Below are 113,620 nucleotides of genomic sequence, written 5' to 3' on the forward strand. Positions count from 1 at the left end.
ACTCTAGAACACCAGAAGGTGGTGTTTGATGTCGCGAGGGCAATGGATAAAGCCCAAGGGACTAAGTCCCTAGCGAATGATAGATAGAAGGTGCTATCCAAATGTCCAAGGTTGCGGAGACAGGAGAGGACTTTCTACCCGAGTTGGACAAAGCCAAAAATGGAATTTTGGCAAGGCTAGTGATGGGCATGTAAAGGCCCATAAGTAACAATGTAATCCCAGTGTGTTGGATTATAAGGTGAGCATACCCGGATTGAGGAACCACTCCCTAGGCTATTGGGTAGGTTCATCCCTAAGAATACTTGCTAAGGCATGATAGAAAGTGCAAAGCTATCCTCCTGGTCTGGAGGAGAATGACCAAAGGAAAGGTGTGAAGCCAAAAAGTAAGAAGTAAGGGGATAGAACCGAACCATAGGAATCAAAGGGCATAACCAAGGTTGGTTATGCCAGCTGGGAGTGGAGAATCAAGAGGGTACTCGAGGATGTTGTTGCTAGCAACCGTGATGCCATAGAGAGTCTAAAATATGGAATTGTCCATGTTAGACTATATGGCAACTATAAAGCTTGCGAAAGGGGAGGCCTTAGCAAGCTGAGGGACAGAGTTCCTTCAAGGTTCCCAAAGACGATTCTAGGTAGCATAGTACCTAGAAAGGCCAAGTGTAAATGGTTCATGGAACGCGCGAAATCAGAGTGGCGCAGCAGAAGCGTGGTCTTGAAGCTTGCCATGAGGCAAAGTTATCAAGGTTAGGGAAGTAGTTCCCGAGTGTTCAAAGAGAGGGCTTTGAACGAAAGTCGATGGTCAAGGACTTTCACGCTTATGCAGGAACCATGTTACAATGGTCGGAGAACTTGCCAAGTGAGATTGGCACGTCGGGGGAACAAAGACCCTAGTTGAAGGTGATAACTTCAAAAAAGGTGGGCCATGGGGCCGAGCATGGAGGAGTCCATGCATGATCACAGACATGTCAAGTGAGAGGACTTGGCAGTGTGGAGGAACTAGGTTCCTAAGCTGTGATCTGTAGCGCGCTTTAAAAATAAGTTGGTGCACCGGCATGGGGAGTCACGCCAAGCATCTTGTGTGATGCCGTCCGTAGATGCATATACGGAGGTTGGGTTCGAGTCCCGACCCTCTAGTGCTTGGGTTCGAGTCCCAAATCACTAGGGCGTGGTGATGGTTTGGAATATGAGGACACTCATATTTCGGTGGTCATGGACTCTCAGTGGGGAGACTGGTTTGGGCACACTGCCAAGCGAGGGATGCCTCGGAGTCGTGATGCACGGTTAGATTGCTTAGTGTGAAAGCTCAGCATATCTAACTTGAACACTTTGGTGCAAGTGGCACCAAGGTCGTGGTGAGTGAGATGGGGACACCTAATCTCAGTTGCTATGAACCCTTGGCCGTAAGGGCTAGCTTGGGTGCACCGCCAAGTGTGGGGGATGCCCCCGGGGTTATAGTCAACAACTTGGAGGTCTGGAAGACCAAGTACCTCTTAGCAACTCTGTTAAGGTGCCAAGGTGAGATCACTAGGTGATCTTATGGCCAGATAAGGACGAGGTCCTTGGTTGGCTAAGGAATGAAGTTCCTGGTTCAAAATGTTGAAATTGAACTGTTTAAGGTGGTGTGGCTTGGTCGTGATAACCAAGTGGGAAGAGCACCTAAGGGAAATAAACTATGTCCGTGCGATGGCATAGTGAGTCCGAGGAAAGTAGTCTCTATAAAAGACCCATGGGAGGGTCACGAAGTTGGGCCGTGGATAGAGCCCATAGCAGAAGATGCTAAAGAGACGTACTAGGGGTGAACGTCCTCCGGACTTGGCAAAGAAGAGTCTTTGCTATGGAACCGAAACAATACCTCAAGGAGGGAGGTAGAGATTCGATGTTGCTTGGTGCAACAATCAACGGATAGGAGCAAAAGATGAGTGGCCAAGATAGGGCCGTGGAATCCCTTGGAAGGAATCCAAGTGACAAAGTTAGGCGAGGAACACTAATGTGTTGGACGCTAACAAATTGCGGGAAAGGAAGTGTGTTTCCAAGGAGGGATTCCGAAATGCTCCGAGTTGGCGAAAGTGGAAGCTCCAAGGGAGGGAGCGGTAAGGTAGCCAAATGATAGGGCCATGAACAGCCCTAGCACAAAGCATGATAACTGGAACTTTGGCACGAAATAGAAGAGAGGATGATGGTGCCCTCGAGTAGAGAACTTCCTAGGATGGGAAGTGGAGTTGCACAAAAGGTGCAAGGCAAGGTGTCGGAGACACCTAGGAAATTGACTCCAAGAAGTCAAAAATTCAAAGTTCCAAAGTGCAAAGGTTATATCGATGGAAATTGAGACTACTCGAGAAGGAGTAGTGGGATTGACTTAGAGAAGGGTCTCTAAGAGGTTTAGCGAGAACTAAACCAATAAAAGGATGAACCATTACATGTGGTCCAATCAGTCTCTAAATTGGAGAAACTACGCTCCTTAAAGGATGGACAAGGCATGATGAGCCTTTGATGTCAAACCATAGACAAAGATTGGCTAGGTGCCAAAGATGGAAATGGTAACACATGTGGGTGTTACTTTATGAAAGGGTTTACCGTTCGATGAGGACATCGAACTTCGTCTATGGGTGGTGGAGTTGTGAGACACAAAATCCCTAGGCCCCAAAGTGGAGCCGGAAGGGCGCCACATGGTAGTGGCCGAAGCGAGAGCCAAACAAGCGTAACACGTTTGGACCAAAAGCTCCGACTTGAAAAGTCAAGAGCGAGAGTGGAACTCCCAACGAAGTGCTCGAGGAACGAGCACGAAGCGAGCAAAAGGCAAGGCTCCAAAAAGGGACCCAAAAGGACCAACACATGACACGTGGGAGTGTCCGAGATGGACTCGAGATGGAGTCCGAGATGGAGTCCGAGATGGACCCGAGATGGAGTCTGAGATGGAGTCCGAGATGGAGTCCGAGGTGGACCCGAGATGGACCCGAGTTGGAGTCCAAAGTGGAGTCCGAGATGGACCCGAGATGGAGTCCGAAATGGAGTCCGAGATGGAGTCCGAGGTGGACCCGAGATGGACCCGAAATGGAGTCCGAGATGGAGTCCGAGATGGACCCGAGATGGAGTCCGAGATGGAGTCCGAGATGGAGTCCGAGGTGGACCCGAGATGGACCCAAAATGGAGTCCGAGATGGAGTCCGAGATGGACCCGAGATGGAGTCCGAGATGGAGCCGAGATGGACCCGAGATGGAGTCCGAGATGGAGTCCGAGATGGAGTCCGAAGTCGAGACCGAGACCGGAACCGAGACCGGGACCGAGACCGAGACCGAGATCGGGACCGAGACCGAGACCGAGGCCGAGGCCAAGACCGAGCCCGAGCCCGAGTCCGAGTCCGAATCCGAGTCCGAGTCCGAGTCCGAGTCCGGAGCCTGAGAGGGTGAAAGCCCAAAGCGTTCGTCTCCCAGACCCTGGGGGGTTTGGTGAGCTCCAAAAGTATAGTAGGGGGAGGACTGCAGTGGAGCCAGTTTAGCCAGGAAAGGCCAATTTGGCCCAGGAAAGCTAGACCCAGTGTTGGGTGATGAACTGACCACTGGGAAGTCCAAGACTAGAGTGAATACGGACTGACAAGCGGGGTAGCTTGGTGAAGTGTTCAAGAGCCGGCTTTAGTTCCCCCGGGAGATCGACTGGCCGATGCTCCCAATCCAAGTGTGGGTGGCACTACCTACTTGGATACCAGGTGTGGCTCAACGGAACCTCGCTCTAAGCCCATGGCTAGAGCACCTAAAGGCAAAAGGCGGGGAGAGTACCTAGGTGGCTCGCGTAAGGCCACGGTGTTCCGAAATGTTGTCCCAAAGGCCTAAACTGTGGAAAGGAAGAGGAGCAGTCCTCTGGGGTAGTGACCAAGGACATAGTCGTGTGGTGAGGAAGTCCCAGAGGACCATGGGACTTAGTGGTCGGGCCTGTGGGCCTCGATCCAGTGGCAGTGTTGGCAAACACGGCCAGGGGCAGAAAGGGACTTGGTAGGAACTGACAAAGGGACTTTCGGAAAGGCGATTCCCCAGGTCTGTGGGCATCCTAAGGATGCTAAGGAGTGGATCCAAGATGACCACTCGTGGACAGATGGCCCAGTCTTGGAGAGACGGGATGGTGATGCAAGTGGTATTGGATCACTAGTGCAGCAAAGGTGAATGGGCATGGCCTTAGCGTAACGGGCCGAGATGTCAGTGGTACCTTTGGGTGTCGGTCTTGGGACCGGACACGTGGAGCACTTGGACCGGGTGCAAGTGTGGAGTGGCATGGATGCCATTCTTGGGGCTAGCAAGTCCCAAGTCCTAAATTGGACTTATGGAGGTTGTGAATGAGACTCCTCTAAGTGGTTAGAGGTGTGGTTAAGTGACTAGAGTAGAATGGAAAAATTAGTCGCTTACATCCTCCAAGTGGTCGGAGGTGTGGTTAAGTGACTAAAGTAGAATGGAAAAATTAGTCCCTTACATCGATCTCCCAGGGGATCTAAAGCCGGCTCTTGAACACTTCACCAAGCTACCCCGCTTGTCGGTCCATGTTCACTCTAGTCTTGGACTTCCCAGTGGGCAGCTCATCACCCAACACTGAGAACAACCTTCCTAGGCCAAACTGGCTCCACTGCAATCCTCCCCTTACTATACTTTTGGAGCTCACCAAACCCCCCAGGGTCTAGGAGGCGAACGCTTTGGGCTTTCACCCTCTCAGACTCGAACTCGGACTCAGAGTCAGACTCGGACTCAGACTCGGACTTGAGCTCGGGCTCGGGCTCAGTCTCAGCCTCGGTCTTGGTCTTGGTCCCGGTCTCGATCTCGGTCCCGGTCTCGGTCTCGGTCCCGGTCTCGGTCTCGGTCCCGGTCTCGGTCTCGGTCTCGGTCCCGGTCCTGGTCCCGGTCTCAATCTTGGTCTCGGTCGCAGCCCGGTTGGGGTCTCGGTCCCGATCTCGGTCTCGACCTCGGACTCCATCTCGGGTCCTTCTCGGACTCCATCTCGGACTCTGTCTTGGTCCATCTCGGACTCCATCTTGGGTCCATCTCGGACTCCGTCTCGGTCCATCTCGGGTTCATCTCAGACTCCATCTCGGTCCATCTCGGACTCCGTCTCGGTCCATCTCGGGTCCATCTCGGACTCCATCTCAGATTCCATCTTGGATTCCATCTTAGACTCCATCTCAGGCACTTCCACGTGTCATGTGTTCATCTTTTGGGTCCCTTTTTTAGAGCCTCGCTTATTGCTCACTTCGTGCTTATTCCTCGAGCACTTTGTTGGGGGTTCCACTTCTGCTCTCGACCTATCAAGTCGAAGCTTTTAGTCCAAACGTGTTACGCTCGTTTGGCTTTTGCTTTGGCCACTACCACGTGGTGCCCTTCCAGCTCCACTTTGGGGCCTAGGTATTTTATGTCTCACAGGTAGCTGTCAAATTGGTTTAAATCCAGACCACTTGCTCCTATATATAAATTAGGGTTTTTGAGCTAATTGATATGCATATTTTTTATATTCCCTTTCCATATTCCAAGCACTCACAAGAGGTATAAATTAATTTTTATCTTCCACAATGAAAAACAATTGTAATATTCACAAGAAGGAAAAGAAAGTTTGCCCTGCAAAATGCTAAACTTAATTGCCCTGCAAATTTGAAGCTTGTGGCAGTGGCAATAGTGTTCAGTAGCTTTGCATTCGTTACACCATGAGCCAGCACAAGGTTCTTAAGTATACAATAGAAACATCACTATGTGAGAAGAAATACTCCAGTTTTTTCTTTCCCAAGTAGGTGGCAAACTATAAGACCTGGTTGAAAGGGAGAGTTCTGCACAGTACACACTAGAAGATGGCCATGCTGCGTGTTTGAAGCCAACTTTTCTCTAGGCCTGGAAGAAGAAGCTTTAAGTTTATGGAATTTATAGAGCAAGAGTACGAGATACAACAGGTTTCTATATACTATTATTCCCTTCCACGGCTGTGCAATAGTTTGTTGTGCAACAGTAGAAAGGGCGCTACCGAGACGAAGAAAACAGTCTTGTGTGTGTCAGATCATTGTTGTCAAACAACATTGATCGATCTGGAATCACAGCACTAGTGCCAGATCGCTCCAGTTTCTCGTCTGACCGTTTGTCGTGTGAAAGTTTTATGAAGTTGCTCTCTCCACTCATCTTCACAGACAGCAGTAATTAGCTCCTTTCTTCGTCTTCTTCATTGATTCTTCTTCGCTTTCTTCTCTACTTTTTCTTTCTTCCCCCTGTGTAGTTCGTGCTGCTTCTGTGGAGAGCACCAGCCCAAGCTATACCACAAAGTCCATCCTACTGTAGCGATAGTCATCAACAGTATAGTGGTCATGTTCTTGAGAGATCCTACCGCGATTTAACGAGCAAGAAAGGGAGTGATGTTTGCATGGCGGGACAAGCATGGCACAGGTTTTGTAGATCCCTATACGAGTCTTTAGCTTCCTTTCGTTGAGGGGTCAAAAAATTCAAGCTTTGTTCTTTTCTCATGAATATTTTTTCTTGGTCCTGGTCCCTTGTGTGTCTGAAGCATCTATCTCATAGCTAGGAACATTTTCAAGAGACCAGCAGAGCGGAAAACATTGATTTAAAACAAACATCTCGTATATAACACCCAGCGTATTCTTCTCGTCCCAGTCGAACTTCATCCTGTGTTCTTCCCAAAGCTTCCACAGGCATTTTCTAGTTTCTGTTCTTCTTTTTTCTTGTTGATGGTGCCATGCAGATGGGTCGATCTCCTTGCTGCGAGAAAATCGGTCTCAACAGGGGTCCATGGACTCGTGAAGAAGACACGCTCCTCACGCAGTATGTCAACGAGCACGGCGAAGGGTCTTGGAGAACGCTTCCAAAGGCCGCAGGTTTGATCCGCCCAAATCTCATTCCACTCCTTGTCTCTAGCTTACTTGCTTATGCCAGCAACATGAGAAAGACATTCAAGCGGCTTTGAAGTCGTCAATACCACGGTCACCAGTCTTAGCTGGACCCACGCAAGAGCTGCCTCCTCAAATGCCCAGAACTCCTTGAACACTAAACATGGATTCGTGGAACAGCAGAAAGTTTCAAAGGGCACAGTCTGCCGGTGCCCCCAAGAGTACCGTTCACTTTGCGGACGAGGTAACCATTCAAGTTCCTTCTTCCGGCTCTGCTCTCGCTTCTCCACCTTCAAGCACTAGAACCCCCAATACCAGTGAGTTGTGGTCGGTTTTTTCTCCACATCCGGAAGTCGAGCAGCAGCCTTCCACTCCCAAGCCTTCAGCTCCAGTGAAATGGAGTTATTTAAGACGACGAGGGCAGCAGTCTTCCACTCCCGAGCCTTCAGCTAATTCCCAATCACCAGAGCAGCGTCTCAATCTGATAGCTTTCAGGCTCGCAGTTCTTGAAAAGTTCGCCACTGGCCTCGGGAAATTGGCCTTCGTCTGGGCAACTGTTGTTCTCCTCGGTGGATTCGTGAGCAACATTCCGGCCAAAGACTTTTGGACGATATCGGCCTTGCTGCTGACTGAAGGAACGCGGGTTTTCAGTCGAAGTAGCGAGTTGGAATGGCAGCAGGCAAATTACAGCTTGGGAACTCTCGGCTTCAGCTCGTTCGTGTTCGACAAGAGCGCCAGATTAAGGCAGACGTTCTCTGCAGCCTTCGACCATGACCACCCTGAACAGAACGTTAGCAGAGATCGACTTTCCAAAAATCCAGTAAAGAAAGATTTATACCAGGGATTCGGTGCCCGAAGAACTTGGTCCGTGGGAAGCGTCCCGTTCCTGCCGTATGTAAAGTCCCTCCCCACCAGGATCATCAGCCTTTTCATGTACTTCCTCCAGCTTGCTTCTGCAACAGTCACCGTATGTTTCTCAGTATATCGACTTGCCGAGCACGGCTTCAATGCCCAAGGAAAAAACACTGAGCAAGCACTTACGGTGTTTTACGCGATGATGCTGGCAGAAACGTCGCTATTCCTCCTGGAGAGAGCATATTGGGAATTCAAGCTTCATTACCAGAGGTTGCTGGAAGTAGCACTCTAACGTGTGAGCTTGATCAAGTCGACATTGAAACCATGAAGCAGTACTGGTACACATTGTACTCACGATCGCTGAACGGAAGCGTGTTTGATGGCCTGGGAATGGACCTTATCGATTTCACCGTCGAGAAGCTGCAGTCAAGCATAAGGGAAGAGCAGCTCGGTAGCGTCAACATACTGTCAGCTCTTGTCTCAAAAGGAGATTCAATAAAAGAAACGCGACGGAGGATGGAGTTGTGGAGAGACTCTTAGAGATGATCACCTGGAAGGATCGTAGTGAGGCCGAAATCAGGAAAGCTGCAACGATAGTAATCAGGCACCTGGTTCATCACCGCCGTAACTGCTTCAGGATTTCCGCTATCCCTGGATCCCTGGAGGCCCTCACTGCTCTTTTAGCCGCAAGAAAAGAAGAGGAAGTGCTAGAAGAAAAGAGCTACAGACTCACTATCCTCAACGGGCTAGCCGTGGACCACAGGATATCCGTGCGAATCGGTAACACCAGCGGACTTATCTCCATCCTGGTTGAATTTATCCAAGACGAACGAAGGAAAGAAGTATGCCGTCAATCACTCAAGCTTTTGAAGAAATTGGCTCGCGTGGGAGGAGATTCTGGACGGTCACTGCGAAAGAAGATGGTGTCGGTAGTGCCAGCAGTAAGAAGTCTTCAAAGGATGTGCAATCTCAAAGATTTGGAGCTACAAGGCCTGGCAGTCGACGTGATCAAGCTGCTAGCAACCGAGGACGAGCTTAGAGATTGCATTGGTGCGACTGGAGGAGTTATCCAAAGCTTGATGGCCATATTTACGAGAGAAACCGCACCGAAGAGCAAACAGTTGATCATCGCCATGAAAGCCGGGGAAGCCATAATTGTGCTCGTTTTCCAGTGTCCCAACAATTGCTCGAGGCTCCTCATGCACAAAAGCTACAGACAAGGTGGCGTTAGCAAGACCCTCAAGAGCTTGATCAACATGCTCACCAAGCCAGTTGGAGTCCATGCAGCCATAATTTTGCGAAGCTTGTGCGGTGACCTTAACGACGAAGAAAAGTTGGAGCTTGGAGCAGCCATATCTCCCATCATCCAGATGGTGCTGGAATCCACGGACATGGAACAGCTGGCAGCCATCGGTTTGGCAGCAGCCATAATCCCCTGGCTTAACTTTGAACAAGGCGTGCTATCGCAACAATCACGGCTTTGCGAAAAATTCAGAGAGCTTCTATCCCACACAGCACCTTCTAGGAGCTTGAATTGTATCCGGCGATATAGCGTAGAGCTTCTGAACAGCTTGATGGCAAAGGACGCCAGGTTCTTGCGACGTTTTAGAGAAGACGGTGAAATGGAGGCGTCCCTGGAAGCAATGTTAGCGACTGCCTCAGACGAAGAAAACTTCTTAACGTTTTCGGGTTTTGTGGGACTTATCAAGTATTCCAGCAGCATCGAGGAGCTCGTCAAGATCGCCCTATCGAACTTACACAGGCTGTAGCTTCACCTTTTCCAAAAAAAAAGAACCTCGAATGTGTCATGCTGTTAAGAATAAAATACAAATTCAGTTTCAGCAACTTGCTCACGTAAACTCTAAAAAAGAAAGAAAAAAATCAATCAACATCCAAAGAAGAAGAAGGTTACTTCATAGGAGATTTGAACTCGCAGCAACTTCGCTCACGCAATTGTAATTCACTAACAGAACTCTAAATAGGAAAGAAAACATTAATCAACATGAAAAATAAAGCTTCCTTTACTTCATAGAAGATCTCCTTTCTGAAATTGTGGTCACCACTCCACGCTGTTTTGAAACTTTCCAAGCATAGAGTTCGTACTTTTCCGCTGTCACGAAAGTTACATTATTAGAATCAGAACCACGAAGAGGTGAAATACAAGAAGTTTCATGAGCAGCAAAACCTTTCAAAGGATATCATCCACCGCTCGAATTTGTCACCGACATCAAGAAGAAAGACTTCTGGAACATTTCCATCTTGCTGTTGACTGAGGGAACCCGAGTTCTTGGCGGAATTAGCGAGCTGGACTGGCAGGAGGCAAATTACATGAATACTCTCAACATCCGCTCGCTCGTGTTCGACAGAAAGCAGGCTTTCGACCATAATCAGCACCCTGCACAGAATTCTAACAGTGTTACAGTTCAATTAAGAAAGATTTATACCAGGGAGTTGACGCCATGGTCTGTGGGAGTCATCTCGTTCGTAAATTTTCTTCCGACCAGGATCATCAGCCTCATTTTGTACATCCTTCAACTACTAGTCAGTGTCCCGAGGCACAAAAGGAGCTCCTCGACAACTTGATGGCAAGGGACATGAAATTCTTAGCTCGCAAGTTCTACAAGCTCGATCGAATGATCTTACGTTGGTGTCACTGAGCTCCAAGTTGTAGAAGACCATCGAATCTCGATCACCAAAGAGAGGACCAGCGTGCCAAGTTCCTTCGTTTAGCTTGATGAAGCGAGGACCATCTATCTTGAAAACCTGGACGCTTGCATGAGAGGGAGGTAAATAGTAGTGGCCACCAGCGTTGGATCGAACAGCGCCCTCGTGTTGCGATGAAGGATCCACAATGCTGGGAAGAGAGACCGCCATGTACCAAGGATGAGCTCCCACAGATCCCAGACACTGCGTCACCCTGGCGTGATGCGTTATCCTTCTGAATCGCAGCCCCGTTTTCTTGAGCTCCATGAGGTAGAATCTGCGCAAAGGAACCATCACTCACTCAATCACTACCGAGCCGCTGGAAATTTCGGCCACATTTTGCCTGCACTACCTGGGAATCCCATTCGCGAGATTGAGCTGCGCCTCTCCCGATCCATACTCGCATCCGTCGCCGATCTTTCCCAGGAGCTGGCCAAAAGGCCGGAAATTCTCCTCCGTGATCGGCACTGCTCGCAGCTTGAGCCCCATCGAAGAACCCTAGCCCTGGCAATATCGCCAGCGCAGGAATCGAACCCATTATAGTCAGCCAAGTCAACGGTCCATTGGTCAACGAAAGTCAATTCTGGTCAACAGTGTCCAAACGACATCTATCCGCTACGGGCACTGAAACTTAAAGCGTAGAAAGGATATAAGCCATTGTAGCAGCGAATTTATGGCCAGAGAAACTTAAGGGACAGCAACATTTTTAGAGTTTTCTCATTTTCTTCACTTTGTTCTTGGTTGTGGGCTATTTAATCTTTGAATTGGGAATACAGATGCCATGGTACAAGTTTAAGATGCCATCACAAGGCATTTACTATCACTGTGAAGTGCATGAAGGAACTTACAGCAATATCTCAACATCCTCATAAGCTCTCCTATAGCAATAGTCTCTTTAGAACTGTGGCACCCAAATCACATTTAGGGATGACAATGTAAGCCTCAAATTTGCACCCTGCAAAGCCTTGCAAAGGCATGTTTACCTTGCATTTGAAGACTGATTTTTAATTTGCCTTGCTATTTGAAAGAAATGTTCAATGTTCACTTTGCACTAATGAAGTATAGAAATATTTTAGTGTTGCCACTTGCAAGGCAAAGAAAATTTGTACTACAATGTAGCGATAGCAACAACAATAACATGGGATTAAAACATTCTTTGCTATTGCCTATGGGAGGGAGAAAAGAAATATAGATCAGCAAAATATTGCAAGGCAAAAGCTTCATGATTCCTTTTTTTGTGAAAGATTTAAAATCAGATAAGAAGATAAAAAATTTTCAATAACAGAAGAAGAAACTAATACTTCAACCAATAAAAAGAGGAAAAAAAATAGAGCATTCAGAACTGAATGGAAACTCAGTTTTCCTTGGATGTATTTTATGGTGGATGTTGAAGGCAATCAAAGGATAAAATGTACAATATATGTATATGCTAAAAAGGATAATCCTTTTGGTAAAGATCGTTCTTTGACTTTTCAAAAAACTAATTTTAAAAGAGCATAACAATTCTAAACAACATTAACTAACTATAGTTATTTGGGAAGCAAAGAAGAAGAAAGGGTTATCTATCCTTAAAAATTTACTGCTCAAGAAAATTAACACAAGAATAAATTGATTTTTTTAATGCAACACATGTACTTCATTGTGAAGAAGGGATTACCTTTAGAAAGCTATAAATTTTTGTGTGAATTCAATAGGTTTATAGGAATGTTGTATATGCCAATCACTGTACAGTATAAGACTTGTGTAAATACTATAAGTGGGAAAAAGTTTGTAAAATGCATAAAAGATATTTGATGGATAAATGTTTACCAAGATATTTAAATTAGTCCTTATTTTTCTATAATGGTGGATAACAATACTGATAGAAGTTTGGAAGCTCATCTTATCATATACATCTCTTTCCATATGCAAGAAAAAAAAACTCTGAATAAAACTTGTTTTTTGAAATTGATGGTAACTAAAGGCTGTAAGTAATTATGAGGCCATCAAAAAGGTTTTGGAAGAAATGAACCTTAAAAAGGGAAAATGTGTTGCTATTAGAATTAATAAAGCTTTTATTATGGTTGGAGAATAATTTGGTCTAATGACAAAATTGAAACATAATATTCCACACTTGCTTGGAATGTATTGCTTAGCACATAGATAAAGTTTAGTGACTATTGAAATTATGCATGCATTTCTTAAGCTTATGGTTGTTCAAAAGTTATGCAATCAAATTTATAAATGTTTGCATACTTCTAGAAAAAGAGTCATGGCTTTTAGGCCTCTAGAAGATGCTATGAATATACTTATATTAGGTATGCTTCAAATCCACAGTGTACGTTGGTTATCTCATAAAGAAGTCTTAAAGAGAATGATTATCTATTCATATGCTACTTAATATATTTCTAGAATTGAATAGTCTAAACAAAATCTTTCAAAGTTGAAACTGTGGATATTGTTAGCATTGCTAGGTATTTAGATAGTATTTTGAAAAGTATCAAAAGAAAATTTCTAAAAGAGACTCTTGGTGTGAAACACTTAGGTAATTTTGTAGAGGCCACTAAAGATGAATTTATCAAGTTTATAAATGCTGAAGGGGAATAACATAAGCATGCCTTAGATTATACTCCTATTCCAAAGAGCAAAAGAGATGGGAATGTGAGCTCTTGCTTAGATTTAAACAAAGAGTGTGTTCAGAAACTATACATTGATATGTTGGCCAGAATGGGAAAAGATATAGGCATGTTCAATGCTACAAAACTGTTCAACCCAAAGAATAAATCAAATGATAAGGAAAAATTGGATAACAACTCTTACAAATGGCTAAATATTTTATTGAACTAGATTGGTGCTCTTGTTGATGGGAAAAATGCAAAGGAGAACTCACAATTGTAATTATTATGCAAAATAATCTGTTAACAAAAAATGAGCTAGTGGTTTGGCAAATATACAAAGATGATATTTCCATGATAGATATATATTCTAATTTAATGGAACTATGGAAATTATCTCTTTGATACCCATGAGCACTATTTGTGCTGAATGTATATTTTCTTATCAAAATCAGTTGAAAACTACTTCAAGATGCTCTCTAAAGATTGAAACTTTAGATGATTTGATATTCATCTATTTAAATAGTGATAATGACTACAATAAGATCAATTAGGGGCATGTTTATGATGCATGGCATCAAAAAAAGGAAAAAAGGATTTTGTGTGATTGAATTATTTGTATTAAATTTTTATATATATATATATTTTATATATATATATATATATATATATATATATATATATATATATATATATTATGGGAGGTATACATTAATTTTTATCTTGCACAATGAAAGACAATTGTAATATTCACAAGAAGGAAAAGAAAGTTTGCCGTGCAAATTTGAGGCTTGTGGCAGTGGCAATAGTGTTCAATAGCAGTCTGCCCTGTCCAAGCTTTGCGTTCGTTACACCACTTCGTAGTACTACTCCTCAAGCCAGCAGAAGGTTCTTAAGTATAAGATATAAACATCACTATGTGAGAAGGAACACTCCAGTTTTTTCTTTCCCACCACCTAAGCCTAGTAAGTGGCAAACTATAAGACCTGGTTGAAAGGGAGAGTTCTGCACAGTACACACTAAAAGATGGCCATGCTGCGTGTTTGAAGCCGACTTTTCTCTAGGCCTGGAAGAAGAAGGTTTAAGTTTATGGAGAATTTATAGAGCAAGAGTACAAGATTATATACTATTATTCCCTTCCACGGCTGTGCGATAGTTTGTTGTGCAACAGTAGAAAGGGCACTACCGAGACGAAGAAAACGGTCTTGTGCGTGTCAGATCATTGTTGTCAAACAACATTGATCGATCTGGAATCGCAGCACTAGTGCTCCAGCGGAAAACATTGATTAGGTCAGCAGGCTTAGCTGGAACCACGCAAGAGCCGCCTCCTCAAATGCCCAGAACTCCTTGAACGCTAAACATGGATTCGAGGAACCGCAGAAAGTTTCAAAGGGCACAGTCTGAGAATGGAGGACGCCCTCAAGATCCAGCAGCAATTGCCGAGATGGAACGTTACGCGATCCTCTCCGGCTATGCGGGAGATATCCACTCTCGTGGGCATTGCGGCGAGCACAGCTCGAGCCTCGATCACGCGGCCATTGCGAGCGTAAGCGTGAATCAAACTCCTCCAGCAGCAATTCACGATCTCTTCCGGGATGCTGTCAAACGATCGCATCTTGCGGCCTGGAACTTGATGATGGAAGCATATGCCCAAACTGAGCAAGCCATCCAACTCTTCCACGAGGCCACGCCCGACGGTGGAGTGAGGATCGATCTTGTGTCGTTCATCACCATCCTCTCGGCTTGCAGCCATTTGGGGAAGATCCAAATCGCCCGCGATCAATGGTCGCCTATGATCGCGAGAACCAAAACTTTGGGTTTAGAGAGCAATGTCGGGGGCGAATGACTGCTGCGATCACAGGGCTAGAGGAGCGGCATTTCCTGGCCGTGGCAAGGGTATTTTCTTCGCCAATCTCCTCATCCAGTTGTATGGGCGCTGCGGCAGCGCTCTGGATGCGCGATCTCTCTTGATCGCCGAAATACTCCTGGGAACACCTTCAATGCCGCCGAGCTCTTCGATCGCATCCCGGCTCTTTGATCGAATGTGCCATCGCGCGAAGTGCCAGGGAGGGGAATATTGCGCGATCCAAGAGCCTCTTTGATCGATGCCCCACTGGAATCTCTTGTTCTGCAAAGTGGTCGTGAAGTCCTATATCCGGAGCTCCAATCTCGACCAGGAAAAGAATATCTTCGATTCCATGGCGGATCATGACGTGGCATCTTGGAACTTACACTGTATGCCCAGTTCGGACAAGTTGAGCTTGCCAAGACACTTTTGACGGGATGGAGTTTCGTGATCTTGTCTCGTGGAACCCGATGATCGCTGGATATGTGGCGGCATCCAGATCCGGGACTGTCCGGCGGTGATCGATCGTGTCCCAGAGCTCCAGGCCGTGATATGGAACTCAATGATCACAGCGCTCGCGCAGGGGCAAAATCGAGGCAGCAAAATCGAGTTTTGATAGAATGCCGGCCATGTCGTGGACGAATCTACTGCTGTGCTATCCGCAGAATGATTCCTGGAAGAATTGGACAGGGCGTTCCATCGGCTCCGGAAAACTACGAGAATGCCCAAAATAGGGATTTTTCCAACGCGAGAGAGATCTTTGATTCCATGCCGGATAAGGACGTGGTGGCGTGGATGGCGATTGTGAAAGCTTAGCTTACCAAGGCTTTGTCGCCCTCGCGAAGAAAATCTTCGTTCAAATCCCGGAAAAGAATCCAGTCTGGTGGAGCGTGATGCTCCTCGCGTATGCCGAGAGTGGGCACTTTGGCGGGGCCGTGAGGTTCTTCCACGAGATCCTGCGCAAGACCATCGTCTGCTGAACAGCTCTCCCGCAAGTTTTTGAGCGATCTCGGCGCCGCCAGGAGCATGAAGATGCGCAGCTTGGTTTCCTAGATGACCTTGGTGTGGGCTTATGCTCGAAACGGGGAAGTCTTCCATCTTATGAATCTCGAACGTTCCGGAACGTTCGGACTTCGTGCAGCCATGTCGGTCTCGTGGCCTAGGACCACTTCGTCTGCTTGGGGATGGTGCCCAGGAGAGAGCGCTATTGCTGCATGAAGAACTCTGAGCACCGTCGTCAACTCGATGCCATTCCTTCCAGACATCGTGATCTGGATGTCGCTGCTGGGAGCTTGTCGCCTGATCCACCGCGAAGCCGATTGAGCTGAGCGAGTCGCGGCGAAGATCTTCGAGGCTACACGACTGCATACGTGGTTCTCTGGAACATGTACTCGTCGATCTGGAGGAGGGACAAGGTGTCGATGATCCGGAACCTGATGAAGTCGAGGCGAGTGAGAAAAGTTCCGGGGATCAGCAACATCGAAGTTGGCAGCGAAGTTCACAGTTTCGTGGTGGGGGATCTTTCGCATCCTCACAGCGAAGATATCGTTGCGGATCTCCAGAGGCTGGCGAGAGAAATGCGGCATGCTGGCTACGTTCCCGACACGAAGGAGATCTTTCATGACGTTGGCGAGGAGCAAAAGGAGGAGCTGTTGCACTACCACGGCGAAAAGATGGCTGTGGCTTTTGGATTGATCTCGTCGCTGAGGAACTTGCGGGTGTGTGGGGATTGCCACTCGGCTATCAAGTCTGTATCCAAGATGGTGGTATCTATAACCGTGAGGGATGCTAACCGGTTCCATCACATGTAGAAACAACAAAAAGAATGATCAGAAAAAAGGAGAAGCGAAAGCCTCACCTTTAGAGCTTCAGCTCCCTTCCTTCTAGTATAACAAAACTCAAAGGAATGGAAGGAAAAATGGCAGGAACACTTCCTGTGCAGCTCAAGCTCTCGGCTCTTGAGCTGCTCCAAGACGTAGCTACTAGATCGAAAACGGCCAAGATCTCCACAAATAAAGCTAGATTGGAAAAAGGATATATACATCATTTGAGAGGCGATGTGTCCAGTCAGCTCAATCTGCGCGCGAGCTGCTTGTCGACCTGGTTTTATCTTTAAATATCACTAAAAGATTTGTGGTCGCTATTGCGTTTCTAGCTACATGGATTCGAGAACGAAAACAGCCTTCACTGTCTCCGAGATCTTTTCTGAAAAGCTATTCGTTCTAAGATGAAAGGGAAGGTGATATTTTCTAGCGGTCAATTTTCTACAAGGAGGAATATGCTGAAAACCAAACACTAGTGTATTTGAAGTTTGGGCTAAATTATTCTGCAATTTGAAATTGGCAACTTCCTTGCTTCACTCCATATCTATGTACTTTGCTATCACTGGGCTATGTGGCTGGAGGTAAGCTAGATTTATTTATGGATAATTGCTTAACAATTTGTTTCAGTTGTCTGATACTCACTTCAAATACAAGTTATCCATGCTAGTTAGCTTTGCTATTGGAGGAGCTCACATATGTTTTACATTCATTGCTTTACAAGTAGCACATGCTTATGCAGGGACATCATCAAATTATGAGATGGTGGATAGGGATACAGGAATGCACTGAGGACGAATCTACCATATGTTTCATATCAGGTATATTTACTTTTTACCCTTGATCCGGTATTTATCATAGGGTGTGGTGGGAATGGTTATAGTTAATAATGGAAGAGTATATAATTCCATATTGGATATATAAAAATGTTCTGATGCTAGTAATTTTGTAATTCAGCAGCTTTGGTTAAAAACCAAGTGTTAGTAACATATGTTGTATCCATAATCTCGCTCATTGATTCTATAGACATTGCACTGAGGATGAGTATTGGACCAGAGGATATGCCAAGCAGGGCATATGCTAAAAATCTGTCAAGCTCCTTGAGGAGTTTGGCATCCTCGTTGTATTCTTTTCATTGAAGCCTTTGTAAATTTCTATTCGATCAAATGCCTAGCTGTAATCCCAGCATTTGCCAAGATGAGGCAAATGGGTATAATTAAGGCTTTTTACGACACTGAGCCCGAGAAAGATCTCGTGCTGTCGGAGCTTTCGTGCAAATCGGGAATTTGGTGGAGGTTTGAGACGATGGCGACGAGGAACTTGGCTCTGCCTTGTAGAAGGGGTCAAGAGGATGTTTTTCCGGATGCCGGACTCTCGTGTCCTGGAATGGTGATCGAGGCTCGAGCTGTTCTTGCCGCAATGCGCACGAGAGATCTTGCGGCCTGGAACTTGATGATGGAAACATATGCTCAAAAAGGGCATTACAGGGAAGCCATCCACGACCACGCTCGATGGCGGAGTGACGATCGATCTCGTCTCGTTCATCACCGTCCTCTCGGCTTGCAAGATCCTAATCGCCCGCGATCAGTTCGTGTCTATGGTCGCCTATGATCGCTGACTATGGCATCGTTCCAATGGGATCACTACTCTCGCGAGATCGGAAGGCTTTGCGACGCCGAGAGTTTGCTCGAGACGATGTCTTCGTGCCTGCCTGCCCTCTCCCATCGGCGGATTGGTGGAATACAAGAGATGGATCGCCGAAATCCCTCCAATGCCGCCGAGGTCTTAGATCATCCCGGCTCTTCGATCGAATGCCCCATCGCGACGCTTTGCCAGGGAGCAATCCAAGAGCCTCCTACGCCACAGTGGAATCTCGTGTCGTGCAACGAGGCCGCCTACATCCGGAGCTCCAATCTAGGCCAAGCGAAGAAGATCTTCGTTTCCATGCCGGATCACCGTGGTCTCTTGGAACTCGCTCATTACACTGTATGCTCAGTCCGGGCATCTTGCGCTCGCCAAGAACACGTTTGATGGGATGGCGTTCCGCGATCTTGTCTCGTATATGTGGCAGCCTCCCGGATCCGCGACTGCCAGGCTATGTTCGATCGCGTCTCAGAGTGACAGTGAACTCGATGATCACGGAGCTCGCGCACCAGGGAGAATGCCGGCCAAGGATCTCGTGCCATGGACGAATCTACTGCTGTGCTACGCCCAGAATGGATTCCTGGAAGACTCAGACAGGGCTCGCCAACGCAGTGGGATTTGGCCAACTTATTTGTGTTTTAAACTACAATAATATCAGGCTCACTGGAAGAAGTGGCAAGGATTTTCCCCATGCCCCCCTCGCACTCTGACAGCACTGCAAATTCTTTACAAACTTTTGCATCAACCACATAATATTACACGAAAGAAGCCATATTTCTTTCTTAATCGGAAACATTTGCCACTCTTCCACTGTGTCTTTTTTTCATCAGAACCCGTGCAGCCATTTCCCCCATTAACACCACAACAACAATAGAGTTCATGACGCACACCATCCTGTTTCCCCACCTCCAGTCTGGATATAGACGTTTACAGACATAAATTATAGGTATGCAACATGGCTCACATAAAGAAAGTATAGGATATCCACCAATCACCTCATATATGTGGTAATGATCTTGCCCTTGGCGGTCACCAAATCCATGATTTGGAAAAAGCCATCTTTTCGAGCCAGGAAAACGGGGTGTTTCTATGAACCATCTCATTATGGCTGATGTTCCTACAAGAATGTGCTATTGCAGACAAAACTTGCCAAACGATAAACCAGGAGCGATTTAAGACATATGTGTTTGCTAATGCACTCGCTGCTCCAATAAAATTACTTACCAGCATACAGCACCTGGAGTGCAAGAGAGTAAGGATTCCAATAATAGCTGTAAAAACATCTTAGAAATAATATTTATGAGACTGTCTTACCTCCAATAATATAGCCCACTGATATATATGTGGTGAGTGAAGCAAACAAGCTGCCAATATCGAGGAATTTAAGCACAGGAATCCCTTTACCGGTAAACCATGCATTTGTCGATGGAACTTACTTCCACAACGATTGAAGCAAAATCGATGTCAAGAGAACGTGGAAACACTCACTGGACAGTGTCTTTCAGTTGCTGTCATTGAATAGATTCTTGTAGAAACAATGCTCCGGCTTGGAAGCAAGGAAAATCTTCTGAGTGAAAATCAAAGACGAGGATCCCGCACACCAAAACCTGGCGATATCGTGAGCAGCTGGCACGGCATCGTCGTCCCACACAGCTGAATTCGCCATCCAGAAATTCACAGCCTCTGTGAAGAAATATTGCTCAATCACAAGAATGCCAGCTCACCGAGAGTAGAGCGGGACGTGAGGATTTGCTGAATACCGTGAGATTCCCAGTCGCGATGCAAGCATCCATGGCGCTGGAGATTTAGAGTAGGGGAATATCCTAAGTAAACTGACGGAAAACTTGTAAGTGATCAACCTCATCACTTGCTTGCAATGTTGTATATGGCAAGGCTTTTTAGTAATGCCTTGGTGAAGATGATCTTGCGGAACTCGAGTAGAATCCTTCCTTTCTTCTAGAGCAAGCCGTCATGGAAGGAAATCTTCGCGTCGCTGAAGTTGTTCTCTCCTTCGAGTGCTCATCGTTGGATTAGCCCTCTATGATTTCTGGTGTGACAACTGACCGTATTCTTCTCGTCCCAGTCGAACTTCATCCTGTGTTCTTCCCAAAGCTTCCACAGGCATTTTCTAGTTTCTGTTCTTCATTTTCTTGTTGGTGGTGCGATGCAGATGGGTCGATCTCCTTGCTGCGAGAAAATCGGTCTCAACAGGGGTCCATGGACTCGTGAAGAAGACACGCTCCTCACGCAGTATGTCAACGAGCACGGCGAAGGGTCTTGGAGAACGCTTCCAATGGCCGCAGGTTTGATCCGCCCAAATCTCATTCCACTCCTTGTCTCTACATTCTCTGAGATTTTTTCTCGTGGTTGCTAGATTTCCTCTAGACAAGCCATGTTTGCGTCGTAGCTAGTTAGAACGTCCCTATTCTTTTATATACTCCGCTCAAGCTTGATGTTTGCAGTGTCTTTGTCGCAACTAGCAGCATTGTCAAACAAAGCACTCGTTTTTTATTGATTCGCTCGTGACCAGTCGCTTGAAGTGGTCAGAAGGCTCGTGCTATCATAGATTCGCTCGTGATGAGTAGCTTGAAGTGCTCGGAAGGCTCGTGCTATCATAGAACGAAAGTAGTAGCTTACTTGCTTATGCCAGCAACATGAGAAAGACATTCAAGCGGCTTTGAAGTCGTCAATACCACGGTCACCAGGCTTAGCTGGACCCATGCAAGAGCCGCCTCCTCAAATGCCCAGAACTCCTTGAACACTAAACATGGATTCGAGGAACAGCGGAAAGTTTCAAAGGGCACTGTCTGAACTTGGAGTCTCCATTCAAGTTCCTTCTTCCGGCTCTGCTCTCGCTTCTCCACCTTCAAGCACTAGAACCCCCAATACCAGTGAGTTGTGGTTGGTTTTTTCCCCACATCCGCCCAAGCCTTCAGCTCCAGAGCTGCAGCAGCTTTCCACTTTTTTAAAGTCTTCAGCTCCAGTGAAAAGGTATAATTCCCGATCACCAGAGCAGCTCAATCTGATAGCTTTCAGGCTCGCAGTTCTTGAAAAGTTCGCCACTGGCCTCGGGAAACTGGCCTTCGTCTGGGCAACTGTTGTTCTCCTCGGTGGATTCGTGACCAACATTCAGGCCAAAGACTTTTGGACGATCTCGGCCTTGCTGCTGACTGAAGGAACGCGGGTTTTCAGTCGAAGTAGCGAGTTGGAATGGCAGCAGGCAAATTACAGCTTGGGAATTCTCGGCTTCAGATCGTTCGTGTTCGACAAGAGCGCCAGATTATGGGAGAAGTTCTCTGGAGTCTTGGACCATGACCACTCTGAACAGAACGTTAGCAGAGATCGACTTTCCAAAACACCAGTAAAGAAAGATTTACACCAAGGATTCGCTGCCAGAAGAACTTCGTCCGCCACCAGGATCATTAGCCTTTTCATGTACTTCCTCCAGCTTGCTTCTGCAACAGTCACCATATGTTTCTCAGTATATCGACTTGCCGACAATGCCCAAGGAAACAACACTGAGCACGGCTTCAATGCCCAAGGAAACAACACTGAGCCCCAAGGAAATAACACTGAGCAAGCACTTACGGTGTTTTACGCGATGATGCTGGCAGAAACGTCGCTATTCCTCCTGGAGAGAGCATATTGGGAATTCAAGCTTCGTTACCAGAGGTTGCTGGAAGTAGTCATTCAAACAAGTGAGCCTGATCAAGTCGACATTGAAACCATGAAGCAGTACTGGTACACATTGTACTCACGATCGCTGAACGGAAGCGTGTTTGATGGCCTGGGAATGGACCTTATCGATTTCACCGTCGAGAAGCTGCAGTCAAGCATAAGGGAAGAGCAGCTCGGTAGCGTCAAAATACTGTCAGCTCTTGTCTCAAAAGGAGATTCAATGGAAGAAACGCAACGGAGGATTGGTACCACGCCCGGAGTTGTGGAGAGACTCTTAGAGATGATCACCTGGAAGGATCTTAGTGAGGCCGAAATCAGGAAAGCTGCAACCATAGTAATCAAGCACCTGGTTCGTCACAGCCATAACTGCTTCAGGATTTCCGCTATCCCTGGATCCCTGGAGGCCATCACTGCTCTTTTAGCCGCAACAGAGGAGGAAGTGCTAGAAGTCCTCAACAGGCTAGCCGTGGATTACAGGACATGCGTGCGAATCGGTCACACCAGCGGACTTATCTCCATCCTGGTTGAATTTATCCAAGACGAAGAAACATCGAAAGAAGTATTCCGTCAATCACTCGAGCTTTTGAAGACATTGGCTAACGTGCGAGGAGATTCTGGACGGTCACTGCGAAAGAAGATAGTGTCGGTAGTGCCAGCAGTAAGAAGTCTTCAAAGGATATGCAATCTCGAAGATTTGGAGCTACAAGACCTGGCAGTCGACGTGATCAAGCTGCTAGCAACCGAGGACGAGCTTAGAGATTGCATTGGTGCGACTGGAGGAGTTATCCAAAGCTTGATGGCCATATTTGCGAGAGAAACCGCACCGAACAGCGACCAGTTGAGCATCGCCATGAGAGCCGGGGAAGCCATAATTGTGCTCGTTTTCAAGTGTCCCAACAATTGCTCGAGGCTCCTCATGCACAAAAGCTGCAGACAAGGTGGCGTTAGCAAGACCCTCAAGAGCTTGATCAACATGCTCACCAAGCCAGTTGGAGTCCATGCAGCCACAATTTTGCGAAGCTTGTGCGGTGACCTTAACGACGAAGAAAAGTTGGAGCTTGGAGCAGCCATATCTCCCATCATCCAGATGGTGCTGGAATCCACGGACAAGGAACAGCAGGCAGCCATCGGTTTGGCAGCAGCCATAATCCCCTGGCTCGACACACGTAACTTTGAACAAGGCGTGCTATCGCAACAATCACGGCTTTGCGAAAAATTCACAGAGCTTCTATCCCACACAGCACCTTCTAGGAGCTTGAATTGTATCCGGCGATATACCGTAGAGCTTCTGAACAGCTTGATGGCAAAGGACGCCAGGTTCTTGCGACGTTTTAGAGAAGACGGTGAAATGGAGGCGTTCCTGGAAGCAATGTCAGCGACTGCCTCAGACGAAGAAAACTTCTTAACGTTTTCGGGTTTTGTGGGACTTACCAAGCATTCCAGCAGCCTCGAGGAGCTCGTCAACAGCGCCCTATTGAACTTACACAGGCTGTAGCTTCACCTTTTCCAAAAAAAAGAGCCTCGAATGTGTCATGCTATCAAGAATAAAATACACGTAAACTCTGAAAAAGAAAGAAAAAAATCAATCAACATTCAAAGAAGAAGAAGCTTACTTCATAGGAGATCCGAACTCGCAGCAACTTCGCTTACGCAATTGTAATTCACTAACAGAACTCTAAATAGGAAAGAAAACATTAATCAACACGAAAAATAAAGCTTCCTTTACTTCATAGAAGATCTCCTTTCTGAAATTGTGGTCACCACTCCACGCTGTTTTGAAACTTTCCAAGCATAGAGTTCGTACTTTTCCGCTGTCACGAAAGTTATATTATTAGAATCAGAACCACGAAGAGGTGAAATACAAGAAGTTTCAGGAGCAGCAAAACCTTTCAAAGGATATCATCCACCGCTCGAGTTTGTGACCGACATGAAGAAAGACTTCTGGAACATTTCCATCTTGCTGTTGACTGAGGGAACCCGACTTCTTGGCGGAAGTAGCGAGCTGGACTGGCAGGAGGCAAATTACATGAATACTCTCAACATCCGCTCGCTCGTGTTCGACAGAAAGCAGGCGGCTTTCGACCATAATCAGCACCCTGCACAGAATTCTAACAGTGTTACAGTTCAATTAAGCAGGATTTATACCAGGGAGTTGACGCCATGGTCTGTGGGAGTCAGGATCATCAGCCTCATTTTGTACATCCTTCAACTACTAGTCAGTGTCCCGAGGCACAAAAGGAGCTCCTCGACAACTTGATGGCAAGGGACATGAAATTCTTAGCTCGCAAAGAACTTGTTTCATTTCCACCATTTGCTTTTCTATACACGCAAAAAAGTGTTTAAGCTCGCCATCACCTAGCACAAAAATCACGCTCGAATATCACATGAAATGCCAAGGCTCTGTACCTCAATCTTCGATCAGTACGTCGTCCTGAAACACGTGGGTAGTGTGATCCACAACCTGCAACAAAAAAAAGGAGAAAACATAAGTCATGGTAACTACAAGCTCGATCGAATGATCTTACGTTGGTGTCACTGAGCTCCAAGTTGTAGAAGACCATCGAATCTCGATCACCAAAGAGAGGACCAGCGTGCCAAGTTCCTTCGTTTAGCTTGATGAAGCGAGGACCATCTATCTTGAAAACCTGGACGCTTGCATGAGAGGGAGGTAAATAGTAGTGGCCACCAGCGTTGGATCGAACAGCGCCCTCGTGTTGCGATGAAGGATCCACAATGCTGGGAGGAGAGACCGCCATGTACCAAGGATGAGCTCCCACTGATCCCAGACACTGCGTCACCCTGGCGTGATGCGTTATCCTTTTGAATCGCAGCCCCGTTTTCTTGAGCTCCATGAGGTAGAGTCTGCGCAAAGGAACCATCACTCACTCAATCACTACCGAGCCGCTGGAAATTTCGGCCACATTTTGCCTGCACTACCTGGGAATCCCATTCGCGAGATTGAGCTGCGCCTCTCCCGATCCATACTCGCATCCGTCGCCGATCTTTCCCAGGAGCTGGCCAAAAGGCCTGAAGTTCTCCTCCGTGACCGGCACTGCTCGCAGCTTGAGCCCCATCGAAGAACCCTAGCCCTGGCAATATCGCCCAGCGCAGGAATCGAACTCAGCATAGTCAACAAGGACAAACCATTCAACGGTCAATGGGTCAACGATGGTCAATTATGGTCAACAGTGTCCAAACGACATCTATCCGCTACGGGCACTGAAACTTAAAAGCGTAGAAAGGATATAAGCTATCGTAGCAGCGAATGATGGCCAGAGAAACTTAAGGGACAGCAACGTTCTTAGAGTTTTTCTCATTTTCTTCGCTTTGTTCTTGGTTGTGGGTTATTTAATCTTTGAACTGGCAATGCAGATGCCACGGTACGAGTTTAAGATGCCGTCACGAGGCATTTACTATCACTGTGAAGTACGTGAAGGAACTTACGGCAATATCTCAACATCCTCGTAAGCTCTGCTATAGCGACAGTCTCTTTAGAACTGTGGCACCCTCTTTCGCGAATCACATTTGGGGATGGCAGTGGCAGCAGTGTTCAGTGGCAGTCTGCCCTGTCCAAGCTTTGCTTTCGTTACGCCACTTCGTAGTACTACTCCTCGAGCCAGCGCAAGGTTCTTAAGTATAAGATAGATACATCACTACGTGAGAAGGAATACTCCAGTTTTTTCTTTTCCACCACCTAAACCTAGTAAGTGGCAAACTATAAGACCTGGTTGAAAGGGAGAGTTCTGCGCAGTACACACTAAAAGATGGCCATGCCGCGTGTTTGAAGCCGACTTTTCTCTAGGCCTGGAAGAAGAAGCTTTAAGTTTATGGAGAATTTATAGAGGGGGAGCAAGAGTACGAGATACAACAGGTTTCTATATACTATTATTCCCTTCCACGGCTGTGCGATAGTTTGTTGTGCAACAGCAGAAAGGGCTTTAACGAGACGAAGAAAACAGTCTTGTGTGTGTCAGATCATTGTTGTCAAACAACATTGATCGATCTGGAATCGCAGCACTAGTGCCAGATCGCTCCATTTTCTCGTCTGACCGTTTGTCGTGTGAAAGTTTTGGCTCTTTGAAGTTGCTCTCTCCACTCATCTTCACGGACAGCAGTGATTAGCTCCTTTCTTCGTCTTCTTCATTGATTCTTCTTCACTTTCTTCTCTACTTTTTCTTTCTTCCTCCTGTGTAGTTCGTGCTGCTTCTGTGGAGAGCACCAGCCCAAGCTATACCACAAAGTCCATCCTACTGTAGCGATAGTCATCAACAGTATAGTGGTTATGTTCTTGAGAGATCCTACCGCGATTTAACGAGCGAGAAAGGGAGTGATGTTTGCATGGCGGGACAAGCAGGGCACAGGTTTTTTAGATCTCTATACGAGTCTCTAGCTTCCTTTCGTTGAGGGGTCAAAAGATTCAAGCTTTGTTCTTTTCTCATGAATATTTTTTCTTGGTCCTGGTCCCTTGTGTGTCTGAAGCATCTATCTCATAGCTAGGAACATTTGCAAGAGACCAGCAGAGCGGAAAACATTGATTTAAAACAAACATCTCGTATATAACACCCAGCGTATTCTTCTCGTCCCAGTCGAACTTCATCCTGTGTTCTTCCCAAAGCTTCCACAGGCATTTTCTAGTTTCTGTTCTTCTTTTTCTTGTTGGTGGTGCCATGCAGATGGGTCGATCTCCTTGCTGCGAGAAAATCGGTCTCAACAGGGGTCCATGGACTCGTGAAGAAGACACGCTCCTCACGCAGTATGTCAACGAGCACGGCGAAGGGTCTTGGAGAACGCTTCCTAAGGCCGCAGGTTTGATCCGCCCAAATCTCATTCCACTCCTTGTCTCTACATTCTCTGAGATTTTTCCTCGTGGTTGCTAGATTCCCTCTAGACAAGCCATGTTTGCGTTGTAGCTAGTTAGAACGTCCCTATTCCCTTATATACTCCGTTCAAGCTTGATGTTTGCAGTATCTTTGTCGTAACTTGCAGCATTGTCAAACAAAGCACTCGTTTTTTGATTGATTCGTTCGTGAAGTCGCTTGAAGTGGTCAGAAGGCTCGTGCTATCATAGAAACTCCAAAACTTTGATTTTCAAGTTGCATCGTTTTAAACGATTAGTGTGATCCTTGCAGGACTCCGTCGTTGTGGGAAGAGCTGTAGGCTTCGCTGGATAAACTACCTGCGTCCCAATCTCAAGCACGGAAACATCACCGAAGAAGAAGACGAGCTTATCGTCAAACTCCATTCTTTACTGGGCAACAGGTATGGTAATATATCTCCCGTATCTTACATCTTTTCTTATATATTTTTCTCACATAAGTATGTTTATGGTCCCCGTGATCCCTCTCACTCATCTCTCACTCATAAATCATAGGTGGTCTAAAATAGCTGCTAGGCTCCCCGGACGAACAGACAACGAGATCAAAAACCACTGGAACACACATCTCAAGAAGAAGCTACAGGGCATGGGAATCGACCCAAACTCGCATCAGCCGTTGGATCAGCCCGGCGCGTCCGCCAACTTTCCACCCACGGAGAGTAATGAGTCGTCGTCGCCATGCAGCTGCCACCAGGACGAAAGGGTGGCGAAGCTGGCCATGGACGACGGCGACAAAGCTCAAGTTGTAACGCAAGAATGTTCGTCAACGCTGCAAGGTGGTGTCTTGCTTCAACCAGTCAGCACGCGAGTCAACCACTTGATCCAGTCCGAGCACAGCTACTCGGAGATATCCGATACCGCTGACAGCAGCATCGCCCTCAAGGATTATTTCTTTCCGCCCGCTTTCTACTGCGATGCCACGGGCGATTCGAGCTTCATCATGGACTCGTTCCACTCGGATATGTCGTGGGACGTGGAGATTGTGAGGCCCATCGACAGCAGCGGCGTGGAAGGATCCAGCATCGTCCCCGGCAACACCGATCACCTCTGGTTCTAAACGAGTTGAAATCCTGTTGACCTCATAAAAGTTTTAAGAGAAAGCACGCGTACTTAATGCCTTCTACCCGGCAACGTCAAGGTTGAAAGTATCAAAAACACGGTTTTGCTCCGAGTGGTCCGAGAGGAAGACAAACAGCCGTAAAGGTGGCTAGCCCCACACTGAGGGTCAGCTCAGAATTTTCATACCATATCGTTTTCGCCCAGTCTTACTGATCTTCTCTTTTCTGTGGACGTATTAAACTAACGTGGCGGATCGGTCGAAAAAGAGCTATTGTTGTGATTCATGAAAAGCTAGCGGAGAGAATCTAATGCGAATGCGAATGGATTCCCAGAGTGGATCGTCGATCAGGCATGACTCGACAAAGGAGGGAATCATCTTCTCAAAAAACTTTTTTCCAGCTTTTGGGCCTGCTTCTCTAGTGGTTGCAATGGGGGCGGCTTACGTGCCACACCGCCTTTGCGCACAAAAGGCTTTGCTAAGTGTCGGTGCGGAGGAATGAGAATTATAGCATTTTGGGTTATTAAAATATAGTGTGCGGCATGGGCTTGGCATTGTGGCTGCAATTTTAATCATCACAAAGTATTGATCACCAAAGCATGATGCATGCAAGGTAATCATGGACGAAACAGCCCTCGATCTCCTCTAAAGCCAGCAATGCGAACTTGCCAAGAAATTCAATGTTTATATGAAAACGCTGCAATACACATACGGAACGAAAGAATCAAACAGGTACAAGCATTTTCTTCAATTGATTTAGATTTCTAAGAATCATATACTTTGCAAACTGGCCCAAGCAACATGTATCGATGGCAACGACATATTATCCGTTTCGTTTAGCGTTGAGTAACCTGGGAATCTTGCCAAGGTACACACCGACAGTGTAAGCCTCCAGCCCAACACGATGTGTATGACGCCAACTTACGGGTATTTTGATAATAATTCTGGGGTTGACAACTACGAGGTGTCGGCCGAGTTGAATGACGTTGAGTTGCCTCCCACAAGACAGGAGAGCGAGATGGAGAACTTGTTTCTATTATAAAGCAATAACGTGATAACCAACGAAGCAAGCAACATACTGGGAATCTAGATCATATCAAATTCATATTGAAGGTTGTATTTGGCATTCTATCTACATTGTCACTACGCTACTTGACTTGTTAATCTGGCACACCCAAGGAATGTTTGCGGGACTGATTTCTTCATGCGAACCACTGCAGCTTTTTGCACAGGGGTCTGCATGTTCAACATAAGGCGCCTTGAAGAGAATGCATTGGAATGAGAGAATGAGTGTTGAACGTAAACTTGTCCCAGATGTGAACCGGGATGAGACAACGCGATAAAAGACATGCAAGAACATAAAATAAGGCCCCTTGGGGAAGGTAGTGGTGTAAGTTTCAAGGGTCCTTGTGGTGACTGCATAACATTCGTGGGCGGATAGTCCAATCTTTCTAAGTGCATGTTAACATCACCAATCGCCCGGTCACCGAGCTGGGCTGCAAAGAGAAAAGATCTTCTTGCTTATGTGAAATTTCTTGGAGCTATTTTGTCCACGGGTCCGTGTTAGATAGCATGTCTATTCACGTAGAGTAGGCGCTCAAGGGCCTATTGCCAGGACCTAGTCGCTCTAAAACCGGGAACTGGAGGCGAAGGAGGAGAAGTGGAATCTTTTGAAGGTTTGAAAAACACTAAAGTTTGGAATGGACAAGCTCACTAGCGAGCGGCTCGAGCAACAAGGGAAAACAACAAGCGAGCTAGCAAATTACTCGAGCCGCATGCTTCGATTACGTTCAGACAGGAACGCATGCCTCCCTGGATCATTGAATTATTCCAGTTCCCGGCCAGCGCAATGGGAGATCAAATTGTCGTACTCTCGAGCGATCTAGGAGAGAAACTTTCAAACTTTGGGGAAGAATGGAACTCCTCCAAGTACCGTACAAGAGAGCATCAAAAAGATCCAGCAATGCACGCAATGCCCCACAATGCTGTCGCAAGTTGAGTACTGTTTGTCAAATATGCCCAAACATGGCATTTTGCTGATCACAGCATGACCAAGCACATCGCAATCAATCACTCAGGTTGATCCAAGGGCCAGTAGCACAGTGACAACCCGGGGTCCCAATCTCGATCAAGCCCAATCTCGCGATTCACCGATGTGATCGAGAGGTTCACACACTTTCCCAGCAAAGCCAATCATGGAAACTATATTGCCACCACCTCCGTGGCGAAGTGTGCGTGAGCAAGAGTCCTCTTGCAATACATCCCGGGTGATGTAAACCGCATCATCACACAAGGAGCCAGCAAAGTTTTTATTCCACATCCATCAACAAACCCACTTCGATTTTAGTTTAGACAACTCAGAGCTTTTGTACAAGAAAACAGCACTAGAGCTTCCTCCTTGGAATGCCCAGCTAAAAGATCTTGAATGAAACATCATGTAATTGTCGCCGACGAAACAAGAAAACACAAGAAACGACCACTACCTTGAGAACTTGAGATCAAAGATCTTGCCAGAGCTCCCGACCCATCGAATCTGTGTCTCTCATTGAATTCTCTGCTTTTAAAGTGTTCCATCTATTGTGTGTAGCTTGCAACTTGCAAATGCACAAGAACATGACCAAAAGATCTTCAGTCTTGTTTTGTTACCTCCAGCCAACTTGTTGCTGTTGTTTTTGTGAAACGTTGCTTTGTTGCTTTGGGAGATTTTGGGTTTTCCCTCCTCCCTTTAGAGCTGTGTTGTATCTATCTACGTAGACGTATGTAATGACCCACAGGCAGAGACGAGCGTGAAATGAAAAACCGTTAGCAGCAGTATTGGTTGATCGCCCGGAGATTGATCCTCGGTGACTCCACAAAATCGTACAATGTACAGGGAGGAATTAAAGAGATCTTGGAGACGAAGAAGGAGAAGAAGATCAAGGACGAAAAGATAGAGGGAGATGGTTGCGTGAGCGAGCGAGAGGGGTATATATGTATATACACGACTAGCAAAAGAGGAGCTCGTCGTGGAGGAAGTTCACCTGAGTGGCAGCAAGCGAGGAGGACGAGGAAGAAGAATTAGAGGGGGATGTGGAGGCGATGATCATGGGGAGGATCCCATCCGCGACTGGAAGGGGAGAGGAGGAAGGTGGCACCACTTGCGTGGTGGAATTGGATGCGAATTCTGTGAGACCATCCCACAAATCGGATTGGCACACGGAAGAACAGTCGGGGAGCTCGATCTTTCCCAGCGAGTCCCAAAACTGATCACCGCTACAATCCTCCTTGAACAAATCCCCGCCGGCGACGATCACGTCATCCTTTCGCAGCAGGAAATCGTCGATGAACTCGAGCATCTGGACTTGACTGCGCAGCTGGAATTGCTGCTCGTGATCGTTCCAGTCCACCGTGTGTTGACTGGTGCTCACAAGCGGAGGAGCTTGGCCAAGATCCTGGGAGCTGCTGGCGGTGTTGGATTTGGAGATTGTTGTCGGCGAATCGCAGTTGGAGGCGGAGGCGGAGTGGGAATTGGAGGGCGAGGGCGACGGAGAATAAAGATTGAAGACCGAGGAAGGCGATGGGTAGTTAAACTTGGTGGTGTTTTGGAGATCTTGCTCTCGCTCTTCTTCCTGCCCCACTGATAGCGATGATGATTCTGTGGCTCCGTCACCAATTTTGCCTGCGCCCAAAACAGGGGAGGCACTCTTCTCCTTGGCAAGGTCCCCAAGAACAGGCATTTTGCGTTTCCTGTGTAATCGAGCACACACTTTGGGCGGTTGACACTCTGTGCGCCGGTCGCGATCGTCGCAGGACTCCTCGCATGAGCCAGTGCTGTAGGAGCTCGTGTCCAAATCCATGGTCGTCTCCCACGCCTCCTGCGGATCATCGCCCCTGCTATGGCACGAGGGGGAATTGGAGTTGCCATCCCCCTTCTTGGTCGGGGAATTGGGCGAGGATTTGGCGACGAGGGGCTTGTGGGTCTTTGGATCCAATCCCCGGCTGGCCAGCTTCTTGCTCAGGTGCGTGTTCCAGTAGTTTTTGATCTCGTTGTCTGTCCGCCCGGGCATCCGAGCTGCGATGAGCGACCACCTGCATTCATCAAAACCGGGGAATTGGGGATCAAAACACGATTTTGCAAAGAGCCCAGATGCGAGCGCGGCGCGATCACGGTGCCCAAGCGCACCGATTTCGCTGCCGCCACCGCATCGGATTGAATCGGGACAGAATTGGTGGGTGGTGTATCACCTGTTGCCCAGCAGAGCGTGTAACATTATGATGAGATCTTCTTCGTCCTCCGAAATGTTGCCCCTTTTCACGTTTGGTCGGAGGTAGTTCACCCATCGCAGCCGGCAGCTCTTTCCACAGCGCAGGAGTCCTGAAGAGAGGAAGATCGAAGATCAGAGATCACACTTTTTGGAACTTTGGAAGAATTCAAATCTCGACCGACCTGCGGCTTTTGGAAGTGCCCGCCAGTTGCCTTCGCCGTGCTGCTCAATGTGCTTGGTGAGTAGCATGTCTTCTTCCGGCGTCCAGGGACCTCGATTGAGTCCAACTTTGGAGCAGCAAGGAGCTCTCCCCATGACGACGATCGCTTGCAACTCCTCCAAATCCTCCTTGTGGTTTTTATATCTGGGGCGCCACGGGTCAAAAAGCAGCAGCTAAAAGCAAGTAGTCTCCTTTTATAAAACTCTGTTTGGATCTTCGCCCCCAAGCGCTACACAACCACTGCCCGATGATTGCCTCCGTCGCCTTGCTCCACAACAGATGCCCAGCTGCGGCATTTCCTTGATTCCTTGAAAAATGGAATGGAGCGCTCTCTTTTTTCTCTTCTCTTCTCTCTCTCTCTCTCTCTCCCTCTTTTCCACCTTTGAAGTCACAAACACTCGTGGGTCATTGAGTCACCTAACAAGGGAAGCAAAGACACGCTACGTTTCGATTGCTCTAAAACCTTACTCTGGTGTGCTTGTGTCATATATAAGTTTATATATTATATAGAGCACTTTGGCTTAACCAGAGAATTTGGATTGCGCTTCAAGACAAGTGTGAAGTGATTTCTGCCCAAAACAATCTTGAGCCCCAAACTGGATAGTGATGTATATATACACAAAAACTCGACCACAAGGAAAGGCAGGACTTGCAAAGAGAGAGAGAGCACACGAGAGGGCAAAGTGACAACGATGGATGGTAGGCCGTCAAGGCGACTACGACCCCAAAACAAGCAAGATGGGGACTCCATCCACCTCCGAGAAAAAGATGCCAGCGAGAGATTCCAAGTGATTCCCACTGCCCAATACGTGTTGAACTTCCCCTCTTTATCTCCCGCATATTCCCGGGGAATATGCATATTCCAGCCGTACTCCGTCACCCCGTATAATCCCAGTGCCAGAGAGATTGTGAAATGCCACGCTCTCCTACGTAGCGAGTCTTACTATCTCTCAGGTGTGGGCGATAAGATCTCCTCCTCGATTCGAGCAACATGCCACGACCTCCGCCCCTCAAGCTTTGCTTTCCGAAGGACAGGCCATCGATCCATTCGTGACCAACCAACCTGAGCTTCCTTTTTTTTTTTTTGCTTTGCCCTCTTTCCTTTGTTTCGCCAACTTTAATTTCTTTCGGGAGTGTCTCACGTCATGGGACCACTTTGGAGAGGTTGTGTGTGAGTGTGTATGTGTGTCCACTGTGACTCGTAACTCACAACATAGCTAAATCGTGGCATGACTGAGAGCCGGAGCCAACCGGAGATGGGCCTGGAGAGCATCAACAGCGTTTGGCAGCTGCAATTCAATTCGATCGACACAGGAAAAATTGGTTTCTAGCCCCGCATGTCGATGGGTCGTGTATAAGGGGCACACATGGCGTTCTTTTGAAGCACGGGTTCTTCGCGATATCAAAGTTGTGGGACACATTGGATATGTTGGTTGAGGAAAGAAATGAAAAGGTCACGCTTTTGATTATTCCTCCTAGGGTTCAGACTTCCAATGCGAACCAGGCCTTCGCGGAGCGTTCGCCTCGTTTTTAACTTGCGGTCAAACATTTTCTACTGCCAGTCAATTTGCTACGTCTCACGGGTTGACTTCTGCGTTTCCATCCACCATGGAAGACTGGCCTTGACGAATTATCCGAGTTGGTGGTTGATTCAATCCAGGAAATCGCTCAGACTATGGGGGCTATAGTGGTACGCCAAAATTTTCCAAAAGAGTTGCGGATGCAAGACGTGAAATTCCACTCAATTTCTCGCATCTTGATTACAGTGTTGACTAGAAAAATCATTGACATTTGGCATCCAGTAATGTGCTGACAGGCAGCTTGTCCGCGTACCAGTGAGCCACCAAGAAATCCACATCCCCCTCAAAAACAAACGTTGACGTGGCGCCATGCTGACGTGCGGCGCACCCGGGTCGTGCGGGCGCCGCCAGTGGGCTCCCCATTGACCAGCTCTCGGGGTCACGGTGGAAGGGCGCCCGCAATGCGATTTAGCACGAATATCTCGCGGAATCTCCCTCCAATCACGCATTCAATCCAGCTTGTCCCACTGGATCCGACCAGATTCGCGTGGAGCATGAGAGAGCGCGTACGGAGATCTGGAGCTCCAACACATATCTTGTATGGAATCTCTCCAATCGCTGGAGCGTTACTCTCTCCTCCGGGAGATGTGAAACGATGACCTAACCTGTTGGTCCTCGCGGCATTGCTTTGTCTTGGTCGTCATCACCTTTGCAAAAAAATGTGTTGCCGGACGAGAGCGGCGTTTTGACAAGTGCGTCAACTTCAGCCGGATTTCCCGGGAGGTTCTATATGTAATTTCTTCTTCTTGGCAAGATGGGAAGCCGCTATCCTCCATGTCCAACAAAAGTCTGCCCATTCTCTCGAGCTGGCTTGTTCATTCACACTTCTTCTTTGTCTGCAATGCCTATAGGCTATTTCACTTCCCTGTTGGGAGATCCTGAGGGCCGAAGCATAACCCAGATAAATCATAAACATTGCAAGTTGTGTTCAAAAACATTAATGCACTCGTGTTCATAACAAATTTGAGTCCATCCTCAGGAAACAATTTTGAACTAAGGAAGAGTTTGCAATGGAACAGATTTACATTGTCCTGACTCAATAAACTAATGCACCATCCTGGAGATCTCCGTACACCCAAATGGAATCAATCCCAGTGACCTCACTCCCGAGCTTTTATAATATTCTACATTGGTTGAGAGTGGATCCATGAAGCAAGTGATCTCCAAACATTCCCCTGTGCTGCGAACACGAGAAACAGACGTGAGGAGTCAACTTGAGGAGAGGAGGAACCAAAAAAAGAGAAAACCATTAAATAAAAGTTGGAAAATCAGGCCCAGTGGGATATCCATCTAACTTCTTACCCAAGTTCATACGTAATGCTAACGCCATGCTCATGTTTGCAAAGGCCCAGCCTTGAAGCATCATCAGCCGTTGGGATTGAGCAATCAGCTGTCACACAAAACACTAAAAAAAAATTTCAAGTCGAATCAATTTTATGGAGATCTAATAAATTTTATGGTCAGCCCTTTCTCTCTCTCTCTCTCTCGCTCTCTCTCTATCCGGACCCGTTTTCTTGTGAAAGCAAGGTTTGTTGGGTTTGGTGGTTACATCGCCAGTACTCGAGTCAATTCCCAAAATGTAGCTTAAACAATGCGTGCACAAGTTTGGAGCCCAATTTGATCTCTTTCAAAGGAGAGGCATTTGCGTGACAACCAAGTTACCCGTCCAAGTCGTGTCACTCCAAAACATGACCGATTCCTGACCACGGGGCCGTGACGCTGATGCGTGCCCGATCAAAGCGAAGCCGCAAGCTTTCCCCAACTTCCCTTGTTCTTTCGTTTTTTTTGTTTTCTTTTTTTAGAGTTTTGTTTGTTCGTGGGTGAAGTTGCAAAATCTGTGGCAACAGATTGAGCCCGACCCAAACGTTCGTGTGGAAAATCTCCCGCAACAAACGAAAGCAATTGAGAGAAACAGGAATATCATATATGTATATACACTGATACGATCCTTACACTCGCATCTAAAAACGTCGGTATACACGCAAGTCTTGTTTCATCTTGATCGGGTCCGGGGAGATTGCGGATTGGACAAAGCTGGCTGGCTGTGGTTACAAGAACACACCCGCCAACTTGTGTTTAACGCGGGGTGGCGGTGCTTGCTCCTTGGGGAAACTTTGCCTGGCCCATCTCCAAACACTATGGGACCGATCTGGGCAATTTTAATCCCTTGATCCAGCTGCAAGATGGGACCATATTGATATACTGCTTTGCCGGTGGTTACTTATATGGCGCTAAATCCCCGCATTAATCTGTGGAAACTATGTTTCTCCCTTAACAAACCTCATCACGAGTGCATGACCAGGTGATGGCATCGATTAAAGAACCATGCAAACGTTAAGGTCAGAGCCGTGAGGTATCTGATTGTCTATTCAGGCTTGCCTGCGGGTGGTAGTACCATACATGAGATTAGCATTTGATTCTCCATACGTGACACATCAAGCTCTGAGGAGCTGAATCGATCAGGAACGAGGCCACAGAAGCGTTTCCCAAATGCAACGTACCACACTTATAGACAGAGGTGTTGGTCTAAGTCTTTGTATTTTATCATGCTTCTCTCAATGAGATTCTCCTCTAGCTGTACCTTGGTTCGTCTGTATAACAGGAAAGAGGAATTCCTAAGCAGCTTTCTGGCCCAATGATTCCCTTGCAAGTGCGACGCCACATTTTCTATAAAAGGATGCTCGGGATAATACTTTTCGTATTATAATTGGGCTATGAGTTTGTGAGTGTTTGTGTGCTCTTTATTGTAGAGTCAAAAAAATAAAAAATAAAAACACTAGATGTTGGAGTTTTGGAGTTTGGGTATCTTGGAAAGTTTGTGCAAAAGAGATGAACAGAATTGGGAGTGCTTTTGCTTGATTGCCATAAAATCTAGACAATCTGGAAAAGAATGAAGACTCAAAGTTCACAAGGCAGAAAGATGAGTTAATTCTGAGTTACATGTCGCAAGTTGGCTATAGTCCAAGGCAAACCCAACGACGTATGCCCTGACGTAATGTACCATTTCTGCGTAAGCACGATTGACCACAAATCGAGATGGTGGTATTTTTTTATCTTGTTGCTATCAAAGAGATTCGAGGGTCACAGTTTTTACCAGTCGCAATACAAAGATATACTTTTCTTTATTGTGTTATGCGAAAATAGTTCTTTCCCTTTTGTCCAATTATTCCAAAGAACAAATCTCAACAAAGCTAGATTGTGCACAGCGATGAGCCAAGTCTACAAAGCAATAGACGAACAAAAGAGACTCGCAGCGAAGACCTTGAATCTAAAGTTTCGTCACTCATGCATTTATACAAGTCGAGTAATCGCAGTATATAAAAGAATGATAGCTTTTCTCACCTCTGGATGCTCTCTAAACACAATTTTCACGACCTTTTTCTGTACACGAGTTCATCCATTCAGACGCGGAAGTGTGATTGATCATAGCTTGCCTGGGAAAAAAAAGCTTGGATCTTGACCGAAATTCACGTCTCTTTGTCCGAGTCCGTCTTCCAGAGCGATGAAGCCAGTGTCGTGGCATCCTCGGCAATGTTTTGCCTCCCATTGTCAATAACAATTCGAGGCTCTTCCTTGTGCACCTACAAAATCATGTTATAAGTATTATAAGTTTCCGAGACAATGAATAACGCTGAAAAGTTCACCTGGGATTGCGAGGATGGAGGATTTGTCGTGGCCTTTTGAGTTTCCAGGATGGAACTCAGGGAGTAGAGACCCATTCCAATCACAGCTACCAAGATCCCGGAAATATTTCTCCAGCTGAACGGAGTCTTCAGGACGACGTAGCCAAAAGTCAATATGAGGCAGGTCTTGAGGTGCCCCAGCACCTGGTAGCTGACAGGAGAGGTTCTTCCGATCACCAAGAAGGTGCTAAAGTTGACGGACACAGCGATCAAGCAGGACAAAACTATAAACATCTACACACACCAGAAAAAACAAAAAAAAGAAAAAAGAGTGTGGTCAGAGCACTCCAAAGTGACAGGAAATCACGTTTGTTTTACCACGACTTTGGGGTTGTACTCGAAGGCAAAAACGTTTTGCTTGGTGAGCGCAAAGTCGAAGATCGGACCCATGAGAATTAATGTCGTGACTTGATAGGGGCAGGACTGGAAGAGAAGCTGGGTGGAAGAGACCTTGTACCCCTTCTGGATCGTGTTCGTCATCTGGTAGAACAAGGTTATATAGAAGTTCGGAAGAACTGAAACATGTACACAAGCTTACAATTTGAGCAATGCAGGTTGTCAAAATCGCAAACAGCGACAAAACTGTTCCTTGAAAGTTAAGTTGCAGATCCGTGACTGTAGCCACGGCAACTCCGCCCAGGAGAATAACTAGCGACAGCTGAATCCTGTGGCTGGAACACCACGAGGCATTGGATTTATACTAACTTAATAAGCACAAGAAGGTACCTGAAGTGTTTCCCTAGGAAGATTGTCTCCAGTATAACTGTGCATGGGATAATCGCGAGCTTTGTCATCTGGAAAAGAAGATTAGCTTGTATAGTATGAGAACTTCAGCTTACCTGGTAGAAACCAACTGAGTTGTAGCCCAGGCTGAGGTTGAGGAAGGCAATGGAAGATGCATTGAGTACACCGAAAGCCATGACGACGCGCATGTTAATGTGCTTTTGCTGGAAAAAGTTGAGCCAGTTTGCGATCTGGAGCGAGCAGTACGTGATCACGAGGTGCCAGCTCGAAAGAGTTGTGGCTGCCAAGATCAAACAATGAAAACTTTGAAACTTTGCACTTTGGCATCTCTAGAAGCTAAAAGCGTTGGATTTCTCAATCTAGGGGGAACGAAGGATAGAAGTTGCAAACTTACCGAAGTTGAAGCCCAGGTTTGATATGAGGGCCTTGTTGCAGATGACAATGGCCACCGCCGAGACGACGGACAAAGCCAAAGCTCCGGCCGTGCTCCAGCAAGCGCTCGATTCCGCGGTCATTGCTAGTCGCAAACTTCCCAAACTCTGGGAGCGACGAGGGAAAAGGAAAAAACACCACCACCAAAGAGCTCCACGTAGAGAGAGTGATGCGACCTAATCGATCACAATGTGTGTGGCTACTCCAATGTCCGAAACGAATAAAAGGGACAAGCTTTATTTACGAAGAAAGGAACTGGGAGATATGAGATGAGATTGAGATGAGATGCAAGAAAAAGGAATGCAAATTTAAACTGCTAGAAACTTACGTGAGATCTGGTATGAGTTGACTCGAATTGGGCGATGGAGAGGAGTTTCTTCCTCGCTGTGATCCCCGGAGAGATTGGAGAGAAGGCAAATTCTTTCTTCTCGCTCGCCCCAAGTGTGTGTTCTTGTGACAAAACCAACTGATGCTTGTTACACGGAGGTGGAGGACCACCAGCAAGTAAGCAACATGTCGCATTCGAGAAGTTGCTCCTCCCTATCAATCAAACACCCAAAACCAAAAAAATCTCGCAAAGGAACAAAAGAGAGGGAGAGGAAACACTAAGAAATGGATGAGAGAATGAGAGATTTGACAGCAAAGCAGTGCTCCAAACATGTCTTTCGGGCTGATGGCCAGTAGTTTTCTCTTCGTAGAGCTGAAAGCGTGCATTCTAGCTAAGATTTCTATCATAATTTAAAGGAAAGAAAGAAAGAGAGAAAGAGAGGATGGAAATTCTTGATGGGTTTTTTGGTATCTGGATTGATCTGGCAGTGAGCTGATGTTTTCGCTTCCGTTGTGGGTTGTGTGTGATAGAATGCAAAAGCACCAACCAACCATACCTACATTTCTTGATGATTTCTCAACTACACCCCCAAAAACAAGGGGAGGAATCGTGAAATCGTGCCCAAGGAATGCTGGATTGAAAGAATTCTCCATTGATTTTATAATGTTTGGTGCGCTCGAGACAAGACAACACCACCACCACGACCCTAACAGAGCACTCTGGTTTTAGGTTAAATTTATATACTCTGTTTTAGGGTTCCTCGCAAACAGAGCACATTTCTCTCACGACCAGTCTATGTCACCCACTTCATCGCCATAATCCTCGATTTCTTCCGTGGAATCGACACAGCTTCCCACTGAGGCCTGACCATCCACCGAAATCGGTCCCGTGACGTTGAAATCGACGAGATTCTTGTCGCTGGTCTGAATTCTCACTGCTCGCAGCAGCCAGTCTCCATCATCCGAGCTCGAGGAAGCCGAGCTTCCAAAGAAGCGTATCAATCGCATCTGGCAAATGCCCGCCAAGCATTTGCCGCCGCTCGCCAGCCGCAGCGTGGTCTCTCCGCACCGATCCTTTGTCTGCGGCAAATCGGACTGCCCCCACATCACGAATTCCTGCTCCTCGTTTCCCAGCTCCACCAGAACCGAGACTCGAGGGGAGCTGCTCCACCGATCCAAGCACTCGCTGCTCGGGAAGAATGTGAGATCGTAGCGACACTCCTGCAGCGAAAACCAAAGAACTTCGATCTCCCTGTGAATCGAAAGAAAAAAAGAAAAAAAAGCTTGCCGCTGTGGTGAGAGCGATCATCCTTGCGTCGAGAAGCATGACGAGGAGCAGCCACCACCACCACATCGTTACTTGACGAGCTTGCAAAGAAAACTTTCTTTCTCGTCGTGTAAGCAATGATCTTTCGCTCTCTCGAGCGCCTGGACGTTGGACGACGATGGATTCTCTTGAAAGCCACCTTAACCTTTGGCTTGATAATTCGACAAGCTCGGGAATGTGGGTGGCACGACTTGTGTGCCTGTGCTTGCTTCCGCTGGCCGGGTTTGGTTTGAATCGCATCGTTTCAAACATGCCTGGCAGCATGAATCGGTCCTGGCCAGGGAAGAAAAACTCTGGAAAAAGCACAGCATGTTGTAGACGTGCACCCATGATTTTAATGCCAAATTACCTGGAAAAGTCGAATTGAGCCCCACTGGATCGAGTGAGTATCTAGCGCAAAGTGAAAACTGTTAGAAAAATCAAAACTCCGACTTTGTTCCCTAAGTAGTTTGATAACGAGCTCGTTAAAAACGTTAAACGCTTACAGCCGATGGACTTTGTGCTACCATCGTCTTACCAACGATGTTAGAAGCTGAGGAGAAAGTGTTAAGGAGATTTGCACTAGAACTAGAATGGAAGTTACTTCACCTCGAAAAACTCCAGAATGCTTCCTTTCTTAACGCTGGTGTCCCTGCTCGTGTCCTCATTTGGGAAGAGAGCCGTGAAAAGCGTTCGCCAGGAAACCAGAAGAACGAAAGTGCTCCCCATACTGATCAAAATGAAAGTTTGCGGTGGAGTGTGACCCGTGATCAACGTTCGAATGACTAGGCCCAGCTGCTCACATACAACTATTAGCTACGTCTTTCGAGAGATCTTCGTACTTACGGGAATGCTTACGCCCCATGACTTGATTGCTGAAAAGGTAGCACCACGCAAGCCGTAGAGTCCTTGACCCTCCGGGCCAAAGCCACCGAGAAAATAAGCTCCCAGCAGCCACCCTGAACGGACAACTCGTCAGCGTAAAGCTCCAAAGTTTTATCACCTAGAAGAAAACGTTACCGGCAATGAAAGGATCAGCAGTCCTGAAAATGTCCCAGCTGAGCGGCGACGATCCATGGTTTGCTCGTCCAATCGACGCGAACGCGAGCAAAGCTAGCAAATCTCCTCCAGCTAGAACAAGTACTCTCCTGGAGAAAGAAAAAACCTTCAGTACACCACCGAAAGAGAGAGCTCATACATACCCCCACGATGGTCGAGCTGTTCTCTCCTTGTCCACCTTTATCACGCCTTCCACCTCCACACCTTCGTCCTCCACCGCCAAAGTCTTGAAGCTGGGCTCTTGCTGCGTGTCCTGAGCTCTTCGAAGAACTGGGCGACGGACGGATTGGACAAGCCTGGACCTGGAAAACGCACACTCGACCTCGGAGGTGGCTGCTCGGAGACCCAGATTGCGTCGCGACAGGGAGCTCAAAGAACACGACTGAAGTGGCAATGAAGAAGACGATGCCACTCCAGAGCTATCCACGGAAGAACAAAGCGTGGAGCTGCTGCTACTGCCGCTACGAACAGAAGCTGGCTGGATAACTCGAGCCGCCCCCATGGGAATTCAAAACGAGAAATAGAGAGAAGAGCTACAAACCCTGTCGGAGGATAGAATCGTTGAAAAAATCAATTTTCCGGACAAATTAGAACAAAAAAATACTATGCGAAAGACAAACCCGACTAGAAGATAGCCTTGGAACGCTTCTTGGCCTCACTGTAGAGGATCACTCCGAGAATGGTGATGGTGAATCCTGCCAGCCCGGTGAGCGTAACCGGGTTCCGGAAGATAAGAACCGAGATGACTGCAGCAACCGCGGCTTTGGCATTTCCCAGGACCTGGAGAGTGAGAGCGCTCGTGTGCTTGGTAACCAGGAAGTTGAAGAGGTTGACGGAGTAAGCGATCATCATGTTGGCGGCGAGAACCAGCAGAAACCACGGCTTCTTCTCGGCCTCGCTCGCTATAACGCCGAAAACGTTGCCTTCTATGAAGAGTGCCGCTGGAAGGAGGAGGCCGACCGCAATCGGAGCCATGTACATGAGGAGATTCATCGAGTGGAGCTTCTCCGCTTCTGAAGTGAGCAGCAGCCCCTGGACCACTGACTTGAGAGCTCTCGCTGCTGTGGACACAAGGCAAGCTACAAATCCCACGACGTTGAAGAGCGGCTCGCCGTTGCTGGCTAGAGCTATTCCCAGGACCACCGGGACCAGCGCCATGTAAACTGTCCCTGTTTCCTTCTTGCAGGTGATAAGGAAGGCGAAGATGGCAGTGAAGAACGGCGTCGTCGCACCTATAGCCTGGTTGAAAGAAACTGGAAGGTACCTCAGCGACATGTTTCCACTCACGACGGACAAGGAGAAGATGGAGCTGAGCGCCACGATCTTGAGAAGCTGGCTTCGGGATCCGATGTACTGGATGGGGACGATGTTAAGCCACCCAACAGCAATGAAGCTGCTGATAGAGCAAGAACACATGTGTAGCATCGTCAGGAAGACCGGGTACCTGAATCCAAAGTAGCTCAGCAGGTACTTGTTGAGCAGGAGAACTCCAATGTTGGATGCGTACCAAGACAAAATGATGAGACTTGTAGCGAAGCCTGCCGAGCTCTGGTGCTTGGATGCTGCAGAAGGCTGGACCGTCGAAGGAATGTCGAGCACGGAGATGGATTCTAGCTTCGGGTTGCTATTCCGACGGACCCATGTCGTCTGGTGATGAGAATCCATACTGCCTTCTCGCCTGAGATTGACAGATACCTATCTTCTCGTGCTATCTCGGTCCGGAAATTCCCCGAATATTCAAGCTGCAAGCCGGAGTTCATTAGCTTCGGCGTCAAGGAAACGAAGACAGGCTTACTTCCCGAGAAAAATTTAGAATCGCGAGACCAAAGCGCGGTTTTGCTTCTACTCTCCAGCTTTCCAGTTTGGTATGTCAGCTGTTGCCTGGTTGATCATCTTGACAAGCATAGCCTGTAAGTGACGCGACGCAGCACGAACAATAAGACAAGAAGTATAATATGAGAGAAAAAACGTACCACACTTCCTGGGACATTTGCAGGTGGCAGTGTTAAATTTCGCGGAGGAGCACCTGCTGTAAACGATCTCTTATCGAAACGCCATTCTCCAACTTTCCCGTACGTCAAAACACCCTGAGACGAGGAAGCTAACTTCATTTGGATGCGTAACAGTAAGTGTACTACCTCCAGAGTGTAATCGCAGCCGTATGTGTAATGGATGATATATTTGTCTCCCAGTGATGTATCCCAAGGAGGCTGCGAGAAACCATCAGCAAAATCAATCTCCACAGCAACTAGATTGAATCCAAACCTGAATCATAAAGTCCTTACGCAAAGTGTGCTTCACACCGTGAACAGCGGAAGCAATAGCATACGCGTACCTATGAACAACATGGTAGGATCAACAACACCATAGGAAAAAAGAGCTCTATACTTACATCTCCAAAACCCAGCCAAATGCTTTATCAGTCTCCTGGTCCTGCTTCATTTGAATCGAAAGATTGTGCCAAGTTGGAGCAATTCTTAGAAGCTGAGCCTGCAAAGTCCACCAAGCTGCGAGGAAGTCTTTCCCAAGCTCGAAAAACCTTGCGTACCTTGTGAATGATCGCAGGAGAATTTCCCACCGGATCGATAGCTTGCACAGGTCCTTTGAAAAACTTTCCAACCTCGCGCTTGTATTTCTCAGGAGTGATGTAAAAGAATGGAAACGCCGCGGGCCGCAGCCTGGAAGCCAGATTTGGAAGAGGCTTCGTGATGAGATGGTCGGGCTCGGCCATGAAGATATAGCTGCGAAAGAGGTAACCAAAGTTCTCGAGCAACACGAAGAAAAGTAGAACAACGTACTCTTCCTCAATGGTAGCATTGCGAAGCCACTGGACGAAAGCCCAAGGTCGATGGAGTACTATGTATCCCTGCGAAGCAAAGAAAGAAAGAAAAAAAAAATTCTGGGAGAAAGAAAGAAGCAAAGATCACGCTACCTTGTCCAAACCGGAGGGAAGAGGATCGGCAACGAAGGTCGGGATCTCATCCATGAGATCGTCCGGAGCTGCCGAGTGGAGAATTCTCGTGAATCCGCCCATCTCCGACCCTGGCTGGTCCTTGAACTTCTTAAACCAGTAGTACATGATCCGGCATTGCCAGCGCGCGTAGGATCCCGAGGAGGAGGTCACTACCGTGTGGAAGAGCTTCTTCTTGCCGCCGGGATTGAAATCGAACTCCTCCCCGCCGCCGAGAGTGCTGTCGTTTGCGGCGATGAATCTAGCGGTGTTGTAGATCGCTGCAGTGAATGCCACAAAGAGGAGTACCAGAAAGAAGAAGCTGATCCTTCCCATTCCCGTGCGGCGCCGGAGAATCCTTCCGCCCTGACGGTAGATCGAAGCGAAAAAACTTTTAGGGTTCTATAGTGGAGGGCTACTTTTTTACCCTTTCCAAGTAAAGCCCATACTGCGCCAACCGAGATAGAAGACGATACTCTTTATTACAAAGGATGAGAACTTGAGAAGCGAAACCAGCTAAAGAAAGCTCCACAAACGTCGTAGCAACTATAGATTAAATTCACGAAAGAGAAGACATGATTGATCTAAAAGGATCGCCGCGAGACGTAGGATTTGAAGACGTCGTTGAGCACAGTCTTTGAAACCAGCGACGCCTTGAGCAGAGACAAGGCCTGAAGTCAAAAGAAACATTGGAAGATCAGAGTGCGAGAGAGATCGGTTTAAACCTCGTGAGCGCCAACGCTGACCTCGATGCTCTCGAGATCGGCCATAGCTTTCACCTTGAGCTTGTTGAGCAGGACGATGCTCTTGATGGTCGAAGTCGGGTACACCTCGAGCTCGTCGGTGATCATGAAGATCACATTCTCCTTCACGTAGCCAGCAGTTTTGGTGGAGTTTTCTTCGTTGGGTAGCATCGTCAACTGTACAGGTTGATAGCTGTAGGGATGGCATGAAAAGGATGCACTGCCAGCCCTCGCATTGTAGCAGCTACTGCACCCACACTTATAGTACACCGGGGAAGTAGTCGACTGCGGGTTTTCGATGGCGAGCATCTTTCCTCCACGGAACGCGGAAGCATCCGGCGCTGGATTGGTGAGAACACTCTTACTGACTTCCATGCTCGACTGATCCATCTTCTCGATACTCTCAAACAGCCTCATGGCACCGGTCTCCATGCCGGAATCCACAGTTCGCAGGAGCTTGATCACAGACCCCACCGGAAGCACGAGAAAGCTCATGAGGAGATCGACGAAGTCCTTCTTTGCCTCGAGGAAAAGAACAGTGCCATCCGGCTTCTTGTAGAGGAGATTGACCTTCATCTCCACGGCAGAGCTAGCGCGCGGCATGACCGTTTTCGAAAAAAAACTGAGAGAGCTCGAAACTTTCTTGTTCCGGACAAGACACTCGCCATAAATACACGAATGCGAACCACTTTGGTTTGATTGAATATACAGTCTCGCTTATTCCAAGGCCTTGCTTATGGTCTCAATCATCACATAAGATCTCCAAAATCACTATATGCCTTCAAACTTTAAAGCCTTGGAGCTTTTGATCAATGCCTCTCATCTTGAAACTCGCGTAGGAAGTCCTCGTCTTTGAAAGGAAAGCTCCCGTACTCCTACAACTCCAACCCCTTCTCTCGTGAAACACCTCTGCCAGTCGAGTCCTGGCTGCTAGCGATTGACAAGCTCTCAACATTTCCATCGCGACCATAAGCCTCGAGCAGCAAAAGCCATGAGGGATGGTTCCAGGCTTGTGGAGAAGATTTTCAAGAAAATGCCAAGCAGGGCGGCGTTGTTATAATCATGTGATTAGTGTTAATCAATGTGGCTTAAAGTATGACTAAGTTAAATTTAGTCAGTTTATTTTACAGAGATTAATTCACGACTAATCAAGGTTTTTGGGGGACATGGTGGAAGTGGAGCATGCTCACAGCTGTAAGCAGTGGAGCAGAGGGCTTGGGGGTGGCTGGGTGGCAATCTGCTTTGCATCAGCGTGGTAACTTTTCATTAGGTTCTAACAGATGTTCCATGGAAAGCAAAAGAGCTCTAGGAAAACGATGATCTCTGAGTTGAAGATGTGCCAGGCCATTTCCAAATGCTAGGCAACCATGAGTACGAGCTAGAGTTTTAAACTCTTTTAACTTATTATTAAGGTTCCCTTTTAGGGTTCTAGCGAAAGCTTTTTAATCTAGCGAGCGACTATGGTGGGTTTCAGGGATCGCAAGAAGATGGAGCTGGAGGAGGCGCCGTCGGAGCTCGACGAGGACCGCAAGGAGATCAATCCTCACATTCCTCAATTCATGTCTGCCGCGCCGTGGCATGTCAATGAAGCCAAGGCGACGCTCAAGCACCAGCGCAACTGGAAATCCAAGCACAAATCCGGCTGCGCGGCCAAGCGGCACGATCGAGGACGCAAGACGCACCAGGCGACCAAGTACCGAAAGGGCGCCTGCCAGAACTGCGGTGCCATGACGCACGATGCAAAGGCGTGCCTGGAGCGGCCGAGGACTGTGGGCGCGAAGTGGACCAACAAGAGCATTGCGGCGGACGAGGAAGTCGAGAGCTTGGAGCTGGACTACGATGGCAAGAGGGACCGGTGGAATGGATATGATCCGGCCAGCTACTCGAGCGTGATCGAGCACTACGAGCGCCGGGGCAAGGCACGAAGCAAGTTTAGGAAGGTGGAGCAGCTCAAGAAGATGATGGAGCCTAGAGGTGGCGACGAGGAGGAATCCAAGACCAGTGACGAAGAGGATCACGATCACGACGAGGCCAAAGTTGACGAGAGCAAGCAGATGGATTTCGCGAGGGTGGAGAAGCGAGTGAAGACTGCCGGGGGTGGGAGCACTGGGACTGTGAGGAACTTGCGGATCCGAGAGGACCAGGCCAAGTACTTGAAGAACCTCGATCCAAACTCGGCACACTTCGATGCAAAGTCGCGATCGATGCGCGAGGACCCGCTGCCCGGCAGTGATCCTAGCGAGAAGTTCTACGCGGGAGACAACCAGGACAGGATGACCGGCGAGGCTCGCGACTTTCAGCTGCTAAACATCCACGCCATGGAAGCTTATGCGAAGGGAAAAGGCATCCATCCCCAGGCAGCGCCGTCGCAGGCCGAGCTTCACCACAGGGAGTTTAAGACGAAGAAGGAGAAGCTGAAGCAGGAAACTTCGGCCAGGATCAAGGACAAGTATGGGAACGCTGCTTGCGAGGAGAAGCTCCCCGTGGAGCTGCTTCTCGGCCAAACCGAGACGCAAGTCCAGTATGATAGAGCTGGAAGGGTGATCAAGGGAAGCGAGGGAGTGATCGTGGTCGCAGCTAGCAAGTATGAGGAGGACGTCTTCCTCGGCAACCATACCAGCGTGTGGGAATCGTTCTTTGCGAACGGGCAGTGGGGATTCAAGTGCTGCTGGCAATTTGTCAAGAACAGCTACTGCACTGGGGAGGCCGGGATCGCCGCTGCACAGGCCTCGGCTCAGAGTCTCTTGCGGGAGAATCGAAGAAGTCTTGAAGGTGGAGAAGAGATTATCGTCAAGCGGGTGTGTGATCTTGACGAGAAGAAACTCGAGCAGACTCTCGAGAGGATAGAGGAGGCCGAGAACGAAGAGAAGGACGAGAGGAAGAGGAAATACAATGCGGCGTCCTCGCACGACGTCTTCACTGCCGAAGATCTCGAAGCTTACAGGATCAAACGCGCCCATTCCGATGATCCAATGATAGATTTCTTGTAAACTTTGTATAGAAATGGATCGATCACTTGCTCCTTTGTGGACGATCCCAAGTGCGAGCGTTCTTGCAATAGTACGTAGAGCTCCTCTACACACAAAGTTGGCGAGCTTCCACTTCTAGTCGCGCTAAGATATGGAATATTCTAAAGATGCTTCGTTCCAGAGGGGCCTATGCCCATCTCTTGAAGACGGCGGGGCGCGACCTCGCCCTCGCGAGGACGATCGAGGAGTGGATAAAAAAGGATAGATTGGATGGCGATCTCTACATCGCCAATCTGCTGCTCCATTTCTACGGCCGGAGCGGCGGCGCCCACGACGCCCGGCGAGTCTTCCTCGAGATCCAGCGCCCCAATGTCTTCTCTTGGAACATCCTCTGCCAGGCGCTTGCCGAGAATGGGCATCAGTCTGACGCCACCGAGCTCTTCCACCAGATGCCGCGGCGCGATCCAGTGTCGTGGTCGTCAATCGTCGCCGCGCAAGTCGAGAGCAGCAATCTCGCGCTGGCCTTTGAGTTCTTCGCCAAGATCCCGCAGTGGAGCATCTACTGCGTCAACGAGATCGTTACAGCATTTGCCCGTGGGGGCTATCTGGAGCAAATGAAGGATCTGTTTGACAGGATGGTCGACCGCAGTGTGATCTCGTGGACGACAATTCTTACCGGCTATGGTGATCTCTGTTTGCTAGATCTTGCCGTGGAAGTGTTTGACAAGATCCCGCAGCGCAATATCGTTGCTTGGAACGCAATGCTTGCGGCATTTGCCTTAAATGGCCATTTGGAAAAGGCGAGGCGTTTGATGGATGAAATGCCCGAGGCGGATCTCATCTCTTGCGCGACAATGTTGGCGGCGCTGGGAGAGTTTGAGCAGCACGAAGAAGCGGAGTTTCTCTTTAGGAAGATGCCGGTGAGGAACTTGAGGATCTGGAACTCCATGGCAGCGGCGTATTCGCACAATGGTCTCGTCGATCAGGCCGAGATCTTCTTCGAGAGAATGCCACAGCATGATCTCGTCTCGTGGAATTTGATTCTCAAGGCCTACTCGAGGGTGGGATTCATGGCCGAGGCACAGGAGATCTTTGAAAAGCTCCCGAGAAGAGACTCCATCTCATGGAACACACTCATGGTTGCCTATGGAAGAGCAAAGCATTTGGAAATGGCCTGGCAGGTCTTCAAGCGTATGCCTCAGAGATCATCGGTGTCGTGGGCTGTGTTGCTGGAGCTCTTCGCTTTCCACGGAGCATCGTCTAGGCTTGTGGAGAAGATTTTCAAGAAAATGCCGAGCAGGGACCATCTTTCATGGCTGTTGCTGCTCGAGGCTTATGGTCGCGATGAAAAAGTTGGCGCGATGGAGAGTTTGTTTCAGGCGATGCCTCGGCAATCGCTAGCAGCCGGGACTCGTCTCGTAGAGGCGTTTCACGATAATGGTTTTGGAGAGAAGGGGTTGGAGTTGTACGAGAGCTTTTCTTTCAAAGATGAGGATTTCCTATGCGAGCTTCAAGATGAGAGGCATTGATCAAAAGCTTCAAGGAATCAAGCGGATAGCTCTCCTTTTTTCTTCCCATACGTTTTAGATCATGCCTTGGTAGTATGCAAGGCCTTGGATTAAGCGAACCTGTCATATATCTCGCAAACCAAGGAATTAGAACTGAATTTCTTCTCAGAAAGTTTCGAGGCATTCGTGTCAATATAAGTGAGTCTCTAGACGGAAAAGCTTGGAGCTCTCTCAGTTACTTGATCATGCCGCGTGCTAGCTCTTTACTCCCCTGACGTGGAGTAAATGTTCTCCAGCTCGTCATAGTTAAAGAATAAGGAAGCCATGAGGGTTTGAAGTCGCCATGGCAGCCAGCCTGAAGGTCGACCCTCGGAATCCAATACCATGTGATCATGTGAGAACGTCGACAACATGATCGAGACTGCCATTTCGATGATCCAACGAAAGAGTAGTGCTTATTATTTATTAATCCAATTGATCTTGTCAATTTTGTATAGAAATAGATCGATCACTTCGCGGTAGAGTGGCTTGTCTTCGTACAAACGCGCGCTTCCTTGTAGACGATCCCCGGCTTGCACAGATATCCTTCCTCCGGAGCGCAGTGGCGATCTTCGCTGCAAACACACAGCCCTCCGGGCGCGCAGCCATCGCTGGAGCTCACCACACTCCCTCGGATCCCAAGCACAGCATCCGACCACTCGCTGGAAAACCAGCCGTCGGGATCCATCTTTCGTCTCACCTCGAGAAACTTTGCGAGGTTCCTCGTCTTGGATCTGATGTTCTTAAAAGTGTGAGGCCGGTTCTTCCCGAGGTGAGGCATGCCATCGTACTTGAACAGGAGGATTTGCTCCAGTTCTTCCATGATCGCCTCGTACGCTTGTGGACGAGCAGAGTCCCTGTGATTGAACGCGAAGAACTCGACGTGCGTCACGTCCCTCTTCTCGCCGAGATAAGCTCTGGAAGCTCTCACGTTTCGCAGCCACAGCCCTCCATAGGTATCGATCGCGCACATCGCCGTGGGATCTCTCGCCAGGATGGCTTTCACGTCGCGGATGAAGCTGCTGACCTGTGACAAAGCTATGGAGATCGAGACGTCGAATCCGAAGAAGCCGTGAGCGTTGAAATCCCAAGCACAAACCAGCCTCTCGGCCTCCGGAAGCTCCAAGTTCGTGAGGTTCTCGTAAGTGTACTGACATCCTCCCGTTGTTTGGAGCTTGTGGTTGAATCCAACCACGGGGAAGCCTGTGAAGCTGCTACCATCGTTGAGATATCCACTGCCGGAGGACACCTTGCTCCTCATGGTAACGTGAGCGTTCTCACAATAGTACGTAGAGTTCACCGTAGCTTGAGCGCGCTCATCTACAAAGCACTCGTGAGTCACACAGAGTTGGCGAGTTCTCAGGAAGTTCCTCAGAAGTTCTCGGGAAGTTTTTCCTTACGTACCATCTAATCGCGCTCGCTTTGCTGCTGATGCCTTCACCGGCTTGAATCCCGCTAGCGTGAACACACCCTCGCCCGTACGAGTCACTGGAACTCGATCATCCCTCTTGAGCACAAACTTCTTCACGGATGGAAACCAGTACATGTCTCCAAACTCGTGCCTCCTCGCCAGATCCACATACTCCTCCTCGAGCGACGCATCGTCCATCGCCACCGGAGCCACGGACCTCTTAAACATTGGCTCTACGGCAAACGTGACCTGTGACACCGCTCCAAGAACTCCCAGAGAGATCCTCGCGGCATTGAAGCTCTCTGGCTCCCGATCAGTGAGAGTGACCACTTTCGCGAATCCCTCCTCCTGGGACGCTGGAACCACGATCCTCATCCCCACGAGATACTCGTGGGTGCCACCGCCAAGGCCCCACAGACTGCTACCATGGGCTCCAGTGCTCACCATCCCAGACACCGAAACTCCATCCCAGAATGTGGTCTGCACGAGCGCAAATCCCTTGCTCGCTGCCTGATCGATCAATTCTCTCAGACCAACTCCAGCATCCGCGATCACGGTCATGGATTTCTCGTCCACAACTACAGTGGAATTGTACTTACTGGTGGAGATCAGGACTCCCGGGTTGGATCCGTCGTTGGGACAGGCGATCTTGTTGTGAGAGTGGACGTTCTTGCTTACCACTTTCACCTTGTGCTTGTGACGAACAGCAAACGCCACGGCCGCGACGAGCTCGGGCTCGCTGGTGGGGAAGAAAACCCTGGCGACTCTGCAGGGCTTGCGATCCGGCCATGGCCCACGGAAGTAATTGTGGAGCTCGCAGCTGCCGCCACTGATGCTGCTTGCGCACTCGATCGTCGCCTCCGCGCTGGAAATCTCTCCGGAGAGCGTCGCGAGGAGGAGCAGCGAGAGAAACATTGCCAAACGAATAAGAAAAGTTATTACAAAAAACTGTTAGTAAAATATTCGAAAGATGCTTCGTATCTCCTCGCGAGAACGATCGAGGAATGGATCAAGATGGATTGGATTGGATACATCGCCAATCTGCTGCTCCATCTCCACGGCCGGAACGGCAGCGCCCACGCGAGTCTTCCAAACATCCTCTGCGCCGAAAATGGGTATCTCCGACGCCACCGAGCTCTTCCACCAGATGCCGCGGCGCGATCCAGTGTCGTGGTCGTCAATCTTCGCCGCGCATGTCGAGAGCAGAATCCTCGCCCTGGCGTTTGATTTCTTCGTCAAGATCCCGCAGTGGAGCATCTACTGCGTAAATGCGATTGTGACAGCATGCCTGTGGGGGGGTATACAGATCGAATGAAGGACCTCTTCGACAGTATGGTCGATCGTAGCGTTATTCCGTGGACGACGATTCTTACCGGATATGGAGATTTCTTCTTGCTAGAAATTGCCGTGGAAACGTTCAAAAAGATCCCGCAGCGCAATATTGTTGCTTGGAACGCAATGCTTGCGGCTATTGCCTTTCATGGGCATTTCGACAAGGCGAGGCATTTGATGGATGAGATGCCCGAGGAGGATCTCATCTCTTGCGCGACAATGCTGGCGACGCTGCGAGAGTTCGAAAAGCATGAAGAAGTAGAGTTTCTCGCTAGAAAGTTGCCGGTGAAGAACTTGAGATTCTGGAACTCCATGGCAGCGGCAATGGTCTCGTCGACCAGGCCGAGATCTTGTTCAAGAGAATGCCGCAGCATGATCTCGTCTCGTAGAATTTGATTCTCAAAGCCTACTCGATGGTGGGATTCATGGCCGAGGCACAGGAGATTTATGAAAAGCTCCCGGGAAGAGACACCATCTCGTAGAAGGTTGCCTATGGAAGAACAAAGCATTTGGAAATGGCTTGGCAGATCTTCAAACGTATGTCTCAGAGGTCATCGGTCTCGTGAGTTTTGCTCCTGGAGCTCTTCGCTTTCCATGGAGCATCGTCTAGGCTTTTGGAGAAAGATTTTCAAGAAAATGCCGAGCAGGGACCATCTTTCATGGCTTTTGCTGCTCGAGGCTTATGGCCTGGATGGAAAAGTTGACGCGGTGGAGAGCTTGTTCTGGGCAATGCCTCGTAGCAGCCTGGACTCGTCTCACAGAGGCGTTTCACGATAATGGTTTTGGAGAGAAGGGGTTGGAGTTGTACGAGAGCTTTTCTTTCAAAGACGAGGATTTCCTATGCGAGCTTCAAGATGAGAGGCATTAGTTTTCCATTACTCTCTCGGAGGAAGCGGAGATTCTGAGCTATAAAATCGGATAGTGATTCTGGAGATCTGATTCATGCGGTCCTGTGACATACGTTTACATCATGCCTTGGTATGAGCAAGGCCTTGGAAGAAGCGAGCCTGTCATATATCTCCAAGGAATTATAAGTGATTCTCTTCTAGAACGTCATTCGTATACACGTTTCGAGCTCTCTCAGTTTTTTTCTTGAAGAATCATGCGGCCCGCCAGCTCTTGCTCTCCTGCCGTGGGGATGAAGGTCAATCTCCTCTACAAGAAGCCGGATGGCACTGTTCTTTTCCTCGAGGCAAAGAAGGACTTCGTCGATCTCCTCATGAGCTTTCTCGTGCTTCCGGTGGGGTCTGTGATCAAGCTCCTGCGAACTGTTGATTCCGGCATGGAGACCGGTGCCACGAGGCTGTTTCAGAGCATCGAGAAGATGGATCAGTCGAGCATGGAGGTTAGCAAGAGTGTTCTCACCAATCCAGCGCCGGATGCTTCCGCGTTTCGGGGAGGAAAGATGCTCGCCATCGAAGGCTCGCAGTCGATTACTTCCCCGGTGTACTATAAGTGTGGGCATCCTAGCTGCTACAATGCGAGGGCTGGCAATGCATCCTTTTCATGCCATCACAGCAGATATGAATCTGTGGAGCTGACGATGCTACCCAACGAAGAAAACTCCACCAAAACTGCTGGCTACGTGAAGGAGAATGTGATCTTCATGATCACCGACGAGCTCGAGGTATACCCAACTTCGACCATCAAGAGCATCGTCCTGCTCAACAAGCTCAAGGTGAAAGCTATGGCCGATCTCGAGAGCATCGAGGTCAGCGTGGGCGCTCACGAGGTTTAAACCGATCTCTCTCGTACTCTGATCTTCCAATGTTTCTTTTGACTTCAGGCCTTGTCTCTGCTCAAGGCGTCGCTGGTTTCGAAGACTGTGCTCAACGACGTCTTCAAATCCTACGTCTCAAAGCGATCTTATTATCAGGCCTAGATCAATCACAAAAATCATGTCATGATGTTAGATTTCTCGTGTAGTTTGTGCTAGTTACGTAAACACTAGAAAGAATGATGACAAAGTTTGTGGAGTCGAGCTTTCTTAATAAGTTGGGCGTGTTTTTGCGGGGTTTTCTTCCTGCTCTCGATTTCTCATCCTTAGTGAAAAGTACCGGCTATGTCGCGTTCGACTCGAGCTGCTTTCCGCGGAGGTGATGCGAGTGAATCTCCTGTACAAGAAAGAGCAGTGGCAAGGTTCTTCCATCGGCGTTGGCGCCGCAAAGTTGTATGACAGCGTCGAGAAGATGGATGAGTCGAGCATGAATCCAGAGCCGGATTCTTCCGCGTTTCGTGAGGATCGAAGCGCCGGCTACTAAATGTGCTGATTATTTGGGTCTACGATATGATCAAGGCGAGGAAGCTGTCAAGCTCATGTCCTGTCATGGTTTCGGTGCCGGTGTTAGGAAGATGACCATTGTTTCTTCGGCCAAAGAAGAAGAAGAAGCCGCGATCGCGAAGGCAACCAAGTTCGGCTACGAGAATGTGATCTTCATGATCACGGACGAGCTCGACGACATCCACGATCAAAAGCATTGTTTTGCTCAACAAGCTTAAGGTGAAGAGCATGGATGATCTCGAAGCATTGATATGAAAGTGATCTTGGAAGTTTTTCTTTGACTTGATCCGATTTTATGAACAGGTTCTTCGCCTGCTCAAAGCGTCGCTGGTTTCCAACACTGTGCTCAATGACGTCCTCAAAACTTACGTCCCGTGATTAGCAAGTGTAATGTGATTGTATTCCAAGAATCTTTGCTACTAGAGATGGAAAGTTAGATCTCCAATCTGTAAAACTATGCTAAGCTACTTATCTTTCAGTGTGTTGTCTCGAACTGACGGCAATGGTGATCGCCTTTCTGACCTTGGGAGGCTCTTGAGAACATCTCGCAAGGCGTAGTAGTGGCTGTCACATTTGTGATCGGATAGCATCGAGCCAGTGAGCACAATCCTGCTAAATCTCGCATCGCGATTGACCAGCCAGAGCGAGCATCCTTGAGCAGCACTGTCACCCTGTTGATCTTTCGTCGAAGCTCGACCGCAAAGATGATAAAGAGTTCCTGGTGAGTATAGCTCCTCATGTTCCTTTACGGTCTTTGTCGCCTCACTCTTTGAAGATTCATCCTTCTCCATGATTTGGTTTTTTGGATTTTGTGGAGTAGCTTCTTTTTCTGTATAGGCTGCAGTCAGTGCAAACTCTTCTTTTTTCTAACCAGAATGATGGAAACTCACTTGGTTCATCTGAAAGACCACGAAGCTTTGCATATATGGCGTACCTACGCGCTGCTTCCTGCACAGAAGAGATCGCTTGAAGTGTGCTGGCCACCATGTCGAGAAGGCCTGTGCGATTCTCCTCCTCCTTGAAGGCATTCATCCTGATACAAGAAGAAAAATCGCTGTAAGCTAGGAATGTTCTAAGCATCACTTACCAATCGAGCAGAAGTATCTCGTCTCGCAGTCTTTCCAATGCAGCAGCACTCATTCGTGGTATTACGTCATACTGCTTGAAACTGTTCGAGATTATCTTTCCAGTTGACAAGCAAAGACAAAATACAAACCTGTAAAGCTAGCGTTGTCACGTAGCCTGCGCATTCTACAGCCAGACTTTTGGAGACACAGGGTGGTGTTGCAATACCAATGGCCGCAACTTGTTCCGGAGGAATACCAAGAAGTTCCACCGATCGTTTGTGTAGCATCATCGCAAGCAAAGATGCTGTGGCACCCCCCAAAGAGTGGCCAACAATACGAAGTCCATACCCCTTTAAAACCACGAAAGAAGTTACTTCACAAAAACATGAAAAGCACAAGAACAAAGATAGGCTCACCATGTTTTCTTGCAAACATTTCCTTAAAGTTTGCACCTCGTTGTGAAAAAACCACCTTGCAGCTTGTGCTGTCCCAAAATGAGCATTGCCCTCGTTGAAAATTTCTTCCTCGCCGTGTGATGCCAAGTCCGTGATGAGATCATGAATCGACTGAGTCCCGCGGATTCCCAGGATCACAGTTTGCGCCCTATGATCCAACCCGATGTAATACGCAGGTCGCATCACGCTGGCCTTATCCACAAACTTAACGACGTTGCTCTCCTTGAGCATGGAAATCCGTGCGAGCGCTGCCTCGTTTTTCAAGTAGGCTCCTTTGGCAAGCTCCACGTAGTAGATAAAATCTTCCACCTTGTGATCAATCAAGAAGGCTTGTTAAAACTTTTCTCCTCCAAGAAAGAAACGAAGAACTCACCAGGACATCGGATTTAACTTGGACTCCTTCGACCACGTCCACAGCGCCTTCGGCAGCATGGTGAAGAGAAAGGAGATACAAGCCGAGCGTTAAATCTCCTAGTCCCCACTGCTGCATGCCATAGTTACTTCTGTGAAGACAAGCAGCGATGTCTACGAGCGAGCGAGTGCTTGGAGGACCAGCGTTTCCTTCAGACTTTCCTTCACACATCCACGCAAACGAGAAAATAACTCAGCTCCATCTCTCTTTTGGTTCATTCAAGCAAAACTCTAGAAAGCAAAGAGAAGAAGATATCTCTCACCTGGTGGCAATGCCTTGTGATAGAGATTCAATGCCGGCTCGAGAATTCCACTAAGCCAAGCCAGCTGCTGCCCCCATCGCTTCTTTTCCCTCGCTGCATTGTTGCTGCCCTCCTCGGAGTCGCTCAGCTCTTCGGGGCGCCCTCGCATCGCCGGGTGCACGGCCGATTGCGAGGCATCGGGCTTGCTACTGTTGCTAGGGCCGCTACTGCTGTGTGGATCACCTGATGAGATAGATCGCCTCCTCCAGGCGTGGATCACGCCCCAGCTTCGCCGCGATGGCAGAGCCTTCATAATTTAGGGCTCTCGCGCTTTTTAGGGCAGAAGAAGCCAAGTCAGCTTTTAGGGCATTTTCGAGATATTTTATTCAGTCATCGTTGACTAGCGCAAGTCAACAATTACGCCTGCCACGTATCTGCCACGTCTGATTCCCACGTTTTTCTCTTGTGGTGATAATGGCGTTGCTCGTCGAGCGACCGAGCGCCTTCTGGATCGAGGTGCGCTCCCAGGCATGGATCGCGCTCCCCATGGTCGGCGTCACGCTCCTCCAATTCGCCGTCACGACCGTGGCGATCATGTTCGTGGGGCATCTCGGAGAGCTGGAGCTTGCGAGCGCCGCGATCGCTGGATCGCTGGCCAATGTCACGGGCTACAGCATCCTGGTGAGTGAAATCTTGCGAGAAAGATCGATTGGGGACTGATTCTTGGTGATATTTCGATCGATTTCTCTTCGGCAGCTGGGGCTGGGGAGCGCTCTCGAGACTCTTTGCGGCCAGGCCTATGGCGCCAAGCTCTACACGCGCCTTGGGGTCTACTTGCAAAGGGCCGTCTTCGTCGAGTTCCTTGCCGCCATTCCAATCGCGATTGTGTGGTTCTTCATGGAGCACGTCCTCTTGTTCTTTGGCCAAGACCCTGAGATCTCCAAAAACGCCGGGGTTTTCGCGAGATACTTGCTGCCGGAGCTCTTCGCGTTCGTGCTGCTCCAGCCGCTGGACAAGTTCCTCCAGTCGCAAAGCCAGGTCTACGTGATGCTCGGGGCCTCGTTCATGAATTTGCTGCTCAACGCTTTGTTCTGCTGGGTGTCGATCTACAAGCTGGGGATGGGAATCAAAGGGGCGGCATTGTCGGCGAGCCTGGCGAGCTGGATCAACGTATCAGTTCTTTCCACGGTGGTGGCGTGCACACCCGCTTGTAGGCGTTGCTGGGGTGGACTCTCGATGGAAATGTTTCGAGACCTCAAACAGTTCATGGCTCTCGCCATTCCTTCTTTGCTCATGCTCTGGTAAGTTTTTGCTTGGTTTATTTTCCAGCTTTGTCAATGCGTGCATCGTTTATTGGATTCTTCCTTGCAGTTTGGAATGGTGGTCACTTGAGGCTCTTGTTTTACTCTCAGGGCTGCTGCCAGATCCTCAGCTCGAGACCTCGACCTTCACAATTGTGTGAGTGGCTGCTCTTTTCACTTTTTCCTCAATGGATAAACTTTCGTTTTCTTATTTTCTACTCCAGATTGAACACGATCCAAATTTTCTTCATGATCGCTTATGGCTTGAGTACTGCTGCAAGGTAAGTCGCATCTTGATTTTGTTTCACAGTGGAGTCAAATTTCGATTTTTATTCTAGTGTCCGTATAAGCAATGCGCTAGGAGCTGGAGAGGCGAATGCAGCGAAGCTGGCATTCAAAACATCCATATTCTTTGCAGCCATTGACGCTGTAATCGTGAGTACTACTCTGTTCCTGGCCAGGCACAAGCTGGGGCACTTGTTCAGCAACGAAGCCGAGGTTGTGAGCTCCGTTTCTAAGCTGATGCCGTTCGTGGTTACAATCAGTATTGTGGATGCGTTCCAAGGGGTTGTCTCAGGTTTGAAAATGGAAATGGCATACGGTGACATGGTTTAAGATTTTTCTGTCTGCTGTGAACAGGTGTTGCTCGCGGATGTGGATGGCAAGCTTTTGCCGCGTTTGCCAACCTTGGCTCTTATTACGCTGTTGGATTGCCCGTGGCTTACGTGCTGGCCTTCGTTCTACACATGAACGGAAAGGTGGGCCGAAAAGACACTGAGTTTCCTTGTCTGACTCACGTGATTTTTTCACTTTCAGGGCCTGATCATTGGGATTTTGTGTGGCCTTTCGACGCAAGCGATCTCACTGCTCACTATTGCTGTAAGAACCAACTGGACCAAGCAGGTATGCCACCATTAGTTTTTAATCGCGGGTCATGTTTTTTATGTTTCGTATTTCTTTCATGCAGGCACAAAAGGCTTCGGAGCGAATGCAACTGATCACACCGTTACTGAGTTGATACTGCGTGCAACACTGTTACCTGCATTTTTACTCCCGCAGGGAAGAAAGAAATTCAATAGTTAGTTCTTCAAATATCTATCTGGATTGGTCTTTTATAGCTAACGTGCTTGTTTTGGTGATCTCACTATGTCTGCAAAGTCGAGATGAGGAGGAGAAAAATCATCACACCCAGGTAAATTTCCTTTATATGTAACTTATAATCTTTCAATCTTGACTTTGCAGTGCAGCTCAAGTAATTGAACACATCACCTTTAGCAGATGGAAGATTGCTGAGCACTTGCAATGGCCAGGAACCATCCTCGTTCTGCATCTTGAGGAGCAAGTCCACATCTATCGTGTTCCGGATTCCAAAACGCCTGCTGGATCAAAGTCGGGAATCTCCCTCTTCACTCCGAAAGTCGCGAGGACCCTACCATACGTGAACAAGAAGTCCTCCTGGCTGAGGTAATAGCGAGTCCCGTATACTTAACAGATATCCGCCGCTTGACAGATATCTCTAGATCGGCGGACAATTGGGTGATCTTCCATGGAGAGCGCATACGCGAAATAGACAACGTTGGCTATGACGACCGGATCCACGCGAGGCCGCTCCACGTCCAGGTACGTGAGAAGCTTGTTTTGATCGTTGACGTTCTCGAGACAAATCTCCAGGAAGTGCATGGCTTGACGTAGAGACACAAGTCGACATGGTGTCGATGTCCGGCGGATAGCGCGAGACGTCGGGATGGCCGCGCTCGATCAGTACCTGGAGAGATTTCATCCAGCCAAGAGGAATGATCTCCCGAAGGCAGAGAGAAGATCTCCGAGACGAGCTCCTGCCCGCCGTTGTCAAACAGGTAGAGTGATTTGAGCTGCTTGGATCTCACATCCTACTTGACTCGATCCATCCCCAGCTCCACAGCTCGAGGCAGCAGGAACCGACGCTTCAAGAAGTCCTGGCAAGCTTTCTTGTTGGGCGAGGCATACTGGAGAGCGAGCAAGCTCTCGAATGCGTGTAGCGCGACCATCTCCACGCTTTTGTCGACGATCACAGCATGGGACTTGATATCTCCAAGGAGGGAATCTAGATCGCGGGAGATTGTATCGAAGTTCTTCCAGGGAAACTTGCTCCCACTCTTGTCGAGGAATTTCAATCCATCCGAGGAGCTAGTGACAGTAGCTCCTCGCAGCGAAGCGGCCTCGAGCAGCTTGGAATCCGCGAGGGCTGGCTGCTTGAGCTTGAATTTGCCCGAGATTGCGGCAGCGCGATCGAGCTCCCCGCAAGCATAGGCGAGGAAGGAGTAGCCCTGCGGAGAAGATCTCGCCATCGTCTCCACATCCAAAGCAAGCAAATCATCTTCTGCTATGATCGAATCTAACCCACGCTTAAGGTGCTCTTGCCATTTGGCATTTCTAGGTCCATCTGAACGCCTAAAAGTGTCCGGCATCTCCCAGATCGTCAACACAGAGCCATGACCGAGACTGTCGAACAACCTCGGTGCAGCCGAGGCATAGAAGGCGACTCTGGGATCATTGCGTAATCAAAGTTTAAGACGCAAGCAGCAATTCATAAAGAATCATATAAAGAAATAGAAAAAAAAAAATCGCAAAGAATCTACTGGAACAGCAAATCCTGGCTGCTCACACCAGGATCTCCATGTCTTTGATCTTGACATGATAGCTTGTACTCTTGCCAGCTTTGCCAAGCCCTAATCAGAATGTTCCATTTGGACATGAAAGCTTGCGAGTTTCTTCAAAGCTCACGAAAGCCCGAGGCTTCGAAAAGGTGATGGCTCCGAATATTCAGTATCACAACTAATTTGAAAATAAACAAGCACGTTGTTAATAATCTCTAGTGTTTAAAAGGTAGATTACTGAGGTAAACTTTTCTCTAATTCAAGATTTTCTTTAATTCTTCTTTCAAAGTGGAATACAATATTTGTTGCTTTGAAAATTACAAGATATCCCCAAAAGTAATTACAATAATTTTTGTATAGAACAATGCTCTAAAAGAGTTGAATATTTAGGGCATAAGTGCAATTGTGCCATCTTTGCACTCCGAATTGGGAAACTAAGAGATATATATGCACTGAAAGATTTGTGCATTGTTGATATATTAAATACAATAATTATCAGGAGATAAACATGAAAAAAATAATAGAATTCAAGATATTTTCATTATTTAGTTTTTATCGTGAGGTAGGAGACAATGTGCTAACTGTTAAGGGTAATGTCCTTAGCAAAGATGGTGCCAACTGCACTTGCAACCTGTGGGAGACAATGTGCTAACTTATGAGGTGGATCTCCCCTTTTAAGAACAAGTGGAAGGAAAAGGAGGACTAGAACAAATGACATAAGAAGGTGTGACATTAGAATGAAGACAGATGATCAAGTTGAAGAAAATGGTAAAGATGAAGGATTGGGTTTATGAGGATAACAACCATGAAAAGATTCAACTTCATGAGAAAGTTCAATCTTTTCACTGTTCAAGAAATATATCATGTCGAGAGAAAGGAAAAATTTCTCGAGAAATGGATTTTTGAGAGAAAAAGAATGAAAAAGAGAAGCACTCAACTTTTCCCAATCCATAAGAAGTTCATGTAGCTGAAACCATGGTAATTCTAACACCACTAGAGAATGTATAGACTTGGTAATGTTGATAGAAACCTTAGTCAAGAAATTGCCACTAATGAAAACTTGAAGTGGTTGTGTTTCTTAAAGTCCTATAGAAGAAACAACATGCCCATTAATAGCTTCCTAACTTGAGAATGTACAAAAATTGTACGTCAAAAAGTCTTTTTGTCAATGAAACAAGAGGTAGCGCTATAGTCCAGAAGCACCTCTTGGTGAAGGAAAAGGGATCCTAGCCAGGGTAAAGTGCCTGGAATGTAGAAATTCCTGACATTATCTGTAGCCAAGATTTGATGAATAGAACCTTGAAAATAACAAGATTCTCTTTATTGCAATCAAACCATTGATTGGAGATCCCCGTTTAAAGACTCATAAATTAGTATGATCCTCTAAACTTGATGACTCAGGAATTGATATGGTCAAAACTCGAGTTGATGGCCAAAGCTCAAGTGCGAGCAAGAGGGGCATATCCTGCGGTACATAACCCTTTATCGAGATGACACTGACACTGTGCTAGAGAGGAGCTGGTACTAAGGCCAGAGTTGAAGAGGAAATATTCTTAGGAAAAGTACCAGAACAGCTAAATTCCTTATGACACGAAAAGACAATTGTCACAATAAACAACCTTAATAAGATCCATCGGATCTTTGGCCCATCATTCTAAATTGATTAATCATGTTGATGTTGAACATGAACCTTGAGACATGATTGCAGTGATGCAAGCTCGGTTTGTGTCCCCAAAACACACATTAAATAGCAGAAGGTCGTGAAGTTCATGAACAGGATGTTGAGGCAAATCACGCTTAAGCAAAGTGAAAGCCAAGAAAGCAAGAAGAGTTTCAATGTTCAAGTAATCTTCAAGTATTGTTGTGGCTGCATCTTGAAGATATTCAGAAAACCATGAAGCTCGTGCCAGTGCCCTCCAAACTTTGCAGAAAATTTGACTTTTGGGTTCTGTAGGGCGAGAAGCTTGATTACATGGTTGTTCGACCCTGCCATTTGATACTATAGTTGAAGGAACTTGCTGGTTCTCATTCTAGATTGGGGTCATCACGAGACAAAGGGAGAAAGAAAAAATTACAAAGGATAAAACCACAAGAAACAAAACGAGATGAGAGATAGATGTAAATCAAACTATCAGAACATCAAAGTAGACACCAAAGTAGACTACAAGATTTGAGATTGCTTACCAAGAATGGAACTCATGTCTAAAACTAATGTTGATTTGCATCTAAATTTTTACAATGTGTGTTTAGTTTTTATACTAAACTTAGGAGAGCTAATGGAAGAAGAGCAATGGCCGTTGCTGCGCCACTAGGTCATCACCATTCATTTCTTTGCACTCCACAGCTGCAGTGTCTCGCGCCATAATGTAGTGATAGTCGACTTCTTGGAGCTCCAGGTGATATTTCCTGCCTCGGATCAAATGAGTGATAGAATGAAGCTGTGGATTTGTTTGAGGAGCTCAAGGCGGGATTTAGAGCTCAAGCACTGGGAATTATTACTGTTTCAACACTGATATGTGAAGTAATCTGTTAAATCTTGTGCAGGGGTATCGAATAGTCTCTTCTTACTCAATGTTTTAGATTTTTCTGTAATTAATAGTTAACTAGTACTTTGCATACCCACAATTAACTAGTAGTTTGTATAGCCCACTTATATTTATATATCTTTACATATTCTTAATTTGATCCAAATGTGATCTCAAGTAATTTATGACAGTATTTGCTTATCATGGAAAGAGGAATAATCTTGGCCATCCTCTAGTGACCAGTAGAAGTTAGTGCCAAGATATAGACCACCAAGCAAGAGGCAAAAGACCTTATCACGAATCAAAAACTTCAAATTGTCTTACAAACTTAAACAACGTTTATACTATCAATAAAATAAATTTACCAATAAACCGTTCAGAGCCTTAAAAGAGAATATTCGTCTCTTGCGGCTTATAAGGAGAGCTATGTTCAGGTTAGCTCCACAGCCCCGAGAGTAGGGCTTTCTTCTACAGGGAGGGATTGAGGCAAGCGTCTTCGTCGCGGAAGAAGCAAGCGATTGCGCTGAGTGATAGCGCCGCCAAAAGCATACGGCATTTCCTAGACTTGTGGAACAAACATTACTTGCGCGTGGGATGCAATGGCTACTCCTACACCATGGACTACGCGGGCAAGCTAGGATACAATCAATCCTTTGCTTCTCTTCCTTTTCTTGCGAGATAGAAAAGACTTATGGCGAATGCTTCCTTCCTCTGGCAGATCAAGCGGAGCGCCACGACGAGCTCGTGGAGGACAACGGCGGTCGACCCGCGAGCGCTGATGAGAAAATCATCGGATTCATCGAAGATCGCATAATTGGGAGGATGGCACCGATCCATGGGAGGACGAGCTCTTCTACAACGAGCGGATCAATAATCTGTCCAAGAGAGTGACGAAAGAGCATATCGATGCGCTCAGGGCCAATGCCAACCCAGATCACATACGCATTCGTCAAGAGTGTTACATGAAGTTCTTCCTCCATTTCATTCTTCGAGAGAAAAGTTCCAGCTCCAATATAAGATCTCGAGAAGCTGATGCCGTTCGTTGTTGTGGATGCGTTCCTGGCAAGCTTTTGCCGCGTCTGCCAACCTTGGCTCTTATTACGCTGTTGGATTGGTCGTGGCTTACGTACTGGCCTTCGTTCACATGAACGGGAAAGGTGGGCCGAAAAGATACAGTGTTTCCTTGTCTGATTCACGTGATTTTTTCGTTTTCAGGGCCTGATCATTGGGATTCTGTGTGGCCTTTCGACGCAAGCGATCTCACTGCTCACTATTTCTGTAAGAACCAACTGGAACAAGCAGGCATACGGTGGTCATGAGTTTTTAGTCGGTGGTCATGGTTTTAATGTTTCCTATTTCTTTCACGCAGAGCGAATGCAACTGGTCACACCGTTACTGAGTTGATACCGAGTTAACATTCTGACCTGCATTTTTACTCGCTCACGGAAGTAGCAAATTCAAGAGAAGTCCTTTGAAAATCTATTATGATCTCACTATTGTCTGCAATGTCAAGATGAGGAGGAGAAAACTCATCGCATCCAGGTAGATTTTTTCTATATGCAACTTATAATCGACTCTTTCAATCTTGACTTTGCAGTGCTTTCACCGCAAAGCTCAAGTCCACCACCGAATTGAAGACACCACCTTTAGCAGATGGAAGATTGCTGAGCACTTGCAAAGGCCAGGAACCATCCTCGTTCTGCATCTTGAGCAGCAAGTCCACATCTATCGTGTTCCGGATTCCAAAACGCCTGCTGAGCAGAATCCTTTTGGCAACCTCGAGTGGCTTCGACTCGGTCTCGTTCCTGATCCGGTTGACGAGCACCGCCTCCATCGCTCGATAGACAAGATCAAAGTCGGGAATCTCCCTTCTCTCCAAACGTCGCGAGAACCCGGCCATACATGAACAAGAAGTCCTCCTGGCTGAGGTAATCGCGAGTCCCGATATCCGCCGCTTAACAGATATCTCTGGATCAGATTCTCGTTGTGGCGGACAACCGGGTGATCTTCCATGGAGAGCGCATAGGCGAGATAGACAGCGTTGGCTATGACGACCGGATCCACGCGAGGCCTCCACGTCCAGGTACGTGAGAAGCTGGTTTTGATCGTTGACGTTCTCGAGACAAATCTCCAGAAAGTGCATAGCTTGCGCGGAGGTGACGAGACTAAGATCAAAAAGTGTGGAGACACAAGTCGACATGGTGTCGATGTCCGGCGGATATCGCGAGACGTCGTCACCGGAAGGGATGGCCGCGCTCGATCAGTACCTGGAGAGATTTCATCCAGCCGAGAGGAATGATCTCTGGAAGGCACCAGGCCGCCACGCAGGGAAAGAAGATCTCGGAGACAAGCTCCTGCCGGCCGTTGTCAAGCAGGTAGAGTGATTTGAGCTGCTTGGATCTCACCTCCTCCTTGACTCGATCCATCCCCAGCTTCACAGCTCGAGGCAGCAGGAACCGACGCTTCAAGAAGTCCTGGCAAGCTTTCTTGTTGGGCGAGGCATACGGGAGAGCGAGCAAGCTCTCGAAGGCATGTAGCGCGGCCATCTCCACGCTTTTATCGACAATCACAGCATGGGACCTTATATCTCCAAGGAGGGAATCTAGATCGCGGGAGATTGTAGCGAAGTTCTTCCAGAGCGACACGGTCCCACTCTTGTGGACGAATATCTATCCATCCGAGGAGCTGCCGCCTCGTTGACTGGAGCAGTGACAGTAGCTCCTCGTCTACCTCGCAGCTGGAAGCGGCCTCGAGCAGCATGGATGGCTCCTTGAGCTTGAATTTGCGCAAGATTGTCGAGATTGCGGCAGTGCGATCGATCTCCCCGAAAGTATAGGCCAAGAAGGAGGAGTGCCTGCGGAGAAGATCTCCCTTGTCTCCACATCCAAGCAAGCAAAGCTAATAATCACCTTCTTAGCTGATCACCAATTTATAGTCTAAAGCGTTGTTAAGAAGAATTTTACTTCTTAATTTGTTTTAGTCAACACTACAGTGGTGGATGCTCGCTTTTAATATGGTTTCAAGCTATACATGGTTTGGACATTGAGAATAAGGGGTATTTGTTTCGCTGACAAAATTGTTTAACATTTCACCACTATCCATCCCATGACTTACACAGTTCAAGCTTGCTTCTGAATCATGAGCTTTTACCTAGAGAACAAGTTATCTACCACTGAACGAGGCACGCATTGGCAGCTGAAAGTATTCAGTACAATACCGAAGTCCATAGAGATGATCAATATTCTACAGACGTCAGCTAGAAAGTGTGTTTGCTAGGTAATGGTTGATGTGTTCATCCCACAAAAACAACTGTGAGAGATATTTGGCTCGAGAGAGATGCTGCAACTTCCCAGTTCCTCGCTCCGACTGAGTAGGTTAACATTTTGCCACATTTTGTTTTTTGGAAATGTTAGGATATTCAAGCATATCCACTGTCCTAAGCAAATGTTTAATATAATTTATAAACATTCTTTCCGGATTCTCATAGCTGCTTGGAGGCAACCACTGTCTTGGTCATGGCTTCGTGTTGACATCCGGCGAGAAAAGAATGTTTATAGATTAAGAATTAAAGACCATTTAAAGAACAGTCTTAAAGAATCATTCTCGCCGCACGAAGCCATGACCGAGACAGTGCTTGCTTCCAAGCAGGCGACTCTGCCAGCATCTTGTGGAACATAGACTTGGCATCCCAGGAGATCATTGCATAATCAAAGTTTATACCGACTCACAAGACCCAAGCAGCAGTTCACAAAGAACCACACGAAGAAATAGAAAAAGAAATCGCGCTGGAACAACAAATGCTGCTTCCTGGCTGCTTGCAGCAGCCAAAAGAATATTATTATTTAGATTTTGAATTGGTATAATATAATATTGTACCTGACATATTCGAAAACTTTTTCTATCTTTTCTAGAGGTAGCCCTAAAAAGGAATATTCGTCTGATGCGGAGGCTGAAGCGAGAGAGCCGACTCGCTGGGAAGACACCGCAGGTAATGACAGTGCATCCCGGAAGAAGCAAGCGATTGCGCTAAGAACTCCTACGTTATTGGCAAGCTAGGATACAACCAATCCTTTGCTTCTCTTCCTTTTCTTGCGAGATAGAGAAAGACTTATGGCAAATGCTTCCTTCCTCTGGCAGATCAAGCGGAGCGCCACGACGAGGTTTTATCGACCCGCGAGCGCTGATGACAATCATCGGCACAAAGATGGGTTTCATCTGAAGATCGTCTCAAGTAAGTTTAAAGTTCTTCCTGTCCAAAAAGACACTGTGTTTCCTTGTCTGACTCACGTGATATTTTCGCTTTCAGGGCCTGACCATTGGGGTGCTAACGTGCTTGTTTTCACTATTGTCATGTCAAGATGAGGAGGAGAAAACTTATCGCATCCAGGTAGATTTTTTCTATATGCAACTTATAATCGACTCTTTCAATCTTGACTTTGCAGTGCTCTCACCGCAAAGCTCAAGTCCACCACCGAATTGAAGACACCACCTTTAGCAGATGGAAGATTGCTGAGCACTTGCAAGGGCCAGGAACCATCCTCGTTCTGCATCTTGAGGAGCAAGTCCACATCTATCGTGTTCCGGATTCCAAAGTACCTGCTGAGCAGAATCCTTTTGGCAACGTCCAGTGGCTTCGACTCGGTCTCGTTCCCGATCCGGTTGACGAGAGCCGCCTCCATCGCTTGATACACGAGATCAAAGTTGGGAATCTCCCTCTTCTCTCCAAACGTCGCGAGGACCCGGCCATACATGAACAAGAAGTCCTCCTGGCTGAGGTAATAGCGAGTCCCGTATACGAATCCGCCGCTTAACAGATATCTCTGGATCAGATTCTCGTTGTGGCGGACAACCGGGTGATCTTCCATGGAGAGCGCATAGGCGAAATAGACAACGTTGGCTATGACGACCGGATCCACTCGAGGCCGCTCCAAGTCCAGGTACGTGAGAAGCTGGTTTTGATCGTTGACGTTCTCGAGACAAATCTCCAGAAAGTGCATAGCTTGCGCGGAGGTGACGAGGCTAAGATCAAAAAGTGTGGAGACACAAGTCGACATGGTGTCGATGTCCGGCGGATAGCGCGAGACGTCGGCACCGAAGTAACCGAAGGGATGGCCGCGCTCGATCAGTACCTGGAGAGATTCCATCCAGCCGAGAGGAATGATCTCAGGAAGGCACCAGGCCGCCACGCAGGGAAAGAAGATCTCGGAGACGAGCTCCTGCCGGCCGTTGTCAAGCAGGTAGAGTGATTTGAGCTGCTTGGATCTCACCTCCTCCTTGACTCGATCCATCCCCAGCTTCACAGCTCGAGGCAGCAGGAACCGACGCTTCAAGAAGTCCTGGCAAGCTTTCTTGTTGGGCGAGGCATACGGGAGAGCGAGCAAGCTCTCGAAGGCATGTAGCGCGGCCATCTCCACGCTTTTATCGACAATCACAGCATGGAACCTGATATCTCCAAGGAGGGAATCTAGATCGCGGGAGATTGTAGCGAAGTTCTTCCAGAGCGACCACGGGAAGAGGTTGTAAACTCGCTCCCACTCTTGTGGAGGAATATCAATCCATCCCAGGAGCTGCTGCCTCGTTGACTGGAGCAGTGACAGTAGCTCCTCGTCCACCTCGCAGCTGGAAGCGGCCTCGAGCAGCATGGAATCCAGGAGAGCTGGCTCCTTGAGCTTGAATTTGCGCGAGATTGTCGAGATTGCGGCAGCGCGATCGAGCTCCCCGCAAGAATAGGCCAAGAAGGAGGAGTGCTGGAGAGCCCTGCGGAGGAGATCTCCCCGGGGGCCACTGTCTCCACATCCGAACTTAAGCAAGCAAGCAAAACTAATGATTATCATCTTCTCAGCTGATCACTTCATGCTATGCAAATTTATAAAGTCTATGACTGAAATTAATTATTTAATCAAAGTCTCATGCACCGAAGGTGTAAAGGTAATTGCCTGTGTAAGTGGGAGGAGTTTGACAATGTTTTGGATTATAACATTGGAATTTTTCTCCGCTTCTTGCTTTTTAAACGGTTCATAATTTCTTGTCAACAAAAGGAGTCATTAAAAATAAAGTTTCTCCCTACAGTCACGGAACTCACTGCCACACATTGCGCTGTCGGTGGAAGGTCACTTTTGGAACGTTAGATCGGGGACCTCAGTTCATCTCTCATTTCTGGCAATAGTTTTTGCAGCTATTTGGAGTGAAGGCCAACCTCGCGCGTTTTGGTGCTGTGGAGCTGTTTAGACTTGCCATCTTGAAAACAAGTTGTCTGCCACAACGAGGCATGCATTGGCAGCTGCATACAGTAGCAAAAACCATAAAAATTAGAGAAGCAGGTAATGGTTGATCAGTGTGTTTCTGTGGCCCATCCAAAAACACGATGCTTTTGAGTGTGTTCCCTTTAAGAGTTTTTAGTGTTGTGGAATATCTTTATTTTAAATTTTATTTTTATAAATCTTAAAATAAAATTATAAAACTTAGTTTGTGAGTGCTTAGGATATGGAATGGATGGATTAGATTTAGTCCCAAATGAACGATTTATATGCTATAGTACTAATTACCAAGTATTACCTAGTTAGGTTTATATATATATATATATATTTTACACCATCCTCCTATTTGGAAGATGAAAAGGTGATAACAATAAATTAGATGGAACAAAGTTGTGCAATTGTAAATTACTATAAAATTTTGAAACTCCCACAAAACTGCTAACAAAGTTGCTAATAACCATGATTGAAATAAAACCCAAAACCATGGCGTAAACATCAATTGATTACAAAATCCCAATAAACCAATTATAACTTCATGTGCACTTGCCAAATGCTTAATCTAACCTCAAAGTTATAATTTTAAACCAAAGTAAAAAATTTTGAGAACCACTATAGTCTATGAAATGTTATTGCAACAAATAATATATCCCACATTTAAGTTTGCTAACCAATAATCCTTCGAGACCATTGTGAGTAAGACTTATGACCATAAGTAGAATTTGACTTTGCATCTTCCTTTCAATCAACATCCAAGGATTATATTAACTTAAACTTATGACCTTTATATTTGTTTAGCACTGCACATGGGAGGTTGTATTCACTCCATTTATCTTTGACATCCTCTTTATCCCTTTAAAGGAAAAAAATGTTTTGAAACACTAGCTCCATTTAGACTCACTACATTCATTCTCACCTTATTATTTATATTTGACTTCACTTCACTATTGATTTTGTTTAGTCTCATTATATCAAAGTTGAATATTCCATTCAAACTCACTATGTTTGTCCTCATTCCACAATCCATATTATTTGTCTTTGCTCAATTACTGTATTTGTTTGTCCTCACTCTATTGTTGAGGCCAAACTCCCATCCATCCCCTCTACCCCCTCCTTCGAAAAAAATAAAATTGGAAAAGGAATTTATAGCAGCTAGCAATGTAGAAGTAAGGAAATCAAAAGAAAGACATGTATTCAAAACTTAGAAAATAAAAACTTTTTATTATAAATTACTTTGGCAAGCATAATATAAGCAAAATATTCATATCGCTCAACCTCGTCAACACATAATTCAACACTTGAGATAGGAAAATTAATAATAATATACATAAACTCTTCAACAGTAACAATAAAACAAAGGCTCTCAATAGCACTAACAAGTAGGAACACAATTTAAAATTCTTGCTAAAGTGACTCAACTGTTGGAATATAAAAATATTTAACACTAGAATTGATCAAAGACTCTGCTAACAAAAGTACAACTTCATGTACATACTTAACATCCAAATTAGTATAAGGAAGACATAAAACACTCAATTCAATATTGGGTTGAGAATGAAAATCATGAAAGTCACAAATAATCACCATGCTATGAAAAGAAAACACTACAGAGGAGGAAGAAATACTAAGAATATAAAAAGTTGGCTCAAGCCGAGAAATAAAAAAAATGTTGAAAAAGAACTGAAAGTAAAGAGAAAAGATCAGATGACAAATTTAAGGATTGATACTACCTTCTGAAATCTCCACTATCAAAGCTATCTTTATAATAATCAAGCTTGTCAAAATGATCTAGAATCCATTTGAGTTACACGAGTAACTTTGGTAGAGAGTCATTCGGGACATCTACTAACCCTTTAAAGGAAGCTCAGAAGTAACTTTGTTAAGATTTTTATTGACATAGGTGTTTCAGATAATTTTGTGGTTATAAACATAGTCCGGCAAGCTAAACTAATAGTGCAGTAGTTGGGTGAACAAAGGATTATAGAGTTTGTTCAAGATATATATTATCTTCCCATAAACTTGATTTTTAAACATTCTCCAAGAATTGGGTTACATTATTTATAACTTGCCAATTGATATGACAATCATGCTTCATATCAATGAGAGATAGCAAAACACCAAGAACAGAATAAATCATATGATCACATCTTATGAAAGTTGGAGACATTAACACACTAAAGATGGTATAACACCAATATAATCACACCCTATAGTACCAAAAAATTTAATCTAACAAGCAGCATTAATAGCATCAAGTGATATATTCCTTGATCAATCATGGCGTGACATGGTAGAAAAAAAGAATGCAATGATGGTCAAAAGAAAGAGTAGATCTAAGTATAGTGATAACTAGAGTTCTAGATCTTGCAAAAGTTAATACAAATTTAGATATAAAAAAGAATGAAGAAATAAAAAAAAAAGTATAATCCCAAACACTAAAGCAAAATATTGCCAAAAAAATTTTACCCTTTAGAAATAAATTGCAATACCCCTCATCTTCACTAATGTGAATGCTCAAGATATGGGAATAAATATATTAATTAGTGCTTATATACAAGAATTGATGGATTAGATTCAGTCTTAAATGGACAGTCTATATACTATAGTACTATAATTAATGTATTACCTAGCTAGTGTAATACATATATATACATACATATATTTACAAACTTTACAAGTTTAATTTTTTTTATGTTCTTTCTTTACCATTGTTTGTAGCTTTCAACCAATTTCTAGAGCAATTATAAATCTTGGTGAGCTTAGTTGTTTGCTCTCAAGATTAAGCCCTTGCAGCAAGTAATGACAAAGTTCAAACACATTCATTATTTAGTTGTTGAAGTATAAATCCCTAATCTTCATTGATAAATGTGAAAAGACCTTTGAGCTGTCCTCTTGCCACTACACAAGAAGCCCCTGATTCACATTGATCCATTTTAAGGCAAAATGCCATAAAATATAAGCCCACTAAATGGTTATTAGATTAACCACCACAAAACCATGTGAGAGTTCATATTTGGGATTGAATTGTTTAGGGTTTAAGTTGAAAAAATGAAGATTAATTCATTATAGATAATATAGGTATATTCAATGCTATCCAATATATGACCCAAGCATATTCCTCAATTGTAATCCAGATTAAAACATGTAGTTAGCAATAAAAGGGAATATTCGTCTCCTAGGGTTAGTGCGATTTTAGGGCTTGTGGGCGCGAGGGCGAGGATGATGCGGAGGCTATGTTCAGGTTAGCTCCACAACTCCCTTGAAATCTTGTGACCGATTCGACGTAGGAGAAGCGAGAGAGCGGCGATCTCGCGCTTGTGACTCACTGGGAAGGGCTTTCTTCTACAGCGCAGGTCAGGAATGGCAGCAGCGTGCGCCGCCAGGGAGGGATTGAGGCAAGCCTCCTCGTCCCGGAAGAAGCAAGCGATTGCGCTGAGCGACAGCGCGGCCAAGAGGATCCGGCAATTGCTAGACTTGCGGAACAAAGATTACTTGCGCGTGGGTGTCAAGGTCCGGGGATGCAATGGCTACTCCTACACCATGAACTACGCAGGCAAGCCTCAGTCCTTTGCTTCTCTTCCTTTTCTTGCGAGAGAGAGAAAAGCTTATCTTCCTCTTGCAGATCAAGCCGAGCGCCACGATGAGCTCGTGGAGGACAAAGGCGTCAAGGTTTTGATCGACCCGCGAGCGCTGATGAAGATCATCGGCACCAAGATGGATTTCATCGAAGATCGTCTCAAGTAAGTTTGAAGTTCTTCCTGGACGAGAGAAAAGTTCCAAAGTTGTCAAGAAATCCCAGCTCCAATTCTGAGATCTCTCAATCCTCGCAGGTCGGAATTCGTGTTTCTAAATCCCAACGCTACCGGCACTTGCGGCTGCGGTGAATCCTTCACGGCAAAGGAGAAGTAAAAAAACGAGAAAAAAGACAATAACCGGACTGCGGCGCAGTTAAACTTTTTCTCTGTAAAGCAGGCTTAAAAATAGAGTAATCCGGATAAGAGCGGATAATAAATCTGGATAATGGCGCCGTACGTGCGCCGTACGAATTTGTGACCACCGGCTAAGTTTGGGACGACGGCCCAATGTTTAAGGCAGTCAAGTCCGGGGATTGAGGGGCGGGTTTCCATGAGGTGGAAGCTTCTCTCCTCTCATTCGTTTCTTCCTCTCTAGGTTTTTCTTCCTCCTCGCGCGCACGGCGCTGGCGTCATGCCGCGCGATCCCCACTCCTCGTCGTCACGCTAGATCGCATCGATTAGCCCTGACTTGACCGCCACCGCATCGATTCTTGCCTTGTTCTTGGCGCCGCCGCGTTTGATCGATCACGAGGTGAGCTGCGCGATGCTTTTCTTGCCCCGCAATGCCGAAATCTGTGGAAATCTGTGCCTGATTTTAGGTTTGTATGGTATTTCTTGCCGCCAGGGACTGGGGGGAGGAGCTCGTGACAGGGCGGGAGTGGAGGACGAGGAATATCGCCGGCCGGGATTGGAATTGTGGATAGATTGCGACGCTATCGATACCGGGGGATGGGAAAAGCTGCGGTGACGATCACAATTGCCTGCGCGGCTGCGACATGCGCGGCCGTGGCGGCGGCATTCTTCGTCAACAGGCGCTTGCGGCAGCGGACGAGCTGGAAGAGGGCGCAATGCATCGTCGACGAGTTCCGCGGCGGCTGCTCCACCCCGCTCTCGCGGCTGCGGCAGATTGTCGATAACATGGTCGTGGAGATGCATGCCGGGCTTGCGATCGATGGCGGCAGCAAGCTCAAAATGGTTCTAAGCTATGTGGACAATCTCCCGACTGGGTACGTAGTTCGTTTGTCCTTTGCTCGGGCCTAGATATCTCTCGTTTTGTTTTTTTTATCGATTTCGCTTTATGGCTTCCCCAGGAACGAGGAAGGCCTGTTCTACGCGCTCGACTTGGGAGGGACGAACTTCCGGGTGCTCAGAGTACAAATGGGTGGCAAGGAGAAGAGAATCATGAACCAGGAGTACAAGGAAGTGTCCATACCTCCCAAAGTTATGGTCGGCTCCAACGAGGTACTTCATGCGGTTTGCTTTGCTTGGGGGGTTTGGTGTAAAATTGCCATGCATGCATGGTGTTTCGCAGGATTTATTTGATTTTATTGCCACAGAGCTAGCAAGCTTCGTTGCCAGCGAAGGGGAGGGCTTCTTTCTGCTTCCAGGACAGCAGCGGGAGCTGGGATTTACGTTCTCGTTTCCCGTGAAGCAAACGTCAATCAACTCCGGGACGCTCATGAAGTGGACGAAAGGTTTCGCCATCGCAGAGACGGTTAGTGTCTTGTGAAAACGTTCCAAGTTTTAATGTCGGGATCGCGTAGGTTGGCAAAGACGTTGTCGAGGAATTGCAGGGGGCAATGCATCGTAGCAACGTAGACATGCGAGTTGCGGCTCTGGTAAGTCTCCTCGAGTACTCTTCCCTTACGAAAGCGTTTAATCTCTTGAAAATAGGTGAACGATACTGTGGGAACGTTGGCCGGGGGAAGATACGAGGACGATGACGTTATGGTAGCGGTAATACTGGGCACCGGAAGTAATGCCTGTTACGTGGAGCGAGCGGACGCGATACCAAAGTGGCGAGGCCCGTTACCAGCCTCTGGATCCATGGTAATCATTATTTACTCACTCTTGCAAACGTTCAAGACTCTTTAACAGGTCATCAATATGGAGTGGGGAAGTTTCACGTCGGCCCACCTTCCAAAGACTGAGGTTGATGACGCCTTGGATGCCGACAGCGTCAACCCATGCGATCAGGTAAGCTTGAAAATGACCACAAAAACAATTCCTACCCTACCCTACCTGTGTTGGACTGTAGATATTCGAGAAGATGATATCTGGAATGTACCTGGGTGACATTGTGAGGAGAGTGTTGTGGAAACTGGCTGCCGAAGCGGCATTCTTTGGAGGAAAGGTACCTTCAAGGCTCGAAGTCCCTTTTATTTTGAGGTAACCTCTTCTTTGCATGAAGTTTTGGCTGCTTACTAATCTATTGTTGCAGGACTCCGGATGTGTCTGCAATCCACGCCGATCAATCCCCGGACCTCAAGGAAGTAATCCGGGTTTTGAGAGTGGTTTTCGGGGTAAGTCCTGGTTTCTTTGTGCGGCTGCTGGATAGTAAAATCTCCCCAATCTTTGTTTCCTTTCCAGATCCAAAGCTCGACGTTGCAGATGCGGAAGGTGATCATGGATGTGTGTGACATCGTCGCAGAGCGTGGCGCCCGGCTGGCAGGCGCCGGGATTGTCGGTATCCTAAAGAAGATAGGGAGGGACGGTGGATCCTTGGCAAACAATGGCGGGTTGGAGAACCACTCGTACGCGGCGACGGAGGAAAGGAAGAAGACGGTGGTGGCGATGGATGGTGGTTTGTACGAGCACTATCCCAAGTTCCGGGAGTATCTCAAGCAGTCAGTGGTGGAGCTGATTGGCAAGGAGGCGGCAGAGCACATAGAGTTGAGGCTATCCAAGGATGGGTCTGGGATTGGAGCTACGTTGTTGGCTGCGTCCCATTCTTCGTTCGTCGCGGAACAGGAGTAGAATGAGGAGAGAATGAAATAAAAGGAGGGGGGAGTGCGCGGACGAAGAGAGGCAAGTTTGCCGCGATAATGCTGATAAATATACCCAGATTGTGGTGTATGCGTTAGCAAGGATCCTTCTCTGGTTTAACCGTAAATCTCCAGGTACAAGGTTATAATATAAAAGTTTTTGATATCTGTTAGTAAGTGCATTATGCAAAGATTACTTCAATCCAAAACTAGAAAGCATTGTCAATCAGAGAAACGACAAAGACCCAAAGATGGTTTCTGATTTGGAAACCCTTCACGTTCGCATTTTTCTTGTTCTTGTTCACAAATTTCCTGTATGTGGCTTATGATCTGTTCTGACAATGGAGCGTGATAAGCTTTGAAGTTGATGTTGAAGAATTGAAGAAATGTACACCGAAGGATGTCTGGGAGAAGGACTTAGACTAGTGCTCCTCAGTTACATCCACAGGCTCAAAAGAGATAGAGGAAGAAAAGGAAGACGAGCGCCAAAGAAGGTGCTGTTATATTCAAGCTCGCTGCTTCTGGCCGAAAGCCTGCTGCGAAGGCAAAAACTGCAGACAAGGACAATGCTGTGAAGCTTACCAAAAGTATCATCCTGCAGAAGCAACTGCCGCGACGAAAGTTTCGAATGCTTCCAGGAAGGCAGCTAAACCAGTGTTTTTGTTATTGGTAGGAACAGGATAGCAGGGCAGAATGCTTCAACACAAGCTTACAGGATCGCTTTGCTGCTTACGCGAAAGGAAAATGACCACTAACAGGTAATATGGCTTGTTTTCTCTTTCCCTGGGGTTAATAAGTCGCTAAGCCTGAAATAAGACTTATGGAGGTTGTAAATAAGACTCCTTTAAGTGTTTGGAGGTGGGCAATGCACTTAAACATTCTGTTCTCCAGAGGACAACTCCATGGAAGACGCTGTCAAGGAAGTGTTGCCGCCAACAAAGCCTAATGCTCCTAAAGCTGCTCAGGTCGCAAAGAATACCAAACCCTCCAAAGCATCAAAGCCACTGGAGATGTTGTGGCCCATGTCTCCCCGGTAAGGAAGGTGCGGGCTTCTCCAATTCAACAAGAAGAGTGGTTCCGTCATTCCAGCTCTCCATTGAGGCAGAGAGCCGAAGAGATGAGCGGCTCGCCCAGCTGTGGACTACATTGAGAGCAACACGGAGGAAGACAAGGCCAGACATCTCCCAAAGTGGTTTTCTTATTCTGTTCGTTGCTAACGAGTTGCTCTTAACTTTCTTTGTTAAGGTGGAAGAAAGGTTGTAATGAATTTATAGTATGTTTTGTATACGTATCTTTCTCTCAAGAAACATGAACCCTAAACTACAGAAATGTCTCACTTAGGGCTAGTTAACAATCAACGAGGGTTTTAGCTAATGGCTATGGGGACCGTCTTGGAGAGCTTCTACGGGGTTTTGGATTTCGCGCTGTGGAGGATGGACTATAGGATCAAACGCCTGCTCAGGTATGCCTGTAAGGAAGCACGTCTCAGGCCGATCAATGCCGTAACAGCACTGGCACCCAAGCCACTGGTGTTTTTCGAAGGCCAGATCGAGGAACTGAGTTACGAGGGCTATGCAGAGCCCAATCTCACCTACAACAATTTTCGCCACTGGACTTTAACGGGTGTCCCGGACCTGGACGCCATCCGCCAAGAGGTGAAGCAGCAGCGCCAATACTACCATTACTATCAGCGCTATCCTCCATGGCCCACGTTCGTCGAGCACGCAAAGAGTTTGATCTGCCATCCTTGGCCCTCCAACCCCATTCTTGGCCCGGGGGCTATAGAGCTTTGCGACCAGTTCGCGTCGTGGGCGGAAATGGATCTGTTCGGCAGAGTTGAGGATGAGGAGTTGCATGCGCGGCTGCTGCTGGACGCGCGGATGCTTGTGCACAAGTGGCCAGAGTTCGTCATGATACACTTGACGCCGTTTCATCTTCTCGTGGATCCAGACAAGCTTGAGGGGGAGGATGTTGCTGTGCCGTCGGAAAACTATTTCAGCGAAGACTGCGAGGACTATGTAAGGGCTCTGCGAGAGGCAAAACAAGTTGCGGCAAATGGCGGCTTTTTAGGGTCTGACTTCTACTGGCCGCCATCAGGTGCCTTGGATTTGTTCAACTTCGAGGTGGGGCATCTTGAAAGCTTAGTAGAGTCTTACCGATTAGGATTAAGGTATGTAATGTGTTTTTGATTTTCAGTTTCTTTTTTCCCACCTTTTTCCAATGTTTACAGGACCCAACAAAGCCAACGAATACAACCTCGCTAGAGAACTTGAGTTACTTTGGTTTTCGTTTCCAATCCTCTTTTTGAGAATTGAATGTGATAAATTAGTACATGAAAAACTACTTCCTATGCAAATAATAAGGATTTATAAAAACTTTTAGTAATTATTTTTATATCAATGACAGATTGTATCTTAAGTTTGTGGAGCTGCATTTCTAAATTCAGGCCTTTCAGCTTAAGAAAAAATTAGGCCATTCAGCTTAAGAAAAAATTTGATGTGTAGAGGAGCCTTTTACACAAGAAAAAGGTGAAAAACATTATATGATCAATGACATGAAACAATTGTCTGGAACAAAACAATGCAGATATTACACAATCCATACGAGTCACAGTACCATGACACGACCTTTCTTCTGGAGCCTCCACCTTAACATAGAAAGTTAAAGAGCAGTACAGCAAACTCGTTAGCACCAAACGAGCAGAATGAGAAAACCGGGGAGGGGGAACCAGACTTTACTCTGATCCTTCGTCCTCAAAGTCGGAGATGTCTTCGCTTGCGGCCTTGTCTTCCTCCGTGTCGCTCTCGATGTAGTGCACAGCCGGGCGAGCCGCTCGTCTCTTCGGCCTTGCTTGAGGAGCTGCTTCGACGTCGGAGTCGGCCTCTGCCTCGATGGACAGCTTTGCAAGCTGAGGAATGACGGAACCACTCTTCTTGTTGAATGGAGAAGCCCGCACCTTCCTTACTTTCGCATCAGGGGAGTCGTGGGCCGCAACATCTTCAGTGGCTTTTGATGCTTTGGAGGCTTTGGTATTCGCGCGCTTCTTTGCGACCGGAGCAGCTTTAGGAGCATTATGCTTTGTTGGCGGGGACACTTCCTTGACAGCGTCCTCCATGGAGTTGTCCTCTGGGGAACAGAATGTTTAAGTGCATTGCCAGGGAAAGAGAAAACAAAACATATTACCTGTTAGCGGTCCTTTTCCTTTCGCGTAAGCAGCAAGGCGATCCTGTAAGCTTGTGTTGAAGTATTCTTCCTCGCTGTCCAGTTCCTACCAATAACAAAAAACATTAAAGAAGGAAAAGAGCATTCTCGTGTCATACCACTGGTTTAGCTGCCTTCTTGGAAGCATTCGAAGCTTTCGTCGAGGCAGTCGCTTCTGCAGGATGATATTTTCAAGTTAGATTTCGCGCGTTCAATGACGGACTTACTTTTGGTAGGCTTCACGGCATTTTCCTTGTCTGCAGTTTTTGCCTTCGCAGCAGGCTTTCGGCCAGCAGCAGCGCGCTTGAATATAGCAGCACCTTCTTTGGCCATTTGCTTAAGTTCAAGCTCGTCTTCCTTTTCTTCCTCCATCTCTTGAGCCTGTGGATGCAACTGATGAGCGTTTGCAACGAGGTGATTATAGCGTCATACCGTCAGTTGTTCGAGGAAGTTATCTAAGTCCTTCTCCCAGAGATCCTTCGGTGTACATTTCTTCAATTCTTCAACATCACCTTCAAGCTTATCACGCTCGTTGCAGAGCTGCTGAACCTTCTCTAGAGTGAGCGTGCCAATTGGCATAGATAGAAGATACTCGTAATCACCAGCACGAACTCCTTTATTCAGCTTTTCTTCGTCATCCGCTTCCACGTCAGAACCATCACCACCGACAACAGGCAAGTCCGAAGCTTTTGCCTTCTTAGGGAACGGAGTAAAGCCTTTGGTCTTTAGCTCGACTAGTAACTCGGCTCGCTTCCTGTTGTTTACAACAATTTCGCCTTTGACAACACCGAGAATAAATCGGACTTTGTTGTCAAGCTTCAGTAGCTCGTATTGCAAATTCTCAACTTGCACTTCCTACAAAAGCTCGTCAATACACGATTACAAAGTTAAAAAATATAAAAACCTTTCTTTTGACGTACAACTCCAAACGAATATGGTAGAAGTCTTCAAGAACTGTATCTTATGTCAAGGAAAAAGCAAATGCTAGAAACCATGCATGCCAAAAGGATACTTTGTTCGGGCGTGTCATACTTTCGAATATGCCCGTCCTTATCAAAAAGATTCATGTTACTGGTGCTGATAGTGGTACTCAGCTTGAACTTTTTCGTGAGACCCTCTGCAAGAGCTTCAGCCATTTTTTCCTCGGATAAAGAAATTTCAAAGTGCACTCGCGTATCAGTGTTATGCTCCCTGTAGTCCTGAATGTTGAAAGCAAAACGTTAAAATACACTCGCGGGAGTTGAATGAGAGCATCACCTTAATAGAGGGTTCTTTGATTTTCTCTGTGCCACAAAGCAACGCTTCAAGAAACTCCTTATAGTCTTGAGTCCACTTTCTAATGGGAAGCTCTAGCACACGTATAGTAGTCTCGTTGACTTGCTCTACGATGCCAGTCACTGTATAGCTGACACCAGATTCTTTGCTTGCCGATTTCACTATCGTCCCCTGCACAAGAGGAAAAATGTAAGCACCACACGGTATTCTGCTGACGAAGACGACCTTAAACCCCTTGTACCACGGATCCATTGGCTCCAGCGGCTCATCGCGCAAAAGATGCTTAAGGTTGGTAACGATATCTCGAGGATTGTAATTTGGCACGAAAGTGCTCCACCCAGTGCCAATGCCTTCAGAGCCGTTGACAAGCACCATAGGAAGAATTGGTGCATACCTTTACAATTGATAGAAAATCTCAGCAAAATATTTCAAAAGTCTAAAGAACTACGTACCAGAAGGGCTCGATCGACTGTCCATCCTCTCTCAGAAAATTCAGTAAAATGTCATCTGGTTTAGGAAATATAGTACGTGTTAACGGAGTTAGAGACGTATAGATGTAACGCGCACTGGCATGGTCCTTTCCGCCCTGGATATGCATGCTTTCAATCAGTGCCAAACAAGAGAAAATAGGATTACCTGACTCCTTGTACCGAACTGTCCAATCGGAGCAAGGATATTGATGTTATTGCTACCGACGAAATTCTGAGCCATTCCTATGATAGTACTCGCGAGACTTTGTTCTCCATGGTGATAAGCAGAATGCTCGGAGACATATCCAGAAAATTGCGCTACCTGCAAATATAAGGCAAAAGAATGCATTACATCTTGAAACTAAATCATAACTTACCTTAGCTTGCGACGTAAAATTTCTTTTGAATGCAGCAAACAGAATCTTGCGCTGTCCGGGCTTCAATCCGTCCACCATAGACGGGACAGACCTTGCCAAATCAGCCAACGAGAACAGGATTAATTCCTTATTGATGAAATCGCTGTACGTGATGACCCGCTGAGTTTGATCCAGAAATGTCCCTGGCTGCATTCCCATGTCACAGAGTTAATAAATTATTCCTATATCATCAAGAATACGTACCTGGTACCCTCGCAGCCATATTTTTCTGGCTTCGGTTTTTTTCTTGCTAAATGCTAGCTCTATAGAGTCACCATCTTCATCATTGTCCCATGCGAAGTCCTTCTTGTGCTTGACCAGATCTCGAAAGTACTCCTTGCCTTCCTTTGCTGTACTCGTGCCCAGACCCTGTTGACAAGCCTTTAGTTTGTGCCTCGCTAATAGTACAGGGTGCAAACCTTGTAGTACTTGATACTCCAACCCTTGGTTTCTCCTCTCAGGGACTCTTTCCACGACTCGTATTCCGGCATAGTATAGAAGGATAGTACCTTTCCGTTCTTATGTGTTGCCTGCATGTGCAAGAAACATTCGATATAGTTTAGTCATCAAAAGACGAACCTTAACAATTGGCGTGATAAATTCCACCAAGAAACCGGGAACTTTCAAAAGTGATGGCCAAAACGTGTGAATGAAATTGATAATAAGACCTTTGATGTGTGACCCGTCGTGATCCTGGAGCAACAACTGCTAGGAACAAAGGAAACGATTCTAACAAAGCAATGTACCTGGTCGGTCATAATCATCAAATGACCGTAACGAAGAGACTTGGTATTTTCATAACCTTTTCCCTGCTGCAACCCCAGTATCTGCTTTATGCTGGTGATTTCAGCGTTATCCATTATTTGCTTGTGCGTTGCCTCTCGAACGTTTAAAAGCTTTCCCCTGAGAGGAAACACACCATAGTGGTTACGGCCAACCACACTGATGCCACTCATCTGAAGACAACAAAAAGTTAAGAAGGCTGAAAGAGCAAAGACTGAGCTTACAGCAAGAGCTTTAGCTGAATCTCCTTCAGTCAAGATCAAAGTGCATGCTTCGGAGTTCTTGCCGCCGGCATCATTTGCATCGTCCAGCTTGGCTATTCCAGTTAGGCGCTGCCTCTTGGCACCGTCGTTCTTCTTTAGCTCCTTACTCTGCTTAAAGTCCGCCCACGACAGAACATTGTCAACTACCCCGCATTTAGAAACTGTTTGGATATCCGTTAGTAAGGAAGTGCATTATGCGGAGACAAATATTACCTTTCTTCAGAAACTCTGGGGACAGCTCGCACTTCGATCCAAAACTAGTTTGACGAGTAGTCAATGTTTCCTTCGTCTGGGAATCGAAGGCAGGGTTGTCAATCAGAGAATTGACAAAGACCCAAAGATGGTTTCTGATTTGGAAACCCTTCACGTTCGCATTTTTGTTCTTCTTGTTCACAATTTCCTGTATGTGGCTTACGATCTGTTCCGAAACATGCTGGACGTGCGTGCCACCCCGGATTGTGGCGATGCTGTTCACAAAGCTAACCTGGGTGAACATCAACGTCAGCAAGCAGCAAACCAGAAAGAAGACAGTCTTACCTGTTGAAACTGTCCATCGCTTAAACTCACGCATACTTCCCACCGATCATTTGCACGCTCATATATCCTGCAATTCAAACTGAGTTTAGCAAGTGAGGACTCAAAGAAATATAAAGAACCTTGGAAGCGTCTCTTCTTTGCCTTTCTGAGCGGAGGCAAGGTAAAGCCCCACGTAATCCGAAAACGTTTTAACTGGGAGCTTTTGGCCGTTCAGCTCCACCTTAACAGTCCTGCCAAGACAGCCCGCAATATCCAAAACACGTTTGGACATCAGGGCAACAACATCCTCCTCCAGATACGTCATGTGGAACTTGGCGAGGTCGGGCTTGAAAGTCACCTTAGTCCAATTTTCATTGGACTTGCACGAGCTAATAGCTGGCTCAGACTTCGCACTCATGTTGTTAGAGAACACCTGATCAAATCGAAACGATAAGCAAGGTTATATAAAGCTCTGCTAAGAAGATGATGCCTACCTGCTTGTACTTTTTACCCCGCTTGCCATCCGCGGTTTCAATCACAAACTCGGTTGAGAAAATGTTCGCGAGCTTAGCACCGTATCCATTCCTCCCACCAGTCGTCTTCTTCTCATTGTCGTCGTAGTTGCTGCTTGTGAGGAGATGGCCAAAGATCATCTCCGGAACGTAGACGCCTTGCTCGTTGTGAACTTCCACAGGGACTCCGTCCCCGTTGTTGTAGACGGAGATGGTGTTTTGCTCCACGCTTATCGTGACTTTGACAGCGTCCATGATGGGATCCCGCTGCTTGTTGTCGGCAGCATTCACCAAGATCTCGTCGAAAATCTTGTACAGCCCAGGGACGTAGGTCACCGCACGATTCACCAGCTGACCGCCCTCATACACCCATAGCGTCTGCGTGTGCTTCTCAATGGAGCCAACGTACGTGTCCGGCCGCAGTAGAACGTGTTCCAGAGGGGTTTTCTTCTGGTAAATCTCCTCGATAGTCTTGCCGCCAGCAGCGGCAGCTCCCGGCCGCCCCATCGCCAAACCTGCCAGCCGCCAGAGATTTCAGCTCAGTCGAAGCTCGGAAACAAGCTCTAAAACCCTAGGCATACCTCGATCGAGCTCCTCACGCCGCGCGCCTTAGCCTCGCCTCTCCGCCCGCCAGCATTCGAAGCTCTGACTCAGATCTAAGAGAGAAAGCCCGCAGCGCTCGTCGTGCCCGGCGCGCTCTCCTCGTCCAAGATCAATCCCAACCTAGGAAATGGGAGGCAATTTGAATTTCCCCCCAAAAGTATCAAAAAAGAATGTGCGCACCAACGGCCATGATAGATTTTACTGTTATTTAATCAATGGCTCCGATTCTTCTATGGAGCCGAGTAGATATTTTGGGTGATCACACGGAGAAGAATATAAGATTGTTAGTACTAGTAGTCAATTGGTTCCAAGATGCTCGCCCTTGTCGTTGCTAACATGACAAGAACTTGCGTGATTCCAGGATCATGGTGGAGGAAAATGCTTGAATGGATTTTTTTTTTGCTAAAGTATTGTGTTGGGGCATCTTGATTTTGATCACAATCACAGTATTTATTTTAGAAACCACTTGAGAGAGACCACAATCTCAATGCTGACTGCTGTCTAGAAGGTACACCTGTCAAGCGAAAGTTGATTGTATGATTTATAACAACAGGAGTTTTTGGAGTTTATGCGAGATTATTCTCCGGGGAAAGATGCTTGAGCGAATATATTCGCGTTAAGAAAACAACACTAGACTCCAGGCTGGAATTTGATATATAGTGGACGAGCTTGGCCTCCATTTCTCCGCAAAGGGAAGCCGCATGGGTAGGAGTGCATCTTGGTTTTCTAAATTTCTTTAGTTTATCCTTGTAAATCCAGGCCGGATCATGGAGAGTCTTGTGGTATCGTCCCAAGCAACCGGAGTTCATAACGGATTGCTACTCCATAGCGAATCGAAGCTAAAGAAGAGTCATGCTGCTGGTTTTCCTCGATCGGGTCCCTTGTTGCATGGTCGAAGCTGGAATCAGTCGACAAGGATCAAATCGATCGAAGTCAGGTCCATTTTAACACGAGAACCTGCAAAACAAGCAGGAGAATCATGCCAGCACGAAGAACTCAAGCCTGCATGGCTCAACGATAAGTACGCGGGTCTGGCAACCTGGAACTCGATTCGAAGAGAATCATGGGAAGGAGAGCTGCCGGTTATCCAAGGCCAAATTCCTCTCTGGCTGGTAATATTTTCTTTCCTTATCATCGTTTAAGTTCCTCACATTCAAGGCTTGTCCTCTTGTCTCTTGGCTTTGAGCAGAAGGGAACATATTTGCGAAATGGACCTGGGAGATTTGAGATGGGAGAGCACCGATTTGGTCATCTCTTCGACGGGTATATCATTGAGATTAAGCTGACAGAATTTCTTGTCTGGTTTTGTTCTGTTTCGCTAATTCCGAGTTCTGTTTTTTACTTTTCTTTTGTTCTTTTCCTATCGAACAGATATTCTTGCTTGCTTCGGCTCTACTTCGAGAATGGAAAACTTCATGTCAAGCACGCACAGCTTCAATCTGACGCTTACAAGAGTGCGAGAAAGAACCAGCAAGCATGTTTCAGGGAGTTTTCAGTGGTACCAAAGCACGAAAACGTTTGGTCTTTGCTGGAAGACGTGGTTGGAATGGCGATGGGAACAACACTCACGGACAACGCCAATACGGGCGTCATATGGTAGCATCGCTCATAAGACTAGATGATATGATATGTTAAGAAGCTTCTCTTGAACTGACAGCTTGGGGGATGGGCGAGTGGTTTGCATCACCGAGACTGTGAAGTCGTCAACACAGATCGATCCATGGACTCTGGACACTATTGGAAGATTTACATACGACGACAATCACAAGGTACAAACATGATTTCTCGCTTCGATTCATGCGAATTGTCCAAACTTTTGGCAGGGTCTTCTCCACTCAGGTCATCCTTATGTTACAGACAAGGAATTCATCACCGCCCTTCCAGACTTGATCAAACCCGGATATGATATCGTGAGGATGGAACCAGGAACAAACACAAGAAAACATCTTGGCAGGGTTAGTAATTCCAAAGCTCTACATATTGTCACCTTACAAAAGCTTCGTAACGTCTTCAGGTGAATTGCAAAGGTCCGGCTCCCGGATGGATCCATTCCTTCGCTCTTACGGAGAATTACATTGTCATCCCAGAAATGGCGCTGAGATACTCGACCAAAAATCTCCTCAAGGCGGAGCCATGTCCGTACTACAAATTCGAGTATATGCCCGAGCACGGATCGTATTTGCATGTCATGGACAGGAAATCGGGAAAAGTGGTACGTGCTTTTGATATTAGAATCTTCTTACAAGCTTGGATTTTCTCAAGGTAAACGTTGTGGAGGTTCCAAACTTTCTCATGTTTCACTTCATCAATGCCTACGAGGAAACTGGCGAAGATGGGAAGCCAAGAATTGTGGCCGACTGCTGCGAACACTTGTCAAATCCTATCATTCTCCGGAGAATGGAGCTGGCAGAGCTTCGATCGAAGGGGAAAGAAATGCCATACGCAAGGTGTGTTGAAGTTTTTCCTTCCAGTTTCGCTCTAGCTAAGGAAGTTACAGGCTTGGGAGATTTAAGATACCAATCTCTGGAGGGGGCAAAGGAACTCTAGAGAATGCTGTGCCTCCGCAAGTTCATGGGCACGGACTAGACATGAACACCATGAATCCTCATTATTATTCTCGTGACTATCGCTACGTCTACGCAAATGGGGCTCATAGGCCTTGTCACTTTCCAAATTCTCTGGTCAAAGTAAGTAGTTTCCTCCAGGCCATACGAAACAACACCAATGAATTGCTCTTGTTTGCTAGATTGACATCAAGGGCCAGAGTGCTAAGGAGTGGTACGAGCACGGGAGCATTCCAACGGAGCCAATGTTTGTTCCACGACCCGGCGCCACTGAAGAAGACGATGGTAAAGTTTCAAGTTTCTTGTACATCATCGTGTAAACCTCTTACTGACTGTAGGTGTGGCGATATCTATTGTCAATGATGATAAAGGTGACGGATACGTGCTCCTCTTGGACGGGAAGAGCTTTGAAGAAGTTGCTCGAGCACCACTTCCCTATGGACTCCCATATGGGATCCATGGAGCGTGGTTGGACCAAAGGTGATACATGTCTATCGTATCTACTTTGTTATTGCATTGATATATATTTTTTCTGTATTGAGTTAATACTGATATTTAGTAGCACATCACATGCTGCATAAACCAATGCAAAACTTTGGTCAATTCTTGGTCAGACTTTGCAGGCTGCTTACATGGCCAACAAACACCTCCGTGATCCCGTCCTTCCTGCGATGCCCGAATGAATCGGCGCCGGGAACTCCTCCACCATCCTCCTCTTTGATCGTTGAGATCTCTGCCGCCGTTGCGCTTGTCTACTGCATCCAGGGAGCTCTCGTCGTGCTCTCTTCGTGGAGGCGACACTGACGTAGAATGATGATGATTATCTCCGCAGGGTGATCCTCGACTTCGTCATCGCCGGAAGGAACAGCATTTGGTTTATCCTTCGTCGTTTGTTGCCCGAGAGCTCGCGTCCTTCCTGAGGTGGTCCTTGCTGACTCGCCCCACGAACTCGAGGTAGATCGAGAACCGATATCAATCCCGCCTTGATCAGAGTCTGGAGCATTGGAGTAGAAGAGGACGATTGGCATATGGCCAATCTGACAAACATCTAGAGGAGTCAAGAGGACGCGTGCATGGAATATTGACTCTAGACTCTATTACCTCCATGGGGATTGACTCTATTACCTCCATGCCAACTATTTAAGTTATAAAGCCACAATTGTTCTTATTTGATTCTAATCATAGGGGTTACTAAATTCTAACAATGGAGCTATCAGGGCAGCTTCCTCATGCCTGCTGCTATAACACCATGTAAACGGTATATAAATGAGGATAGTCACAGCACTATGAGGCAAAACTTATGAATGAATGAGATTGATATACTGAATTTGTCTCTGGTTGCATTAAAAGCAAGAAAGCTGCGGCCAAATGAGAATGCTTTCTCCTGATGAAAACCGCCGAGTTTTTCCTTTCTTCTTCTACTTCGATTGGCTGGAGCGTCACACTGGCAGCATTTAACTGGGAAGAAAAACTGAACTTGCAAGCTTGAATGCTCGTACATGCTCTTGTAGAAATTTGGGGACGATGGAGCAAATGCTAAGAACAGTCAGATGAAACAATAATGGAAGCTCGCAGCAGCCGCGGCGGCAGTGGCAGCGTTCATCACAGTGCTGGAGCTGGCGGCCGCTGAGGAAGAAGAGCTCGAATGCTGCACCACAAGTTGCTGCTGCTGCCGGTCATCTAGAAGCTGCTGCTGGTGATGCCGGGCCCCGAGATGATCGTTGCTGTGACCACCATTTCCAAAATCCTCGCCGCCACTACCATCAACGTTGGTGCTGCTCATCAGGTTGATCAGGCCGTGATGATCGATCACTCCTGGAACCTCTTGCTGCTGCTGCTGCTGCTGGTGACGAAGATGGTGATTGTGGTTGTGTTGCTGTTGCTGTTCTTGGGCCTGGAAGAAGCGGAGCTGCTCTCTCACCACCGCTAACTCTCGCCGCAGCTTGTCCAGCTGCTGCTCCAGCATGCAGATGATCCCCATGCAGCCGTGGACGGGGTCCTGCTCGCGAACGTCCGCCTCGAACATGAGCGATTGCATAGTCTCGTCTCGATCCTTGACCAACACCTGGTTGAGCAGCCGGAGCATATTGCTCACCCCAAACAGCTTCTTGCAGTTCATGAAGCGCTGGTTCTCGCTCGCTGGGAAATACTTTGCCAGCGGGCACGCAGGGCTGCATCGCCGCCGCTGGAACCGGCAGGCCGCGCAAGCTTGGACCTCCATACTCACAAAAAGGCGGAGCTGATCACGATTTGACCGGGCGAAGAACTCCCAAAACTACACAAACACACTTAAAGACTTACAAGTGAGAAGGATTGATGTCTTTCTTTCCTCCGTGAGATCCGAGCGGCTACAAACAAGCCCAGGAGCTTCCCACCACCGAGTTTTCCTCAAAACCAAAACCACACCTTCTATCTTGGTACCCAACTTCCAGAAAAGAAACATGTATTACTTTCCATGTATGAACAAGCTTCCGAACTGGTGGTACAACGTATTTGAAGCGTCCATCTCTCCGTACGTACCAGGTGACGGCAACGCGGCCTGCATCTCAACGAGCAGCTTCTTTGCTTTCGAAGAATGCCCGGCTTTGGCATATGCCCAAACCATGGCAGTATAGGCTACTGGGTTCTTAACAGGGATCTTCTCAAACGTTTCTTTGGCCAGTTTCAGCTTGCCACCTTTACCGTAGGCTGTTACCATCGTGGTCAAGGTGAAAATGTCGTGGTGAAAAGGCATCGCGGCAAGTAGCCTTTCACATTCTCGAATATACCCGCATTGGGTATATGCAGCGAGCATGATATTCCACGAGACGGGATCTTTCTTTTTTTGTACGGAAAAGATCTTTGCGGCCTTCTCGAGCCTCCTGCTGTGACCGTACGCATGGAGCAATGCGTTCCAAGTCACTGCACAAGCCTTGTGCTCCTCTCTGAGCCCATCAAAGATAATCTGGGCTTCAACAATCTGCCCAGCTCGTCCGTACGCGGCGATCAATGTGGTTTTCGTGAATTCATCGTCTTTCGCTGGCATGATCTCGAAAAACTCCAGAGCTTCTCTCAAAGTTCTTTGGTTGGCATATCCCGAGAAGATTACATTCCACGAAACTGAATCCCTTGCAGGCATTCTCGAGAAAAGCTTCTCTGCCTCTTCAAGTTTTCCGCCTTCCACAAAAGCTTGGATCATACAGTTCCACGAAACCACATTACGATTCGGCATTCGATCAAACAGATCCTTTGCAGCAGAGAAATTCCCCGTCCGCGCATAAGCGGCAACTAAAATCGTCCATGACACCACGTCCCGGTGGATCATCCTCTCAAACAAATCCCTGGCTTCTTTGAGATACCCGTTCTGAGCATAAGCAGAAAGCATCAAGTTCCACGATCCAGCATCTCTAAACTCCATCCTATCAAACAGCTCTTTTGCTCGATCTACATCCCCTCTCTCGCCATAAGCTTGGATCATCACATTCCACGACACAGCATTACGGTCCGGCATCTTCTCAAACAGGCTCTTTGCTTCCTTCAAGTCTCCGGATTTCACATAAGCCGCGACCATTTGTGTCCACGACACCACATCTCGATCTGGCATAGCATCAAACAGCTTCCGAGATTCATCAAGATGCCCATTCTCGGCATACGCATGACACATAGCATTCCACGAAGAAGTGTTCTTCCGGGGAATCAGATCAAAAACTTTCTTTGCAAAACCAACCTTCCCATTACGAGAATACCCAACAAGCAATGCATTCCAGGTTACCACATTGCGTTGCGGCATTGTATCAAACACCGCTTTGGCCTCCTCCAAATGCCCTGTAATGGCATATGCTGTTAGCATCGTCGTCCACGCTATCACATCTTTGGTTGGCAGAGCATCAAACATGGACTTCACTTCATCAAGCTCGCCATAATCGACGTAAGCTTGCATCATTGTTGCAAAGGTGACGCTATCTTTGTCGGGAATCACAAGAAAAAGACTCCTCGCGTCTCGCAGATGCCCGTTACGGGCATATGCCTGAAGCATTATATTCCACGAGAAGACATTCGGGTGCGCGATCGAATCGAAGGTTGCCACCGCCTCCTTGATGGATCCACACTTTCCATACATCTCCACGATGAGATTCGCCAAGAATATGTTGTGCGAATGGCGGGAGGACGAGACAAGGGCGTGAATGCGTCTAGCCTGGGCCAAATCTCCCCTGGACGATCGCACCAAGGATGCAAGATGCTCGATTGAGACCTCGTCCCTGCAATTCCGGGAGGAGGAGGAGGAGGAGGATGATACCAAGTTCCACCAAACAACAAGAACAACCATAGTTCTTTCTACTCTTTGTTCTTGTCCTTGTTCTTCCAGATCACAGTCCCTGGCTCATCGTTCCGGAAAATCCTGCTCGACCCATCACTCCCGAGGATGAGCTGCGTCGGCCCAAGGCTCGAATTGCTCGTCCCGGACGCCCACTTCGCGCTGTGGCGCTCGTCGTAGATCACCAAGTTCATGTCCTCTTGGAGAACAAGGTAGCAGCCACTTTCAGCGAGGTAAGTGTCGCTCGCCCACAAAACCACGTTGGAATCGGTGTCGGTGAGCACGAGGTTGCAGTCGCTTTGCATCTGGAGGAGGAACTTGTGATTGGGCGATCGAAGCGAGCACTGCGAGTAGAGATGGTTCCACGGAGTGTGGCTCTGGAGGACGCTGCGGTAGCCAAAGCAGTAGTCGAGAGAATTGTTGTAGCTCATCGAGAGCTTGGTGCAATTGTCCGCTCCTCCCACGAGCCTGGAGCCTTGCATCGTGTAGCCGACCTGGAACTGGCCGAGGATCACCACTCCGGAGCCATAGCCGGAGCCTGCCGCGAGCTCGAGCACCTCTCTGGCGACCGGAGCGAACTTGTCGAGCAGGGAGCTTCCGGGAGCCGCGGGGACGGTGGCGACGAAGGAAGGATCGCACAGAGCCTCGTCGTAGAAGTGGAAGTTGACGAGGATGGCGTCATCGCTGCTCGAGTTCCTGGGGAGTACGGAGCCGTAGAAGGACTTACCTGCCTTGTAAGTCGAGTTGGGAAGAATTGTGGCCGAGATCTCCGAGAACTTGGCTCGCAGTGCGTCGCTGGAGGATCTGTCGAGACGGCCTGGCTCGGAGAAGATTACCATCTTCCCGACAGCCGAAGTTCGCAGTAGATTTAGCAGCAAGATCCATTTGAGGAGTGGAAGCTCCATGCTGCGCTAAGTGAGGTGAGTGCGTTGTGGAATAAAAAGTACCTCATATAGTGATGAAGAGATAAGACAAAGGAGCAGAAGGATGAGAGTGTCTTCAAGCTAAACGCTGAAAACAGCAGACGGTGGAAACAACAACATAACAACATGGAGAAAGCAAATGGAAATTTGCAACTTAGCTCTGCTTTGGATCTTAGATGTGGATCTTCGCACCGCTGTGAGCCTGATGCTCCGCAAGCTTGTTCTGGCTCTGGCATATCAGGAAGCCACAAAGGACGCTGCTTCGAAAGACTTGCTCCTGGATTTTTTTCAGCTTCTCGTCACCAATGAGAGTCCTCACCCGTTTCAGAAATTCCTCGCGGGAGATCTTAGCATTCTACAAGAGGATAAATTCACTTTAGACTTGGCCGACAAGAAAACAGCGAACTACCTTGAGCTCCAAGTAATCCTGGACTACTATATTCATCTCCGACGAGGAAAGCTCGGGCTTGAGCACCGAGAACAGCATGGGCACCGTCACACTTGACTGCTAAACAAAGAAAATTGGACTACGTTACTCCTAAAGCATTAAGGAAAAAGAAATGAAAAAGAAAAACACCTTCGGTGGGATTACTTTCTCCTTGATCTCGGAAGAGTTGCTGCACTTGGCTGATGCCTCCATAATACCTGCGAGGGAAAGAAAATACAAGAGCCAAGGTGTAAAAGATGAAAGTGGGAAAAAAAGAGCTTCTACTAACCGTGCCACTTGCGTGGAAACTTGAAGCTGGCAACGTAGAGCGGCAGAATATGCGTGTTCATGCGTGTGCTCCACACAATGAAGCGTTTCGGATTCGCCAGATCGTCAACACCGGTGTCAACCAAATCACTGGATGGATGGAACTGCTTGCTCCCTGCTCGCACAAGCTCAGCTTTGCCAAGAATCGCACGGCACAGCAAGACATGCTGCTCGCCATTTTCGTCAATATCCGCGCCTCTGCAACTGCACAAGAACGAAAGACAATCACGTCTCGCCGCGTCGCAAAACAAAGCATAAGCACTTACCTCAGGCGAGAGAGACTCTCTGGACTAAGATATATCCCCACACCGTAGGTGGAGTCCACCGACGGACGTCCAAAACCATGCTTGATGACACTCAGAAGCTCGTTTCGAGAACACCCGTACCAAGCCTGCTGCAAATTCGCATCCCCGCCTCGCACCTTGGCCGTGAGATCGCTGAGCGTCTCAAACGCTTCTCGGCGAGCCAGACCGCCAGGACAGTCGTAACGAACTTTGCACACCGAAGTAACATCGGCCACCGCCGAGAGTCGCCCGAGCCCCGCTAGAAACGCTGCTTTGACGTCGACGAGTTTTGGATCGCCAGCCTCGAGCTTCGCGAGCCTGCCACCGCTGGAAACCACGAGATTGGCGAGCTTGCTGCGGCTAGAAGTCACGTCTTCCACTTCGCCACCCTCGTCTTCCACGGTGGAACAAGCCCCGGCCGTGTCGGTGGTAGAGATCGAGCTTCCTTGCCGTGCACTCAAGGAAGCCTTTCCACCGCCAAGGAGCTTCTCCACATCGTCGAGCGATCCAGGGCCCTCGAATGGCTGGATCGGGCTGGAAAACTCTCCATCGCTGTCAAACCAACCGATCGAGTTCCTGTATCCAGTCCCGGTGTTTAGCTGGATCATATGCGCGAAGAACACCGCCAGATGACAGCTCGCAAAGAAAATCTCCGCGATTTCCCTGCCGCCGCGGTAGGCCTCGCACAGAGCAGCGCTAATTTCCACGGGGAAATCCTTCCAAATCCCTGCCGCGAAGAATACGAACCTGGAAGGCCTCCTTCCATCGATCAATCGCTGCCTCTTGCCCGCGGCTCCGCTACCTCCGCCATTGCCACTCCTTTTCTTGTCCATTGCTTGCTTCAAATCCACCGATGGAGAGCACCGCTACACCAACAGTGGATCCAAGTAGCGATACAGAGCGGGGACAGTGCAGCCGTAATCGATCGCAGCACTGGAGCGAGGATCCATACCTCTGATCGATCCGCGGGGAGGAAGTCAAAAACCACCTAGGGTTCCTTCTCCCTAAAACGAAAACGATTTAAACCCCGGAGTTACTTCAAATAAAAGAAAAGGTCCCCCTTTTTTTCCATTCTTTCTTTCCCAAAAAACACAATGGCGGCGGCAAACGTTATAGACTATTTCCTCTTTTTTTTTAGTGGCTCTTGACATACTCTTGGATCACATTTAGCCCTTCAGTCTCCTCGCCATAGTCCTGGAGAACCAAAACTTTCGTAAGCAAAACCCCGGAGAATCCAAGACTCTAGTTCTTCGGAGCAATCCTAGTTCTTCGATGAAAGAAGAGAGCAATCCAAGTGACACGAGACATACCCGGATCACCACGCAGGAGCAGCCGACGACCTTTCGAGCCTTGCCTTCGGAGTCGATCTTGCAAAGCTGCAAGATCAAAGCGAAAAGTTTGAGAGAACTTGGAGAAGGAAAAGGGAAGCTTACCCCGGCCCATTCACCCAGCTTCTTGGCGCTGGGAACGGAGATCAAGTTGACGTCGTGCTCGGCGCACAAGGCCTGGACGAGCTTCGTGTAGTCGGCCTGGTTGCAGTCCTCGGCAAGGACGCAGAGCTGCGCAGCGTGCTTCTCGATCGACTTGGCGGCCTCGTGGAGACCCCGGGCGAGACCGTCGTGAGCGAGAGATTTCTTGAGCACCAGTTGGAGTGCCGTCAAGATATCCATGGGCTCTCCAAGCACGGGAGTCGTCTTCTCGGCGGCAGCCTCACCTATGGGTTCGTCGCTACAGCATCACCAAAGAAAGAAAGATCAGACTCCCTTTGAATAGATCCACGAAGAAACACAAGAACTATGCAAAGTTTCGTCGTTGAGAAGCAGGAAGATCCACAAGATCAACACAAGAACTATGCGAAGTTTCGAAGTTGAGATATCCACAATATCAATCAAAGAAACACAAAAACTATGCAAAAATACTTACGCGTCCGACATCGTTGCTTTCGATCGATTACTTCCCCGCACGAATCACTGCGAGAACGAGAAGGGGCAAAAGTTAGAATTTCCCCTGCCGCAGCAAGCGTGTCGGGGGAGGCTTTATGGGCGCTGCGAGCTCTCGTAGCGCGCCCACCTAAAGATCCCCCACAGCCACAATCTATGTCCATATTTACAGCGGGAGCGCTCTCCAAGCGCGCCGCCAAGAATTAGGACACGCGCATTGCATCCTTACCTTGTCTCTCGCCCCGGACGAACTCGCCGCCGCCCGCCAAGAACCCTAAATTTCTAGGGTTTAACCTGGAATCCAATGGACGGCGACGATATGAGCATGCTCTCGAATATTCTCCCTACTTAAAAAGCTCGATTCCCGCCGAGAAATAGTTATCTACTAGGTATCCCCCACTCTCTCTTGAATCTAGCCATAGCTACTAACCACCTGGAGGTTGGAGGTGTGAATCGCCTACCTAGGGGGCTCACCTTAGCTTTTTCCATTTTCTTCTTTGCCAAATGCGTCCTGTGCACAAACACTGGAAGCTTGGAATATTGGCTAGCTTTGGAAACGAAGAAAAGGACTGTAGGAGTATACGTCCACGTCAATCGGGCCAAAGTGGGAAGTTAGTGTCGCACGGCCTCATTCGGCACGTGGCCGATTCGGATTGAATCTGTACCCTAATTGCTCGCCACCTTCTTCCCAACTTATAAGCTCCGTGGATAGGCCGCTGTCTTGACGATCAAGTAAAAGTAATGTGACCCTTTTTGCCGCGCTGCCGGGGGGCGTAGAATATTCCGCGAATCGTTTCGTTCCGATGAGAGGCCTGTGTTGCGACCGTAGGATTGCCGCACACCCATGGAATAAATTGACTTGCATTGGCTTTTTTCTTTTCCAAGCTGGAAAGAACAATCGTGCTTCATTGGAACTTTTCCTTTTTTATCTCTCTTCTTATTACAATCTCCTTTAGGATAGGCTTTAGGTTTAGGGTTTCCCAATCCAGACACCATATATATATATATATAGCATAACAAAATCAGCCCAAACAACCATGAACTAAGTCTCTCGCATGACAAAAATCCATGGCCCCAGCTCTATTTCTCAAGCATTCAAAAGTAAAAGTGAGCTCAAGTTTTAAGGGTCCCTTGTCTGACTCTTTACCAAACTAGAGAATATATGACAAGCATAGGGTTTATGTTTTCTTGGAGATTTATTTACTGTGATAGTAAGTTTTTAGTTTTACATCTTGGAGTTGAAACTTGAGTTTCTTATTTTTCTCAGTAGGCGTTGCTAACAGTGTCACTTTGGAAAGAATCAACATTTTAACATGGAATGGTTAAGAGTGAGAAAAAGCAACTTTTTTTTGTGAATTTAACATTTTTTTTTTCTTTTTTTTTGAAGGCAGCGATAGAAAGGTAAGAAGCCTTTGCTCGCTCTTGATTCGTTATCCCGTATAATTCCACCTCCCTATAAATATTTCTCGGTCTTTTGCCTGGCTTCTTACCTCTCGATCGCGGCAATTGGTTTCGCTCTTTTGGCCACTTGTCTTGCAATTTGCAGTCGCTACCCCTTTGCCGAGCGATTGGCTTTCCGATTCGCCGCAAGCCGCAAATTTTAATCTTGGAGCAGCCAAGATGATCTGATCGACAAAATTGGAAGATTACTCGCCTCTGTCTCTCTGCTCGCTCCCTCTCTCTCTCTCTGCTCGCTCCCTCCCTCTCTCTCTCTCTCTCTCTTATCGCATCCTCTCTTCCTCTCCTCTAAAGAACACAAGAAGAAAAAAGAGGAGGAGAAAGTGATTCTAGCCAGATAGTGCTGTTTGATTTCGGCTGCTTGCTCCATACTTTGCGACCGGGACGGAACAGCGCCACCACTTACGACGAAACGAACCGAAAGATATTTCCTCAGGTATAACATCATGCTGAGAGCAGCTCTTTCTTGAGTGGTGATCTCTTGTCCTGGAGAGCTTCTGATGTGAGCGAGAGACCCACACTATTTCTTCGAAGTGCCAGTGTTTGAATGTGTTTGTGACACTGAAAGTGATACGACGCCCCACGACAAAAGCGTCCATCCGTGGAACGAAAGATCGAAAGAGACGGCCGCCCCCCTCACGATTTCTTCGATCCACAACTTGAAATCCATCTCTAGCTCGCCGAGAAGTTCCTCCCCGCTAATTGGATCGAGAGAGAAGAGATCATCTCAGAGCTCTCCTCTCTCGCTCGCTCGCTCGCTCTCTCTCTCTCTCCTCCGTGCCATACCTGTTTTCCATAATCCCCACCTTTTGTCAGCGTGCCCGGATCGATCGCCTCATGTTACATGCAAGGCCTTCTTTCCTCTTCCCCGCGCTCTCTTTTTCTGTACAAAGTGGCTGATTGGTGGCAGTGAAATATTCCTTGCAGGAGGTGAGGGTACTCTCACACGCACAATCACGACACCCACACGCACGCTCCTTCGTCACCAAGCTTATATTCCATCCCACAAGTTGATTAACACGGTACCATAATCATCCTGCACCTCCTCCTTCCATATGCCAGTTTTTGATGACGACGAATCTCTCAGGCTCACGCTGTCTCCACCCAGCAGGACTAGAAGCCCCCGCGAGCTTGGAGCATCATCTCTAACCCCAGCGCCGCCAGCTTCATCGTCACACTCCGCCGCCACCCCCGCCACCGCCACCGCCACCGCCACCGCCACCGCCACCATGCCTAAGTCGGAGAGAATCCCCGCTCCATTCCCGTGGGCCACCGAGTACCGCGCCCATGTCCACTCGCTCGACTACCTCTGGAGCTCGGCCATCACTCGCATCCGCGGCGAGGTGATCTGCAAGCGCTGCGACGGCTCCCAGATGGTGGACCTCGACGTCCGGGACGCCTTCATGCAGGTAAACAACTATTTCATCAGCTACCGCGACTCCATGCACGACCGCGCTCCCAAGTGCTGGACTTCCCCCCGGCTGCTCGACTGCTCGCTGTGCCGCCAGTGCGACTGCGTCAAGCCCGTCATCGACGCCAAGAAGCGCAACATCAACTGGCTCTTCCTGCTGCTCACCCAGACGCTCGGCCTCTGCACGCTCGACCAGCTCAAGTACTTCTGCAAGCACACCCGCCGCCACCGCACCGGGGCCAAGGACCGGGTTCTCTATCTCACGTACGTTGGCCTTCTCAAGCAGCTCAATCCCAACGGGCCTTACGACTGAGCGAGCGAGCGAGCGAGCGAGCCTCCGGATCGACCTGTGCTCTTTATGCTGCGGTTGATCTTTGTTTTAACTGTTGTTTCCTCTGTTACTTACGATGCGTTTCCAAACTGAGACCGACCTTTGATCCTTGTTTCCAGTTATGTGTGACCACCCCATATAGCGTGAAAGTGAGATTTGCTGGTGTGAGATTTCCTGTACAAACATGCTTTAATTAAAATTTATATAATAGTAAGAGAAGACGAAAGCGAGAGAAAAAAAATTAAGAGAGAGAGAGTACCAAGTTTCGATGCGCTGCCGTTTTTCTGTCCAAGTCACAAACTGACAAAGATAGTTAGATCAGCCAACAGAAATGTGGGCTGGGCTAGGACGCAAGTTTCACAAGGAAACCAAAAAAAAAAAAGGAGTGACATTTCTTGTTAAGCAACAAATATTAAAACATCTGCAGTGAAACTGGAGCTTTTGGGTACCTATGAAGCACGATTACCCAGCGCAAGAAGAATTTTTTTCCTTGGTCCCTACCAATCCAGGAAAAAGGATGAGATGTGTCTCAAAAGTGAAGAAAGAATCAGTGGGTGGGTTCTTACCATGGGAACATTCAGTTCCTTGAGATCTTCATCTTTCATATGCCTCAATGCTGTCATATCGACCTGCAAAACCCATCATTTAGCCCCGGAATTTCCAAAGTGGATTCTATCACTCACCTCTTCCGCTTGGAACGTTAGTAAGTACTTTTCCAATCCTAGAGACGTCAAAAACGAAGCAACACTTTCCAAGGCCTGCACAAAAAAGTGATGAGCGTCGAGCATGGATATGTGTGGCTTTGCTACTTACTGGCTGGATTTTCGGAGGTGGTGGATTGCTGCGCGGAATCACAGGCCTCGGCGGCGCCACTGACGCCGAGGCAGCGGTGCTACCGCGGACAATGGTCGAGGGCAGCCTGTGACGAGGCTTCTCGGGTTGAGCCACTGGAGGTGGGATTGGTCCCGACAGCTTCTCACGTAGATCTTTCATGGGTGGACCGCCTCCTCCTCCTCCTCCACTGGAGCTCCGCAAGGGATTCTTTCTCGTCAATCGCAAGCGAAGATCTTGAGTACCGCTCTGGCCTTCTACGAGACAATGCAGCAAACTGACGTATGGAGGGAGCCCAGGAAAAAATAAGAAACGAAACGACCATACCAAGTCCAGAGTCATCTCCATCTTCGTCGGCGTAGAGATCATGCTTCCACTTGCCATCCTCCTGCCTTTGCCTTCACAGAATCACGCTAGTTAAGCTCAACACCGAAAGCCCACGAAGAAAAAAAATCAACCTTTTGTTCACGCTCTGTCGTCCCACGGAAGCAATCCCGTCAGAAATCCCGTGCAATCGCTCGCGCACGGGCCTCTTCCGGCTGCCTGCTACGCCTATCTGATCGGAATACATCCCGTTGCTGCTGTGCTCGGCCTGCGCGCCATCGGATTTGGCAAGAACAAGAAAACCCTAACGTCACCGAGAGCCTCCAAGCAAGCCGCCATACCTGTGGATTACGCTGCGAAGCCGCCGCCCTAGCCGCTGGGATCTTCCTCACCGTGCCCTGTTTCCTCCCGCCACTCCGGACACCGCTGCTACTGCGATGCATGGATTGATCCAGCGTAGCATCTGTAGCGGTAGAATCCCGGCAGTGCCTTGCCCTCCTCCTCCACTCTCCCCTGTGTGACAGTGTTCTTCCCACCTTGCCCTAAACCCGCTTAACCACGTCAGTTTAATTAGCTTAACTGTCCAGCCTTTAAACTTTTAAGCCGCAGTTTTTAACCTGCGCTGGAAAGGGTTCGAAACGGCGACCATTTGCTGGTCTCGAATTTGCGAGGCAATTAGGGTTTATGGCAGCGCCAAGGATCTACGCGCTTGCAAGGCGCTCCACGCGCGGCTGGAGCGCCTCCTCGGGGATAGCTACCGCGGCAATCGCGTTCTCCACACGATGCTCGTCCAGATGTATGGCAAATGCGGCAGCATCGCCGACGCTAGGGCCGTGTTCGATGGGATCCAGCAGCAGGCGCTTACGCCGTCGTGGAATGTGATGATCGCAGCATACGCCCAGAATGGGGATTTTCTCGAGGCGCGCCGGCTCTTCGATCGCGCGCCGCGCAGGGATGTCTTCACCTGGACGACGCTGATGCACGGCGCCGCGCAGCACGAAGGGATCGCTAGCGCCAGGGGGATCTTTCGCCTCATGCCCGGGAGAACGGCCGTGTCATGGAATTCCATGATTGCTGCAAATGCCGTGAATGGGGATCTTTCCGAGGCGGCTGCGTGCTTCAAGAACTCGCCCGAGCGATCGCTCTCGTCCTGGAATTCCATCTTCCAGGCCTATCTCCACAGCGGCGAGCTGGATCGAGCAAAGCCCACATTCGATCGATCGCCCGGGCACGATTGCCTCTCGTGGAACGCGCTCCTGGCAGGGCTTATACGGCAAGGCCACACTGCCGAGGCGCGGAACGTGTACGGCGCCATGCCCGAGACGAACGTGGTGTCCTGTGCGGCGATCATCCAAGGCTACTCCCAAGACGGAGCTCCCGAGCTCGCGAAGAGAGTGTTCGATGAGTTCTCTGGGCGAGACGTGGTGCTGTGGACTTCGATGTTCTTGGCGTATGCCGAGAATGGGTATTTGGAAGTGGCCAGAGCGATGTATGACCGGATTCCTCTCTGGGACGTGATCTCTTCGACTGCCATGGTTGGGATCTTTGCTCACGGTGGCCAGCTCGAGGAGGCAAAGCTTGTCTTTGATCAGATGCCTCGGCATAGCGTGGTATCGTGGAACTCGATGATGGCCGCATATGCCCAGAAGGGTCATACTGAAAAGGCAGTGGAGATCTTCCATGCCATGCCCGTGCGTGATGTTTCGTCTTACAATGGGCTCATTGCGGCGTATGCGCAGAACAGAGACGTCGAGAACGTCCAGGCGGTGTTTGACAAGATGGTGACACGGGATATTGTTTCGTGGGATGCGCTTCTGGGAGCTTTTATGCAGGACAAGGAGCTGGAGAAAGCAAGCTCTACGTTCAAGCTCTTGCCGAAACGAAGTGTTTCCTCGTGGAACGCTGTTTTCATGGCTTTCGCGCAGAATGGGACGCTGGAAGAGGCTAGAAGTCTCTTCATTTTGATGCCGCAGAAGGATGTAGTGACTTGGAACGCGATGATCACTGCGAGCTCGCATCACGGGGAGCTCTCGGAGGCGGAGCTCTTGTTCCGGAGGTGTCCCGAGAGAGATTCGGTCACTTGGAGCTCGATGATAGCGGCATTTTCACAGAACAAGTTTCTCGACAAGGCGGTCGAGGCTTACGAAGCCATGCCAGAGAAGACGGTCCACGCTTGCAACTCGATGCTGGGGGCCTTCATGCAGCACGGGAAGCTGCAAGAAACCAAGGACGCATTCGACCGCTTGCCAGTGCGAGACGTTATCTCGTGGAACTCCGTGATCGCAATGCACGTCCAAAAGGGCGATTGCGCTCAGCAGGCTTTCGAGCTCTTCCACACCATGCACTTGGATGGATGCTTGCCGGACGCCATCACTTTCGTCATAGTTCTCAGCCTGTGCAACCATTACGGCCTGCTCGACCAGGCTTGCTGCTACTTCGTGTCACGAAGTAGTGATTTTGGCGTCGTGGCGGTTCGAGAGCACTACTGCTGCCTGGCCGATACGCTCGGGCGAGCCGGGCGGCTTGGCGACGCCGAGGAGCTCGTCAAAATCATGCCTTTCGTGCCAAACTCGGTGGCTTGGGGGACTTTGCTGGGAGCTTGCAGGCTTCACCTTGATCCAAGTCGAGGCACACGGATGGCGGAGAATGCGTTTGAGTTTACTGACCGGAGCAAAACCTCGTCGCCGTTTATGGTGCTGGCCAACATGTACTTTGCAGCTCCGTGAGATCTTTTTGCTCTCGCTGATACGTTTTTGTTTTTCTTCTTCGTTACTGCCAGGTGGATGGGCTTGGACATACCAAAACAGGTTGATACACTTTTAAAGATTTTTTTGTTTTTTTGTTTTTGGCAATTTTCTGACTTCCATGGTTTCTTCCAGGTCCGTTCAATCCAAACGCATGGGTCCGTCTCTCCGTCGGTGAGGTATGTTTGTCCGGTTAAAACTCAGGCTGGTTAAACTTGACTTTAGTGGCAGTCTGTTTTGTTTTGGACAGCTTCTCTGCAACTTGGAGGGATTGACGAACTCGGCCTCTTAATGCAAAGTGAGCTTCTGTCTAGAACCTTCTCGACACCTCGCGGATCACAAGCATGGCTTTTTTGGCAGGAGGGGAGGATAAAACCTCTGGGATCTTTGCTTCCAGGCCTGGGACACGGTCCAAGCCGCGGCTCTTGGCTAAAAGGGTGAGCCATCCAGCTCTAAATTGCTGGAGCTGCGTTGGGACAAGAGACCAGCGTTTAAGAGCACCATGACTGTGAGCGGCATGCGAGAAGGATCTTCTTCCTGCGTTTTTAGAGCACTGGCGGTACAGGACAATGGAGCATGCGAATTTGCGGTGGCAGCCGCATATTCCAGCTCTTTTGTGTGGCCTACACTGCGCCAACCACGCCTTCCATCGTCACGTAAGTATAGAACTCGAGAGAGAGGGAGAGGTTTTTATGTTTTTTCTCGTCTTCTTCTTCTTCTTCTTCTTCTTCCATTTGCTGTGTCAGCTCTTTTCCTTGCCTGACGTGCGCGGACTTTGATATTGTGTTCTCGCAGATACCACCACTCGAGCAATCGCCGGAAATTTTCTAGTTTTCTCCTCTCAGCGGCGGTGAAAGAGGTATTGTTTAGTTCTTCTCGGATGATAGCCTTTGTTTGCACTTCTTTCGTTCTATCGACTGTAGCAATCTCAGGTCCTTTGGAAGATCGTGGGAATCTCCCCTTCGTCCCCGGCCGAGTGAGAAGCGAAAAAAAGTACAGGGGAATGAAGTATAGACGTGCGCACGCACACGTTTGCGAGCACACGCCGATGAGACGTCCACGTGGCGGGCTCGGCCGGCATTCCCGCTCAGTGTCTCGCGGCCACCAAACATGCCGTGTCCGTACGTAGGTCGTGACGTCAGCGTTGCGCAAACTCGTGAAGCTTACCTTTCCGTGCATGTGTGCACGTATTTGCTTCGTGGGGATTGGAAATTTTTTGTAGAGCTCATGAACGCAATCTTCTATAAAAATTTGATCTTCCAGTTCCTTCCAAGAACGATATTTTGGGCAAAAAATAGTTGGAGATTGGCTCTATCTGATCCGAGCAACTTGTTGTTCTGTGGCTTACATGGCAGATTCATTGCGCCCGGAATCGAAAGTACACGTACAAACAACACTTTGAAAACCCAAATCCCCCATGCGGGCATTGTTTGTTTTCCAGGAGATCCATCTTGCAACATGTGCCATCTGCTAAATCCTCGCTAAGCTCCCCCAAATGGACATGATTATCATGCGATCAATCTCAGTGTGATACCAGGGATCAATTTGCAACTTGCCAAAGCCTGCTTTGTAGAAAAATGTAGCTTCTCACCTCTGCTGTGCAGATTCTAGGCAAGGATGCAATTACGCACCACATGCAACATTGCAACAAGCTCGCCACCTTTCACCCATGCCTTATCCATGGCTTTGACATTGGGGCATCTCCTTCCACCGAGCTGTTTAGTAAAGTGAATTTCGCGGAGTCGATGATGTTGATGCTAAGTGGCAAACAGCTTGAATGGTTTCATATTCTATGCCATTTGCATTGATGGCCATGAAGAAATTACGAAGGGGTGGACTTGTTAGCAGCGAGACAACATTGTCTGTACTGTAAACACGTAGAGCTCCGAGTAAACAAGACATTGCAATTAATGAGCAGTGACCTTCTTGCGCGAAACAAGCAGCGGGCACACAAGTTTTCATCTTATAATCTTCCCTCTCGTTGAATCGGAAGACCCTTCGGCATCCATAAACAAGAAGACAGCAACGTTGTTTGCTTTCGAAGAGAGATCTGATCATAACAAGGCTCTAAGCAACTCATGAATGATCGCTCTTCTTGGGGGATGTTTCTTCGAGGTCTCGAATTCAAACACTCTCGAAAACCGGAGAGCTGCTTCTGTGTGTAAGTGTGTATGATTTACCAATCACTCCAAGTTCACCATTGTCTCCCATTGGGTTTAGTGCTGTAATTACTACTACTGCAGCAAGTTTGGATTTATAAAATGCATGGTAAGTTGACTGGCACAGTCTTGCCGGTTTGGACAAATGTTGGGTAAAAATCAGAGAAGCTGATTAGTATTTGTTTTGATATCATATCTGGATTAAAATTAGAAGAAGAATGCTTCATGGTGCACACTCAAAGAGACCACGAAGAAAATTCGCGCGTGATCTCCCTGCCTAGCTGTCCATCTGGATCTCTTGCGCTTCCACCGCAGTGATCCTTGCTCCAAAATTCCCTCTTTTCTAGTTTAGAGGGACTTTGTGTCACCACGATGGAAATGGAATGTCGATGAATTCAAAGAGTAAACAATTCAAAGTTTGGAGCTGCTAACATGTTGAGCATGTCTTTACATAGTCTTAAACATCTTTAACCATGAGTGCATGCACTTTGCTCTTAATTCACTAAGCAAATGTCGGTTGTCCACATGATCCCACATTTACAAAAGAATATACATAAGATGGAAGTTATTTGGTGGGTAGGAGACATCACACAATGGATTCAACTCCCAGAGATTTATAACACGAGAATTCTTCTCGTCAAACATATGGATCTCAAAAACAATGACACCCAAGAAGCAGTTTTGAGGGTAAATTTACCATAAGAAAAACTTAAAAGGGTGAGAGAAGAAAAAAAACAGGGTGGGCATTTTGTCAAAGTGTGTCCAGATTTAAGGGCGCGTTAGGGCTGCAGACTGCAACTCCTTGCACGCGTTTCACTTGTGTGCCCCCACAAAGCAGGAGAATTTATTTTCCCAGCCAGCGAGTTTAAGTGTTCTTGCTTGTCATCGCGAAGGCAATGCCGGCTTCCTTCCTGTGTGCTTTGATTGAGTGATTTCTGGAACAGCACTGACATTGGCTCCTTTTCTCTCTTCGCTCTGGATTCACTGCGCTGTGCGCTACGTATGTTATAAGCTGCTGATCTTGCTCCAGAGTAGTGGTGTGTCTAAACTCTAGGACCAGCAATTTGCCACTTGGGCTGCTTTGAGATTCTTCTCCTTTCTCCAGCAAGAACTTGATAGATTGCGTGATCTTTACCAGTGCATGCAAGAAACTTTGCTGCCGTTCGAGATTTGATTTATCTCAATTGCTCTTGCTTGGGATTTCTGGTATTTGCAGGCTAAAGTATTGGAAGTTCTTCTTTTTTTTGGGTTCTTTTCTTTGTCTCTGATCGATCATCATGGCCACGGCCGCAGCATCGTGGGTGGTCGAGCATTGCACCCAAGCAGCATTTGAGGACGAGCACAAGACGAGAATTTGCAAAGTTCCTGATCCGAGCTGCAGCTGCTCCACCAGCCGAGAGGGCAGCCTTGACTCGGAGATTTGCTTCTCTTCACCACCGCCACAACACCAGGATGTGGTCGGAGGGTCAAGCAACCATTTCCTGGATTTCGGGATCGATCATCACCAGCAGCATCATCCACACCTCATCAACCTTCTCTCGGACCACGAGTGGATCAACTTCTTGAGATGGAGGTCGTGGCAAATCGAGAGCAGCAGCAGCAACAGCGCCGCCGCCATGCCAGTTGAATTTCCTCCCAGTGCCACCGACTTTTCCCAGCTCGAGCTCTTCCCTTCGAATCTGGAACCAGGCCTCTCGCTCCCTCTCACGAGCTTCTCATCTCATCATAGTCACCAGTCGAGCACGGTGCTCGAACAGTTCCCTCAATGCTTGGAGATTCCAAGTGCGGCTACACCACTCTCGTCGTGTCCCACTCTCTACGACGAGGCTGGTTACCAGGACCCTTTCCTCGCAGCCTTCTCCAGCTCCACACTACACCACGCCGTCGATCCGAACAGGAGAATCGACAATGTGGATACCAATCACGCGCTCGTGGCAAGCAATCATCCCGGAATCATGACTCCTTGTTCCACGGATCAAGGAGACAAAGGAATAATCAGTGGCAAGAAAGCCAAGCCCAGCTCCAGCAGCACAAGTGTTTCCAACGAGAGCGTCAACAGATCTTCCGTGGTGGACGGCCCCCGGAATCCGAGAAAGAGGAGAGCTCTGGAGGATCGTCAAGACGCGGCATCCAGCAAGCAGCAAAAGAAGATTGGATCGTCGTCTTCGTCGCCAGCGTGGGCGATTGATGCAGCGGTGGCGTTGGGCTCACAAGAGCCTATCATTCACATCAGCCACGGAGGAAGAACTACTCCCCACGATCATGAGCTCATCTTGCAGCAAATCGCCGCGGCGTCGAGTAGCAGCGGGAAAGCACCACGGGTTCCAGCGCTCAACACCAATTTCAAGCCTCGAGCCAGGCAGGGAAGCGCCAATGATCCCCAGAGCATCGCTGCTAGAGTAAGTTCACACACACACGCTCACACAAGCTTGATATCCAAGGCTTTTGCTGCGCAGCATCGCCGGGAGAGGATCAGTGACAGGCTCAAGATCTTGCAAGAGCTCGTTCCAAACAGCACAAAGGTGTGGATCTTCAAAAGATTTTTTAAGATTCTAAGAGTATCTTTTCGTTCTTCTCAGGTTGATCTAGTGACGATGCTGGAGAAGGCCATCAATTACGTCAAGTTCCTCCAGCTGCAAGTTAAGGTCGGTGCTAGTTGACTTTTTCTGGTCTACAATGCTTGACTCTTTTCCAGGTGCTTACGTCGGACGACTACTGGCCAAGTGGCGCCACGTGGCAGAACAGCAGTAAGGCTGACACAGCCCTATAACAACGTCTTTGGATGGTCCTCCTTCAAACGAAATAGTTTGTGGGGCATACCATTATCTTTCTTAGTTGAAATCCGAAGGATAAGAGAATTTTTCTCCATTAATCGATCCATGACTCACACTCTTTTTCATATTGTAAATCCTTAATGTTGTGCTTTGAAGAACGCAACATGGTACCTAGTGGTAAATTTTACCATGTAATGATCCTCTGAATCAAAGGTTTTCCATCCTCCAGGACGAGCTCAATGGCATCCATGAAACATCATCTCGAGCAATGTTCCGGCCGTCACGTGTCCTCTACCGGGAGAAAACAAAAAAAGAAACCTGTGCTACCGCATCGACTGCTGGAGCTGGATCACCTGCTGTAACTGGACAACCTGTTGGCGTTGATCCGGCGGGAGAGAGTTGATCTGCTCCGGTGTTAGATTCATAACCTGTTGAAGGAGGTGCTGTTGCTCCACCTCCAGTGGAAGAGGCTGTGAGAAAAGAGAGATTTTGGTAAGTTTTTCTTGTAGGAGAAGAGAAAACATCGATCTTACCTGCGGTGGCCCTTGCATTTGCATCTGTCCGTAAACTGGACCTCCTTCCATGCCAAACGGAGGCTGCTGGAAGTTCATGCCAGGGCCCCGTCCTTGCGCGGACCCCATGCCAATGTTCATGCTTGGATGCTGGAAAAACACAACACAAAAAACGTTTTTTCTTTCTGTTTTTGCCAGATTACGAAGAGAAACAAGTACCTGAAAAGAATGTTGTGGAGGGGGTTGAAGTGGTAAAGGCGGCTGGCCTTGAGACTGGAAAGGCATGCCCATGCTAAATTGAGGCTGATGCTGGAAACAGCAGACGAACGATCAATATTCCACCAAAAAAAAGAACACGACTTTCTGGAGGAAGAACATTTACCCCGAATGGTGGACCTTGGAAGTTCATAGATTGAGCTGGAGCAATTGGTGGCATTGGAGGAGGTCTGGGCTGCTGCGGCAAAGGTGGCTGCTGAGGAATCCCACCCGGTTGCTGCGAGTACGCCGGAGGAATAAATGTGGACGGCGGAGCAGAGGCCGGAGGAAGCGGCGGCTGCCTCGACTGCGGCAGTCGGACCATTCCCAGCATTATTTGGGCCTGCAACACACAGCTGAATGTCAGCTCACGACTCGAAAGGTCTCAAAAAGGAAAGAAGGAAAGGGCCTCTTTAAACAAAACCTGGAAGAGAGCTTTTGTCAATGAAGGATGAGTTATTAGTAGCTGGCGAGCCTGCTGCTGGTCATGTTGAATGAGTTGCTATAACACAAAAGCCGCCAGGATTTTCACTTCGTCAAGCAATACTACGCGGAAACAGCGTACCTTTAATTGAACCATGGTCTCGTAAAGTTGCTGCTTGGACATGGTTGCGAGATGGCTGGTGAGAGCATCGTTCCCAGGGAGGTTACCACCGTTTTGACCACCTTGAGTGGCCATCAATGGGATCTGGGAGCCCAGTGCTCCAGCCATAACACCGGCAGCAGCAGCAGCGGCCGAGAATCCTATAGCATCACCTGCGCGAAACGAATCAGAACAAAAAAAAGACGCGTTTTTATTATCATAAGATCTTTTACCAGGATTGTTTGCCGAGCCACCCCTTCCCTGTAAGCAAAAACATGGTTTTTAACTCAGAGAGACGAAGGGAAAAGTTCCTTACTTGGTCCCTGTTTCTATCGCCGCCGCCGCCGCCACCACCACCGCCACCGCCGCTGCCTTTCTCGTTCTCGGCGAAATCGACGCGGAGCTGGCGGCCGTTTAGATCATAGCCGGAGAGGTTGCGTCGAGCGCTTAGCGCGGTCTCCTCGTCCCTAAACTCACAAAAGCCATAGCCCTTTGGCTTGCCAGTTTCCCTGTCGGTTACCAATCTGGAGAGAAAAAAGAACTTCCAATCAGTTCCCAGCTCAAAGACGCGCAAAGTCATAGATCCTAAGCTTCACTAGAGAGCTGCAAGCTTTCTTCTTGGGCTCAATCAAAGAGAAGAAAGAAAAACACAAGTGTGGTCTTTGAATCCATAGGCAACACTGTACACACGCTCTAGATAAGACACTAGAGACACAAGGAACCAAGAGCGAAGGAAGAACGCGAAGGATGCGAAGAACAAGACACCGCAAGAATAGACCAATAAGTCATATTGAAACGAAGTAGTGTCGCGTATACAGCGGTAGGATCTCCAACAAAAAAGAGGATGAAAAACCACTGTGTGTAGTTCTGACGCACCGAAAGGAAACCACTGGGCCGACCTCCTCGCAGATTTGAATGAGCTGCTCCTCTGTCGCGTCGTAAGGGATATTGCCGACTGCCACACCACAAAAACCCCCAATCAGGGCGCTGCTCGCGGCGAAATGGGAGAATGGAGGAGTGAAAGAATCGACGGCCGCCGCGGGCGCACTACTCACCAAAGACGCACCGATGCTGCGAGCTACCCATTGCTACGCAGGCAATCCAAGAGCATCGCTCCTCCCGCGATGGCGCTGCCGCTGCCGCTGGGCCGCCACAAACCCTAGAATCCCTGCCCTAGAAAATGGTTCTTCGTCAAACTAACCGAGGTGGGTTTTAACTAACGGAGCCGCCGGCGGTGGCGGTTGGTACGGTAAAGTCCGGGCGCCGGGGAAGTACGGAAGGTCGTCCAAGAACGCGTTGGAGACGAGGACGTAGGGCGACGACTTGGCGGTGTTGAGCTCCAGCGCTGTTCTGGCGACAGTCCCGGATTTTTCTATGGTTCCTGGATTGCGGCTGCTCTTGCAAGCGCTCAGCAGTGCCATCCATGGCACGGGCAATCGGGCAAAGGAGCTGCTGAGAACGATCCTCTCGGCCTGCTCGATCAGCCCAGCTCGCCCAAACAGATCCACGGTGCAAACGAGATGGTCTATGCCCCACACCAATCCGTAATCGTGGTGCATTGAGATGAAGAAACTCCAGCCTCGTTTCACATCGCCCGAGTGGCCGAGAGCGCTTAGAAGGGCCAGGAAGGTCACCTCGTTTGGAAGGACTCCATCCATGGCCATCTTGTGGAAGCTTGTCACAGCGGACGAGAGATCTCCGGCCTGGACGTGAGCTGCGACGAGAGAGCTCCACGAGACAACGGTCCGGGATTGCATCCGATGGAGAGTTTTTTCCGCCTCAGCAGAGCAGCCGCAGCTCCCATACATGTGGATGATCGAGTTTCCAACTTCGAGGTGGTGTTGCGAGTGATCTTCCGCTCCGGGGGCCTCGAGCAAGAAAGAGTGAACGAGTCGGCCTTGCCTAAGAGCGGAGATTCGAGCGCAAGCATCGAAAACACTGATGAAAGTGCACGCGTTTGGATGGATTCCTTGTTGGTCCATCATGGCAAGCATGATCAAAGCACCAGCTCCGGCGGATTCGCTCTGTGCGTAGCCACCGATCATCGTGTTCCAAGTCACGGTGTTTCGATCGAGATCCATGGCGTCAAACGTATTCTTGGCTTCCTGGAGACGACCGTTTCGAGCGTACGCTGAAATCATGCTGTTCCACGAGATCACATCCCGGTGGCTCTTGCAAATGGAGGCAAAAGTCTTCCTCGCCTCGGAAACTCTCGAGTGTTTCCCGTACATGTTGATGAGCGCGTTCATCACTCCAACGCTTGCCTCCCCCTCGCAGCTTAGAACAACAGCGTGGACGAACCGGCCGTGAGAAATCTCCTCCATTGAAGTGCAAGCCTCGATCGCTGCCATGAAAGTCACACTGTTGGGCCTTACACCTTCCAGATTCATCGTCCAAAACAGTACCAACGATTCTATCGGTCGTCCAGACCGAGAAAACGCTCCAATGAGCGAATTCCACGACACTGTGCTCTTCTGAGGCATTTCCTCAAAGACCATCCTCGCTTCCCGCAGATGCCCTGCACGGGCATACCCCGCAATCATCAAGTTTCCCGAGAAAACATTCTTCCTGGCAATCGCATCAAACACGGAGCATGCATCGCGGATCCTTCCGCACTCGGTATACATATGGAGGAGAAGATTTGCAAGAAAGGTGTCGCTTTCAAGCCCCGCTCGCTGGAGTGACGAATGGATGAGCTTACCCAGGCGGAGAGATCGCGAGGAGCAGCATTGGCGGAGGAGAGATGAGTATAGCGGCGATGCGTCTTGTATACCGCACCTCTCAGCCCATCGCAGCGCGATCATAGCCTCCTTTTCATCCATATTGGACAGATCAAAAAGATAAAAAAAGCGTATGGGGATGCCAGGAATTGAACCCGGGATTCTTTTTGTCACACTAGAGAAGATTACCACTACATCCCCTTTGAACAACGATAATTAAATGTTAATAATATTGTGTAATATAATAAATATCCTTCCCTGAGAGTTACTGGATAAAACCTCACATGGGTGGTGAAAGTCCATGATAGTAGCACACACAACAACATGCTAATCGTTTTCAATAAAATGTAAGAGGTATTTACAAAGTCATAAGTGTTGCTATTGTTAAAAGCATGTAGCTCTTCAGTGGAGTATTTGCTACCATCTCTATATCCCCCTTCATCACCGCCACCTTGCCATCTGCATGTCCCTCAAAATGCCCTTTGTGGTCCATGTGACTTCAAATAGTTGTTGTTGTTGCATTGAATGAGGGTTTGCAAGTTGCAAAATTTATTATTTATTATAATATATAATCTGTAATCAAGCTAGTCATAGAGAAAACCTGAAAAAAAATTGGAATAAACAATCACAAAGGGAAATATTGTTTAGCAATTCACCTTGAATCACCCTTGTATCCTCCTCACAGCTTGTTCAACGTCTCCAGCAAGCTCTCGTTAGCTCAGAGGGCAGCGGCATGCCAGAACCTCTTCCCTCCCCATCTGACACATGCTCTTGAGCTTGACTTCCATGTAACGAAATATGTCCAAAACACCATCACCCCTTGCAATGTCCTCGATCTGCCCATTCCAATCCAGAGGTGTAAGCGCCTGGATCACACCATCCTTCCATCCCTATTACCTTTCTAATAATGACGGTGCGATGGCTCAGATGGATCAGACAACCGACGGTGACGATTAACTACTCACCGTTTCAAACATGCATGAATCGGTCCTGGCCAGGAAAGAAAAACTCTGGAGAAAGTACAACATTTGTTGTAGCCGTGCACCATTAATCGTGGTACACCGGGCATAAGTGTAGTTGCAAGTGTAGACGAGGATCGGCCTTGAAGCCATTCTAGGAGTGGTACAAGTCAACATCTGTCAAAGACGATCTTAGTGTTTTGTTGTTGCACCTCTGCATTGTGACACTGGTGAATGAGCTCTTTCCCCAAGAACTTTGACCAGTTTCCCTGGTTTTTTCAGGGACATGGAATAAACACAACCCCTAAATGAGAACTTCTCTTTGAAAGATTGCCGCACAAATAGCCCACTAATTACTCTCTTGCCATTGTCATAATCTATGTTGATATCTTGTCATCACATATTTGTTTTGTGATCTTAAAGCAGCTCTGACAGCCAAACCTGGGAGAAATTTAGTACTACCAGAAGACACCATTCATGATTCTTCACAAAGAGAGTTTAAATCTTTTTTTTATATACTCAATTTACTAAAACATTAATAATAAAGAATTGAAAGAGAATGTTTAGTCAACGATTAAAGAATATCCTAGAATATATATAGAATTTTTAAGAATTTTCATTTGGCGTAGAAAAAGATCTCTTTAAGCTTTGTTTTTCCGTTGCGAAAGAAAATGCCGGTGGAGAGGAGGACGAGCATCGGGTCTTGTTCATCCACGGGATCGAATGCCCTGGCTGTTCGGCGAGATCGGCGCAGGAGGCAGCCAAGCTGGATGAAGTTCTTTGGGCCGGAGCACCTCCAAGAACGCGATTGCTGGTTCGCTGTGCACAAGATCAACAGCGGCGGGCTGGATTCGCTGGCTGTTCACAACGCCGTTTCCAAGGCCTGCTTCAAGATACCCCTGTGTGGCTCTTTAGGTCGTCTCGGTGGAAGTGGAAGCGATCACACCTTCACCAGTGCCAACAGTGGCCTTGTTTGTACCTTCAGAGGACAGAGGTACTTGAACAATTGTCTTTCTGTGATATTATTGTGTAGTTCTCGTCCACTCTGTTCCTTCTCACGGATGATTTCTTCAGGTTTAGTCTGATGCACGTCTTCAATCCTTTCAAATCGGAGGAGTTCCAAGTGACTATCCCACCCAAGACCGTCATCTACACCGCAGCTATTGTTCCCAAGGCAAGCAGCTCAAAAGAGTTCAGGGTGGTAGCAATGGCCGAATTCGGTGAAGTCACAGGTGTTTATATATACGAAAGCGGGACAAAGGTGTGGAGGAGGTCCTGGGAGTTGGAGTCGCTGCAGTACCTTGAGTTTTATCCGTGCAATGTCACGGTTGGCAACAGGTTCTGCTTCTTGGTGAAGAGTGGCAGAGACGGGTATCTGAGGGTCATGTTCTACGACATGGAAGGTGAAGCCTTGACAGATTCACAGCCTGGGTTTCCTGCGTCGTTTGGTCAGGTTGGTGTGGAAGAGTACGCGGAAAGCATTCGCATTGTGGAGCCCAATCTGTTCCTGTGCAAAGGCAAGCTGACTGTGGTGGATACCGTTGTGACTGGCTC

The 113,620-nt window shown here is 47.8% G+C and overlaps 30 protein-coding genes, 1 long non-coding RNA gene and 1 other non-coding gene across 44 annotated transcripts; 13 read left to right on the top strand and 19 right to left on the bottom strand.

Moving 5' to 3' along the window:
• Window positions 1-6,266: 6,266 nt before the first annotated feature.
• Window positions 6,267-27,991, top strand: LOC9637007 (myb-related protein 308). 2 transcript variants are annotated; one of them, XM_024677739.1, is made up of 3 exons: window positions 6,267-6,844; window positions 27,126-27,255; window positions 27,368-27,991. In XM_024677739.1, exons 1-3 carry the CDS (start codon window positions 6,706-6,708, stop codon window positions 27,927-27,929), a joined length of 831 nt encoding a protein of 276 aa, XP_024533507.1. In that variant the 5' UTR covers window positions 6,267-6,705; the 3' UTR covers window positions 27,930-27,991. The 2 variants fall into 2 exon arrangements, with proteins under 2 accessions (XP_024533507.1, XP_002972684.2); XM_002972638.2 differs by lacking the exon at window positions 6,267-6,844 and adding an exon at window positions 26,525-26,802.
• LOC9651763 lies at window positions 9,369-25,092 on the bottom strand. Of its 4 annotated transcripts, XM_024677740.1 has the most exons (9): window positions 24,403-24,413; window positions 24,142-24,351; window positions 23,883-24,092; window positions 23,723-23,807; window positions 23,610-23,671; window positions 23,428-23,531; window positions 22,978-23,375; window positions 22,706-22,923; window positions 22,429-22,621 (listed from the first exon to the last, which is right to left on the bottom strand). In XM_024677740.1, the coding sequence occupies exons 6-9, from the start codon at window positions 23,432-23,434 to the stop codon at window positions 22,564-22,566; spliced, it is 681 nt and encodes a 226-aa protein (XP_024533508.1). In that variant the 5' UTR covers window positions 23,435-23,531; window positions 23,610-23,671; window positions 23,723-23,807; window positions 23,883-24,092; window positions 24,142-24,351; window positions 24,403-24,413; the 3' UTR covers window positions 22,429-22,563. The 4 variants fall into 4 exon arrangements, with proteins under 4 accessions (XP_024533511.1, XP_024533508.1, XP_024533510.1 ...); XM_024677742.1 differs by lacking the exon at window positions 23,610-23,671; XM_024677743.1 differs by lacking the exons at window positions 22,429-22,621; window positions 22,706-22,923; window positions 22,978-23,375; window positions 23,428-23,531 and adding an exon at window positions 9,369-9,572.
• LOC9651761 lies at window positions 9,642-10,925 on the bottom strand. 2 transcript variants are annotated; one of them, XR_002992709.1, is made up of 5 exons: window positions 10,767-10,925; window positions 10,355-10,691; window positions 10,156-10,289; window positions 9,897-10,106; window positions 9,642-9,821 (listed from the first exon to the last, which is right to left on the bottom strand). XR_002992709.1 is itself a non-coding variant. In XM_024677744.1 (3 exons), the coding sequence occupies exons 1-3, from the start codon at window positions 10,901-10,903 to the stop codon at window positions 10,254-10,256; spliced, it is 510 nt and encodes a 169-aa protein (XP_024533512.1). In that variant the 5' UTR covers window positions 10,904-10,925; the 3' UTR covers window positions 10,114-10,253. The 2 variants fall into 2 exon arrangements, 1 of the variants encoding a protein (XP_024533512.1); XM_024677744.1 differs by lacking the exons at window positions 9,642-9,821; window positions 9,897-10,106 and having other exon boundaries at window positions 10,114-10,289.
• A 2,223-nt stretch (window positions 27,992-30,214) lies between the features above and the next one.
• Window positions 30,215-32,938, bottom strand: LOC9636489 (myb-related protein 306). The gene is made up of 3 exons (XM_002972850.2): window positions 32,356-32,938; window positions 32,154-32,283; window positions 30,215-31,997 (listed from the first exon to the last, which is right to left on the bottom strand). Exons 1-3 carry the CDS (start codon window positions 32,486-32,488, stop codon window positions 30,914-30,916), a joined length of 1,347 nt encoding a protein of 448 aa, XP_002972896.2. The 5' UTR covers window positions 32,489-32,938; the 3' UTR covers window positions 30,215-30,913.
• Window positions 32,939-37,231: 4,293 nt separating this feature from the next.
• Window positions 37,232-39,382, bottom strand: LOC9637008 (UDP-xylose transporter 2). 2 transcript variants are annotated; one of them, XM_002972851.2, is made up of 8 exons: window positions 39,161-39,382; window positions 38,795-39,031; window positions 38,496-38,680; window positions 38,383-38,450; window positions 38,195-38,327; window positions 37,975-38,136; window positions 37,618-37,890; window positions 37,232-37,554 (listed from the first exon to the last, which is right to left on the bottom strand). In XM_002972851.2, exons 2-8 carry the CDS (start codon window positions 38,913-38,915, stop codon window positions 37,441-37,443), a joined length of 1,056 nt encoding a protein of 351 aa, XP_002972897.2. In that variant the 5' UTR covers window positions 38,916-39,031; window positions 39,161-39,382; the 3' UTR covers window positions 37,232-37,440. The 2 variants fall into 2 exon arrangements, with proteins under 2 accessions (XP_002972897.2, XP_024533506.1); XM_024677738.1 differs by having other exon boundaries at window positions 38,795-39,087.
• Window positions 39,383-39,789: 407 nt separating this feature from the next.
• LOC9637009 lies at window positions 39,790-42,061 on the bottom strand. 2 transcript variants are annotated; one of them, XM_002972852.3, is made up of 6 exons: window positions 41,668-42,061; window positions 41,486-41,613; window positions 41,312-41,424; window positions 41,075-41,260; window positions 40,836-41,018; window positions 39,797-40,779 (listed from the first exon to the last, which is right to left on the bottom strand). In XM_002972852.3, exons 1-5 carry the CDS (start codon window positions 42,024-42,026, stop codon window positions 40,989-40,991), a joined length of 816 nt encoding a protein of 271 aa, XP_002972898.2. In that variant the 5' UTR covers window positions 42,027-42,061; the 3' UTR covers window positions 39,797-40,779; window positions 40,836-40,988. The 2 variants fall into 2 exon arrangements, with proteins under 2 accessions (XP_024533518.1, XP_002972898.2); XM_024677750.1 differs by lacking the exons at window positions 41,075-41,260; window positions 41,312-41,424; window positions 41,486-41,613; window positions 41,668-42,061 and having other exon boundaries at window positions 39,790-40,380; window positions 40,448-40,779; window positions 40,836-40,978.
• LOC9637010 (probable sugar phosphate/phosphate translocator At3g11320) lies at window positions 42,056-43,202 on the bottom strand. Its single transcript, XM_002972853.2, has one exon. The coding sequence runs from the start codon at window positions 43,187-43,189 to the stop codon at window positions 42,149-42,151; it is 1,041 nt and encodes a 346-aa protein (XP_002972899.1). The 5' UTR covers window positions 43,190-43,202; the 3' UTR covers window positions 42,056-42,148.
• A 117-nt stretch (window positions 43,203-43,319) lies between these two features.
• LOC9637011 (hydroxyproline O-arabinosyltransferase 3) lies at window positions 43,320-44,858 on the bottom strand. The gene is made up of 8 exons (XM_002972854.2): window positions 44,457-44,858; window positions 44,323-44,390; window positions 44,073-44,265; window positions 43,917-44,014; window positions 43,790-43,859; window positions 43,663-43,734; window positions 43,498-43,611; window positions 43,320-43,432 (listed from the first exon to the last, which is right to left on the bottom strand). The coding sequence occupies exons 1-8, from the start codon at window positions 44,808-44,810 to the stop codon at window positions 43,367-43,369; spliced, it is 1,035 nt and encodes a 344-aa protein (XP_002972900.2). The 5' UTR covers window positions 44,811-44,858; the 3' UTR covers window positions 43,320-43,366.
• A 133-nt stretch (window positions 44,859-44,991) lies between these two features.
• Window positions 44,992-45,367, bottom strand: LOC9637012. Its single transcript, XR_002992721.1, has 2 exons — window positions 45,200-45,367; window positions 44,992-45,145 (listed from the first exon to the last, which is right to left on the bottom strand). It is a non-coding gene; the product is annotated as an uncharacterized LOC9637012 (long non-coding RNA).
• A 1,334-nt stretch (window positions 45,368-46,701) lies between these two features.
• LOC9637013 (pre-mRNA-splicing factor SLU7) lies at window positions 46,702-48,207 on the top strand. Its single transcript, XM_002972640.2, has one exon. The coding sequence runs from the start codon at window positions 46,705-46,707 to the stop codon at window positions 48,205-48,207; it is 1,503 nt and encodes a 500-aa protein (XP_002972686.1). The 5' UTR covers window positions 46,702-46,704.
• Window positions 48,208-48,353: 146 nt separating this feature from the next.
• Window positions 48,354-49,715, top strand: LOC112347259 (pentatricopeptide repeat-containing protein At4g02750-like). The gene has a single exon (XM_024677885.1). The coding sequence runs from the start codon at window positions 48,354-48,356 to the stop codon at window positions 49,713-49,715; it is 1,362 nt and encodes a 453-aa protein (XP_024533653.1).
• A 417-nt stretch (window positions 49,716-50,132) lies between these two features.
• On the bottom strand, window positions 50,133-52,662 carry LOC9636490 (L-gulonolactone oxidase 5). Its single transcript, XM_002972856.2, has 2 exons — window positions 51,138-52,662; window positions 50,133-51,053 (listed from the first exon to the last, which is right to left on the bottom strand). The coding sequence occupies exons 1-2, from the start codon at window positions 52,057-52,059 to the stop codon at window positions 50,203-50,205; spliced, it is 1,773 nt and encodes a 590-aa protein (XP_002972902.1). The 5' UTR covers window positions 52,060-52,662; the 3' UTR covers window positions 50,133-50,202.
• Window positions 52,663-53,567: 905 nt separating this feature from the next.
• LOC9637014 lies at window positions 53,568-54,476 on the top strand. Its single transcript, XM_024677838.1, has one exon. The coding sequence runs from the start codon at window positions 53,579-53,581 to the stop codon at window positions 54,212-54,214; it is 636 nt and encodes a 211-aa protein (XP_024533606.1). The 5' UTR covers window positions 53,568-53,578; the 3' UTR covers window positions 54,215-54,476.
• Window positions 54,477-55,132: 656 nt separating this feature from the next.
• On the bottom strand, window positions 55,133-57,245 carry LOC9636491 (sn1-specific diacylglycerol lipase beta). The gene is made up of 7 exons (XM_024678002.1): window positions 56,954-57,245; window positions 56,653-56,852; window positions 56,241-56,588; window positions 55,974-56,174; window positions 55,845-55,915; window positions 55,648-55,790; window positions 55,133-55,586 (listed from the first exon to the last, which is right to left on the bottom strand). The coding sequence occupies exons 1-7, from the start codon at window positions 57,243-57,245 to the stop codon at window positions 55,222-55,224; spliced, it is 1,620 nt and encodes a 539-aa protein (XP_024533770.1). The 3' UTR covers window positions 55,133-55,221.
• A 136-nt stretch (window positions 57,246-57,381) lies between these two features.
• On the top strand, window positions 57,382-59,329 carry LOC9637015 (protein DETOXIFICATION 16). Its single transcript, XM_002972642.2, has 8 exons — window positions 57,382-57,613; window positions 57,689-58,233; window positions 58,304-58,390; window positions 58,458-58,514; window positions 58,572-58,810; window positions 58,873-58,991; window positions 59,050-59,136; window positions 59,201-59,329. The coding sequence occupies exons 1-8, from the start codon at window positions 57,407-57,409 to the stop codon at window positions 59,249-59,251; spliced, it is 1,392 nt and encodes a 463-aa protein (XP_002972688.1). The 5' UTR covers window positions 57,382-57,406; the 3' UTR covers window positions 59,252-59,329.
• Window positions 59,330-67,334: 8,005 nt separating this feature from the next.
• Window positions 67,335-69,070, top strand: LOC112347260. The gene is made up of 7 exons (XM_024677886.1): window positions 67,335-67,382; window positions 67,532-67,625; window positions 67,753-67,781; window positions 67,837-68,169; window positions 68,224-68,331; window positions 68,383-68,631; window positions 68,689-69,070. Exons 1-7 carry the CDS (start codon window positions 67,335-67,337, stop codon window positions 68,791-68,793), a joined length of 966 nt encoding a protein of 321 aa, XP_024533654.1. The 3' UTR covers window positions 68,794-69,070.
• Window positions 69,071-72,849: 3,779 nt separating this feature from the next.
• Window positions 72,850-73,704, top strand: LOC9637017 (iron-sulfur assembly protein IscA-like 3, mitochondrial). Of its 3 annotated transcripts, none has more exons than XM_024677792.1 (4): window positions 72,850-72,889; window positions 72,936-73,201; window positions 73,271-73,388; window positions 73,479-73,704. In XM_024677792.1, the coding sequence occupies exons 2-4, from the start codon at window positions 73,009-73,011 to the stop codon at window positions 73,555-73,557; spliced, it is 390 nt and encodes a 129-aa protein (XP_024533560.1). In that variant the 5' UTR covers window positions 72,850-72,889; window positions 72,936-73,008; the 3' UTR covers window positions 73,558-73,704. The 3 variants fall into 3 exon arrangements, with proteins under 3 accessions (XP_024533560.1, XP_024533562.1, XP_024533559.1); XM_024677794.1 differs by having other exon boundaries at window positions 72,997-73,201; XM_024677791.1 differs by having other exon boundaries at window positions 73,002-73,201.
• Window positions 73,705-74,171: 467 nt separating this feature from the next.
• LOC9636494 (hexokinase-1) lies at window positions 74,172-76,380 on the top strand. Its single transcript, XM_002972645.2, has 9 exons — window positions 74,172-74,449; window positions 74,534-74,684; window positions 74,755-74,937; window positions 74,987-75,061; window positions 75,117-75,272; window positions 75,321-75,419; window positions 75,481-75,611; window positions 75,664-75,745; window positions 75,813-76,380. Exons 1-9 carry the CDS (start codon window positions 74,172-74,174, stop codon window positions 76,197-76,199), a joined length of 1,542 nt encoding a protein of 513 aa, XP_002972691.1. The 3' UTR covers window positions 76,200-76,380.
• A 1,568-nt stretch (window positions 76,381-77,948) lies between these two features.
• LOC9636495 lies at window positions 77,949-78,525 on the top strand. Its single transcript, XM_002972646.2, has 2 exons — window positions 77,949-78,377; window positions 78,438-78,525. Exons 1-2 carry the CDS (start codon window positions 78,025-78,027, stop codon window positions 78,469-78,471), a joined length of 387 nt encoding a protein of 128 aa, XP_002972692.2. The 5' UTR covers window positions 77,949-78,024; the 3' UTR covers window positions 78,472-78,525.
• Window positions 78,526-78,736: 211 nt separating this feature from the next.
• Window positions 78,737-84,355, bottom strand: LOC9636496 (DNA topoisomerase 2). 2 transcript variants are annotated; one of them, XM_002972860.2, is made up of 22 exons: window positions 84,225-84,355; window positions 83,626-84,158; window positions 83,272-83,564; window positions 83,153-83,219; window positions 82,829-83,099; window positions 82,577-82,776; window positions 82,316-82,525; window positions 82,149-82,262; window positions 81,989-82,099; window positions 81,774-81,938; window positions 81,531-81,716; window positions 81,320-81,475; window positions 81,136-81,269; window positions 80,909-81,077; window positions 80,666-80,854; window positions 80,421-80,607; window positions 80,313-80,362; window positions 79,841-80,263; window positions 79,636-79,789; window positions 79,528-79,583; window positions 79,391-79,475; window positions 78,737-79,333 (listed from the first exon to the last, which is right to left on the bottom strand). In XM_002972860.2, the coding sequence occupies exons 2-22, from the start codon at window positions 84,148-84,150 to the stop codon at window positions 78,942-78,944; spliced, it is 4,137 nt and encodes a 1,378-aa protein (XP_002972906.2). In that variant the 5' UTR covers window positions 84,151-84,158; window positions 84,225-84,355; the 3' UTR covers window positions 78,737-78,941. The 2 variants fall into 2 exon arrangements, with proteins under 2 accessions (XP_002972906.2, XP_024533775.1); XM_024678007.1 differs by having other exon boundaries at window positions 82,316-82,776.
• A 658-nt stretch (window positions 84,356-85,013) lies between these two features.
• LOC9637018 (carotenoid cleavage dioxygenase 8 homolog B, chloroplastic) lies at window positions 85,014-87,321 on the top strand. Its single transcript, XM_002972647.2, has 10 exons — window positions 85,014-85,358; window positions 85,436-85,509; window positions 85,618-85,842; window positions 85,904-86,015; window positions 86,070-86,201; window positions 86,261-86,458; window positions 86,509-86,693; window positions 86,744-86,933; window positions 86,993-87,095; window positions 87,149-87,321. The coding sequence occupies exons 1-10, from the start codon at window positions 85,014-85,016 to the stop codon at window positions 87,292-87,294; spliced, it is 1,710 nt and encodes a 569-aa protein (XP_002972693.1). The 3' UTR covers window positions 87,295-87,321.
• An 809-nt stretch (window positions 87,322-88,130) lies between these two features.
• Window positions 88,131-89,041, bottom strand: LOC9636497 (LOB domain-containing protein 22). The gene has a single exon (XM_024678011.1). It carries the CDS (start codon window positions 89,029-89,031, stop codon window positions 88,357-88,359), a length of 675 nt encoding a protein of 224 aa, XP_024533779.1. The 5' UTR covers window positions 89,032-89,041; the 3' UTR covers window positions 88,131-88,356.
• Window positions 89,042-89,256: 215 nt separating this feature from the next.
• LOC112347261 (pentatricopeptide repeat-containing protein At4g02750-like) lies at window positions 89,257-90,909 on the bottom strand. The gene has a single exon (XM_024677890.1). It carries the CDS (start codon window positions 90,907-90,909, stop codon window positions 89,257-89,259), a length of 1,653 nt encoding a protein of 550 aa, XP_024533658.1.
• Window positions 90,910-92,048: 1,139 nt separating this feature from the next.
• On the bottom strand, window positions 92,049-94,054 carry LOC9637019 (probable inactive poly [ADP-ribose] polymerase SRO2). 2 transcript variants are annotated; one of them, XM_024678008.1, is made up of 5 exons: window positions 93,048-94,054; window positions 92,744-92,985; window positions 92,605-92,672; window positions 92,437-92,535; window positions 92,049-92,382 (listed from the first exon to the last, which is right to left on the bottom strand). In XM_024678008.1, exons 1-5 carry the CDS (start codon window positions 93,896-93,898, stop codon window positions 92,200-92,202), a joined length of 1,443 nt encoding a protein of 480 aa, XP_024533776.1. In that variant the 5' UTR covers window positions 93,899-94,054; the 3' UTR covers window positions 92,049-92,199. The 2 variants fall into 2 exon arrangements, with proteins under 2 accessions (XP_024533776.1, XP_024533777.1); XM_024678009.1 differs by having other exon boundaries at window positions 92,437-92,532; window positions 93,048-94,053.
• Window positions 94,055-94,098: 44 nt separating this feature from the next.
• On the bottom strand, window positions 94,099-95,337 carry LOC9637020 (40S ribosomal protein S12). Its single transcript, XM_002972863.2, has 5 exons — window positions 95,235-95,337; window positions 94,989-95,035; window positions 94,499-94,793; window positions 94,376-94,441; window positions 94,099-94,259 (listed from the first exon to the last, which is right to left on the bottom strand). The coding sequence occupies exons 2-5, from the start codon at window positions 94,997-94,999 to the stop codon at window positions 94,200-94,202; spliced, it is 432 nt and encodes a 143-aa protein (XP_002972909.1). The 5' UTR covers window positions 95,000-95,035; window positions 95,235-95,337; the 3' UTR covers window positions 94,099-94,199.
• On the bottom strand, window positions 95,085-95,195 carry LOC112347308. The gene has a single exon (XR_002992733.1). It is a non-coding gene; the product is annotated as a small nucleolar RNA snoR103 (small nucleolar RNA).
• A 2,355-nt stretch (window positions 95,338-97,692) lies between the features above and the next one.
• Window positions 97,693-98,419, top strand: LOC9637250. Its single transcript, XM_002972648.2, has one exon. The coding sequence runs from the start codon at window positions 97,693-97,695 to the stop codon at window positions 98,185-98,187; it is 495 nt and encodes a 164-aa protein (XP_002972694.1). The 3' UTR covers window positions 98,188-98,419.
• A 156-nt stretch (window positions 98,420-98,575) lies between these two features.
• Window positions 98,576-99,909, bottom strand: LOC9636498. 2 transcript variants are annotated; one of them, XM_024678010.1, is made up of 7 exons: window positions 99,702-99,909; window positions 99,495-99,628; window positions 99,364-99,434; window positions 99,019-99,290; window positions 98,889-98,963; window positions 98,772-98,834; window positions 98,576-98,702 (listed from the first exon to the last, which is right to left on the bottom strand). In XM_024678010.1, exons 1-7 carry the CDS (start codon window positions 99,801-99,803, stop codon window positions 98,655-98,657), a joined length of 765 nt encoding a protein of 254 aa, XP_024533778.1. In that variant the 5' UTR covers window positions 99,804-99,909; the 3' UTR covers window positions 98,576-98,654. The 2 variants fall into 2 exon arrangements, with proteins under 2 accessions (XP_024533778.1, XP_002972910.1); XM_002972864.2 differs by having other exon boundaries at window positions 99,019-99,293.
• A 105-nt stretch (window positions 99,910-100,014) lies between these two features.
• On the top strand, window positions 100,015-103,369 carry LOC9636499 (pentatricopeptide repeat-containing protein At4g02750). The gene is made up of 5 exons (XM_024677928.1): window positions 100,015-102,167; window positions 102,240-102,283; window positions 102,336-102,760; window positions 102,900-102,963; window positions 103,037-103,369. Exon 1 carries the CDS (start codon window positions 100,143-100,145, stop codon window positions 102,084-102,086), a length of 1,944 nt encoding a protein of 647 aa, XP_024533696.1. The 5' UTR covers window positions 100,015-100,142; the 3' UTR covers window positions 102,087-102,167; window positions 102,240-102,283; window positions 102,336-102,760; window positions 102,900-102,963; window positions 103,037-103,369.
• A 1,687-nt stretch (window positions 103,370-105,056) lies between these two features.
• LOC9636500 (transcription factor PIF4) lies at window positions 105,057-107,056 on the top strand. Its single transcript, XM_002972651.2, has 4 exons — window positions 105,057-106,662; window positions 106,720-106,785; window positions 106,843-106,908; window positions 106,959-107,056. Exons 1-4 carry the CDS (start codon window positions 105,541-105,543, stop codon window positions 107,031-107,033), a joined length of 1,329 nt encoding a protein of 442 aa, XP_002972697.1. The 5' UTR covers window positions 105,057-105,540; the 3' UTR covers window positions 107,034-107,056.
• Window positions 107,057-107,131: 75 nt separating this feature from the next.
• Window positions 107,132-109,572, bottom strand: LOC9636501 (cleavage stimulating factor 64). Its single transcript, XM_002972865.2, has 10 exons — window positions 109,443-109,572; window positions 109,264-109,342; window positions 108,704-108,911; window positions 108,621-108,648; window positions 108,370-108,560; window positions 108,229-108,306; window positions 107,932-108,147; window positions 107,769-107,858; window positions 107,571-107,699; window positions 107,132-107,507 (listed from the first exon to the last, which is right to left on the bottom strand). The coding sequence occupies exons 1-10, from the start codon at window positions 109,471-109,473 to the stop codon at window positions 107,361-107,363; spliced, it is 1,197 nt and encodes a 398-aa protein (XP_002972911.2). The 5' UTR covers window positions 109,474-109,572; the 3' UTR covers window positions 107,132-107,360.
• An 11-nt stretch (window positions 109,573-109,583) lies between these two features.
• On the bottom strand, window positions 109,584-111,209 carry LOC9637252 (pentatricopeptide repeat-containing protein At2g13600). The gene has a single exon (XM_024677891.1). The coding sequence runs from the start codon at window positions 111,207-111,209 to the stop codon at window positions 109,584-109,586; it is 1,626 nt and encodes a 541-aa protein (XP_024533659.1).
• Window positions 111,210-113,620: the final 2,411 nt, after the last annotated feature.

This window comes from Selaginella moellendorffii, unplaced genomic scaffold (genome assembly GCF_000143415.4).
Source record: "Selaginella moellendorffii unplaced genomic scaffold, v1.0 SELMOscaffold_20, whole genome shotgun sequence".
NCBI lineage: Eukaryota > Viridiplantae > Streptophyta > Lycopodiopsida > Selaginellales > Selaginellaceae > Selaginella > Selaginella moellendorffii.

Coding starts and splice junctions, on each gene's coding strand:
- LOC9637007 (XM_024677739.1), top strand. CDS start 6,706: ATGCAGATGGGTCGATCTCCTTGCTGCGAGAAAATCGGTCTCAACAGG. Junction 6,845..27,125: donor AACGCTTCCAAAGGCCGCAG/GTTTGATCCGCC, acceptor TGATCCTTGCAG/GACTCCGTCGTTGTGGGAAG. Junction 27,256..27,367: donor CATTCTTTACTGGGCAACAG/GTATGGTAATAT, acceptor CATAAATCATAG/GTGGTCTAAAATAGCTGCTA.
- LOC9651761 (XM_024677744.1), bottom strand. CDS start 10,903: ATGGGGCTCAAGCTGCGAGCAGTGCCGATCACGGAGGAGAATTTCCGG. Junction 10,692..10,766: donor CTCGCGAATGGGATTCCCAG/GTAGTGCAGGCA, acceptor TCCTTTGCGCAG/ATTCTACCTCATGGAGCTCA. Junction 10,290..10,354: donor TGGAGCTCAGTGACACCAAC/GTAAGATCATTC, acceptor CTTGCCATCAAG/TTGTCGAGGAGCTCCTTTTG.
- LOC9651763 (XM_024677742.1), bottom strand. Junction 22,924..22,977: donor CATGGACTCCAACTGGCTTG/GTGAGCATGTTG, acceptor CCTTGTCTGCAG/CTTTTGTGCATGAGGAGCCT. Junction 22,622..22,705: donor TTGATCACGTCGACTGCCAG/GTCTTGTAGCTC, acceptor CTTCTTTCGCAG/TGACCGTCCAGAATCTCCTC.
- LOC9636489 (XM_002972850.2), bottom strand. CDS start 32,488: ATGGGGAGAGCTCCTTGCTGCTCCAAAGTTGGACTCAATCGAGGTCCC. Junction 32,284..32,355: donor GGCACTTCCAAAAGCCGCAG/GTCGGTCGAGAT, acceptor TCCTCTCTTCAG/GACTCCTGCGCTGTGGAAAG. Junction 31,998..32,153: donor CACGCTCTGCTGGGCAACAG/GTGATACACCAC, acceptor TGATGAATGCAG/GTGGTCGCTCATCGCAGCTC.
- LOC9637008 (XM_002972851.2), bottom strand. CDS start 38,915: ATGACCGCGGAATCGAGCGCTTGCTGGAGCACGGCCGGAGCTTTGGCT. Junction 38,451..38,495: donor ACTCAGTTGGTTTCTACCAG/GTAAGCTGAAGT, acceptor CTTCTTTTCCAG/ATGACAAAGCTCGCGATTAT. Junction 37,891..37,974: donor AGTACAACCCCAAAGTCGTG/GTAAAACAAACG, acceptor TGGTGTGTGTAG/ATGTTTATAGTTTTGTCCTG.
- LOC9637009 (XM_002972852.3), bottom strand. CDS start 42,026: ATGGGGGCGGCTCGAGTTATCCAGCCAGCTTCTGTTCGTAGCGGCAGT. Junction 41,425..41,485: donor TGCTGATCCTTTCATTGCCG/GTAACGTTTTCT, acceptor TTGTCCGTTCAG/GGTGGCTGCTGGGAGCTTAT. Junction 41,261..41,311: donor CATGGGGCGTAAGCATTCCC/GTAAGTACGAAG, acceptor GTATGTGAGCAG/CTGGGCCTAGTCATTCGAAC.
- LOC9637010 (XM_002972853.2), bottom strand. CDS start 43,189: ATGGATTCTCATCACCAGACGACATGGGTCCGTCGGAATAGCAACCCG.
- LOC9637011 (XM_002972854.2), bottom strand. CDS start 44,810: ATGGGAAGGATCAGCTTCTTCTTTCTGGTACTCCTCTTTGTGGCATTC. Junction 44,266..44,322: donor AATGCTACCATTGAGGAAGA/GTACGTTGTTCT, acceptor CCTCTTTCGCAG/CTATATCTTCATGGCCGAGC. Junction 43,433..43,497: donor CAAATGTCCCAGGAAGTGTG/GTACGTTTTTTC, acceptor CGTCACTTACAG/GCTATGCTTGTCAAGATGAT.
- LOC9637013 (XM_002972640.2), top strand. CDS start 46,705: ATGGAGCTGGAGGAGGCGCCGTCGGAGCTCGACGAGGACCGCAAGGAG.
- LOC112347259 (XM_024677885.1), top strand. CDS start 48,354: ATGCTTCGTTCCAGAGGGGCCTATGCCCATCTCTTGAAGACGGCGGGG.
- LOC9636490 (XM_002972856.2), bottom strand. CDS start 52,059: ATGTTTCTCTCGCTGCTCCTCCTCGCGACGCTCTCCGGAGAGATTTCC. Junction 51,054..51,137: donor AAAGCGAGCGCGATTAGATG/GTACGTAAGGAA, acceptor AGTGCTTTGTAG/ATGAGCGCGCTCAAGCTACG.
- LOC9637014 (XM_024677838.1), top strand. CDS start 53,579: ATGCGGCCCGCCAGCTCTTGCTCTCCTGCCGTGGGGATGAAGGTCAAT.
- LOC9636491 (XM_024678002.1), bottom strand. CDS start 57,245: ATGAAGGCTCTGCCATCGCGGCGAAGCTGGGGCGTGATCCACGCCTGG. Junction 56,589..56,652: donor AAGTTAAATCCGATGTCCTG/GTGAGTTCTTCG, acceptor ATTGATCACAAG/GTGGAAGATTTTATCTACTA. Junction 56,175..56,240: donor AATGTTTGCAAGAAAACATG/GTGAGCCTATCT, acceptor GTGGTTTTAAAG/GGGTATGGACTTCGTATTGT.
- LOC9637015 (XM_002972642.2), top strand. CDS start 57,407: ATGGCGTTGCTCGTCGAGCGACCGAGCGCCTTCTGGATCGAGGTGCGC. Junction 57,614..57,688: donor TCACGGGCTACAGCATCCTG/GTGAGTGAAATC, acceptor TCTCTTCGGCAG/CTGGGGCTGGGGAGCGCTCT. Junction 58,391..58,457: donor ACCTCGACCTTCACAATTGT/GTGAGTGGCTGC, acceptor TTTCTACTCCAG/ATTGAACACGATCCAAATTT.
- LOC112347260 (XM_024677886.1), top strand. CDS start 67,335: ATGCGGAGGCTGAAGCGAGAGAGCCGACTCGCTGGGAAGACACCGCAG. Junction 67,383..67,531: donor TCGCTGGGAAGACACCGCAG/GTAATGACAGTG, acceptor TTCCTCTGGCAG/ATCAAGCGGAGCGCCACGAC. Junction 68,632..68,688: donor TGCCGGCCGTTGTCAAGCAG/GTAGAGTGATTT, acceptor ATCCATCCCCAG/CTTCACAGCTCGAGGCAGCA.
- LOC9637017 (XM_024677791.1), top strand. Junction 73,202..73,270: donor CTACACCATGAACTACGCAG/GCAAGCCTCAGT, acceptor TTCCTCTTGCAG/ATCAAGCCGAGCGCCACGAT. Junction 73,389..73,478: donor TTCATCGAAGATCGTCTCAA/GTAAGTTTGAAG, acceptor CAATCCTCGCAG/GTCGGAATTCGTGTTTCTAA.
- LOC9636494 (XM_002972645.2), top strand. CDS start 74,172: ATGGGAAAAGCTGCGGTGACGATCACAATTGCCTGCGCGGCTGCGACA. Junction 74,450..74,533: donor GTGGACAATCTCCCGACTGG/GTACGTAGTTCG, acceptor TGGCTTCCCCAG/GAACGAGGAAGGCCTGTTCT. Junction 75,746..75,812: donor TTTTGAGAGTGGTTTTCGGG/GTAAGTCCTGGT, acceptor TTTCCTTTCCAG/ATCCAAAGCTCGACGTTGCA.
- LOC9636495 (XM_002972646.2), top strand. CDS start 78,025: ATGGATCTGTTCGGCAGAGTTGAGGATGAGGAGTTGCATGCGCGGCTG. Junction 78,378..78,437: donor TCTTACCGATTAGGATTAAG/GTATGTAATGTG, acceptor CAATGTTTACAG/GACCCAACAAAGCCAACGAA.
- LOC9636496 (XM_024678007.1), bottom strand. CDS start 84,150: ATGGGGCGGCCGGGAGCTGCCGCTGCTGGCGGCAAGACTATCGAGGAG. Junction 83,565..83,625: donor GGGGTAAAAAGTACAAGCAG/GTAGGCATCATC, acceptor CGATTTGATCAG/GTGTTCTCTAACAACATGAG. Junction 79,790..79,840: donor ACTTCCTCGAACAACTGACG/GTATGACGCTAT, acceptor TTGCATCCACAG/GCTCAAGAGATGGAGGAAGA.
- LOC9637018 (XM_002972647.2), top strand. CDS start 85,014: ATGGAGAGTCTTGTGGTATCGTCCCAAGCAACCGGAGTTCATAACGGA. Junction 86,459..86,508: donor ACAGGAAATCGGGAAAAGTG/GTACGTGCTTTT, acceptor GATTTTCTCAAG/GTAAACGTTGTGGAGGTTCC. Junction 86,934..86,992: donor TTCCAAATTCTCTGGTCAAA/GTAAGTAGTTTC, acceptor CTTGTTTGCTAG/ATTGACATCAAGGGCCAGAG.
- LOC9636497 (XM_024678011.1), bottom strand. CDS start 89,031: ATGGAGGTCCAAGCTTGCGCGGCCTGCCGGTTCCAGCGGCGGCGATGC.
- LOC112347261 (XM_024677890.1), bottom strand. CDS start 90,909: ATGTATGGAAAGTGTGGATCCATCAAGGAGGCGGTGGCAACCTTCGAT.
- LOC9637019 (XM_024678008.1), bottom strand. CDS start 93,898: ATGGACAAGAAAAGGAGTGGCAATGGCGGAGGTAGCGGAGCCGCGGGC. Junction 92,536..92,604: donor AGAAAGTAATCCCACCGAAG/GTGTTTTTCTTT, acceptor TTCTTTGTTTAG/CAGTCAAGTGTGACGGTGCC. Junction 92,383..92,436: donor AGGATTACTTGGAGCTCAAG/GTAGTTCGCTGT, acceptor ATCCTCTTGTAG/AATGCTAAGATCTCCCGCGA.
- LOC9637020 (XM_002972863.2), bottom strand. Junction 94,442..94,498: donor AGCTGGGTGAATGGGCCGGG/GTAAGCTTCCCT, acceptor TTGATCTTGCAG/CTTTGCAAGATCGACTCCGA. Junction 94,260..94,375: donor GCTCCTGCGTGGTGATCCGG/GTATGTCTCGTG, acceptor TTGGTTCTCCAG/GACTATGGCGAGGAGACTGA.
- LOC9637250 (XM_002972648.2), top strand. CDS start 97,693: ATGCCTAAGTCGGAGAGAATCCCCGCTCCATTCCCGTGGGCCACCGAG.
- LOC9636498 (XM_002972864.2), bottom strand. CDS start 99,803: ATGCATCGCAGTAGCAGCGGTGTCCGGAGTGGCGGGAGGAAACAGGGC. Junction 99,629..99,701: donor CTTCGCAGCGTAATCCACAG/GTATGGCGGCTT, acceptor GATGGCGCGCAG/GCCGAGCACAGCAGCAACGG. Junction 99,435..99,494: donor CGACAGAGCGTGAACAAAAG/GTTGATTTTTTT, acceptor GATTCTGTGAAG/GCAAAGGCAGGAGGATGGCA.
- LOC9636499 (XM_024677928.1), top strand. CDS start 100,143: ATGCTCGTCCAGATGTATGGCAAATGCGGCAGCATCGCCGACGCTAGG.
- LOC9636500 (XM_002972651.2), top strand. CDS start 105,541: ATGGCCACGGCCGCAGCATCGTGGGTGGTCGAGCATTGCACCCAAGCA. Junction 106,786..106,842: donor TCGTTCCAAACAGCACAAAG/GTGTGGATCTTC, acceptor CGTTCTTCTCAG/GTTGATCTAGTGACGATGCT. Junction 106,909..106,958: donor TCCTCCAGCTGCAAGTTAAG/GTCGGTGCTAGT, acceptor ACTCTTTTCCAG/GTGCTTACGTCGGACGACTA.
- LOC9636501 (XM_002972865.2), bottom strand. CDS start 109,473: ATGGGTAGCTCGCAGCATCGGTGCGTCTTTG. Junction 108,561..108,620: donor TGGCTCGGCAAACAATCCTG/GTAAAAGATCTT, acceptor CGTTTCGCGCAG/GTGATGCTATAGGATTCTCG. Junction 107,508..107,570: donor AAATGCAAGGGCCACCGCAG/GTAAGATCGATG, acceptor CTTTTCTCACAG/CCTCTTCCACTGGAGGTGGA.
- LOC9637252 (XM_024677891.1), bottom strand. CDS start 111,209: ATGGATGAAAAGGAGGCTATGATCGCGCTGCGATGGGCTGAGAGGTGC.